Below are 137,585 nucleotides of genomic sequence, written 5' to 3' on the forward strand. Positions count from 1 at the left end.
AACCGGGAGGAGGGGAGGGAGGGGAGGGGGAGGGAGGGAGGAGGGAGGTGTGGAGGGAGGAGGGGAGGGGGAGGGAGGGGGGGAGGGGGGAAGGGGGGAGGAGGGAGGGAGAGGGGAGGGAGGGGGGTAGGGGGGAGGTAAGGGGGAGTGAGGGGGGAGGGAGGGAGGGGGATCTCCCCTTTTCCCAGTACCCCTCTTTCCCCGTTGGGCCCGTCCCTGTAGGGTTTCCATTGTAACCGGGAGGGGTGGAGGGATGGTGGAAGGAGGGGGGAGGGGGAGAGTGATGGAATGGTGGAGGGAGGGGGGAGGGAGTGGGGGAGGGTGGGATGGAGGGAAGGAGGGAGGGGGGGGAGTTAGGGGCTGAGTGGTGATGGAGGTTGGGATTGAGGGGGGAGGAGGGGGGGAGGGAGTGGGGATGGAGTGGGGAAGGAGGGGGGAGGAAGGGGTTGAGGGGGGAAGTGGGACCTCCCCTTTTCCCAGTACCCTCTTTCCCCCACCACCAAGCCCCCTCCGCAACGACCCCTGTTTGTCCCCAGTCCCCCATTCACAGACCCCCCCCCCCCATTCTCTCTCTCCCCATACACACTCTCAGTGCTTTTTTCGAAACACTTACCCCGGTGGCCCACGAGCATATGGGCCCAATGCTGATCTGTGTATGTTAAGTGACTTGCAATAAAAAAAAATACTTTAAAAAGAGATAAGTGCTTTTTAAGTGCTTGTTTTGAAACATTCGCGGTCACATAGTGCTTCTCACTGTAGCACCCATCTCAAGTGTGCCCGTTGGGCCCGTCCTCGTAGGGTTTCCATTGTAACCGGGAGGGGAGTGCGGGGGAGGGAAGGGGGAGGGAGGGAGGAGGGCAGGGGAGGGGGGAGGGAGGAGGAGGGGAGAAGGGGGGGAGGGAGAGGGGAGGGAGTGGGGTAGGGGAGGGGGAGGGAGGGGGAGGGGAGGGAGGGAAGGGTGAGGGAGGGAGGAGGGAGGTGTGGAGGGAGGAGGGAGGTGTGGAGGGAGATGGGGAAGGAGGGGGGAGGGGAGGGGGTAGGGGGAGGGAGAGGGGAGGGAGGGAGGGGGGTAGGGGGAGGGAGGGGGAGGGGAAGGGGGAGGAGGGGGACCTCCCCTTTACCCAGTACCCCTCTTTCCCCGTTGGGCCCGTCCTCGTAGGGTTTCCATTGTAACCGGGAGGAGGGGAGGGAGGGAAGGGGGAGGGAGGGAGGAGGGGGGAGGGAGGGGGGGAGGGGAGGGGGGAAGGGGGGAGTGAGGGGGTATGGGGAGGGAGGGGGAGGGAGGGGGGAGAGGGGAGGGGGGGTAGGGGGGAGGGGGAAGGGAGGGGGCTCTCCCCTTTTCGCAGTACCCCTCTTTCCCCGTTGGGCCCCGTCCTCGTAGGGATTCCATTGTAACCGGGAGGAGGGGAGGGAGGGAAGGGGGAGGGAGGGAGGAGGGAGGAGGGGAGGGAGGGGGGGAAGGGAGGGCGGAAAGGGGGGAGGGGGGAAAGGGGGGAGGGGGGAGGGAGAGAGGGGGATGGTGGAAAGAGCATCCCTCTCCCCATCAGAACTGCCCCCTCCATCGACTCCTTTAAGTCCATGCTCAAAACCTATTTCTACTCCCTAGCGTTTGAGGCTCATTGAGGAGGCGCTGTGAACTGTTTGCGTGCTACTGTATGTTTCATTTTTTTCCTTAGTACCTAATCAGATGTACAGCACTTTGGTCAACGTGGGTTGTTTTTAAATGTGCTATAAAATAAAATGGACTTGACTTGACAGCTCTTCGCAACAATGTAGCACAGGGGCATTGTGACGTCACACGCTGAATACCGCTGGGGTGGGGGGGAAGGGGGGGTCAGCTCGAGTCCATCTCACAGGGGCATTGTGACATCACAATCCGCACCGCAGCGCCCCCCTTCTGTCAAAACTTCGATAAATCAGGGGGGGCAGCACGTTTAAACCTCTGTAACTTAAAAAATATGCGTCCGAATTAAATAAAAATATAATTTTCCAGCAGCGAACCGCATGCTGATTAAGGCGGTACAAAAATCGTGGCGCTACGGTTCACGGTTTTGCCGAATTGCCGTATTCAGCCGACATCAGTGTTATATATATATATATAACACAAGATCTGAGTTTTAGTAGTATATAGATAGACTAGCACAAGTGTGCCCGTTGGGCCCGTCCTCGTAGGGTTTCCATTGTAGCCGGGAGTGGGGTGGGGGGGAGGAAAGGGGGAGGGTTGGGGGGAGGGGAGGGAGAGGGGGAGGGGGAGGGGAGGGGGAGGGGAGGGGGGAAGGGGAGGGAGGGGGGAGGGAGAGGGGAGGGAGGGGGCAGGGGGGAGGGAGGGGGAGAGAGGGGGGGTGGGAGGGGGATGGGGAGGGGAGGGGGGGAGGGAGAGGGGAGGGAGAGGGTAGGGGGGAGAGGGAGGGAGGGGAGGGAGGGGAGGGGGGAAGGAAGGGGGGAGGGAAGGGGGGGAGGGAAGGGGGGCGAAGGGGGGGAAGGGGGGGAGGGAGGAGGACCTCCCTTTTCCCAGTACACCTCTTTCCCCGTTGTGCCCGCCCTCGTAGGGTTTCCATTGTAACCGGGAGGCGGGGAGGGAGGGGGAGGGAGGGAGGAGTGGAGGGAGGAGGGGTAGGGGTGGAGGGGGGAGGGGAAGGGGGGGAGGGAGGGGAACCTCCCCTTTTCCCAGTACCCCTCTTTCCCCGTTGGGCCCGTCCTCATAGGGTTTCCATTGTAATCGGGAGGGGAGTGGGGGGAGGGAAGGGAGGGGGGAGGTGTGGAGGGGGAGGGGAGGGGGGAGGGACGGGGGGAGGGGGGAGGGATAGGGGAGGGATGGGGTAGGGGGGAGGGGGAGGGAGGGGGGAATGGACCACCTGTTTTCCCAGTACCCCTCTTTCCCCGTTGGGCCCGTCCTCGTAGGGTTTCCATTGTAACCGGGAGGCGGGGAGGGAGGGGAGAGGGAGGGAGGTGTGGAGGAAGGAGGGGAGGGAAAGGGGGAAGGGGGGGAGGTGGAGGGAGGGGGGAGGGAGGGGGAAGGGGGGAGGATGGGGGAACTCCCCTTTTCCCAGTACCCCTCTTTCCCCGTTGGGCCCGTCCTCGTAGGGTTTCCATTGTAACCGGGAGGAGGGGAGGGAGGGAAGTGGGAGGGAGGGAGGTGTGCAGGGAGGAGGGGAGTGGGAGGGAAGGGGGGAGGGGAGGGGGAAGGGGGGAAGGGGGGAGGGAGAGGGCGGGAGGGGGTAGGGGGGAGGGAGGGGGGAGAGGGGAGGGGAGTGGGAGGGGAGGGGGGGAGGGGGGAAGGGGGGAAGGGGGAGGGAGAGGGGAGGGAGCGGGTTGGGGGGACGGGGGGGGGAGGGGAAGGGAGGGGGGAAGGGGAGAGGGAGGGGGACCTCCCCTTTTCCCAGTACCCCTCTTTTCCCATTGGGCCCGTCCTCGTAGTGTTTCCATTGTAACCGGGAGGAGGTGAGGGAGGGGAAGGGGAGGGAGGGAGGAGGGGGAAGTGGAGGGGGGAAGGGGGAGAGGGGAGGGAGGGGAGGGAGGGGGGGTGGGGAGGGAGGGGGGTGGGGGGGGAGGGGGGGGGGGAGGGAGGGGGGGTGGGGGGGAGGGAGGGGGAGGGAGGTGGCCCGTCCCCGTAGGGTTTCCATTGTAACCGGGAGGGGGGGAGGGAGGGTGGAAAGAGCATCCCTCTCCCCATCAGAACTGCCCCCTCCATCGACTCCTTTAAGTCCAGGCTCAAAACCTATTTCTCCTCCCTAGCGTTTGAGGCTCATTGAGGAGGCGCTGTGAACTGTTTGTGTGCTACTGTATGTTTCATTTTTTTCCTTAGTACCTAATCAGATGTACAGCACTTTGGTCAACGTGGGGTTGTTTTTAAATGTGCTATACAAATAAAATTGACTTGACTTGACAGCCTTTCGCAACAATGTAGCATTGTGACGTCACACGCTGAATACCGGGGGGGGGGAAGGGGGGTCAGCTCGAGTTCATCTCACAGGGGGCATTGTGACATCACAATGAAGCACCGCAGCGCCCCCCTTCTGTCAAAAAATCGATAAATCAGGGGGGGCAGTGCTTTAAACCAACTGTAACTTAAAAAACATTGCGACCAAATGAAATGAAAATATCGCGGCGGTCAGACGGGAGGTGGTGATCAAGGCGGTGCAAAAACCGTGGCGCGACGGTTTATCGTTTTGCCGAAATCACTGATACATAATGAAACCCCGATACAAACATATTCACCAAGATCTGAGTTTTAATAGTATACTAGCACAAGTGTGCCCGTTGGGCCCGTCCTCGTAGGGTTTCCATTGTAACCGGGAGGGGAGTGGGGGGGAGGGAAGGGGGAGGGAGGGAGGAAGGAGGGGGGAGGGGGAGGGGGAGGGAGGGGGAGGGGGGAGGGAGGAGGGGAGGGGAGGGGAGGGGGGAGGGGAGGGGGAGGGGGAGGGAGGGGGAAGGGAGGAGGGGAGGGGAGGGGGGAGGGAGAGAGGATGGAGGGGGGTAGGGAGGGGGGAAATGGGGAGGGAGGGGGACCTCCTCTTTTCCCAGTACCCCGCTTTCCCCGTTGGGCCCGTCCTCGTAGGGTTTCCATTGTTACCGGGAGGAGGGGAGGGAGGGAAGGGGGAGGGAGGGAAGAGGGAGGTGTGGAGGGAGGAGGGGAGGGGGAGGGGGAGGGTTGGAGAGGGGAAGGGGGAGGGAGAGGGGAGGGAGTGGGTAGGGGGGAGGGAGGGGGAGGGAGGGGGAGGGGAGGGGAGAAGGGGAGGGAGGGGGACCTCCCCTTTTCCCCAGTACCCCTCTTTCTCCATTGGGCCCGTCCTCGTAGGGTTTCCATTGTAACCGGGAGGGGAGTGGGGGGGAGGGAAGGGAAGGAGGGAGGGGGGAGGGGAGGGGAAGGGAGTGGGGGGAGGGGGAGGGGGAGGGGGGAGGGAGAGTGGAGGGAGGGGTTATGGGGAGGGGGGAGGGAGGGGGAAGGGGGGAGGGAGGGGGGAAGGGGGGAGAGAGGGGGACCACCCATTTTCCCAGTACCCCTCTTTCCCCGTTGGGCCCGTCCTCGTAGGGTTTCCATTGTAACCGGGAGGCGGGGAGGGAGGGGGACGGAGGGAGGAGGGAGGTGTGGAGGGAGGAGGGGAGGGAAGGGGGGAGGGGAGGGGGGGAAGGGGAGGGGGGAAGAGGGGGAGGTGGAGGGAGAGGGGAGGGAGGGGGGGAAGGGAGGAGGGAGGGGGACCTCCCCTTTTCCCAGTACCCCTCTTTCCCCGTTGGGGCCCGTCCTCGTAGGGTTTCCATTGTAACCGGGAGGTGGGGAGGGAGGGGGGGAGGGATGGAGGAGGGGGAGGGGGATGGAGGGGGGGGGGAGGGGGAGGGCGAAGGGGTGGGAGGGGAAGGGGGGGAGGGGGGAAGGGGGGGAGGTGGAGGGAGGGGGAGGGAGGGGGGAGGGAGGGGGAAGGGGGGGAGGGAGGGGGACCTCTCCTTTTCCCAGTACCCCCCTTTCCCGTTGGGCCCGTCCCCGAGGAGTGAGGAGGTGGGGAGGGATGGGAGGGAGTTGGGGAGGAGGGGGGGAGGGAGTGGGGATGGAGGTGGGAAGGAGTGGGGAGGAAGGGGTTGAGGGGGGAAGGGGGACCTCCCCTTTCTTTTTTCGTAACACTTGCCCCGGGTGGCCCACGAGCATAGGGGGCCCCATGCTGATCTGTGTATGTTAAGTGACTTGCAATTAAAAACACAACTTTAAAAAAACAACCATTTGCTTTTCGCAACAATGTAGCCCAAGCATTGTGACGTCACAAGCTGAAGACCTTTGAAAAAAAAGGTTAAAAATTAAAAATGTAAATTTGTAAAGAGCAGACACCCAATAGCAGCTGCTTGGCACAGGGGCATTGTGACATCACAATGAAGATTAATCTGCACCGCAGCGCCCCCCCTTTTGTCAAAACTTCGATAAATCAGGGGGGCAGCGCTTAAAACCTCTGTAACTTAAAAAATATATGACCAAATTAAATGAAAATATCGCGGCCGGTCAGACGGGAGGTTGGTGATCAAGGCGGTGCAAAAACCGTGACGCGACGGTTTATAGTTTTGCCGCAATCACTGAAATATACACAAACACAGGATACAAACATATTTATAAACAAGAAGTGAGTTTTAATAGTATACTAGCACAAGTGTGCCCGTTGGGCCCGTCCTCGTAGGGTTTCCATTGTAAACGGGAGGGGAGTGGGGGAGGGGGAAGGGGGAGGGTGGGGGGAGGGAGGGGGAGGGAGGAGGGGAGGGGAGGGGGAGGGGAGGGGGAGGGGAGGGAGGGGGAGGGAGGAGGGGAGGGGGAGGGGGGAGGGAGAGAGGATGGAGGGGGGTAGGGAGGGGGAAAGGGGGAGGGAGGGGGACCTCCCCTTTTCCCAGTACCCCGCTTTCCCCGTTGGGCCCGTGGCCCGTCCTCGTAGGGTTTCCATTGTAACCGGGAGGGGAGTGGGGGGGAGGGAAGGGGGAGGGAGGGAGGAAGGGAGGGGGAGGGACGGGGGGAGGGGGAGGGGGAGGGAGGGGGAGGGAGGAGGGGAGGGGAGGGGGGAGGGGAGGGGGAGGGGAGGGAGGGGGGAGGGAGGAGGGGATGGGAGGGGGGAGGGAGAGAGGATGGAGGGGGGTAGGGAGGGGGGAAATGGGGAGGGAGGGGGACCTCCCCTTTTCCCAGTACCCCGCTTTCCCCGTTGGGCCCGTCCTCGTAGGGTTTCCATTGTTACCGGGAGGAGGGGAGGGAGGGAAGGGGAGGGAGGGAGGAGGGAGGTGTGGAAGGAGGAGGGGAGGGAGGAGGGGAGGGGGAGGGGAGGGTTGGAGAGGGGAAGGGGGGGAGGGAGAGGGGGGGTAGGGGGGAGGGAGGGGGAGGGAGGGGGAGGGGAGGGGAGAAGGGGGAGGGAGGGGGACCTCCCCTTTTCCCAGTACCCCTCTTTCCCCGTTGGGCCCGTCCTCGTAGGGTTTCCATTGTAACCGGGAGGCGGGGAGGGAGGGGGGAGGGAGGGAGGAGGGAGGTGTGGAGGGAGGAGGGGAGGGAAGGGGGGAGGGGAGGGGGGAAGGGGAGGGGGGAAGAGGGGGAGGTGGAGGGAGAGGGGAGGGAGGGGGGAAGGGAGGAGGGAGGGGGACCTCCCCTTTTCCCAGTACCCCTCTTTCCCCGTTGGGCCCGTCCTCGTAGGGTTTCCATTGTAACCGGGAGGTGGGGAGGGAGGGGGGAGGGATGGAGGAGGGGAGGGGGATGGAGGGGGGAGGGGAGGGGGGAAGGGGTGGGAGGGGAAGGGGGGAGGGGGGAGGTGGAGGGAGGGGGAGGGAGGGGGGAGGGAGGGGGAAGGGGGAGGGAGGGGGACCTCTCCTTTTCCCAGTACCCCTCTTTCCCGTTGGGCCCGTCCCCTAGGGGTGAGGGAGGTGGGGAGGGATGGGGAGGGAGTTGGGGATAAGGGGGGGAGGGAGTGGGGATGAAGGTGGGAAGGAGTGGGGAGGAAGGGTTTGAGGGGGGAAGGGGGACCTCCCCGTTCTTTTTTCGTAACACTTGCCCCGGTGGCCCACGAGCATAGGGGCCCCATGCTGATCTGTGTATGTTAAGTGACTTGCAATTAAAAACACAACTTTAAAAAACAACCATTTGCTTTTCGCAACAATGTAGCCCAAGCATTGTGACGTCACAAGCTGAAGACCTTGGAAAAAAAAGGTTAAAAATTAAAAAATGTAAATTTGTAAAGAGCAGACACCCAATAGCAGCTGCTTGGCACAGGGGCATTGTGACATCACAATGAAGATTAATCCGCACCGCAGCGCCCCCCTTCTGTCAAAACTTCGATAAATCAGGGGGGGGCAGCGCTTTAAAACCTCTGTAACTTAAAAAATATATGACCAAATTAAATGAAAATATCGCGGCCGGTCAGACGGGAGGTTGGTGATCAAGGCGGTGCAAAAACCGTGACGCGACGGTTTACAGTTTTGCCGCAATCACTGATATATACACAAACCCAGGATACAAACATATTTATAAACAAGAAGTGAGTTTTAATAGTATACTAGCACAAGTGGGCCCGTTGGCCCCGTCCTCGTAGGGTTTCCATTGTAACCGGGAGGGAAGTTGGGGGTAGGGAAGGGGGAGGGAGGGAGGAGGGGAGGGGGAGGGAGGGGGGAGGGGTGAGGGGAGGGGGAAGGGGGAGGGAAGGGGGGAGGGAGAGGGGAGGGAGGGGGGTAGGGGGAGGGGGAGGGAGGGGGAGTGAGGGGAGGGGGCAGGGGAGGGGGGAGGGGAGGGGAGGGAGAGGGGAGGGAGGGGGGAGGGGGGGAGGGGGAGGGGAGGGGGGAGGGGGGGAGGGAGGGGGACCTCCCCTTTTCCCAGTACCCCTCTTTCCCCGTTGGGCCCGTCCTCGTAGGGTTTCCATTGTAACCGGGAGGGGAGTGGGGGGGAGGGAAGGGAAGGAGGGAGGGGGGAGGGGAGGGGAAGGGAGTGGGGGAGGGGAGGGGGAGGGGGAGGGAGAGTGGAGGGAGGGGTTATGGGGAGGGGGAGGGAGGGGGAAGGGGGGAGGGAGGGGGGAAGGGGGGAGAGAGGGGGACCACCCATTTTCCCAGTACCCCTCTTTCCCCGTTGGGCCCGTCCTCGTAGGGTTTCCATTGTAACCGGGAGGCGGGGAGGGAGGGGGACGGAGGGAGGAGGGAGGTGTGGAGGGAGGAGGGGAGGGAAGGGGGGAGGGGAGGGGGGAAGGGGAGGGGGGAAGAGGGGGAGGTGGAGGGAGAGGGGAGGGAGGGGGAAGGGAGGAGGGAGGGGGACCTCCCCTTTTCCCAGTACCCCTCTTTCCCCGTTGGGCCCGTCCTCGTAGGGTTTCCATTGTAACCGGGAGGTGGGGAGGGAGGGGGGGAGGGATGGAGGAGGGGAGGGGGATGGAGGGGGGGGAGGGGAGGGCGAAGGGGTGGGAGGGGAAGGGGGGGAGGGGGGAAGGGGGGGAGGTGGAGGGAGGGGGAGGGAGGGGGGAGGGAGGGGGAAGGGGGGAGGGAGGGGGACCTCTCCTTTTCCCAGTACCCCCCTTTCCCGTTGGGCCCGTCCCCGAGGAGTGAGGGAGGTGGGGAGGGATGGGGAGGGATGGGGAGGGAGTTGGGGAGGAGGGGGGGAGGGAGTGGGGATGGAGGTGGGAAGGAGTGGGGAGGAAGGGGTTGAGGGGGGAAGGGGGACCTCCCCTTTCTTTTTTCGTAACACTTGCCCCGGTGGCCCACGAGCATAGGGGCCCCATGCTGATCTGTGTATGTTAAGTGACTTGCAATTAAAAACACAACTTTAAAAAACAACCATTTGCTTTTCGCAACAATGTAGCCCAAGCATTGTGACGTCACAAGCTGAAGACCTTTGAAAAAAAAGGTTAAAAATTAAAAAATGTAAATTTGTAAAGAGCAGACACCCAATAGCAGCTGCTTGGCACAGGGGCATTGTGACATCACAATGAAGATTAATCCGCACCGCAGCGCCCCCCTTCTGTCAAAACTTCGATAAATCAGGGGGGGGCAGTGCTTTAAAACCTCTGTAACTTAAAAAATATATGACCAAATTAAATGAAAATATCGCGGCCGGTCAGACGGGAGGTTGGTGATCAAGGCGGTGCAAAAACCGTGACGCGACGGTTTACAGTTTTGCCGCAATCACTGATATATACACAAACCCAGGATACAAACATATTTATAAACAAGAAGTGAGTTTTAATAGTATACTAGCACAAGTGGGCCCGTTGGCCCCGTCCTCGTAGGGTTTCCATTGTAACCGGGAGGGAAGTTGGGGGTAGGGAAGGGGGAGGGAGGGAGGAGGGGAGGGGGAGGGAGGGGGGAGGGGTGAGGGGAGGGGGAAGGGGGAGGGAAGGGGGGAGGGAGAGGGGAGGGAGGGGGGTAGGGGGAGGGGGAGGGAGGGGGAGTGAGGGGAGGGGGCAGGGGAGGGGGGAGGGGAGGGGAGGGAGAGGGGAGGGAGGGGGGAGGGGGGGAGGGGGAGGGGAGGGGGGAGGGGGGGAGGGAGGGGGACCTCCCCTTTTCCCAGTACCCCTCTTTCCCCGTTGGGCCCGTCCTCGTAGGGTTTCCATTGTAACCGGGAGGGGAGTGGGGGGGAGGGAAGGGAAGGAGGGAGGGGGGAGGGGAGGGGAAGGGAGTGGGGGAGGGGAGGGGGAGGGGGAGGGAGAGTGGAGGGAGGGGTTATGGGGAGGGGGAGGGAGGGGGAAGGGGGGAGGGAGGGGGGAAGGGGGGAGAGAGGGGGACCACCCATTTTCCCAGTACCCCTCTTTCCCCGTTGGGCCCGTCCTCGTAGGGTTTCCATTGTAACCGGGAGGCGGGGAGGGAGGGGGACGGAGGGAGGAGGGAGGTGTGGAGGGAGGAGGGGAGGGAAGGGGGGAGGGGAGGGGGGAAGGGGAGGGGGGAAGAGGGGGAGGTGGAGGGAGAGGGGAGGGAGGGGGAAGGGAGGAGGGAGGGGGACCTCCCCTTTTCCCAGTACCCCTCTTTCCCCGTTGGGCCCGTCCTCGTAGGGTTTCCATTGTAACCGGGAGGTGGGGAGGGAGGGGGGGAGGGATGGAGGAGGGGAGGGGGATGGAGGGGGGGGAGGGGAGGGCGAAGGGGTGGGAGGGGAAGGGGGGGAGGGGGGAAGGGGGGGAGGTGGAGGGAGGGGGAGGGAGGGGGGAGGGAGGGGGAAGGGGGGAGGGAGGGGGACCTCTCCTTTTCCCAGTACCCCCTTTCCGTTGGGCCCGTCCCCGAGGAGTGAGGGAGGTGGGGAGGGATGGGGAGGGAGTTGGGGAGGAGGGGGGGAGGGAGTGGGGATGGAGGTGGGAAGGAGTGGGGAGGAAGGGGTTGAGGGGGGAAGGGGGACCTCCCCTTTCTTTTTTCGTAACACTTGCCCCGGTGGCCCACGAGCATAGGGGCCCCATGCTGATCTGTGTATGTTAAGTGACTTGCAATTAAAAACACAACTTTAAAAAACAACCATTTGCTTTTCGCAACAATGTAGCCCAAGCATTGTGACGTCACAAGCTGAAGACCTTTGAAAAAAAAGGTTAAAAATTAAAAAATGTAAATTTGTAAAGAGCAGACACCCAATAGCAGCTGCTTGGCACAGGGGCATTGTGACATCACAATGAAGATTAATCTGCACCGCAGCGCCCCCCTTTTGTCAAAACTTCGATAAATCAGGGGGGGCAGCGCTTTAAAACCTCTGTAACTTAAAAAATATATGACTAAATTAAATGAAAATATCGCGGCCGGTCAGACGGGAGGTTGGTGATCAAGGCGGTGCAAAAACCGTGACGCGACGGTTTATAGTTTTGCCGCAATCACTGAAATATACACAAACACAGGATACAAACATATTTATAAACAAGAAGTGAGTTTTAATAGTATACTAGCACAAGTGTGCCCGTTGGGCCCGTCCTCGTAGGGTTTCCATTGTAAACGGGAGGGGAGTGGGGGAGGGGGAAGGGGGAGGGTGGGGGGAGGGAGGGGGAGGGAGGAGGGGAGGGGAGGGGGAGGGGAGGGGGAGGGGAGGGAGGGGGAGGGAGGAGGGGAGGGGAGGGGGGAGGGAGAGAGGATGGAGGGGGGTAGGGAGGGGGAAAGGGGGAGGGAGGGGGACCTCCCCTTTTCCCAGTACCCCGCTTTCCCCGTTGGGCCCGTCCTCGTAGGGTTTCCATTGTAACCGGGAGGGAGTGGGGGGGAGGAAGGGGGAGGGAGGGAGGAAGGGAGGGGGAGGGACGGGGGGAGGGGGAGGGGGAGGGAGGGGGAGGGAGGAGGGGAGGGGAGGGGGGAGGGGAGGGGGAGGGGAGGGAGGGGGGAGGGAGGAGGGGATGGGAGGGGGGAGGGAGAGAGGATGGAGGGGGGTAGGGAGGGGGGAAATGGGGAGGGAGGGGGACCTCCCCTTTTCCCAGTACCCCGCTTTCCCCGTTGGGCCCGTCCTCGTAGGGTTTCCATTGTTACCGGGAGGAGGGGAGGGAGGGAAGGGGAGGGAGGGAGGAGGGAGGTGTGGAAGGAGGAGGGGAGGGAGGAGGGGAGGGGGAGGGGAGGGTTGGAGAGGGGAAGGGGGGGAGGGAGAGGGGGGGTAGGGGGGGGAGGGAGGGGGGGAGGGAGGGGGAGGGGAGGGGAGAAGGGGGAGGGAGGGGGACCTCCCCTTTTCCCAGTACCCCTCTTTCCCCGTTGGGCCCGTCCTCGTAGGGTTTCCATTGTAACCGGGAGGCGGGGAGGGAGGGGGGAGGGAGGGAGGAGGGAGGTGTGGAGGGAGGAGGGGAGGGAAGGGGGGAGGGGAGGGGGGAAGGGGAGGGGGAAGAGGGGGAGGTGGAGGGAGAGGGGAGGGAGGGGGGAAGGGAGGAGGGAGGGGGACCTCCCCTTTTCCCGGTACCCATCTTTCCCCGTTGGGCCCGTCCTCGTAGGGTTTCCATTGTAACCGGGAGGTGGGGAGGGAGGGGGGAGGGATGGAGGAGGGGAGGGGGATGGAGGGGGGAGGGGAGGGGGGAAGGGGTGGGAGGGGAAGGGGGGAGGGGGGAGGTGGAGGGAGGGGGAGGGAGGGGGGAGGGAGGGGGAAGGGGGAGGGAGGGGGACCTCTCCTTTTCCCAGTACCCCTCTTTCCCCGTTGGGCCCGTCCCCTAGGGGTGAGGGAGGTGGGGAGGGATGGGGAGGGAGTTGGGGATAAGGGGGGGAGGGAGTGGGGATGAAGGTGGGAAGGAGTGGGGAGGAAGGGTATGAGGGGGGAAGGGGGACCTCCCCGTTCTTTTTTCGTAACACTTGCCCCGGTGGCCCACGAGCATAGGGGCCCCATGCTGATCTGTGTATGTTAAGTGACTTGCAATTAAAAACACAACTTTAAAAAACAACCATTTGCTTTTCGCAACAATGTAGCCCAAGCATTGTGACGTCACAAGCTGAAGACCTTGGAAAAAAAAGGTTAAAAATTAAAAAATGTAAATTTGTAAAGAGCAGACACCCAATAGCAGCTGCTTGGCACAGGGGCATTGTGACATCACAATGAAGATTAATCCGCACCGCAGCGCCCCCCTTCTGTCAAAACTTCGATAAATCAGGGGGGGGGGCAGCGCTTTAAAACCTCTGTAACTTAAAAAATATATGACCAAATTAAATGAAAATATCGCGGCCGGTCAGACGGGAGGTTGGTGATCAAGGCGGTGCAAAAACCGTGACGCGACGGTTTACAGTTTTGCCGCAATCACTGATATATACACAAACCCAGGATACAAACATATTTATAAACAAGAAGTGAGTTTTAATAGTATACTAGAACAAGTGTGCCCGTTGGGCCCGTCCTCGTAGGGTTTCCATTGTAACCGGGAGGGGAGTGGGGGTAGGGAAGGGGGAGGGAGGGAGTAGGGAGGTGTGGAGGGGGGAGGGGAGGGGGAGGGAGGAGGGGAGGGGGGAAGGGAGGGATGGAGAGGGGAGGGAAGGGGGTAGGGGGGAGGGGGAGGGAGGGGAGGGGGGAAGGGGAGGGAGGGGGGAAGGGGAGGGGGAGGGAGGGAGAAGGGAGTGAGGGGGAGGGAGGGGGACCTCCCCTTTTCCCAGTACCCCTCTTTCCCCATTGGGTCCGTGCTCGTAGGGTTTCCATTGTAACCGGGAGGAGGGGAGGGAGGGGAGGGGGAGGGAGGGAGGAGGGAGGTGTGGAGGGAGGAGGGGAGGGGGAGGGGAGGGGGGGAGGGGGGAAGGGGGGAGGAGGGAGGGAGAGGGGAGGGAGGGGGGTAGGGGGGAGGTAAGGGGGAGTGAGGGGGGAGGGAGGGAGGGGGATCTCCCCTTTTCCCAGTACCCCTCTTTCCCCGTTGGGCCCGTCCCTGTAGGGTTTCCATTGTAACCGGGAGGGGTGGAGGGATGGTGGAAGGAGGGGGGAGGGGGAGAGTGATGGAATGGTGGAGGGAGGGGGGAGGGAGTGGGGGAGGGTGGGATGGAGGGAAGGAGGGAGGGGGGGAGTTAGGGGCTGAGTGGTGATGGAGGTTGGGATTGAGGGGGGAGGGAGGGGGGGAGGGAGTGGGGATGGAGGTGGGAAGGAGGGGGGAGGAAGGGGTTGAGGGGGGAAGTGGGACCTCCCCTTTTCCCAGTACCCTCTTTACCCCACCACCAAGCCCCCTCCGCAACGACCCCTGTTGTCCCCAGTCCCCATTCACAGACCCCCCCCCCCATTCTCTCTCTCCCCATACACACTCTCAGTGCTTTTTTCGAAACACTTGCCCCGGTGGCCCACGAGCATATGGGCCCAATGCTGATCTGTGTATGTTAAGTGACTTGCAATAAAAAAAAATACTTTAAAAAGAGATAAGTGCTTTTTAAGTGCTTGTTTTGAAACATTCGCGGTCACATAGTGCTTCTCACTGTAGCACCCATCTCAAGTGTGCCCGTTGGGCCCGTCCTCGTAGGGTTTCCATTGTAACCGGGAGGGGAGTGCGGGGGAGGGAAGGGGGAGGGAGGGAGGAGGGCAGGGGAGGGGGAGGGAGGAGGAGGGGAGAAGGGGGGGAGGGAGAGGGGAGGGAGTGGGGTAGGGGAGGGGGAGGGAGGGGGAGGGGAGGGAGGGAAGGGTGAGGGAGGGAGGAGGGAGGTGTGGAGGGAGGAGGGAGGTGTGGAGGGAGATGGGGAAGGAGGGGGGAGGGGAGGGGGTAGGGGGAGGGAGAGGGGAGGGAGGGAGGGGGGTAGGGGGAGGGAGGGGGAGGGGAAGGGGGAGGAGGGGGACCTCCCCTTTACCCAGTACCCCTCTTTCCCCGTTGGGCCCGTCCTCGTAGGGTTTCCATTGTAACCGGGAGGAGGGGAGGGAGGGAAGGGGGAGGGAGGGAGGAGGGGGGAGGGAGGGGGGGAGGGGAGGGGGGAAGGGGGGAGTGAGGGGGTAGGGGGAGGGAGGGGGAGGGAGGGGGAGAGGGGAGGGGGGGTAGGGGGGAGGGGGAAGGGAGGGGGCTCTCCCCTTTTCCCAGTACCCCTCTTTCCCCGTTGGGCCCGTCCTCGTAGGGATTCCATTGTAACCGGGAGGAGGGGAGGGAGGGAAGGGGGAGGGAGGGAGGAGGGAGGAGGGGAGGGAGGGGGGGAAGGGGAGGGCGGAAAGGGGGGGAGGGGGGAAAGGGGGGAGGGGGGAGGGAGAGAGGGGGAGGGTGGAAAGAGCATCCCTCTCCCCATCAGAACTGCCCCCTCCATCGACTCCTTTAAGTCCATGCTCAAAACCTATTTCTACTCCCTAGCGTTTGAGGCTCATTGAGGAGGCGCTGTGAACTGTTTGCGTGCTACTGTATGTTTCATTTTTTTCCTTAGTACCTAATCAGATGTACAGCACTTTGGTCAACGTGGGTTGTTTTTAAATGTGCTATAAAATAAAATGGACTTGACTTGACAGCTCTTCGCAACAATGTAGCACAGGGGCATTGTGACGTCACACGCTGAATACCGCTGGGGTGGGGGGGAAGGGGGGTCAGCTCGAGTCCATCTCACAGGGGCATTGTGACATCACAATCCGCACCGCAGCGCCCCCCTTCTGTCAAAACTTCGATAAATCAGGGGGGGCAGCACTTTTAAACCTCTGTAACTTAAAAAATATGCGTCCGAATTAAATAAAAATATAATTTTCCAGCAGCGAACCGCATGCTGATTAAGGCGGTACAAAAATCGTGGCGCTACGGTTCACGGTTTTGCCGGAATTGCCGTATTCAGCCGACATCAGTGTTATATATATATATAACACAAGATCTGAGTTTTAGTAGTATATAGATAGACTAGCACAAGTGTGCCCGTTGGGCCCGTCCTCGTAGGGTTTCCATTGTAGCCGGGAGGGGGGTGGGGGGGAGGAAAGGGGGAGGGTTGGGGGGAGGGGAGGGAGAGGGGGAGGGGGAGGGGAGGGGGAGGGGAGGGGGGAAGGGGAGGGAGGGGGGAGGGAGAGGGGAGGGAGGGGGGCAGGGGGGAGGGAGGGGGAGAGAGGGGGGTGGGAGGGGGATGGGGAGGGGAGGGGGGAGGGAGAGGGGAGGGAGAGGGTAGGGGGAGAGGGAGGGAGGGGAGGGAGGGGAGGGGGGAAGGAAGGGGGGAGGGAAGGGGGGGAGGGAAGGGGGGGGAAGGGGGGGAAGGGGGGGAGGGAGGAGGACCTCCCCTTTTCCCAGTACACCTCTTTCCCCGTTGTGCCCGCCCTCGTAGGGTTTCCATTGTAACCGGGAGGCGGGGAGGGAGGGGGAGGGAGGGAGGAATGGAGGGAGGAGGGGTAGGGGTGGAGGGGGGAGGGGAAGGGGGGAGGGAGGGGAACCTCCCCTTTTCCCAGTACCCCTCTTTCCCCGTTGGGCCCGTCCTCATAGGGTTTCCATTGTAATCGGGAGGGGAGTGGGGGGAGGGAAGGGAGGGGGGAGGTGTGGAGGGGGAGGGGAGGGGGGAGGGACGGGGGGAGGGGGGAGGGATAGGGGAGGGATGGGGTAGGGGGAGGGGGAGGGAGGGGGGAATGGGACCACCTGTTTTCCCAGTACCCCTCTTTCCCCGTTGGGCCCGTCCTCGTAGGGTTTCCATTGTAACCGGGAGGCGGGGAGGGAGGGGAGAGGGAGGGAGGTGTGGAGGAAGGAGGGGAGGGAAAGGGGGAAGGGGGGGAGGTGGAGGGAGGGGGGAGGGAGGGGGAAGGGGGGAGGATGGGGGAACTACCCTTTTCCCAGTACCCCTCTTTCCCCGTTGGGCCCGTCCTCGTAGGGTTTCCATTGTAACCGGGAGGAGGGGAGGGAGGGAAGTGGGAGGGAGGGAGGTGTGCAGGGAGGAGGGGAGTGGGAGGGAAGGGGGAGGGGAGGGGGAAGGGGGGAAGGGGGGAGGGAGAGGGGCGGGAGGGGGTAGGGGGGAGGGAGGGGGGAGAGGGGAGGGGAGTGGGAGGGGAGGGGGGGAGGGGGGAAGGGAGGAAGGGGGAGGGAGAGGGGAGGGAGCGTGTTGGGGGGACGGGGGGGGGAGGGGAAGGGAGGGGGGAAGGGGAGAGGGAGGGGGACCTCCCCTTTTCCCAGTACCCCTCTTTTCCCATTGGGCCCGTCCTCGTAGTGTTTCCATTGTAACCGGGAGGAGGTGAGGGAGGGAAGGGGAGGGAGGGAGGAGGGGGAAGTGGAGGGGGGAAGGGGAGAGGGGAGGGAGGGGAGGGAGGGGGGTGGGGAGGGAGGGGGGTGGGGGGGGAGGGGGGTGGGGAGGGAGGGGGTGGGGGGGAGGGAGGGGGAGGGAGGGGGCCCGTCCCCGTAGGGTTTCCATTGTAACCGGGAGGGGGGGAGGGAGGGTGGAAAGAGCATCCCTCTCCCCATCAGAACTGCCCCCTCCATCGACTCCTTTAAGTCCAGGCTCAAAACCTATTTCTCCTCCCTAGCGTTTGAGGCTCATTGAGGAGGCGCTGTGAACTGTTTGTGTGCTACTGTATGTTTCATTTTTTTCCTTAGTACCTAATCAGATGTACAGCACTTTGGTCAACGTGGGTTGTTTTTAAATGTGCTATACAAATAAAATTGACTTGACTTGACAGCCTTTCGCAACAATGTAGCATTGTGACGTCACACGCTGAATACCGGGGGGGGGGGGAAGGGGGGTCAGCTCGAGTTCATCTCACAGGGGCATTGTGACATCACAATGAAGCACCGCAGCGCCCCCCTTCTGTCAAAAAATCGATAAATCAGGGGGGGCAGTGCTTTAAACCAACTGTAACTTAAAAAACATGCGACCAAATGAAATGAAAATATCGCGGCCGGTCAGACGGGAGGTTGGTGATCAAGGCGGTGCAAAAACCGTGGCGCGACGGTTTACCGTTTTGCCGAAATCACTGATACATAATGAAACCCCGATACAAACATATTCACAAGATCTGAGTTTTAATAGTATACTAGCACAAGTGTGCCCGTTGGGCCCGTCCTCGTAGGGTTTCCATTGTAACCGGGAGGGGAGTGGGGGGGAGGGAAGGGGGAGGGAGGGAGGAAGGGAGGGGGGAGGGGGAGGGGGAGGGAGGGGGAGGGGGGAGGGAGGAGGGGAGGGGAGGGGAGGGGGGAGGGGAGGGGGAGGGGGAGGAGGGGGAAGGGAGGAGGGGAGGGGAGGGGGGAGGGAGAGAGGATGGAGGGGGGTAGGGAGGGGGGAAATGGGGAGGGAGGGGGACCTCCCCTTTTCCCAGTACCCCGCTTTCCCCGTTGGGCCCGTCCTCGTAGGGTTTCCATTGTTACCGGGAGGAGGGGAGGGAGGGAAGGGGGAGGGAGGGAAGAGGGAGGTGTGGAGGGAGGAGGGGAGGGGGAGGGGAGGGTTGGAGAGGGGAAGGGGGGAGGGAGAGGGGAGGGAGTGGGTAGGGGGGGAGGGAGGGGGAGGGAGGGGGAGGGGAGGGGAGAAGGGGAGGGAGGGGGACCTCCCCTTTTCCCAGTACCCCTCTTTCTCCATTGGGCCCGTCCTCGTAGGGTTTCCATTGTAACCGGGAGGGGAGTGGGGGGGAGGGAAGGGAAGGAGGGAGGGGGGAGGGGAGGGGAAGGGAGTGGGGGAGGGGAGGGGGAGGGGGGAGGGAGAGTGGAGGGAGGGGTTATGGGGAGGGGGAGGGAGGGGGAAGGGGGGAGGGAGGGGGGAAGGGGGGAGAGAGGGGGACCACCCATTTTCCCAGTACCCCTCTTTCCCCGTTGGGCCCGTCCTCGTAGGGTTTCCATTGTAACCGGGAGGCGGGGAGGGAGGGGGACGGAGGGAGGAGGGAGGTGTGGAGGGAGGAGGGGAGGGAAGGGGGGAGGGGAGGGGGGAAGGGGAGGGGGGAAGAGGGGGAGGTGGAGGGAGAGGGGAGGGAGGGGGGAAGGGAGGAGGGAGGGGGACCTCCCCTTTTCCCAGTACCCCTCTTTCCCCGTTGGGCCCGTCCTCGTAGGGTTTCCATTGTAACCGGGAGGTGGGGAGGGAGGGGGGGAGGGATGGAGGAGGGGAGGGGGATGGAGGGGGGGAGGGGAGGGCGAAGGGGTGGGAGGGGAAGGGGGGGAGGGGGGAAGGGGGGGAGGTGGAGGGAGGGGGAGGGAGGGGGGAGGGAGGGGGAAGGGGGGAGGGAGGGGGACCTCTCCTTTTCCCAGTATCCCCCTTTCCCGTTGGGCCCGTCCCCGAGGAGTGAGGGAGGTGGGGAGGGATGGGGAGGGAGTTGGGGAGGAGGGGGGGGAGGGAGTGGGGATGGAGGTGGGAAGGAGTGGGGAGGAAGGGGTTGAGGGGGGAAGGGGGACCTCCCCTTTCTTTTTTCGTAACACTTGCCCCGGTGGCCCACGAGCATAGGGGCCCCATGCTGATCTGTGTATGTTAAGTGACTTGCAATTAAAAACACAACTTTAAAAAACAACCATTTGCTTTTCGCAACAATGTAGCCCAAGCATTGTGACGTCACAAGCTGAAGACCTTTGAAAAAAAAGGTTAAAAATTAAAAAATGTAAATTTGTAAAGAGCAGACACCCAATAGCAGCTGCTTGGCACAGGGGCATTGTGACATCACAATGAAGATTAATCTGCACCGCAGCGCCCCCCTTTTGTCAAAACTTCGATAAATCAGGGGGGGCAGCGCTTTAAAACCTCTGTAACTTAAAAAATATATGACCAAATTAAATGAAAATATCGCGGCCGGTCAGACGGGAGGTTGGTGATCAAGGCGGTGCAAAAACCGTGACGCGACGGTTTATAGTTTTGCCGCAATCACTGAAATATACACAAACACAGGATACAAACATATTTATAAACAAGAAGTGAGTTTAAATAGTATACTAGCACAAGTGTGCCCGTTGGGCCCGTCCTCGTAGGGTTTCCATTGTAAACGGGAGGGGAGTGGGGGAGGGGGAAGGGGGAGGGTGGGGGGAGGGAGGGGGAGGGAGGAGGGGAGGGGAGGGGGAGGGGAGGGGGAGGGGAGGGAGGGGGAGGGAGGAGGGGAGGGGAGGGGGGAGGGAGAGAGGATGGAGGGGGGGTAGGGAGGGGGAAAGGGGGAGGGAGGGGGACCTCCCCTTTTCCCAGTACCCCGCTTTCCCGTTGGGCCCGTCCTCGTAGGGTTTCCATTGTAACCGGGAGGGGAGTGGGGGGGAGGGAAGGGGGAGGGAGGGGGGAGGGAGGGGGAGGGAGGAGGGGAGGGGAGGGGGAGGGGAGGGGGAGGGGAGGGAGGGGGAGGGAGGAGGGGAGGGGAGGGGGGAGGGAGAGAGGATGGAGGGGGGTAGGGAGGGGGAAAGGGGGAGGGAGGGGGACCTCCCCTTTTCCCAGTACCCCGCTTTCCCCGTTGGGCCCGTCCTCGTAGGGTTTCCATTGTAACCGGGAGGGGAGTGGGGGGGAGGGAAGGGGGAGGGAGGGAGGAAGGAGGGGGAGGGACGGGGGGAGGGGGAGGGGGAGGGAGGGGGAGGGAGGAGGGGAGGGGAGGGGGGAGGGGAGGGGGAGGGGAGGGAGGGGGGAGGGAGGAGGGGATGGGAGGGGGGAGGGAGAGAGGATGGAGGGGGGTAGGGAGGGGGGAAATGGGGAGGGAGGGGGACCTCCCCTTTTCCCAGTACCCCGCTTTCCCCGTTGGGCCCGTCCTCGTAGGGTTTCCATTGTTACCGGGAGGAGGGGAGGGAGGGAAGGGGAGGGAGGGAGGAGGGAGGTGTGGAAGGAGGAGGGGAGGGAGGAGGGGAGGGGGAGGGGAGGGTTGGAGAGGGGAAGGGGGGGAGGGAGAGGGGGGGGTAGGGGGGGAGGGAGGGGGGAGGGAGGGGGAGGGGAGGGGAGAAGGGGGAGGGAGGGGGACCTCCCCTTTTCCCAGTACCCCTCTTTCCCCGTTGGGCCCGTCCTCGTAGGGTTTCCATTGTAACCGGGAGGCGGGGAGGGAGGGGGGAGGGAGGGAGGAGGGAGGTGTGGAGGGAGGAGGGGAGGGAAGGGGGGAGGGGAGGGGGGAAGGGGAGGGGGGAAGAGGGGGAGGTGGAGGGAGAGGGGAGGGGGAGGGAGGGGGGAAGGGAGGAGGGAGGGGGACCTCCCCTTTTCCCAGTACCCCTCTTTCCCCGTTGGGCCCGTCCTCGTAGGGTTTCCATTGTAACCGGGAGGTGGGGAGGGAGGGGGGAGGGATGGAGGAGGGGAGGGGGATGGAGGGGGGAGGGGAGGGGGGAAGGGGTGGGAGGGGAAGGGTGGAGGGGGGAGGTGGAGGGAGGGGGAGGGAGGGGGGAGGGAGGGGGAAGGGGGAGGGAGGGGGACCTCTCCTTTTCCCAGTACCCCTCTTTCCCCGTTGGGCCCGTCCCCTAGGGGTGAGGGAGGTGGGGAGGGATGGGGAGGGAGTTGGGATAAGGGGGGGAGGGAGTGGGGATGAAGGTGGGAAGGAGTGGGGAGGAAGGTTTGAGGGGGGAAGGGGGACCTCCCCGTTCTTTTTTCGTAACACTTGCCCCGGTGGCCCACGAGCATAGGGGCCCCATGCTGATCTGTGTATGTTAAGTGACTTGCAATTAAAAACACAACTTTAAAAAACAACCATTTGCTTTTCGCAACAATGTAGCCCAAGCATTGTGACGTCACAAGCTGAAGACCTTGAAAAAAAAGGTTAAAAATTAAAAAATGTAAATTTGTAAAGAGCAGACACCCAATAGCAGCTGCTTGGCACAGGGGCATTGTGACATCACAATGAAGATTAATCCGCACCGCAGCGCCCCCCTTCTGTCAAAACTTCGATAAATCAGGGGGGGGCAGCGCTTTAAAACCTCTGTAACTTAAAAAATATATGACCAAATTAAATGAAAATATCGCGGCCGGTCAGACGGGAGGTTGGTGATCAAGGCGGTGCAAAAACCGTGACGCGACGGTTTACAGTTTTGCCGCAATCACTGATATATACACAAACCCAGGATACAAACATATTTATAAACAAGAAGTGAGTTTTAATAGTATACTAGCACAAGTGGGCCCGTTGGCCCCGTCCTCGTAGGGTTTCCATTGTACCGGGAGGGAAGTTGGGGGTAGGGAAGGGGGAGGGAGGGAGGAGGGGAGGGGGAGGGAGGGGGGAGGGGGGAGGGGAGGGGGAAGGGGGAGGGAAGGGGGAGGGAGAGGGGAGGGAGGGGGGTAGGGGGGAGGGGGAGGGAGGGGGAGGGAGGGGAGGGGGCAGGGGAGGGGGGAGGGGGAGGGGAGGGGGGAGGGGGGGAGGGAGGGGGACCTCCCCTTTTCCCAGTACCCCTCTTTCCCCGTTGGGCCCGTCCTCGTAGGGTTTCCATTGTAACCGGGAGGGGAGTGGGGGGGAGGGAAGGGAAGGAGGGAGGGGGGAGGGGAGGGGAAGGGAGTGGGGGAGGGGAGGGGGAGGGGGGAGGGAGAGTGGAGGGAGGGGTTATGGGGAGGGGGAGGGAGGGGGAAGGGGGGAGGGAGGGGGGAAGGGGGGAGAGAGGGGGACCACCCATTTTCCCAGTACCCCTCTTTCCCCGTTGGGCCCGTCCTCGTAGGGTTTCCATTGTAACCGGGAGGCGGGGAGGGAGGGGGACGGAGGGAGGAGGGAGGTTTGGAGGGAGGAGGGGAGGGAAGGGGGGAGGGGAGGGGGGAAGGGGAGGGGGGAAGAGGGGGAGGTGGAGGGAGAGGGGAGGGAGGGGGAAGGGAGGAGGGAGGGGGACCTCCCCTTTTCCCAGTACCCCTCCTTCCCCGTTGGGCCCGTCCTCGTAGGGTTTCCATTGTAACCGGGAGGTGGGGAGGGAGGGGGGGAGGGATGGAGGAGGGGAGGGGGATGGAGGGGGGGAGGGGAGGGCGAAGGGGTGGGAGGGGAAGGGGGGGAGGGGGGAAGGGGGGGAGGTGGAGGGAGGGGGAGGGAGGGGGGAGGGAGGGGGAAGGGGGGAGGGAGGGGGACCTCTCCTTTTCCCAGTACCCCCCTTTCCCGTTGGGCCCGTCCCCGAGGAGTGAGGGAGGTGGGGAGCGATGGGGAGGGAGTTGGGGAGGAGGGGGGGAGGGAGTGGGGATGGAGGTGGGAAGGAGTGGGGAGGAAGGGGTTGAGGGGGGAAGGGGGACCTCCCCTTTCTTTTTTCGTAACACTTGCCCCGGTGGCCCACGAGCATAGGGGCCCCATGCTGATCTGTGTATGTTAAGTGACTTGCAATTAAAAACACAACTTTAAAAAACAACCATTTGCTTTTCGCAACAATGTAGCCCAAGCATTGTGACGTCACAAGCTGAAGACCTTTGAAAAAAAAGGTTAAAAATTAAAAAATGTAAATTTGTAAAGAGCAGACACCCAATAGCAGCTGCTTGGCACAGGGGCATTGTGACATCACAATGAAGATTAATCTGCACCGCAGCGCCCCCCTTTTGTCAAAACTTCGATAAATCAGGGGGGGCAGCGCTTTAAAACCTCTGTAACTTAAAAAATATATGACCAAATTAAATGAAAATATCGCGGCCGGTCAGACGGGAGGTTGGTGATCAAGGCGGTGCAAAAACCGTGACGCGACGGTTTATAGTTTTGCCGCAATCACTGAAATATACACAAACACAGGATACAAACATATTTATAAACAAGAAGTGAGTTTTAATAGTATACTAGCACAAGTGTGCCCGTTGGGCCCGTCCTCGTAGGGTTTCCATTGTAAACGGGAGGGGAGTGGGGGAGGGGGAAGGGGGAGGGTGGGGGGAGGGAGGGGGAGGGAGGAGGGGAGGGGAGGGGGAGGGGAGGGGGAGGGGAGGGAGGGGGGAGGGAGGAGGGGATGGGAGGGGGGAGGGAGAGAGGATGGAGGGGGGTAGGGAGGGGGGAAATGGGGAGGGAGGGGGACCTCCCCTTTTCCCAGTACCCCGCTTTCCCCGTTGGGCCCGTCCTCGTAGGGTTTCCATTGTTACCGGGAGGGGAGTGGGGGGGAGGGAAGGGGGAGGGAGGGAGGAAGGGAGGGGGAGGGACGGGGGGAGGGGGAGGGGGAGGGAGGGGGAGGGAGGAGGGGAGGGGAGGGGGGAGGGGAGGGGGAGGGGAGGGAGGGGGGAGGGAGGAGGGTATGGGAGTGGGGAGGGAGAGAGGATGGAGGGGGGTAGGGAGGGGGGAAATGGGGAGGGAGGGGGACCTCCCCTTTTCCCAGTACCCCGCTTTCCCCGTTGGGCCCGTCCTCGTAGGGTTTCCATTGTTACCGGGAGGGGAGGGAGGGAAGGGGAGGGAGGGAGGAGGGAGGTGTGGAAGGAGGAGGGGAGGGAGGAGGGGAGGGGGAGGGGAGGGTTGGAGAGGGGAAGGGGGGGAGGGAGAGGGGGGGGTAGGGGGGGAGGGAGGGGGGAGGGAGGGGGAGGGGAGGGGAGAAGGGGGAGGGAGGGGGACCTCCCCTTTTCCCAGTACCCCTCTTTCCCCGTTGGGCCCGTCCTCGTAGGGTTTCCATTGTAACCGGGAGGCGGGGAGGGAGGGGGGAGGGAGGGAGGAGGGAGGTGTGGAGGGAGGAGGGGAGGGAAGGGGGGAGGGGAGGGGGGAAGGGGAGGGGGGAAGAGGGGGAGGTGGAGGGAGAGGGGAGGGAGGGGGGAAGGGAGGAGGGAGGGGGACCTCCCCTTTTCCCAGTACCCCTCTTTCCCCGTTGGGCCCGTCCTCGTAGGGTTTCCATTGTAACCGGGAGGTGGGGAGGGAGGGGGGAGGGATGGAGGAGGGGAGGGGGATGGAGGGGGGAGGGGAGGGGGGAAGGGGTGGGAGGGGAAGGGGGGAGGGGGGAGGTGGAGGGAGGGGGAGGGAGGGGGGAGGGAGGGGGAAGGGGGAGGGAGGGGGACCTCTCCTTTTCCCAGTACCCCTCTTTCCCCGTTGGGCCCGTCCCCTAGGGGTGAGGGAGGTGGGGAGGGATGGGGAGGGAGTTGGGGATAAGGGGGGGAGGGAGTGGGGATGAAGGTGGGAAGGAGTGGGGAGGAAGGGTTTGAGGGGGGAAGGGGGACCTCCCCGTTCTTTTTTCGTAACACTTGCCCCGGTGGCCCACGAGCATAGGGGCCCCATGCTGATCTGTGTATGTTAAGTGACTTGCAATTAAAAACACAACTTTAAAAAACAACCATTTGCTTTTCGCAACAATGTAGCCCAAGCATTGTGACGTCACAAGCTGAAGACCTTGGAAAAAAAAGGTTAAAAATTAAAAAATGTAAATTTGTAAAGAGCAGACACCCAATAGCAGCTGCTTGGCACAGGGGCATTGTGACATCACAATGAAGATTAATCCGCACCGCAGCGCCCCCCTTCTGTCAAAACTTCGATAAATCAGGGGGGGGCAGCGCTTTAAAACCTCTGTAACTTAAAAAATATATGACCAAATTAAATGAAAATATCGCGGCCGGTCAGACGGGAGGTTGGTGATCAAGGCGGTGCAAAAACCGTGACGCGACGGTTTACAGTTTTGCCGCAATCACTGATATATACACAAACCCAGGATACAAACATATTTATAAACAAGAAGTGAGTTTTAATAGTATACTAGCACAAGTGGGCCCGTTGGCCCCGTCCTCGTAGGGTTTCCATTGTAACCGGGAGGGAAGTTGGGGGTAGGGAAGGGGGAGGGAGGGAGGAGGGGAGGGGGAGGGAGGGGGGAGGGGGGAGGGGAGGGGGAAGGGGGAGGGAAGGGGGGAGGGAGAGGGGAGGGAGGGGGGTAGGGGGGAGGGGGAGGGAGGGGGAGGGAGGGGAGGGGGCAGGGGAGGGGGGAGGGGAGGGGAGGGAGAGGGGAGGGAGGGGGGAGGGGGGGAGGGGGAGGGGAGGGGGGAGGGGGGGAGGGAGGGGGACCTCCCCTTTTCCCAGTACCCCTCTTTCCCCGTTGGGCCCGTCCTCGTAGGGTTTCCATTGTAACCGGGAGGAGGGGAGGGAGGGAAGGGGGAGGGAGGTAGGAAGGGAGGTGTGGAGGGAGGAGGGGAGGGGGAGGGAGGGGAGGGGTGGGGAAGGGGAGGGAGAGGGGAGGGAGGGGGGGAGGGGGGGAGGGGGAGGGAGGGGGAGGGGAGGGGAATGGAGTGGGGGAGGGGGGAAGGGGGGAGGGGGGAGGGAGAGGGGTAGGGGGAGGGAGGGGGGAAGGGGGGAGGGAGGGGGACCTCCACTTTTCCCAGTACCCCTCTTTCCCCGTTGGGCCCGTCCTCGTAGGGTTTCCATTGTAACCGGGAGGAGGGGAGGGAGGGAGGAGGGAGTTGTGGAGGGAGGAGGGGAGGGGGAGGGGGAGGGGAGGGGGAGGGGGGAAGGGGGGAGGGAGGGGGTAGGGGGGAGGGAGGGGGGAGGGGAGGGGGGAAGGGGGAGGGAGGGGGACCTCCCCTTTTCCCAGTACCCCTCTTTCCCCGTTGGGCCCGTCCTCGTAGGGTTTCCATTGTAACCGGGAGGGGAGTGGGGGGGAGGGAAGGGAGGAGGGAGTTGTGGAGGGGGGAGGGGAGGGGGGAAGGGGGGGAGGGGGAAGGGGGGAGGGGAGGGAAGGGAGGGGGGAGGGGAGAGGGGAGGGAGGGGGAGGGGAGGGAGGGGGAGTGGAGGGAGGGGGACCTCCCCTTTTCCCAGTACCCCTCTTTCCCCGTTGGTCCCGTCCCCGTAGGGTTTCCTTTGCAACTGGGAGGCGGGGAGGGAGGGGGAAGGGAGGGAGGAGGGGAGGGGGATGGAGGGGGGGAGGGGAGGGGGGAAGTGGTGGGAGGGGGGAAGGTGTGGGAGGGGAGGGGGAAGGGGGGAGTTGGAGGGAGGGGGAAGGGAGGGGGGGAGGGGAGGGGGAAGGGGGGAGGGATGGGGGAGGGAGGGGGACCACCCGTTTTCCCAGTACCCCTCTTTCCCCGTTGGGCCCGTCCCCGAGGGGTGAGGGAGGTGGGGAGGGATGGGGAGGGAGTTGGGGAGGAGGGGGGGAGGGAGTGGGGATGGAGGTGGGATGGAGTGGGGAGGAAGGGGTTGAGGGGGGAAGGGGGACGGGGTCCCAAACCACCAAGCCCCCTCTGCAACGACCCCTGTTGTCCCCCTCCCCACTTGCCCCGGTGGCCCACGAGCATAGGGGCCCCATGCTGACCTGTGTATGTTAAGTGACTTGCAATAAAAAACACAACTTTAAAAAACAATCAGCTGCCTTTCGCAACAATGTCGCAACCATCTCACACAAGCATTGTGACGTCACAAGCTGAAGACCTTGAAAAAAAAGGTTAAAAATAAAAAGATGTAAATTTGTAAAGAGCAGACACCCAATAGCAGCTGCTTGTCCATTGTGACATCACACGCTGAAGACTAAATCCACACCGCAGCGCCCCCTATAGAAACTTCAATAAGGGGGGGTCAGCGCTTTAAAACCTCTGTAACTTTAAAAACATACGAACAAATTAAATGAAAATATCGCGGCCGGTCAGCCGAGAGGTTGGTGATCAAGACGGTGCAAAAACCGTGGCGCCACGGTTTACCGTTTTGCCGGAATCACTGATATATACACAAATCCTGATACAAACCTACAAGATCTGAGTTTTAATAGTATACTAGCACAAGTGTGCCCGTTGGGCCCGTCCTCGTAGGGTTTCCATTGTAAACGGGAGGGGAGTCGGGGGGAGGGAAGGGGGAGGGAGGGAGGAGGGAAGGGGGAGGGTGGGGGGAGGGAAGGGGGAGGGAGGGAGGAGGGGAGGGGGAGGGAGGGGGGAGGAGAGGGGGGAAGGGGGGATGAGGGAGGGAGGGGGGTAGGGAGGAGGGAGGGGGGGAGGGGAGGGGGGAGGGAGGGGGGTAGGGGGGAGGGAGGGAGGGGGAGGGGAGGGGGGTAGGGAGGAGGGAGGGGGAGGGAGGGGGTTAGGGGGGAGGGAGGGAGGGGGAGGGGAGGGGGGGAGGAAGGGGGACCTCCCCTTTTCCCAGTACCCTTCTTTCCCCGTTGGGCCCGTCCTCGTAGGTTTTCCATTGTAACCGGGAGGAGGGGAGGGAGGGAAGGGGGAGGGAGGGAGGAGGGAGGTGTGGAGGGAGGAGGGGAGGGGGAGGGAGGGGGGAGGGAGGGGAGGGAGGGGGGAGGGGGGGAGGGAGAGGAGGGGGGAAGGGGGGAGGGATGGGGACCTCCCCTTTTCCCAGTACCCCTCTTTCCCCGTTGGGCCCGTCCTCGTAGGGTTTCCATTGTAACCGGGAGGAGGGGAGGGAGGGAAGGGGGAGGGAGGGAGGAGGGAGGTGTGGATGGAGGAGGGGAGGGGGAGGGAGGGGGGAGGGGAGGGGGGAAGGGAGGGGAGGGGGAGGGAGAGGGGTAGGGGGGAGGGGTAGGGAGGGGGGAGGGGAGGGGGTTAGGGGGGAGGGAGGGGGACCTCCCCTTTTCCCAATACCCCTCTTTCCCTGTTGGGCCCGTCCTCGTAGGGTTTCCATTGTAACCGGGAGGAGGGGAGGGAGGGAAGGGGGAGGGAGGTGTGGAGGGAGGAGGGGAGGGGGAGGGTGGGGAAGGGGAGGGAAAGGGGAGGGAGGGGGTAGGGGGGAGGGGGAGGGAGGGGGAGGGGAGGGGAGTTGGGGAGGGGGGAAGGGTGGGAGGGGGAGGGAGAGGGGTAGGGGGGAGGGGGAGGGAGGGGAGGGGGGAAGGGGGGAGGGTGTGGGACCTCCACTTTTCCCAGTACCCCTCTTTCCCCGTTGGGCCCGTCCACGTAGGGTTTCCATTGTAACCGGGAGGAGGGGAGGGAGGGAAGGGGGAGGGAGGGAGGAGGGAGGAGGGGAGGGGGAGGGGAGGGGGAGGGGGGAAGGGGGGAGGGAGAGGGGAGGGAGGGGGAGAGGGGGGAGGGGAGGGAGGGGGGAGGGGAGGGAGGGGTGAGGGGAGGGAGGGGGAGGGGAGGGAGGGGGAGGGGAGGGGAGGGGGAAGGGGAGGGAGGGGGAGGGGAGGGAGCCCATCTCACACAAGCATTGTGACGTCACAAGCTGAAGACCTTTGAAAAAAAAGGTTAAAAATAAAAAGATGTAAATTTGTAAAGAGCAGACACCCAATAGCAGCTGCTTGTCCATTGTGACATCACACGCTGAAGACTAAATCGGCACCGCAGCGCCCTCTATAGAAACTTCAATATGGGGGGGCAGCGCTTTAAAACCTCTAACTTTAAAAACATACGAACAAATTAAATGAAACTATCGCGGCCGGTCAGCCGGGAGGTTGGTGATCAAGGCGGTGCAAAAACCGTGGCGCCACGGTTAACCGTTTTGCCGGAATCACTGATACATACACAAATCCCGATACAAACCTACAAGATCTGAGTTTTAATAGTATACTAGCACAAGTGTGCCCGTTGGGCCCGTGTGGAGGGGGAGGGGAGGGGGGAAGGGGGGGAGAGGGTTAGGGGGGGAGGGAGGGGGGAAGGGGGAGGGAGGGGGGAAGGGGGAGGGAGGGGGACCTCCTCTTTTCCCAGTACCCCTCTTTCCCCGTTGGGCCCGTCCTCGTAGGGTTTCCATTGTAACCGGGAGGAGGGGAGGGAGGGAGGAGGGAGTTGTGGAGGGAGGAGGGGAGGGGGAGGGGGAGGGGAGGGGGAGGGGGGAAGGGGGGAGGGAGGGGGTAGGGGGGAGGGAGGGGGGAGGGGAGGGGGGAAGGGGGAGGGAGGGGGACCTCCCCTTTTCCCAGTACCCCTCTTTCCCCGTTGGGCCCGTCCTCGTAGGGTTTCCATTGTAACCGGGAGGGGAGTGGGGGGGAGGGAAGGGAGGAGGGAGTTGTGGAGGGGGGAGGGGAGGGGGGAAGGGGGGAGGGGGAAGGGGGGAGGGGAGGGAAGGGAGGGGGGAGGGGAGAGGGGAGGGAGGGGGAGGGGAGGGAGGGGGAGTGGAGGGAGGGGGACCTCCCCTTTTCCCAGTACCCCTCTTTCCCCGTTGGTCCCGTCCCCGTAGGGTTTCCTTTGCAACTGGGAGGCGGGGAGGGAGGGGGAAGGGAGGGAGGAGGGGAGGGGGATGGAGGGGGGGAGGGGAGGGGGGAAGTGGTGGGAGGGGGGAAGGTGTGGGAGGGGAGGGGGAAGGGGGGAGTTGGAGGGAGGGGGAAGGGAGGGGGGGAGGGGAGGGGGAAGGGGGGAGGGATGGGGGAGGGAGGGGGACCACCCGTTTTCCCAGTACCCCTCTTTCCCCGTTGGGCCCGTCCCCGAGGGGTGAGGGAGGTGGGGAGGGATGGGGAGGGAGTTGGGGAGGAGGGGGGGAGGGAGTGGGGATGGAGGTGGGATGGAGTGGGGAGGAAGGGGTTGAGGGGGGAAGGGGGACGGGGTCCCAAACCACCAAGCCCCCTCTGCAACGACCCCTGTTGTCCCCCTCCCCACTTGCCCCGGTGGCCCACGAGCATAGGGGCCCCATGCTGACCTGTGTATGTTAAGTGACTTGCAATAAAAAACACAACTTTAAAAAACAATCAGCTGCCTTTCGCAACAATGTCGCAACCATCTCACACAAGCATTGTGACGTCACAAGCTGAAGACCTTGAAAAAAAAGGTTAAAAATAAAAAGATGTAAATTTGTAAAGAGCAGACACCCAATAGCAGCTGCTTGTCCATTGTGACATCACACGCTGAAGACTAAATCCACACCGCAGCGCCCCCTATAGAAACTTCAATAAGGGGGGGTTAGCGCTTTAAAACCTCTGTAACTTTAAAAACATACGAACAAATTAAATGAAAATATCGCGGCCGGTCAGCCGAGAGGTTGGTGATCAAGACGGTGCAAAAACCGTGGCGCCACGGTTTACCGTTTTGCCGGAATCACTGATATATACACAAATCCTGATACAAACCTACAAGATCTGAGTTTTAATAGTATACTAGCACAAGTGTGCCCGTTGGGCCCGTCCTCGTAGGGTTTCCATTGTAAACGGGAGGGGAGTCGGGGGGAGGGAAGGGGAGGGAGGGAGGAGGGAAGGGGGAGGGTGGGGGGAGGGAAGGGGGAGGGAGGGAGGAGGGGAGGGGGAGGGAGGGGGGAGGAGAGGGGGGAAGGGGGGATGAGGGAGGGAGGGGGGTAGGGAGGAGGGAGGGGGGGAGGGGAGGGGGGAGGGAGGGGGGTAGGGGGGGAGGGAGGGAGGGGGAGGGGAGGGGGGTAGGGAGGAGGGAGGGGAGGGAGGGGGTTAGGGGGGAGGGAGGGAGGGGGAGGGGAGGGGGGGAGGAAGGGGGACCTCCCCTTTTCCCAGTACCCTTCTTTCCCCGTTGGGCCCGTCCTCGTAGGTTTTCCATTGTAACCGGGAGGAGGGGAGGGAGGGAAGGGGGAGGGAGGGAGGAGGGAGGTGTGGAGGGAGGAGGGGAGGGGGAGGGAGGGGCGAGGGAGGGGAGGGAGGGGGGAGGGGGGGAGGGAGAGGAGGGGGGAAGGGGGGAGGGATGGGGACCTCCCCTTTTCCCAGTACCCCTCTTTCCCCGTTGGGCCCGTCCTCGTAGGGTTTCCATTGTAACCGGGAGGAGGGGAGGGAGGGAAGGGGGAGGGAGGGAGGAGGGAGGTGTGGATGGAGGAGGGGAGGGGGAGGGAGGGGGGAGGGGAGGGGGGAAGGGAGGGGAGGGGGAGGGAGAGGGGTAGGGGGGGAGGGGTAGGGAGGGGGGAGGGGAGGGGGTTAGGGGGGAGGGAGGGGGACCTCCCCTTTTCCCAATACCCCTCTTTCCCTGTTGGGCCCGTCCTCGTAGGGTTTCCATTGTAACCGGGAGGAGGGGAGGGAGGGAAGGGGGAGGGAGGTGTGGAGGGAGGAGGGGAGGGGGAGGGTGGGGAAGGGGAGGGAAAGGGGAGGGAGGGGGTAGGGGGGAGGGGGAGGGAGGGGGAGGGGAGGGGAGTTGGGGAGGGGGGAAGGGTGGGAGGGGGAGGGAGAGGGGTAGGGGGGAGGGGGAGGGAGGGGAGGGGGGAAGGGGGGAGGGTGTGGGACCTCCACTTTTCCCAGTACCCCTCTTTCCCCGTTGGGCCCGTCCACGTAGGGTTTCCATTGTAACCGGGAGGAGGGGAGGGAGGGAAGGGGGAGGGAGGGAGGAGGGAGGAGGGGAGGGGGAGGGGAGGGGGAGGGGGGAAGGGGGGAGGGAGAGGGGAGGGAGGGGGAGAGGGGGGAGGGGAGGGAGGGGGGAGGGGAGGGAGGGGTGAGGGGAGGGAGGGGGAGGGGAGGGAGGGGGAGGGGAGGGAGGGGGAAGGGGAGGGAGGGGGAGGGGAGGGAGCCCATCTCACACAAGCATTGTGACGTCACAAGCTGAAGACCTTTGAAAAAAAAGGTTAAAAATAAAAAGATGTAAATTTGTAAAGAGCAGACACCCAATAGCAGCTGCTTGTCCATTGTGACATCACACGCTGAAGACTAAATCGGCACCGCAGCGCCCTCTATAGAAACTTCAATATGGGGGGGCAGCGCTTTAAAACCTCTAACTTTAAAAACATACGAACAAATTAAATGAAACTATCGCGGCCGGTCAGCCGGGAGGTTGGTGATCAAGGCGGTGCAAAAACCGTGGCGCCACGGTTAACCGTTTTGCCGGAATCACTGATACATACACAAATCCCGATACAAACCTACAAGATCTGAGTTTTAATAGTATACTAGCACAAGTGTGCCCGTTGGGCCCGTGTGGAGGGGGAGGGGAGGGGGGAAGGGGGGGAGAGGGTTAGGGGGGGAGGGAGGGGGGAAGGGGGAGGGAGGGGGGAAGGGGGAGGGAGGGGGACCTCCTCTTTTCCCAGTACCCCTCTTTCCCCGTTGGGCCCGTCCTCGTAAGGTTTCCATTGTAACCGGGAGGGGAGTGGGGGGGAGGGAAGGGAGGAGGGAGGAGGGAGGTGTGGAGGGGTTAGGGGAGGGGGAGTGATGGGGGAGGGGGGAAGGGGGGGGGAGGGAGAGGGGAGGGAGGGGGTAGGGGGAAGGGGGGAGGGGACCACCCGTTTTCCCAGTACCCCTCTTTCCCCGTTGGGCCCGTCCTCGTAGGGTTTCCATTGTAACCGGGAGGCGGGGAGGGAGGGGGGAGGGAGGGAGGAGAGGAGGGGGATGGAGGGGGGGATGGGAGGGGGGAAGGGGTGGGAGGGAAGGTGGGGGACGGGGGAAGGGGGGGAGGTGGAAGGAGGGGGGAGGGAGGGGGGAAGGGGGAGGGAGGGGGACGTCCCCTTTTCCCAGTACCCCTCTTTCCCCGTTGGGCCCGTCCTCGTAGGGTTTCCATTGTAACCGGGAGGCTGGGAGGGAGGGGGGATGGAGGGAGGAGGGGAGGGGGAAGGGGGGTAGGGGGGAAGGGGGGGAGGTGGAGGGAGGGAGGGGGGAAGGGGGGAGGGAGGGGTACCTCCCCTTTGCCCAGTACCCCTCTTTCCCCGTTGGGCCTGTCCCCGAGGGGTGAGGGAGGTGGGGAGGGATGGGGAGGGTGCTACGGTTCACCGTTTTGCCGGAATTGCCATATTCAGCCGACATCAGTGGAATATATATATATACATACAAGATCTGAGTTTTAATAGTATACTAGCATGAGTGTGCCCGTTGGGCCCGTCCTCGTAGGGTTTCCATTGTAACCGGGAGGAGGGTAGGGAGGGAAGGGGGAGGGAGGGAGGAGTGATGGGGGGAGGGGGAGGGGAGGGGGGAGGGGGTAGAGAGAGGGGAGGGAGGGGGTAGGTGGGGAGGGAGGGAGGGGGAGAGAGGGGGACCTCCCCTTTTCCCAGTACCCCTCTTTCCCCGTTGGGCCCGTCCTCGTAGCGTTTCCATTGTAACCGGGAGGGGAGTGGGGGGGAGGGAAGGGAGGAGGGAGGTGTGGAGGGGGAGGGAGGGGGGAGGGGAGGGGGGAGGGGGGAAGGGGGGAAGGGGGGAGGGATAGGGGAGGGAGGGGGTAGGGGGGAGGGGGAGGGAGGGGGAAGGGGGGAGGGGGAAGGGGGGAGGGAGTGGGACCACCCGTTTTCCCAGTACCCCTCTTTCCTCGTTGGGCCCGTCCTCGTAGGGTTTCCATTGTAACCGGGAGGCGGGGAGGGAGGGAGGAGGGAGGTGTGGAGGGAGGAGGGGAGGGAAGGGGGGAGGGGAGAAGGGGGGAGGGGAGAAGGGGGGGAGGGGAGAAGGTAGGAGGTGGTGGGAGGGGGGAGGTGGTGGGAGGGGGAAGTGGGGAGGGGGACCTCCCCTTTTCCCAGTACCCCTCTTTCCCCGTTGGGCCCGCCCTCGTAGGGTTTCTATTGTAACCGGGAGGGGAGTGGGGGGAGGGAAGGGGGAGGGAGGTGTGGAGGGGGGAGGGGAGGGGTAGGGAGGAAGGGGGGGACCTTCCCTTTTCCCAGTACCCCTCTTTCCCCGTTGGGCCCTTCCTCGTAGGGTTTCCATTGTAACCGGGAGGAGGGGAGGGAGGGAAGGGGGAGGGAGGGAGGAGGGAGGAGGGGAGGGGGAGGGGAGGGGTGAGGGAGTGGGGAAGGGGGGAGGGAGAGGGGATGGAGGGGGGTATGGGGGGAGGGAGGGGGAGGGATGGGGGAGGGGAGGGGAGGGGGAAGGGGAAGGGAGGGGGACCTCCCCTTTTCCCAGTACCCCTCTTTCCCCGTTGGGCCCGTCCTCGTATGGTTTCCATTGTAACCGGGAGGCGGGGAGGGAGGGGGGAGGGAGGGAGGAGGGGAGGGGGATGGAGGGGGGAGGGGAGGGGGAATGGGTGGGAGGGGAGGGGGGAAGGGGGGAAGGGGGGAGGTGGAGGGAGGGGGGAAGGGGAGGGAGGGGGACCTCCCCTTTTCCCAGTACCCCACTTTCCCCGTTGGGCCCGTCCCCGAGGGGTGAGGGAGGTTGGGAGGGATGGTGAGGGAGTTGGGGAGGAGGGGGGGAGGGAGTGGGGATGGAGGTGGCAAGGAGTGGGGAGGAAGGGGTTGAGGGGGGAAGGGGGACCTCCCCTTTCTTTTTTCGAAACACTTGCCCCGGTGGCCCACGAACATAGGGGCCCCATGCTGATCTGTGTATGTTAAGTGACTTGCAATAAAAAACACAACTTTAAAAAACAATCAGCTGCTTTTCGCAACAATGTAGAACCCATCTCACACAAGCATTGTGACGTCACAAGCTGAAGACCTTGAAAAAAAAAGGTTAAAAATAAAAAGATGTAAATTTGTAAAGAGTAGACACCCAATAGCAGCTGCTTGTCCATTGTGACATCACACGCTGAAGGGGGGGGGAGGGGGGTCAGCTCGAGCTCATCTCACAGGGGCATTGTGACATCACAATCTGAAGATCTTCAATAAATCCGCACCACAGCGCCCCCTATAAATTAGGGGGGGGGGGGAGCGCTGTAACTTAAAAAACATGCGACCGAATTAAGTAAATATAATTTTCCACCAGATAACCGCGTGGTGATTAAGGTGGTGCAAAAATCGTGGCGCTACAGTTCACCGTTTTGACGAAATCAGAGAAACCGTTGTTACGCGCATACCAGGTCAAACCCCCCAAAAAAATATACACAAGATCTGAGTTTTAATAGTATACTAGACCAAGTGGGCCCGTTGGGCCCGTCCTCGTAGGGTTTCCATTGTAACCGGGAGGGGAGGAAAGGGGGAGGGTTGGGGAAGGGAAGGGGGAGGGAGGAGGGGAGGGAGGGGGGAGGGGGGGAGGGGGAGGGGGGAGGGAGAGGGGAGGGAGAGGGGTAGGGGGAGGGAGGGGGGAGAGGGGGGATGGGAGGGGGGAGGGGGGAAGGGAGGAGGGAAGGGGGGGAGGGAGAGGGGAGGGAGGTGGGTAGGGGGGAGGGAGGGAGGGGGACCTCCCCTTTTCCCAGTACCCCTCTTTCCCCGTTGGGCCCGTCCTCGTAGGGTTTCCATTGTAACCGGGAGGAGGGGAGGGCGGGAAGGGGGAGGGAGGGAGGAGGGAGGTGTGGAGGGAGGAGGGGAGGGGAGGGAGGGGGGAGGGGAGGGAGGGGGTAGGGGGGAGGGGGAGGGAGAGGGGAGGGGGAGGGGAGGGGGAAGGGGGGAGGGAGGGGGACCTCCCCTTTTCCCAGTACTCCTCTTTCCCCGTTGGGCCCGTCCTCGTAGGGTTTCAATTGTAACCGGGAGGGGGGGAGGGAGGGTGGAAGGAGGGGGGAGAGGGATGGAAGGGTGGAGGGAGGGGGGAGGAATTGGGGAGGGAGGGAAGGAGGGAGGGGTGAGTTAGGGGGGAGGGGGGAGGGAGTTGGGGAGGGAGGGGGAGGAGGGGGGGAGGGAGTGGGGATGGAGGTGGGAAGATGGGGGGATGAAGGGGTTGAGGGGGGAAGGGGGACCTCCCCTTTTCCCAGTACCCCTCTTTCCCCGTTGGGCCTGTCCTCATAGGGTTTCCATTGTAACCGGGAGGGGGGAGGGAGGGAGGAGGGAGGTGTGGAGGGAGGAGGGGAGGGGGCGGGAGGGGGGGAGGGGAGGGGGAAGGGGAGGGGGTAAGGGGTAGGGGGAGGGGAGGGGAGGGAGGGGGATCTCCCCTTTTCCCAGTACCCCTCTTTCCCCGTTGGGCTCGTCCCCGTAGGGTTTCCATTGTAACCGGGAGGGGGGGAGGGAGGGTGGAAGGAGGTGGGAGGGGGAGAGGGATGGAAGGGTGGAGGGAGGGGGCAGGGAGTGGGGGAGGGTGGGATGGAGGGAAGGAGGGAGGGGGGGAGTTAGGGGCTGAGTGGTGATGGAGGTTGGGATTGAGGGGAGAGGGAGGGGGGGAGCGAGTGGGGATGGAGGTGGGAAGGAGGGGGGAGGAAGGGGTTGAGGGGGGAAGTGGAACCTCCCCTTTTCCCAGTACCCCTCTTTCCCCCACCACCAAGCCCCCTCCGCAACGACCCCTGTTGTCCCCCTCCCCAGTCCCCATTCTCAGACCCCCCCCCATTCTCTCTCTCCCCCAGACACACTCTCAGTGCTTTTTTCGAAACACTTGCCCCGGTGGCCCACGAGCATAGGGGCCCAATGCTGATCTGTGTATGTTAAGTGACTTGCAATAAAAAAAAATACTTTAAAAAAAGATAAGTGCTTTTTAAGTGCTTGTTTTGAAACATTCGCGGACACATAGTGCTTCTCACTGCGATCTGTTAGTGGTGCTTTTCGAAACAATGTAGCACCCATCTCAAACAAGCATTGGGAGGATGGGAGGGAGGGAAGGGGAGGGAGGGAGGAGAGAGGTGTGGAGGGAGGGGGGAAGGGGAGGGGGAACGGGGGGAAGGGGGAGGGAGAGGGGAGGGAGGGGGGATGGGATGGGGGAAGTGGGGAGGGAGGGGGACCTCCCCTTTTCCCAGTACCCCTCTTTCCCCGTTGGGCCCGTCCTCGTAGGGTTTCCATTGTAACCGGGAGGAGGGGAGGGAGGGAGGAGGGAGGTGTGGAGGGAGGAGGGGAGGGGGGGAGGGGAGGGGGAGGGAGAGGGTTAGGGGGGAGGGGGAGGGGGGAGGGTAGGGGGGAAGGGGAGGGAGGGGGACCTCCCCTTTTCCCAGTACCCCTCTTTCCCCGTTGGGCCCGTCCCCGTAGGGTTTCCTTTGTAACCAGAAGGGGGGAGGGAGGGTGGAAGGAGGGGGGAGGGGGAGAGGGATGGAAGGGTGGAGGGAGGGGGGGGAGGATGGAGGGAAGGAGGGAGGGGGGGGAGTTAAGGGAGGAGGGGTGAGGGAGGTGGGGAGGGAGTTGGGGAGGAGGGGGGGAGGGAGTGGGGATGGAGGTGGGAAGGAGTGGGGAGGAAGGGGTTGAGGGGGGAAGGGGGGAGGGAGGGAATAGGGGCCCCATGCTGATCTGTGTATGTTAAGTGACTTGCACAACTTTAAAAAACTGGCAGTTGCTTTTCGCAACAATGTTGCAACAATCTCACACAAGCATTGTGACGTCACAAGCTGAAGATGTAAATTTAAAACCGAGCTGATCTCTCATTGGTGCACGGGTGCCATTGTGACATCACGCGCTGAAGCCCCTTCAAGAAAAGGGTTAGAAATGAAAATTTTAACTTTAATATCTCTCTAGCTTTAAAAAGGTAGCTTCAATTTGAACGAAAGTACTTACAATAGTTGCCCAGGATAATGGTGAATATGGCGGTACAAAAATCGTAGCGCTTTGGTGTACCTTCAGGGAGGAGTAGGGTTTGTAAGTTATGGACAGAAACTCTTCGGAATCTTCCGTACATACACACATACATACGGAATGTTGGACCGCAGAGTTTTAGTAGTATACTAGACCGAGTGGGCCCGTTGGGCCCGTCCTCGTAGGGTTTCCATTGTAACTGGGAGGATGGGAGGGAGGGAAGAGGGAGGGAGGGAGGAGGGAGGTGTGGAGGGAGCAGGGGAGGGGGAGGGAGGGGGGGAGGGGAGGGTGGAGTGGAGGGGGGAGGGGGGAGGGAGGGGGACCTCCCCTTTTCCCAGTACCCCTCTTTCCCCGTTGGGCCCGTCCCCGTAGGGTTTCCATTGTAACGGGGAGGGGGGAGGGGAGGGAGGGGGGTAGGGGGGAGGGGGAGGGAGGGGGAGGGAGAGGGGAGGGGGAAGGGGGGAGGGAGGGGGACCTCCCCTTTTCCCAGTACTCCTCTTTCCCCGTTGGGCCCGTCCTCGTAGGGTTTCCATTGTAACCGGGAGGGGGGGAGGGAGGGAGGAGGGAGGTGTGGAGGGAGGTGTGGAGGGAGGAGGGGAGGGGGAGGGAGGGGGGAGGGGAGGGGGAGGGGGGAAGAGGGGTAGGGGAGGGGAGGGAGGAGGGGAGGGAGGGGGAACTCCCCTTTTCCCAGTACCCCTCTTTCCCCGTTGGGCCCGTCCCCGTAGGGTTTCCATTGTAACCGGGAGGGGGGGAGGGAGGGTGGAAGGAGGGGGGAGGGGGAGAGGGGTGGAAGGGTGGAGGGATGGGGGGAGGGAGTGGGGGAGGGTCGGATGGAGGGAAGGAGGGAGGGGTGAGTTAGGGGCTGAGTGGTGATGGAGGTTGAGATTGAGGGGGGAGAGAGTGGGGATGGAGGTGGGAAGGAGGGGGGAGGAAGAGGTTGAGGGGGAAGTGGGACCTCCCCTTTTCCCAGTACCCCTCTTTCCCCCACCACCAAGCCCCCACCGCAACGACCCTTGTTGTCCCCCTACCCAGTCCCCATTCTCAGACCACCCCCCATTCTCTTGGAAAAAAAAAATGCTTTAAAAAAAAAAGTGCTTTTTAATTGCTTGTTTTGAAACATTCGCGGTTAAGTGCTTTTTTAAAAAACATTCGCGGTTAAGTGCTGGTTTTGAAACATTCGCGGCTACTTAGTGCTTCTGTCAGTTACTTTTCGAGGGAGGGAGTAGGGAGGTGTGGAGGGGGAGGGAGGGGGGGAGGGGAGGGGGAAGGGGGGAGGGAGAGGGGAGGGAAGGGGGTAGGGGGGAGGGGGAGGGAGGGGGGAAGGGGAGGGAGGGGGGAAGGGGAGGGGGAGGGAGGGGGGGAGGGAGAAGGGAGGGAGGGGGGAGTGAGGGGGAGGGAGGGGAACCTCCCATTTTCCCAGTACCCCTCTTTCCCCATTGGGCCCGTCCTCGTAGGGTTTCCATTGTAACCGGGAGGAGGGGAGGGAGGGAAGGGGGAGGGAGGGAAGGGGGAGGGAGGGAGGAGGGAGGTGTGGAGGTGTGCAGGGAGGAGGGGAGGGGAGGGGGAGGGGAGGGGGGAAGGGGGGAGGAGGGAGGGAGAGGGGAGGGAGGGGGGTAGGGGGGGAGGTAAGGGGGAGGGAGGGGGAGGGGGGAAGGGGGAGGGAGGGGGATCTCCCCTTTTCCCAGTACCCCTCTTTCCCCGTTGGGCCCGTCCTCGTAGGGTTTCCATTGTAACCGGGAGGAGGGGAGGGAGGGAAGGGGGAGGGAGGGAGGAGGGAGGTGTGGAGGGAGGAGGGGAGGGGAGGGAGGGGGAGGGGAGGGAGGGGGGTAGGGGGGAGGGGGAGGGAGGGGAAGAGGGGAGGGGGAAGGGGGTAGTGAGGGGGACCTCCCCTTTTCCCAGTGCCCCTCTTTCCCCGTTGGGACCGTCCTCGTAGGGTTTCCATTGTAACGGGGAGGGGGGAGGGAGGGTGGAAGGAGGGGGGAGGGGGAGAGGGATGGAAGGGTGGAGGGAGGGGGGAGGGATTGGGGGAGGGAGGGATGGAGGGAAGGAGGGAGGGGGGAGTTAGAGGGGAGGGATGGGGAGGGAGTTGGGGAGGGAGGGGGAGGAGGGGGGGAGGGAGTGGGGATGGAGGTGGGAAGGAGGGGGGATGAAGGGGTTGAGGGGGCAAGGGGGACCTCCCCTTTTCCCAGTACCCCTCTTTCCCCGTTGGGCCCGTCCTCGTAGGGTTTCCATTGTAACCGGGAGGGAGGGGGGAGGGAGGTGTGGAGGGAGGTGTGGAGGGAGGAGGGGAGGGGGAGGGAGGGGGGAGGGGAGGGGGGAAGGGGAAGGGGGGAGGGAAGGGGGGAGCGGGTAGGGGGGAGCGGGTAGGGGGGAGGGGAGGGAGGGGGATCTCCTCTTTTCCCAGTACCCCTCTTTCCCCGTTGGGCCCGTCCCCGTAGGGTTTCCATTGTAACCGGGAGGGGGGGAGGGAGAGAGGGATGGAATGGTGGAGGGAGGGGGGAGGGAGTGGGGGAGGGTGGGATGGAGGGAAGGAGAGAGGGGGGGAGTTAGGGGCTGAGTGGTGATGGAGGTTGGGATTGAGGGGGGAGGGAGGGGGGGAGGGAGTGGGGATGGGAGTGGGGATGGAGGTGGGAAGGAGGGGGGAGGAAGGGGTTGAGGGGGGAAGTGGGACCTCCCCTTTTCCCAGTACCCCTCTTTCCCCCACCACCAAGCCCCCTCCGCAACGACCCCTGTTGTCCCCAGTCCCCATTCACAGACCCCCCCCATTCTCTCTTTCCCCCATACACACTCTCAGTGCTTTTTTCGAAACATTCGCGGTCACATAGTGCTTCTCACTGTAGCACCCATCTCAAACAAGCATTGGGAGGATGGGAGGGAGGGAAGGGGAGGGAGGGAGGAGGGAGGTGTGGAGGGAGGAGGGGAGGGAAGGGGGGAAGGGGAGGGGGGGAGGGGGGGAAGGGGGAGGGAGAGGGAAGGGAGGGGGAGGGGATGGGGGAAGGGGGGAGGGAGGGGGACCTCCCCTTTTCCCAGTACCCCTCTTTCCCCGTTGGGCCCGTCCTCGTAGGGTTTCCATTGTAACCGGGAGGAGGGGAGGGAGGGAAGGGGGAGGGAGGGAGGAGTTAGGAGAGGAGGGGTGAGGGAGGTGGGGAGGGAGTTGGGGAGGAGGGGGGGAGTGAGTGGGGATGGAGGTGGGAAGGAGTGGGGAGGAAGGGGTTGAGGGGGAAGGGGGGGGAGGGAGGGAATAGGGGCCCCATGCTGATCTGTGTATGTTAAGTGACTGGCACAACTTTAAAAAACTGGCAGTTGCTTTTCGCAACAATGTTGCAACCCTCTCACACAAGCATTGTGACATCACAAGCTGAAGACCTTGAAAAAAAAGGTCAGAAAAAAAATCATGTAAATTTGAAACCGAGCTGATCTCTCATTGGTGCACGGGTGCCATTGTGACATCACGCGCTGAAGCCCCTTCAAGAAAAGGGTTAGAAATGAGAAATTTTAACTTTAATATCTCTCTAGCTTTCAAAAGGTAGCTTCAATTTGAACGAAAGTACTTACAATAGTTGCCCATGTTAATGGTGAATATGGCGGTACAAAAATCGTAGCGCTTTGGTGTACCGTCTGGGAGGAGTAGGGTTTGTAAGTTATGGACAGAAATCTTCGGAATCTTCCGTACATACATACGGAATCTTCCGTATATACATACGGAATGTTGGACCGCAGAGTTTTAGTAGTATACTAGACCGAGTGGGCCCGTTGGGCCCGTCCTCGTAGGGTTTCCATTGTAACTGGGAGGATGGGAGGGAGGGAAGAGGGAGGGAGGGAGGAGGGAGGTGTGGAGGGAGCAGGGGAGAGGGAGGGGGGTAGGGGAGGGTGGAGTGGAGGGAGAAGGGGGGGAGGGAGGGGGACCTCCCCTTTTCCCAGTACCCCTCTTTCCTCGTTGGGCCTGTCCCCGTAGGGTTTCCATTGTAACCGGGAGGGGGGGAGGAAGGGTGGAAGGAGGGGGAGGGGGAGGGGGAGAGGGATGGAAGGGTGGAGGGAGGGGGGTGGGAGTGGGGGAGGGAGGGATGGAGGGAAGGAGGGAGGGGGGGAGTTAGGGGGGAGGGTTGAGGGAGGTGGAGAGGGATGGGGAGGGAGGGGGAGGAGGGGGGAGGGAGTGGGGATGGAGATGGGAAGGAGGGGGAGGAAGGGGTTGAGGGGTGAAGGGGACCTCCCCTTTTCCCAGTACCCCTCTTTCCTCCACCACCAAGCCCCCTCCGCAACGACCCCTGTTGTCCCCATCCCCAATCCCCATTCTCAGACCCCCCCCCATTCTCTCTCTCCCCCAGACACACTCTCAGTGCTTTTTTCGAAACACTTGCCCCGGTGGCCCACGAGCATAGGGGCCCAATGCTGATCTGTGTATGTTAAGTGACTTGCAATTAAAAAAAATACTTTAAAAAAAGATAAGTGCTTTTTAAGTGCTCGTTTTGAAACATTCGCGGTCACATAGTGCTTCTCACTGCGATCTGTTAGTGGTGCTTTTCGAAACAATTTTGCACCCATCTCACACAAGCATTTGGAGGTTTGGAGGGAGGGAAGGGGAGGGAGGGAGGAGGGAGGTGTGGAGGGAGGAGGGGAGGGAGGGGGGAAGGGGAGGGGGGAAGGGGGGGAGGGGGAAGGGAGAGGGGAGAGATGGGTGATGGGATGGGGGAAGGGGGGAGGGAGGGGGACCTCCCCTTTTCCCAGTACCCCTCTTTCCCCGTTGGTCCCGTCCCCGTAGGGTTTCCATTGTAACCGTGAGGGGGGAGGGAGGGTGGAAGGAGGGTGGAGGGGGAGAGGGGTGGAGGGAGGGGGGAGGGATTGGTGGATGGAGGGATTGTGGGAATGAGGGATGGGGGAGTTAGGTGGGGAGTGTTGAGGGATGGGGGAGGGAGTTTTGGAGGGAGGTGGTGGAGGGGAGGGGGAAGGGAGGGAGAGGGGGAGGGGGAGGGGGAAGGGGGACCTCCCCTTTTCCCAGTACCCCTCTTTCCCCGTTGGGCCCGTCTCCGTAGAGTTTCCATTGTAACCGGGAGGGGGGGAGGGAGGGTGGAAGGAGGGGGGAGGGGGAGAGGGATGGAATTGTGGAGGGAGGGGGGAGGGAGTGGGGGAGTGTGGGATGGAGGGAAGGAGGGAGGGGGGGAGTTAGGGGCTGAGTGGTGATGGAGGTTGGAATTGAGGGGGGAGGGAGTGGGGGAGGGAGTGGGGATGGAGGTGGGAAGGAGGGGGGAGGAAGGGGTTGAGGGGGGAAGTGGGACCTCCCCTTTTCCCAGTATCCCTCTTTCCCCCACCACCAAGCCCCCTCCGCAACGACCCCTGTTGTCCCCCTCCCCAGTCCCCATTCTCAGACCCCCCCCCCATTCTCTCTCTCCCCCAGACACACTCTCAGTGCTTTTTTCGAAACACTTGCCCCGGTGGCCCACGAGCATAGGGGCCCAATGCTGATCTGTGTATGTTAAGTGACTTGCAATTAAAAAAAAAACTTTAAAAAAAGATAAGTGCTTTTTAAGTGCCTGTTTTGAAACATTCACGGTCACATAGTGCTTCTCACTGCGATCTGTTAGTGGTGCTTTTCGAAACAATGTAGCACCCATCTCAAACAAGCATTGGGAGGATGGGAGGGAGGGAAGGGGAGGGAGGGAGGAGAGAGGTGTGGAGGGAGGGGGGAAGGGGAGGGGGGAACGGGGGGAAGGGGGAGGGAGAGGGGAGGGAGGGGGGATGGGATGGGGGAAGGGGGGAGGGAGGGGGACCTCCCCTTTTCCCAGTACCCCTCTTTCCCCGTTGGGCCCGTCCTCGTAGGGTTTCCATTGTAACCGGGAGATGGGGAGGGAGGGAGGAGGGAGGTGTGGAGGGAGGAGGGGAGGGGGGAGGGGAGGGGGGAAGGGGGAGGGAGAGGGTTAGGGGGGAGGGGGAGGGGGGAGGGGAGGGGGGAAGGGGAGGGAGGGGGACCTCCCCTTTTCCCAGTACCCCTCTTTCCCCGTTGGGCCCGTCCCCGTAGGGTTTCCTTTGTAACCAGAAGGGGGGGAGGGAGGGTGGAAGGAGGGGGGAGGGGAGAGGGATGGAAGGGTGGAGGGAGGGGGGGAAGGATGGAGGGAAGGAGGGAGGGGGGGGAGTCAGGGGAGGAGGGGTGAGGGAGGTGGGGAGGGAGTTGGGGAGGAGGGGGGGAGGGAGTGGGGATGGAGGTGGGAAGGAGTGGGGAGGAAGGGGTTGAGGGGGGAAGGGGGGGAGGGAGGGAATAGGGGCCCCATGCTGATCTGTGTATGTTAAGTGACTTGCACAACTTTAAAAAACTGGCAGTTGCTTTTCGCAACAATGTTGCAACAATCTCACACAAGCATTGTGACGTCACAAGCTGAAGATGTAAATTTAAAACCGAGCTGATCTCTCATTGGTGCACGGGTGCCATTGTGACATCACGCGCTGAAGCCCCTTCAAGAAAAGGGTTAGAAATGTAAATTTATACTTTAATATCTCTCTAGCTTTAAAAAGGTAGCTTCAATTTGAACGAAAGTACTTACAATAGTTGCCCATGTTAATGGTGAATACGGCGGTACAAAAATCGTAGCGCTTTGGTGTACCGTCTGGGAGGAGTAGGGTTTGGCCCCTTCAAGAAAAGTGTTAGAAATGAAAATTTAATCTTTAATATCTCTCTAGCTTTAAAAAGGTAGCTTCAATTTGAACGAAAGTACTTACAATAGTTGCCCATGTCAATGGTGAATACGGCGGTACAAAAATCGTAGCGCTTTGGTGTACCGTCTGGGAGGAGCATGGTTTTTGTAAGTTATGGACAGAAATCTTCGGAATCTGCCGTATATACATACGCAATGTTGGACCGCAGAGTTTTAGTATTATATAGACTAGACCGAGTGGGCCCGTTGGGCCCGTCCTCGTAGGGTTTCCATTGTAACCGGGAGGGGAGGAAAGGGGGAGGGTTGGGGGAGGGAAGGGGGAGGGAGGAGGGGAGGGAGGGGGGGAGGGGAGGGGGGGAGGGGGGAGGGAGAGGGGAGGGAGGGGGGTAGGGGGGAGGGAGGGGGGAGAGGGGGGGGTGGGAGGGGGGAGGGGAGGGGGGAAGGGAGGAGGGAAGGGGGGGAGGGAGAGGGGAGGGAGGTGGGTAGGGGGGAGGGAGGGAGGGGGACCTCCCCTTTTCCCAGTACCCCTCTTTCCCCGTTGGGCCCGTCCTCGTAGGGTTTCCATTGTAACCGGGAGGAGGGGAGGGCGGGATGGGGGAGGGAGGGAGGAGGGAGGTGTGGAGGGAGGAGGGGAGGGGAGGGGGGGGAGGGAGGGGGAGGGAGAGGGGATGGGGGAGGGGAGGGGGAAGGGGGGAGGGAGGGGGACCTCCCCTTTTCCCAGTACTCCTCTTTCCCCGTTGGGCCCGTCCTCGTAGGGTTTCCATTGTAACCGGGAGGGGGGGAGGGAGGGAGGAGGGAGGTGTGGAGGGAGGTGTGGAGGGAGGAGGGGAGGGGGAGGGAGGGGGGGAGGGGAGGGGGAGGGGGGAAGAGGGGTAGGGGGGAGGGGAGGGAGGAGGGGAGGGAGGGGAACTCCCCTTTTCCCAGTACCCCTCTTTCCCCGTTGGGCCCGTCCCCGTAGGTTTTCCATTGTAACCGGGAGGGGGGGAGGGAGGGTGGAAGGAGGGGGAGAGGGGTGGAAGGGTGGAGGGAGTGGGGGAGGGTCGGATGGAGGGAAGGAGGGAGGGGTGAGTTAGGGGCTGAGTGGTGATGGAGGTTGGGATTGAGGGGGGAGAGAGTGGGGATGGAGGTGGGAAGGAGGGGGGAGGAAGAGGTTGAGGGGGAAGTGGGACCTCCCCTTTTCCCAGTACCCCTCTTTCCCCCACCACCAAGCCCCCACCGCAACGACCCCTGTTGTCCCCCTACCCAGTCCCCATTCTCAGACCCCCCCCCATTCTCTTGGAATAAAAAAAAATACTTTAAAAAAAAAAGTGCTTTTTAATTGCTTGTTTTGAAACATTCGCGGTTAAGTGCTGGTTTTGAAACATTCGCGGCTACTTAGTGCTTCTGTCAGTTGCTTTTCGAAACAATGTTGCAACCATCTCACACAAGCATTGGGAGGATGGGAGGGAGGGAAGGGGAGGGAGGGAGGAGGGAGGTGTGGAGGGAGGAGGGGAGGGAGGGGGGAAGGGGAGGGGGGGAAGGGGGCGGGAGAGGGGAGGGAGGGGGGATGGGATGGGGAAGGGGGGAGTGAGGGGGACCTCCCCTTTTCCCAGTACCCCTCTTTCCCCGTTGGGCCCGTCCTCGTAGGGTTTCCATTGTAACCGGGAGGAGGGGAGGGAGGGAAGGGGAAGGGAGGGAGGAGGGAGGTGTGGAGGGAGGGGAGGGGGAGGGAGGGGGGAGGGGAGGGGGAAGGGGGGGAGGGGGGAGGGAGAGGGGGAGGGAGGGGGGAGGGGGGTGAGGGAGGAGGGAGAGGGGTAGGGGGGGGAGGGGAGGGGGAAGGGGAGGGAGGGGGACCTCCCCTTTTCCCAGTACCCCTCTTTCCCCGTTGGGCCCGTCCTCGTAGGGTTTCCATTGTAACCGGGAAGAGGGGAGGGAGGGAAGGGGGAGGGAGGGAGGTGTGGAGGGTGGAGGGGGAGGGAGGGGGGAGGGGAGGGGGGAAGGGGGGGAGGGAGGGGGGGTGGTGGTGGGAAGGAGTGGGGAGGAAGGGGTTGAGGGGGGAAGGGGGGGGAGGGAGGGAATAGGGGCCCCATGCTGATCTGTGTATGTTAAGTGACTCGCACAACTTTAAAAAACTGGCAGTTGCTTTTCGCAACAATGTTGCAATCATCTCACACAAGCATTGTGACGTCACAAGCTGAAGACCTTGAAAAAAAAGGTCAGAAAAAGAATTATGTAAATTTAAAGTAGTAAACACCCAATAGCAGCCGCTTGTCCATCGCGAGCTGATCTCTCATTGGTGCACGGGTGCCATTGTGACATCACGCGCTGAAGCCCCTTCAAGAAAAGGGTTAGAAATGAAAAATTTAAACTTTAATATCTCTCTAGCTTTAAAAAGGTAGCTTCAATTTGAACGAAAGTACTTACAATAGTTGCCCATGTTAATGGTGAATATGGCGGTACAAAAATCGTAGCGCTTTGGCGTACCGTCTAGGAGGAGTAGGGTTTGTAAGTTAAGCGTCAAGCAAAGACGCTTCGGAATCTTCCGTACATACACACGGAATGTTTGCGTACATACACACGGAATGTACGACCGCAGAGTTTTAGTAGTATACTAGACCGAGTGGGCCCGTTGGGCCCGTCCTCGTAGGGTTTCCATTGTAACCGGGATGGGAGGAAAGGGGGAGGGTTGGGGGAGGGAAGGGGGAGGGAGGAGGGGAGGGAGGGGGGGAGGGGAGGGGAGGAGGGGGGAGGGAGAGGGGGAGGGAGGGGGGTAGGGGGGGGGGAGAGGGGAGGGAGTGGGGTAGGGGGGAGGGAGGGGGAGAGGGGGGGATGGGAGGGGGAGGGGAGGGGGGAAGGGAGTAGGGGAAAGGGGGGAGGGAGAGGGGAGGGGAGGTGGGTAGGGGGAGGGAGGGAGGGGGACCTCCCCTTTTCCCAGTACCCCTCGTTCCCCGTTGGGCCCGTCCTCGTAGGGTTTCCATTGTAACCGGGAGGAGGGGAGGGCGGGAAGGGGGAGGGAGGGAGGAGGGAGGTGTGGAGGAAGGGGAGGGAGGGGGGAGGGGAGGGAGGGGGGTAGGGGGGAGGGGGAGGGAGGGGGAGGGAGAGGGGAGGGGGAGGGGAAGGGGGGAGGGAGGGGGACCTCCCCTTTTCCCAGTACTCCTCTTTCCCCGTTGGGCCCGTCCTCGTAGGGTTTCAATTGTAACCGGGAGGGGGGGAGGGAGGGTGGAAGGAGGGGGGAGAGGGGATGGAAGGGTGGAGGGAGGGGGGGAGGGATTGGGGAGGGAGGGAAGGAGGAGGGGGGAGTTAGGGGGAGGGGAGGGAGTTGGGGAGGGAGGGGGAGGAGGGGGGGAGGGAGTGGGGATGGAGGTGGGAAGGAGGGGGGATGAAGGGGTTGAGGGGGGAAGGGGGACCTCCCCTTTTCCCAGTACCCCTCTTTCCCCGTTGGGCCTGTCATCATAGGGTTTCCATTGTAACCGGGAGGGGGAGGGAGGGAGGAGGGAGGTGTGGAGGGAGGAGGGGAGGGGGGGGAGGGGGGGGAGGGGAGGGGGGAAGGGGAGGGGGGAAGGGGGGAGGGGGTAGGGGGTAGGGGGAGGGGAGGGAGGGGGATCTCCCCTTTTCCCAGTACCCCTCTTTCCCGTTGGGCTCGTCCCGTAGGGTTTCCATTGTAACCGGGAGGGGGGGAGGGAGGGTGGAAGGAGGGGGAGGGGGAGAGGGATGGAAGGGTGGAGGGAGGGGGCAGGGAGTGGGGGGAGGGTGGGATGGAGGGAAGGAGGGAGGGGGGGAGTTAGGGGCTGAGTGGTGATGGAGGTTGGGATTGAGGGGGGAGGGAGGGGGGGAGCGAGTGGGGATGGAGGTGGGAAGGAGGGGGGAGGAAGGGGTTGAGGGGGGAAGTGGAACCTCCCCTTTTCCCAGTACCCCTCGTTCCCCCACCACCAAGCCCCCTCCGCAACGACCCCTGTTGTCCCCCTCCCCAGTCCCCATTCTCAGACCCCCCCCCCCCCATTCTCTCTCTCCCCCAGACACACTCTCAGTGGTTTTTTCGAAACACTTGCCCCGGTGGCCCACGAGCATAGGGGCCCAATGCTGATCTGTGTATGTTAAGTGACTTGCAATAAAAAAAAATACTTTAAAAAAAGATAAGTGCTTTTTAAGTGCCTGTTTTGAAACATTCACGGTCACATAGTGCTTCTCACTGCGATCTGTTAGTGGTGCTTTTCGAAACAATGTAGCACCTATCTCAAACAAGCATTGGGAGGATGGGAGGGAGGGAAGGGGAGGGAGGGAGGAGAGAGGTGTGGAGGGAGGGGGGAAGGGGAGGGGGGAACGGGGGGAAGGGGGAGGGAGAGGGGAGGGAGGGGGGATGGGATGGGGGAAGGGATGGGGGAAGGGGGGAGGGAGGGGGACCTCCCCTTTTCCCAATACCCCTCTTTCCCCGTTGGGCCCGTCCTCGTAGGGTTTCCATTGTAACCGGGAGGAGGGGAGGGAGGGAGGAGGGAGGTGTGGAGGGAGGAGGGGAGGGGGGGGAGGGGAGGGGGGAAGGGGGAGGGTGAGGGTTAGGGGGGAGGGGGAGGGGGGAGGGGAGGGGGGAAGGGGAGGGAGGGGGACCTCCCCTTTTCCCAGTACCCCTCTTTCCCCGTTGGGTTTCCTTTGTAACCAGAAGGGGGGGAGGGAGGGTGGAAGGAGGGGGGAGGGGGTGAGGGATGGAAGGGTGGAGGGAGGGGGGGAGGATGGAGGGAAGGAGGGAGGGGGGGGAGTTAGGGGAGGAGGGGTGAGGGAGGTGGGGAGGGAGTTGGGGAGGAGGGGGGGAGGGAGTGGGGATGGAGCTGGGAAGGAGTGGGGAGGAAGGGGTTGAGGTGGGAAGGGGGGGAGGGAGGGAATAGGGGCCCCATGCTGATCTGTGTATGTTAAGTGACTTGCACAACTTTAAAAAACTGGCAGTTGCTTTTCGCAACAATGTTGCAACAATCTCACACAAGCATTGTGACGTCACAAGCTGAAGATGTAAATTTAAAACCGAGCTGATCTCTCATTGGTGCACGGGTGCCATTGTGACATCACGCGCTGAAGCCCCTTCAAGAAAAGGGTTAGAAATGAAAATTTAAACTTTAATATCTCTCTAGCTTTAAAAAGGTAGCTTCAATTTGAACGAAAGTACTTACAATAGTTGCCCACGTTAATGGTGAATATGGCGGTACAAAAATCGTAGCGCTTTGGTGTACCGTCTGGGAGGAGTAGGGTTTGTAAGTTATGGACAGAAACTCTTCGGAATCTTCCGTACATACACATATACATACATACATACATACGGAATGTTGGACCGCAGAGTTTTATTAGTATATAGACTAGACCGAGTGGGCCCGTTGGGCCCGTCCTCGTAGGGTTTCCATTGTAACCGGGAGGGGAGGAAAGGGGGAGGGTTGGGGGAGGGAAGGGGAGGGAGGAGGGGAGGGAGGGGGGAGGGGAGTGGGGGAGGGAGAGGGGAGGGAGGGGGGTAGGGGGGAGGGAGGGGGGAGAGGGGGGGATGGGAGGGGGGAGGGGGGAAGGGAGGAGGGAAGGGGGGAGGGAGAGGGGAGGGAGGTGGGTAGGGGGGAGGGAGGGAGGGGGACCTCCCCTTTTCCCAGTACCCCTCTTTCCCCGTTGGGCCCGTGCTCGTAGGGTTTCCATTGTAACCGGGAGGAGGGGAGGGCGGGAAGGGGGAGGGAGGGAGGACGGAGGTGTGGAGGGAGGAGGGGAGGGGAGGGAGGGGGGAGGGGAGGGAGGGGGGTAGGGGGGAGGGGGAGGGAGGGGGAGGGAGAGGGGAGGGGGGAGGGGAGGGGGAAGGGGGTAGGGAGGGGGGAGGGAGGGGGGTAGGGGGGAGGGGGGGAGGGGGGAGGGGAGGGGGAAGGGGGGAGGGAGGGGGACCTCCCCTTTTCCCAGTACTCCTCTTTCCCCGTTGGGCCCGTCCTTGTAGGGTTTCCATTGTAACCGGGAGGCGGGGAGGGAGGGGGGAGGGAGGGAGGAGTGGAGGGAGGAGGGGAGGGGGAGGGAGGGGGAGGGGAGGGGGAGGAGAGGGGGGAAAGGGGGAGGGAGAGGGGAGGGAAGGGGGTAGGGGTGGAGGGGGGAGGGGGACCACCTGTTTTCCCAGTACCCCTCTTTCCCCGTTGTGCCCGTCCTCGTAGGGTTTCCATTGTAACCGGGAGGCGGGGAGGGAGGGGGGAGGGAGGGAGGAGGGAGGTGTGGAGGGAGGAGGGGAGGGAAAGGGGGGGAGGGGAGGGGGGAAGGGGGGGAAGGGGGGAGGTGGAGGGAGGGGGAAGGGGGGAGGATGGGGGAACTCCCCTTTTCCCAGTACCCCTCTTTCCCCGTTGGGCCCGTCCTCGTAGGGATTCCATTGTAACCGGGAGGAGGGGAGGGAGGGAAGGGGGAGGGAGGGAGGAGGGGAGGGAGGGGGGAAGGGGAGGGCGGAAAGGGGGGGAGGGGGGAAAGGGGGGAGGGGGGAAAGGGGGAGGGAGAAGGGAAGGGGGGAGGGAGGGGGAGGGGGGAGGTAGGGGAGGGGGGAAGGGGGAGGAAGGGGGACCTCCCCTTTTCCCAGTACCCCTCCTTCCCCGTTGGGCCCTTCCTCGTAGGGTTTCCATTGTAACCGGGAGGGGAGGGAGGGAAGGGGGAGGGAGGGAGGAGGGAGGTGTGGAGGGAGGAGGGGAGGGGGAGGGAGGGGGAAGGGGGGAGTGAGGGGGTAGGGGAGGGAGGGGGGAGGGAGGGGGAGAGGGGAGGGGGGGTAGGGGGGAGGGGGAGGGAGGGAGGGGGAAGGGAGGGGGAAGGGGGGAGGGAGGGGCTCTCCCCTTTTCCCAGTACCCCACTTTCCCCGTTGGGCCCGTCCTCGTAGGGATTCCATTGTAACCGGGAGGAGGGGAGGGAGGGAAGGGGGAGGGAGGGAGGAGGGAGGAGGGGAAGGAGGGGGGAAGGGGAGGGCGGAAAGGGGGGGAGGTGGGAAAGGGGGGAGGGGGGAGGGAGAGAGGGGGAGGGTGGAAAGAACATCCCTCTCCCCATCAGAACTGCCCCCTCCATCGACTCCTTTAAGTCCAGGCTCAAAACCTATTTCTACTCCCTAGCATTTGAGGCACATTGAGGAGGTGCTGTGAACTGTTTGTGTGCTACTGTATGTTTCATCTTTTTCCTTAGTACCTAATCAGATGTACAGCACTTTGGTCAACGTGGGTTGTTTTTAAATGTGCTATACAAATAAAATTGACTTGACTTGACAGCTCTTCGCAACAATGTAGCACAGGGGCATTGTGACGTCACACGCTGAATACCGCGGGGGGGGGGAAGGGGGGTCAGCTCGAGTTCATCTCACAGGGGCATTGTGACATCACAATGAAGAATAAATCCGCAGCGCAGCGCCCCCCTTCTGTCAAAACTTCGATAAATCAGGGGGGGCAGCACTTTTAAACCTCTGTAACTTAAAAGATATGCGTCCGAATTAAATAAAAATATCATTTTCCAGCAGCGAACCGCATGCTGATTAAGGCGGTTCAAAAATCGTGGCGCTACGATTCACCGTTTTGCCGGAATTGCCTTCAGCCTCATCAGTGGAATATACATACAAACTCCGCTTCAAGATCTGAGTTTTAGTAGTATATATAGACTAGACCGAGTGGGCCCGTTGGGCCCGTCCTCGTAGGGTTTCCATTGTAACCGGGATGGGAGGAAAGGGGGAGGGTTGGGGGAGGGAAGGGGGAGGGAGGAGGGGAGGGAGGGGGGGAGGGGAGGGGGGAGGGAGAGGGGAGGGAGGGGGGTAGGGGGGAGGGAGGGGGGAGAGGGGGGGATGGGAGGGGGGAGGGGGGAAGGGAGGAGGGTAGGGGGGGAGGGAGAGGGGAGGGAGGTGGGTAGGGGGGAGGGAGGGAGGGGGACCTCCCCTTTTCCCAGTACCCCTCTTTCCCCGTTGGGCCCGTCCTCGTAGGGTTTCCATTGTAACCGGGAGGAGGGGAGGGCGGGAAGGGGGAGGGAGGGAGGAGGGAGGTGTGGAGGGAGGAGGGGAGGGGAGGGAGGGGGGAGGGGAGGGAGGGGGGTAGGGGGGAGGGGAGGGAGGGGGAGGGGGGGAGGGGGAGGGGAGAGGGGAGGGGGGAGGGGAGGGGGAAGGGGGGAGGGAGGGGGGAGGGAGGGGGACCTCCCCTTTTCCCAGTACCCCTCTTTCCCCGTTGGGCCCGTCCCCGTAGGGTTTCCATTGTAACCGGGAGGGGGGGGAGGGAGGGTGGAAGGAGGGGGGAGGGGGAGAGGGGTGGAAGGGTGGAGGGAGGGGGGGAGGGAGTGGGGGAGGGTCGGATGGAGGGAAGGAGGGACGGGTGAGTTAGGGGCTGAGTGGTGATGGAGGTTGGGATTGAGGGGGGAGAGAGTGGGGATGGAGGTGGGAAGGAGGGGGGAGGAAGAGGTTGAGGGGGGAAGTGGGACCTCCCCTTTTCCCAGTACCCCTCTTTCCCCCACCACCAAGCCCCCACCGCAACAACCCCTGTTGTCCCCCTCCCCAGTCCCCATTCTCAGACCCCCCCCATTCTCTTGGAATAAAAAAAAAAACTTTAAAAAAAATAAGTGCTTTTTAATTGCTTGTTTTGAAACATTCGCGGTTAAGTGCTTTTTTAAAAAACATTCGCGGTTAAGTGCTGGTTTTGAAACATTCGCGGCTACTTAGTGCTTCTGTCAGCTGCTTTTCGAAACAATGTTGCAACCATCTCACACAAGCATTGGGAGGATGGGAGGGAGGGAAGGGGAGGGAGGGAGGAGGGAGGTGTGGAGGGAGGAGGGGAGGGAGGGGGGAAGGGGAGGGGGGGAACGGGGCGGGAGAGGGGAGGGAGGGGGGATGGGATGGGGAAGGGGGGAGTGAGGGGGACCTCCCCTTTTCCCAGTACCCCTCTTTCCCCGTTGGGCCCGTCCTCGTAGGGTTTCCATTGTAACCGGGAGGAGGGGAGGGAGGGAAGGGGGAGGGAGGGAGGAGGGAGGTGTGGAGGGAGGGGAGGGGGGAGGGAGGGGGAGGGGAGGGGGGAAGGGGGGGGAGGGGGGAGGGAGAGGGGGAGGGAGGGGGGGGAGGGGGGGGTGAGGGGGGAGGGAGAGGGGTAGGGGGGGAGGGGAGGGGGAAGGGGAGGGAGGGGGACCTCCCCTTTTCCCAGTACCCCTCTTTCCCGTTGGGCCCGTCCTCGTAGGGTTTCCATTGTAACCGGGAGGAGGGGAGGGAGGGAAGGGGGAGGGAGGGAGGTGTGGAGGGTGGAGGGGGAGGGAGGGGGAGGGGAGGGGGAAGGGGGGGAGGGAGGGGGGGTGGAGGTGGGAAGGAGTGGGGAGGAAGGGGTTGAGGGGGGAAGGGGGGGGAGGGAGGGAATAGGGGCCCCATGCTGATCTGTGTATGTTAAGTGACTCGCACAACTTTTAAAAACTGGCAGTTGCTTTTCGCAACAATGTTGCAACCATCTCACACAAACATTGTGACGTCACAAGCTGAAGACCTTGAAAAAAAAGGTCAGAAAAAAAATTATGTAAATTTAAAGTATTAAACACCCAATAGCAGCCGCTTGTCCATCGCGAGCTGATCTCTCATTGGTGCACGGGTGCCATTGTGACATCACGCGCTGAAGCCCCTTCAAGAAAAGGGTTAGAAATGAAAAATTTAAACTTTAATATCTCTCTAGCTTTAAAAAGGTAGCTTCAATTTGAACGAAAGTACTTACAATAGTTGCCCATGTTAATGGTGAATACGGCGGTACAAAAATCGGAGCGCTTTGGTGTACCGTCTGGGAGGAGTAGGGTTTGGCCCCTTCAAGAAAAGTGTTAGAAATGAAAATTTAAACTTTAATATCTCTCTAGCTTTAAAAAGGTAGCTTCAATTTGAACGAAAGTACTTACAATAGTTGCCCAGGTTAATGGTGAATACGGCGGTACAAAAATCGTAGCGCTTTGGTGTACCGTCTGGGAGGAGTAGGGTTTGTAAGTTATGGACAGAAACTTCGGAATCAACTTCGGAATCTTTCGTACATACGGAATCTTTCGTACATACACACGAACCCAGAGTTTTAGTATTATACTAGACCGAGTGGGCCCGTTGGGCCCGTCCTCGTAGGGTTTCCATTGTAACCGGGAGGGGAGGAAAGGGGGAGGGTTGGGGGAGGGAAGGGGGAGGGAGGAGGTGAGGGAGGGGAGGGAGGGAGGGGGGAGGGAGAGGGGAGGGAGGGGGGTAGGGGGGAGGGAGGGGGGAGAGGGGGGGCTGGGAGGGGGGAGGGGGGAAGGGAGGAGGGAAGGGGGGGAGGGAGAGGGGAGGGAGGTGGGTAGGGAGGAGGGAGGGAGGGGGACCTCCCCTTTTCCCAGTACCCCTCTTTCCCCGTTGGGCAAGTCCTCGTAGGGTTTCCATTGTAACCGGGAGGATGGGAGGGAGGGAAGTGGGAGGGAGGGAGGGAGGGGAGGGTGGAGTGGAGGGGGGAGGGGAGGGGGAAGGAGGGGAGGGGGATGGGGAGGGAGAGGGGAGGGAGGGGGGTGGGGGGAGGGTCTATTTTACTTTAAAATAAACAGCGTTCTTTGTTGAAAAGGAAATAAACTTATCTATAGAGCATCAGCTTTTTTAAAATAAATAAAATCAAACTTAATGAAAATCACATTCCTCATTTTAAATAAATGTCTTTGTTATAAATGAAATCAAACAGCGGGAGAGGCGACGGCGACTACACCTCCCGGCGGTCAGCGCTGCTGGGACGGGAGGGAGGGAGGGATGAGGGAGGGAGGAGAGTGGGGAGGGAGGGGTACCTCCCCTTTTCCCAGTACTCTTCTTTCCCAAACCACCAAGCCCCCTGTTGTCCCCCTCCCCAGTCCCCATTCTCAGACCCCCCCATTCTCTCTCCCCCAGATACACTCTTACTCTCCCCCCCCCTTTCCCCAGCACACCCCTTTCCCCGTTGGGCCCGTCCTCGTAGGGTTTCCATTGTAACCGTGAGGCAGGGAGGGAGGGGGGAGGGAGGGAAGAGGGAGGTGTGGAGGGAGGAGGGGAGGGGGAGGGAGGGGGAGGGGGGAAGGGGGGGAGGTGGAGGGAGGGGGGAGGGAGAGTGGGAGGGGTGGGGGGAAGGGGTGAGGGTGGAAGGGGGAGGGAGGGGGACCTCCCCTTTTCCCAGTACCCCTCTTTCCCCGTTGTGCCCGTCCTCGTAAGGTTTCCATTGTAACCGGGAGGGGAGTGGGGGGAGGGAAGGGAGGAGGGAAGTGTGGAGGGGGGAGGGGAGGGGGAGGGGGGAAGGGGCAAGGGGGAGGGAGAGGGGAGGGAGGGGGTAGGGAGGGGGGAAGGGGGGAGGGAGGGGGACCACCCGTTTTCCCAGTACCCCTCTTTCCCCGTTGGGCCCGTCGTCGTAGGGTTTCCATTGTAACCGGGAGGAGGGGAGGTAGGGAAGGGGGAGGGAGGGAGGAGGGAGGTGTGGAGGGAGGAGGGGAGGGGGAGGGAGATGGGGAGGTGGAGGGAGGGGGAAGGGGGAGGAGGGAGAGGGGAGGGAGGGGGGTAGGGGGGAGGGAGGAGGGAGGTGTGGAGGGAGGAGGGGAGGGGGAGGGAGGGGGGAGGGGAGGGGGGAGGGAGAGGGGGAGGGGGAGGGAGGGAGCGTGTAAGGGGGAGGGAGGGGGACCTCCCTTTTCCCAGTACCCCTCTTTCCCCGTTGGGCCCGTCCTCGTAGGGTTTCCATTGTAACCGGGAGGAGGGGAGGGAGGGAGGAGGGAGGTGTGGAGGGAGGAGGGGAGGGGGGAAGGGGGAGGGAGAGGGTTAGGGGGGAGGGGGAGGGGGGAGGGGAGGGGAGGGAGGGGGACCTCCCCTTTTCCCAGTACCCCTCTTTCCCCGTTGGGCCCGTCCCCGTAGGGTTTCCTTTGTAACCAGAAGGGGGGAGGGAGGGTGGAAGGAGGGGGGAGGGGGAGAGGGATGGAAGGGTGGAGGGAGGGGGGGAGGGATGGAGGGAAGGAGGGAGGGGGGGGAGTTAGGGGAGGAGGGGTGAGGGAGGTGGGGAGGGAGTTGGGGAGGAGGGGGGGAGGGAGTGGGGATGGAGGTGGGAAGGAGTGGGGAGGAAGGGGTTGAGGGGGGAAGGGGGGGAGGGAGGGAATAGGGGCCCCATGCTGATCTGTGTATGTTAAGTGACTTGCACAACTTTAAAAAACTGGCAGTTGCCTTTCGCAACAATGTTGCAACAATCTCACACAAGCATTGTGACGTCACAAGCTGAAGATGTAAATTTAAAACCGAGCTGATCTCTCATTGGTGCACGGGTGCCATTGTGACATCACGCGCTGAAGCCCCTTCAAGAAAAGGGTTAGAAATGAAAATTAAACTTTAATATCTCTCTAGCTTTAAAAAGGTAGCTTCAATTTGAACGAAAGTACTTACAATAGTTGCCCATGTTAATGGTGAATATGGCGGTACAAAAATCGTAGCGCTTTGGTGTACCGTCAGGGAGGAGTAGGGTTTGTAAGTTATGGACAGAAACTCTTCGGAATCTTTGCGTACATACACATATACATCCATACATACGGAATGTTGGACCGCAGAGTTTTAGTAGTATATAGACTAGACCGAGTGGGCCCGTTGGGCCCGTCCTCGTAGGGTTTCCATTGTAACCGGGAGGGGAGGAAAGGGGGAGGGTTGGGGGAGGGAAGGGGGAGGGAGGAGGGGAGGGAGGGGGGGAGGGAGGGGGGAGGGGAGGGGGGGGAGGGGAGAGGGAGAGGGGAGGGAGGGGGGTAGGGGGGAGGGAGGGGGGAGAGGGGGGAGGGGAGGGGGAAGGGAGGAGGGAAGGGGGGGAGGGAGAGGGGAGGGAGGTGGGTAGGGGGGAGGGAGGGAGGGGGACCTCCCCTTTTCCCAGTACCCCTCTTTCCCCGTTGGGCCCGTCCTCGTAGGGTTTCCATTGTAACCGGGAGGAGGGGAGGGCGGGAAGGGGGAGGGAGGGAGGAGGGAGGTGTGGAGGGAGGAGGGGAGGGGAGGGAGGGGGGAGGGGAGGGAGGGGGGTAGGGGGGAGGGGGAGGGAGGGGGAGGGAGAGGGGATGGGGGAGGGGAGGGGGAAGGGGGGAGGGAGGGGGACCTCCCCTTTTCCCAGTACTCCTCTTTCCCCGTTGGGCCCGTCCTCGTAGGGTTTCCATTGTAACCGGGAGGGGGGGAGGGAGGGAGGAGGGAGGTGTGGAGGGAGGTGTGGAGGGAGGAGGGGAGGGGGAGGGAGGGGGAGGGGAGGGGGAGGGGGGAAGAGGGGTAGGGGGGAGGGGAGGGAGGAGGGGAGGGAGGGGAACTCCCCTTTTCCCAGTACCCCTCTTTCCCCGTTGGGCCCGTCCCCGTAGGGTTTCCATTGTAACCGGGAGGGGGGAGGGAGGGTGGAAGGAGGGGGAGAGGGGTGGAAGGGTGGAGGGAGTGGGGGAGGGTCGGATGGAGGGAAGGAGGGAGGGGTGAGTTAGGGGCTGAGTGGTGATGGAGGTTGGGATTGAGGGGGAGAGAGTGGGGATGGAGGTGGGAAGGAGGGGGGAGGAAGAGGTTGAGGGGGAAGTGGGACCTCCCCTTTTCCCAGTACCCCTCTTTCCCCCACCACCAAGCCCCCACCGCAACGACCCCTGTTGTCCCCCTACCCAGTCCCCATTCTCAGACCCCCCCCCATTCTCTTGGAATAAAAAAAAATACTTTTTTTAAAAAAGTGCTTTTTAATTGCTTGTTTTGAAACATTCGCGGTTAAGTGCTTTTTTAAAAAACATTCGCGGTTAAGTGCTGGTTTTGAAACATTCGCGGCTACTTAGTGCTTCTGTCAGTTGCTTTTCGAAACAATGTTGCAACCATCTCACACAAGCATTGGGAGGATGGGAGGGAGGGAAGGGGAGGGAGGGAGGAGGGAGGTGTGGAGGGAGGAGGGGAGGGAGGGGGAAGGGGAGGGGGGAAGGGGGCGGGAGAGGGGAGGGAGGGGGGATGGGATGGGGAAGGGGGGAGTGAGGGGGACCTCCCCTTTTCCCAGTACCCCTCTTTCCCCGTTGGGCCCGTCCTCGTAGGGTTTCCATTGTAACCGGGAGGAGGGGAGGGAGGGAAGGGGGAGTGAGGGAGGTGTGGAGGGGGAGGGAGGGGGGAGGGGAGGGGGGAAGGGGGGGAGGGAGGGGGGGTGGTGGTGGGAAGGAGTGGGGAGGAAGGGGTTGAGGGGGGAAGGGGGGGGAGGGAGGGAATAGGGGCCCCATGCTGATCTGTGTATGTTAAGTGACTCGCACAACTTTAAAAAACTGGCAGTTGCTTTTCGCAACAATGTTGCAACCATCTCACACAAGCATTGTGACGTCACAAGCTGAAGACCTTGAAAAAAAAGGTCAGAAAAAAAATTATGTAAATTTAAAGTAGTAAACACCCAATAGCAGCCGCTTGTCCATCGCGAGCTGATCTCTCATTGGTGCACGGGTGCCATTGTGACATCACGCGCTGAAGCCCCTTCAAGAAAAGGGTTAGAAATGAAAAATTTAAACTAATATCTCTCTAGCTTTAAAAAGGTAGCTTCAATTTGAACGAAAGTACTTACAATAGTTGCCCATGTTAATGGTGAATACGGCGGTACAAAAATCGTAGCGCTTTGGTGTACCGTCTGGGAGGAGTAGGGTTTGGCCCCTTCAAGAAAAGTGTTAGAAATGAAAATTTAAACTTTAATATCTCTCTAGCTTTAAAAAGGTAGCTTCAATTTGAACGAAAGTACTTACAATAGTTGCCCAGGTTAATGGTGAATACGGCGGTACAAAAATCGTAGCGCTTTGGTGTACCGTCTGGGAGGAGCAGGGTTTGTAAGTTATGGACAGAAATCTTCGGAATCTTCCGTATATACAGACGGAATCTTCCGTATATACATACGGAATGTTGGACCGCAGAGTTTTAGTAGTATATAGATACTAGACCGAGTGGGCCCGTTGGGCCCGTCCTCGTAGGGTTTCCATTGTAACTGGGAGGATGGGAGGGAGGGAAGAGGGAGGGAGGGAGGAGGGAGGTGTGGAGGGAGCAGGGGAGAGGGAGGGGGGGAGGGGAGGGTGGAGTGGAGGGAGAAGGGGGGGAGGGAGGGGGACCTCCCCTTTTCCCAGTACCCCTCTTTCCTCGTTGGGCCTGTCCCCGTAGGGTTTCCATTGTAACCGGGAGGGGGGGAGGAAGGGTGGAAGGAGGGGGGAGGGGGAGGGGGAGAGGGATGGAAGGGTGGAGGGAGGGGGGTGGGAGTGGGGGAGGGAGGGATGGAGGGAAGGAGGGAGGGGGGAGTTAGGGGGGAGGGTTGAGGGAGGTGGAGAGGGATGGGGAGGGAGGGGGAGGAGGGGGGAGGGAGTGGGGATGGAGATGGGAAGGAGGGGGAGGAAGGGGTTGAGGGGTGAAGGGGACCTCCCCTTTTCCCAGTACCCCTCTTTCCTCCACCACCAAGCCCCCTCCGCAACGACCCCTGTTGTCCCCATCCCCAGTCCCCATTCTCAGACCCCCCCCCATTCTCTCTCTCCCCCAGACACACTCTCAGTGCTTTTTTCGAAACACTTGCCCCGGTGGCCCACGAGCATAGGGGCCCAATGCTGATCTGTGTATGTTAAGTGACTTGCAATTAAAAAAAATACTTTAAAAAAAGATAAGTGCTTTTTAAGTGCTCGTTTTGAAACATTCGCGGTCACATAGTGCTTCTCACTGCGATCTGTTAGTGGTGCTTTTCGAAACAATTTTGCACCCATCTCACACAAGCATTTGGAGGTTTGGAGGGAGGGAAGGGGAGGGAGGGAGGAGGGAGGTGTGGAGGGAGGAGGGGAGGGAGGGGGGAAGGGGAGGGGGGAAGGGGGGAGGGGGAAGGGAGAGGGGAGAGATGGGTGATGGGATGGGGGAAGGGGGGAGGGAGGGGGACCTCCCCTTTTCCCAGTACCCCTCTTTCCCCGTTGGTCCCGTCCCCGTAGGGTTTCCATTGTAACCGTGAGGGGGGAGGGAGGGTGGAAGGAGGGTGGAGGGGGAGAGGGGTGGAGGGAGGGGGGAGGGATTGGTGGATGGAGGGATTGTGGGAATGAGGGATGGGGGAGTTAGGTGGGGAGTGTTGAGGGATGGGGGAGGGAGTTTTGGAGGGAGGGGGTGGAGGGGAGGGGGAAGGGAGGGAGAGGGGGAGGGGGGAAGGGGAGGGAGGAGGACCTCCCCTTTTCCCAGTACCCCTCTTTCCCCGTTGGGCCCGTCTCTGTAGAGTTTCCATTGTAACCGGGAGGGGGGGAGGGAGGGTGGAAGGAGGGGGGAGGGGGAGAGGGATGGAAGGGTGGAGGGAGGGGGGAGGGAGTGGGGGAGTGTGGGATGGAGGGAAGGAGGGAGGGGGGGAGTTAGGGGCTGAGTGGTGATGGAGGTTGGAATTGAGGGGGGTGGGAGGGGGGGAGGGAGTGGGGATGGAGGTGGGAAGGAGGGGGGAGGAAGGGGTTGAGGGGGGAAGTGGGACCTCCCCTTTTCCCAGTATCCCTCTTTCCCCCACCACCAAGCCGCCTCCGCAACGACCCCTGTTGTCCCCCTCCCCAGTCCCCATTCTCAGACCCCCCCCCATTCTCTCTCTCCCCCAGACACACTCTCAGTGCTTTTTTCGAAACACTTGCCCCGGTGGCCCACGAGCATAGGGGCCCAATGCTGATCTGTGTATGTTAAGTGACTTGCAATAAAAAAAACTTTAAAAAAAGATAAGTGCTTTTTAAGTGCCTGTTTTGAAACATTCACGGTCACATAGTGCTTCTCACTGCGATCTGTTAGTGGTGCTTTTCGAAACAATGTAGCACCCATCTCAAACAAGCATTGGGAGGATGGGAGGGAGGGAAGGGGAGGGAGGGAGGAGAGAGGTGTGGAGGGAGGGGGGAAGGGGAGGGGGAACGGGGGGAAGGGGGAGGGAGAGGGGAGGGAGGGGGGATGGGATGGGGGATGGGGGGAGGGAGGGGGACCTCCCCTTTTCCCAGTACCCCTCTTTCCCCGTTGGGCCCGTCCTCGTAGGGTTTCCATTGTAACCGGGAGGAGGGGAGGGAGGGAGGAGGGAGGTGTGGAGGGAGGAGGGGAGGGGGGAGGGGAGGGGGGAAGGGGGAGGGAGAGGGTTAGGGGGGAGTGGGAGGGGGGAGGGGAGGGGGGAAGGGGAGGAAGGGGGACCTCCCCTTTCCCCAGTACCCCTCTTTCCCCGTTGGGCCCGTCCCCGTAGGGTTTCCTTTGTAACCAGAAGGGGGGGAGGGAGGGTGGAAGGAGGGGGGAGGGGGAGAGGGTTGGAAGGGTGGAGGGAGGGGGGGAAGGATGGAGGAAGGAGGGAGGGGGGGAGTCAGGGGAGGAGGGGTGAGGGAGGTGGGGAGGGAGTTGGGGAGGAGGGGGGGAGGGAGTGGGGATGGAGGTGGGAAGGAGTGGGGAGGAAGGGGTTGAGGGGGGAAGGGAGGGAGGGAATAGGGGCCCCATGCTGATCTGTGTATGTTAAGTGACTTGCACAACTTTAAAAAACTGGCAGTTGCTTTTCGCAACAATGTTGCAACAATCTCACACAAGCATTGTGACGTCACAAGCTGAAGATGTAAATTTAAAACCGAGCTGATCTCTCATTGGTGCACGGGTGCCATTGTGACATCACGCGCTGAAGCCCCTTCAAGAAAAGGGTTAGAAATGAAAATTTATACTTTAATATCTCTCTAGCTTTAAAAAGGTAGCTTCAATTTGAACGAAAGTACTTACAATAGTTGCCCATGTTAATGGTGAATACGGCGGTACAAAAATCGTAGCGCTTTGGTGTACCGTCTGGGAGGAGTAGGGTTTGGCCCCTTCAAGAAAAGTGTTAGAAATGAAAATTTAAACTTTAATATCTCTCTAGCTTTAAAAAGGTAGCTTCAATTTGAACGAAAGTACTTACAATAGTTGCCCACGTCAATGGTGAATACGGCGGTACAAAAATCGTAGCGCTTTGGTGTACCGTCTGGGAGGAGCAGGGTTTGTAAGTTATGGACAGAAATCTTCGGAATCTTCCGTATATACATACGGAATCTTCCGTATATACATACGGAATGTTGGACCGCAGAGTTTTAGTATTATATAGACTAGACCGAGTGGGCCCGTTGGGCCCGTCCTCGTAGGGTTTCCATTGTAACCGGGAGGGGAGGAAAGGGGGAGGGTTGGGGGAGGGAAGGGGGAGGGAGGAGGGGAGGGAGGGGGGAGGAGAGGGGGGGAGGGGGGAGGGAGAGGGGAGGGAGGGGGTAGGGGGGAGGGAGGGGGGAGAGGGGGGGAGGGGAGGGGGGAGGGGAGGGGGGAAGGGAGGAGGGAAGGGGGGGAGGGAGAGGGGAGGGAGGTGGGTAGGGGGGAGGGAGGGAGGGGGACCTCCCCTTTTCCCAGTACCCCTCTTTCCCCGTTGGGCCCGTCCTCGTAGGGTTTCCATTGTAACCGGGAGGAGGGGAGGGCGGGAAGGGGGAGGGAGGGAGGAGGGAGGTGTGGAGGGAGGAGGGGAGGGGAGGGAGGGGGGAGGGGCGGGAGGGGGGTAGGGGGGAGGGGGAGGGAGGGGGAGGGAGAGGGGATGGGGGAGGGGAGGGGGAAGGGGGGAGGGAGGGGGACCTCCCCTTTTCCCAGTACTCCTCTTTCCCCGTTGGGCCCGTCCTCGTAGGGTTTCCATTGTAACCGGGATGGGAGGAAAGGGGGAGGGTTGGGGGAGGGAGGAGGGGAGGGAGGGGGGGAGGGGAGGGGGGAGGGGTGAGGGAGAGGGGAGGGAGGGGGGTAGGGGGGAGGGAGGGGGGAGAGGGGGGGATGGGAGGGGGGAGGGGGGAAGGGAGGAGGGTAGGGGGGGAGGGAGAGGGGAGGGAGGTGGGTAGGGGGGAGGGAGGGAGGGGGACCTCCCCTTTTCCCAGTACCCCTCTTTCCCCGTTGGGCCCGTCCTCGTAGGGTTTCCATTGTAACCGGGAGGAGGGGAGGGCGGGAAGGGGGAGGGAGGGAGGAGGGAGGTGTGGAGGGAGGAGGGGAGGGGAGGGAGGGGGAGGGGAGGGAGGGGGGTAGGGGGGAGGGGGAGGGAGGGGGAGGGAGGGGGAGGGAGAGGGGAGGGGGGAGGGGAGGGGGAAGGGGGAGGGAGGGGGGAGGGAGGGGGACCTCCCCTTTTCCCAGTACCCCTCTTTTCCCGTTGGGCCCGTCCCCATAGGGTTTCCATTGTAACCGGGAGGGGGGGGAGGGAGGGTGGAAGGAGGGGGGAGGGGGAGAGGGGTGGAAGGGTGGAGGGAGGGGGGGAGGGAGTGGGGGAGGGTCGGATGGAGGGAAGGAGGGACGGGTGAGTTAGGGGCTGAGTGGTGATGGAGGTTGGGATTGAGGGGGGAGAGAGTGGGGATGGAGGTGGGAAGGAGGGGGGAGGAAGAGGTTGAGGGGGGAAGTGGGACCTCCCCTTTTCCCAGTACCCCTCTTTCCCCCACCACCAAGCCCCCACCGCAACGACCCCTGTTGTCCCCCTCCCCAGTCCCCATTCTCAGACCCCCCCCATTCTCTTGGAATAAAAAAAAATACTTTAAAAAAAATAAGTGCTTTTTAATTGCTTGTTTTGAAACATTCGCGGTTAAGTGCTTTTTTTAAAAACATTCGCGGTTAAGTGCTGGTTTTGAAACATTCGCGGCTACTTAGTGCTTCTGTCAGCTGCTTTTCGAAACAATGTTGCAACCATCTCACACAAGCATTGGGAGGATGGGAGGGAGGGAAGGGGAGGGAGGGAGGAGGGAGGTGTGGAGGGAGGAGGGGAGGGAGGGGGGAAGGGGAGGGGGGGAAGGGGGCGGGAGAGGGGAGGGAGGGGGATGGGATGGGGAAGGGGGGAGTGAGGGGGACCTCCCCTTTTCCCAGTACCCCTCTTTCCCCGTTGGGCCCGTCCTCGTAGGGTTTCCATTGTAACCGGGAGGAGGGGAGGGAGGGAAGGGGGAGGGAGGGAGGAGGGAGGTGTGGAGGGAGGGGAGGGGGAGGGAGGGGGGAGGGGAGGGGGGAAGGGAGGGGAGGGGGGAGGGGGAGGGAGGGGGGGAGGGGGGTGAGGGGGGAGGGAGAGGGGTAGGGGGGGAGGGGAGGGGGAAGGGGAGGGAGGGGGACCTCCCCTTTTCCCAGTACCCCTCTTTCCCCGTTGGGCCCGTCCTCGTAGGGTTTCCATTGTAACCGGGAGGAGGGGAGGGAGGGAAGGGGGAGGGAGGGTGGTGTGGAGGGTGGAGGGGGAGGGAGGGGGGAGGGAGGGGGAAGGGGGGGAGGGAGGGGGGGTGGAGGTGGGAAGGAGTGGGGAGGAAGGGGTTGAGGGGGAAGGGGGGGGGAGGGAGGGAATAGGGGCCCCATGCTGATCTGTGTATGTTAAGTGACTCGCACAACTTTAAAAAACTGGCAGTTGCTTTTCGCAACAATGTTGCAACCATCTCACACAAGCATTGTGACGTCACAAGCTGAAGACCTTGAAAAAAAAGGTCAGAAAAAAAATTATGTAAATTTAAAGTAGTAAACACCCAATATCAGCCGCTTGTCCATCGCGAGCTGATCTCTCATTGGTGCACGGGTGCCATTGTGACATCACGCGCTGAAGCCCCTTCAAGAAAAGGGTTAGAAATGAAAATTTAAACTTTAATATCTCTCTAGCTTTACAAAGGTAGCTTCAATTTGAACGAAAGTACTTACAATAGTTGCCCATGTTAATGGTGAATACGGCGGTACAAAAATCGTAGCGCTTTGGTGTACCGTCTGGGAGGAGTAGGGTTTGGCCCCTTCAAGAAAAGTGTTAGAAATGAAAATTTAAACTTTAATATCTCTCTAGCTTTAAAAAGGTAGCTTCAATTTGAACGAAAGTACTTACAATAGTTGCCCAGGTTAATGGTGAATACGGCGGTACAAAAATCGTAGCGCTTTGGTGTACCGTCTGGGAGGAGTAGGGTTTGTAAGTTATGGACAGAAACTTCGGAATCAACTTCGGAATCTTTCGTACATACGGAATCTTTCGTACATACACACGAACCCAGAGTTTTAGTATTATATAGATAGATAGATAGATAGACTAGACCGAGTGGGCCCGTTGGGCCCGTCCTCGTAGGGTTTCCATTGTAACCGGGAGGATGGGAGGGAGGGAAGTGGGAGGGAGGGGGGAGGGGGACCACCTGTTTTCCCAGTACCCCTCTTTCCCCGTTGTGGGATGGGAGGGGGGAGGGGAGGGGAGGGGGAGGGAGAGGGGAGGGAGGGGGTAGGGGGAGGGAGGGGAGGGAGGGGAGGGGGGAAGGGGGAGGGGGGAGGGAAGGGGGGAGGGAGGAGGACCTACCCTTTTCCCAGTACCCCTCTTTCCCCGTTGTGCCCGTCCTTGTAGGGTTTCCATTGTAACCGGGAGGCAGGGAGGGAGGGGGGAGGGAGGGAGGAGTGGAGGGAGGAGGGGAGGGGGAAGGAGGGGGGAGGGGAGGGGGAGGAGAGGGGGGAAAGGGGGAGGGAGAGGGGAGGGAAGGGGGTAGGGGTGGAGGGGGGAGGGAAGGGGGAGGGGGACCACCTGTTTTCCCAGTACCCCTCTTTCCCCGTTGTGCCCGTCCTCGTAGGGTTTCCATTGTAACCGGGAGGCGGGGAGGGAGGGGGAGGGAGGGAGGAGGGAGGTGTGGAGGGAGGAGGGGAGGGAAAGGGGGGGAGGGGAGGGGGGAAGGGGGGAGGTGGAGGGAGGGGGGAGGGAGGGGGGAAGGGGGGAGGATGGGGGAACTCCCCTTTTCCCAGTACCCCTCTTTCCCCGTTGGGCCCGTCCTCGTAGGGTTTCCATTGTAACCGGGAGGAGGGGAGGGAGGGAAGGGGGAGGGAGGGAGGTGTGGAGGGAGGAGGGGAGGAGGGGAGGTACCACGTAAAGACCCAACCAATCGGGCGCTAACAGGGAGGGTGAAACTTTAAAATAAGTTCTTTGTTGAAAAGGAAATAAACTTATCTATAGAGCAGCAGCTTTTTTTAAATAAATAAAATCAAACTTAATGAAAATCACATTCCTCATTTAAAATAAATGTCTTTGTTATAAATGAAATCAAACAGCGGGAGAGGCGACGGCGACTACACTTCCGCTTCGGGGAGAGGAGGGGGGGGAGAGGAGGGGGAGAGGAGGGGGGGAGGAGGGGGGGGGAGGAGGGGGGAGAGGAGGAGGGGGAGGAGGGGGGGGGAGGAGGGGGGGAGAGGAGGAGAGGGGGGAGAGGAGAGGGGGGAGAGGAGAGGGGGGAGAGGAGAGGGGGGAGAGGAGAGGGGGGAGAGGAGAGGGGGGAGAGGAGAGGGGGGAGAGGAGGGGGGGAGAGGAGGGGGGGAGGAAGGGGGCAGAGGTGGGGGGAAGGGGAGGGAGAGGGGAGGGGAGGGGAGGGGGGAGGGGGTGGGAGGGAGGGGGGAGGGGGACCTCCCCTTTTCCCAGTACTCCTCTTTCCCCGTTGGGCCCGTCCTCGTAGGGTTTCAATTGTAACCGGGAGGGGGGGAGGGAGGGTGGAAGGAGGGGGGAGAGGGATGGAAGGGTGGAGGGAGGGGGGGAGGGATTGGGGAGGGAGGGAAGGAGGGAGAGTGGGAGTTAGGGGGGAGGGGGGAGGGAGTTGGGGAGGGAGGGGGAGGAGGGGGGGAGGGAGTGGGGATGGAGGTGGGAAGGAGGGGGGATGAAGGGGTTGAGGGGGGAAGGGGGACCTCCCCTTTTCCCAGTACCCCTCTTTCCCCGTTGGGCCTGTCCTCATAGGGTTTCCATTGTAACCGGGAGGGGGGAGGGAGGGAGGAGGGAGGTGTGGAGGGAGGAGGGGAGGGGGAGGGAGGGGGGGAGGGGAGGGGGGAAGGGGGTAGGGGGAGGGGAGGGAGGGGGATCTCCCCTTTTCCCAGTACCCCGTAGGGTTTCCATTGTAACCGGGAGGGGGGGGCCCACGAGCATAGGGGCCCAATGCTGATCTGTGTATGTTAAGTGACTTGCAATAAAAAAAAATACTTTAAAAAAAGATAAGTGCTTTTTAAGTGCCTGTTTTGAAACATTCACGGTCACATAGTGCTTCTCACTGCGATCTGTTAGTGGTGCTTTTCGAAACAATGTAGCACCCATCTCAAACAAGCATTGGGAGGATGGGAGGGAGGGAAGGGGAGGGAGGGAGGAGAGAGGTGTGGAGGGAGGGGGAAGGGGAGGGGGGAACGGGGGGAAGGGGGAGGGAGAGGGGAGGGATGGGGGATGGGATGGGGGAAGGGGGGAGGGAGGGGGACCTCCCCTTTTCCCAGTACCCCTCTTTCCCCGTTGGGCCCGTCCTCGTAGGGTTTCCATTGTAACCGGGAGGAGGGGAGGGCGGGAAGGGGGAGGGAGGGAGGAGGGAGGTGTGGAGGGAGGAGGGGAGGGGAGGGAGGGGGGAGGGGAGGGAGGGGGGTAGGGGGGAGGGGGAGGGAGGGGGAGGGAGAGGGGAGGGGGGAGGGGAGGGGGAAGGGGGGAGGGAGGGGGACCTCCCCTTTTCCCAGTACTCCTCTTTCCCCGTTGGGCCCGTCCTCGTAGGGTTTCCATTGTAACCGGGAGGAGGGGAGGGAGGGAAGGGGGAGGGAGGGAGGAGGGAGGTGTGGAGGGAGGAGGGGAGGGGGAGTGAGGGGAGGGGGGAAGGGGGGGAGGGGGGAGTGAGGGGGTAGGGGTGTGGGAGGGAGGGGGGAGGGAGGGGGGAGGGAGGGGGAGAGGGGAGGGGGGGTAGGGGGGGGAGGGGGAGGGAGGGGGAGGGAGGGGGTAGGGAGGGGAGAGGAGAGGGGGGAGAGGAGAGGGGGGAGGGGAGAGGGGGAGAGGAGAGGGGAGAGGAGAGAGGGGAGGAGGAGAGGGGGGAGAGGAGAGGGGAGAGGAGAGGGGAGGGGGGAGAGGAGAGGGGGAGAGGAGAGGGGAGAGGAGAGGGGAGAGGAGGGAGAGGAGAGGGGGGAGAGGAGAGGAGAGGGGGGAGAGGAGAGGGGGGAGAGGAGAGGAGAGGGGGGGGGAGAGAGGAGAGGAGAGGGGGGGAGAGAGGAGAGGTGTCTATTTTACTTTAAAATAAACAGCATTCTTTGTTGAAAAAGAAATTAATCTTATCTATAGAGCAGAAGCGGGAGAGGCGGCGGCGACTACACTTCCCGGCGGTCAGCGCTGCAGGGAAGGGAGGGAGGGAGGGATGAGGTAGGGAGGATAGGAGAGTGGGGAGGGAGGGAGGGGGGAGAGGGGAGGAGAGGGGGAGGGAGGGTGTAAGGGAGGGGGGAAGGGGGGGAAGGGAGGGGAAAGGGAGGGGGGTAGGGAGGGGGAGGGGGAGGGAAGGGGGAGAGGAGAGGGGGGGAGAGGAGAGGGGGGGAGAGGAGAGGGGGGAGAGGAGAGGGGGGAGAGGAGAGGGGGGGAGAGGAGAGGGGGGGAGAGGAGGGGGGGAGAGGAGGGGGGGAGAGGAGGGGGGGAGGAAGGGGGCAGAGGTGGGGGAAGGGGAGGGAGAGGGGAGGGGAGGGGAGGGGGGAGGGGAGGGGGGAGGGGGTGGGAGGGAGGGGGAAGGGGGAGGGGAAGGGGGAGGGGGAGGGGGACCTCCCCTTTTCCCAGTACCCCTCTTTCCCCGTTGGGCCCGTCCTCGTAGGGTTTCCATTGTAACCGGGAGGAGGGGAGGGGGGGAAGGGGGAGGGAGGGAGGAGGGAGGTGTGGAGGGAGGAGGGGAGGGTGAGGGAGGGGGGGAGAGGGGAAGGGGGGGAGGGGGGAGTGAGGGGGTAGGGGTGAGGGGGAGGGAGGGGGGAGGGAGGGGGGAGGGAGGGGGGAGGGAGGGGGAGAGGGGAGGGGGGTAGGGGGGAGGGGAAGGGAGGGGGAGGGAGGGGGGAAGGGGGGAGGGGGGAGGGAGAGGGGAAGGGGGGGAGGGGGAGGGAGGGAGGGGGAGAGGGGAGGGGGGGATGGGGGGGAGGGGGAGGGAGGGGGGAAGGGGGGAGGGGGAGGGAGAGGGGAAGGAGAGGGGAAGGGGGGAGGGGGAGGGAGGGGGGAGGTAGGGGAGGGGGAGGGGAAGGGGGAGGGAGTGGCACAGGGGCATTGTGACGTCACACGCTGAATACCACGGGGGGGGGAAGGGGGGTCTGCTCGAGTTCATCTCACAGGGGATTGTGACATCACAATGAAGAATAAATCCGCAGCGCAGCGCCCCCCTTCTGTCAAAACTTCGATAAATCAGGGGGGGCAGCACTTTTAAACCTCTGTAACTTAAAAAATATGCGTCCGAATTAAATAAAAATATCATTTTCCAGCAGCGAACCGCATGCTGATTAATGCGGTACAAAAGTCGTGGCGCTACGGTTCACCGTTTTGCCGGAATTGCCGTATTCAGCCGACATCAGTGGAATATATATATATATACACAACATCTGAGTTTTAGTAGTATACTAGAACAAGTGTGCCCGTTGGGCCCGTCCTCGTAGGGTTTCCATTGTAACCGGGAGGGGAGTGGGGGTAGGGAAGGGGGAGGGAGGGAGTAGGGAGGTGTGGAGGGGGGAGGGGAGGGGGAGGGGAGGGGGAGGGAGGGGGGGAGGGGAGGGGGGAAGGGAGGGAGGGAGAGGGGAGGGAAGGGGGTAGGGGGGAGGGGGAGGGAGGGGAGGGGGGAAGGGGAGGGAGGGGGGAAGGGGAGGGGGAGGGAGGGGGGAGGGAGAAGGGAGTGAGGGGGGAGGGAGGGGGACCTCCCCTTTTCCCAGTACCCCTCTTTCCCCATTGGGCCCGTGCTCGTAGGGTTTCCATTGTAACCGGGAGGAGGGGAGGGAGGGGAGGGGGAGGGAGGGAGGAGGGAGGTGTGGAGGGAGGAGGGGAGGGGAGGGGGAGGGGAGGGGGGGAGGGGGGAAGGGGGGAGGAGGGAGGGAGAGGGGAGGGAGGGGGGTAGGGGGGAGGTAAGGGGGAGTGAGGGGGGAGGGAGGGAGGGGGATCTCCCCTTTTCCCAGTACCCCTCTTTCCCCGTTGGGCCCGTCCCTGTAGGGTTTCCATTGTAACCGGGAGGGGTGGAGGGATGGTGGAAGGAGGGGGGAGGGGGAGAGTGATGGAATGGTGGAGGGAGGGGGGAGGGAGTGGGGGAGGGTGGGATGGAGGGAAGGAGGGAGGGGGGGAGTTAGGGGCTGAGTGGTGATGGAGGTTGGGATTGAGGGGGGAGGGAGGGGGGAGGGAGTGGGGATGGAGGTGGGAAGGAGGGGGGAGGAAGGGGTTAAGGGGGGAAGTGGGACCTCCCCTTTTCCCAGTACCCCTCTTTCCCCCACCACCAAGCCCCCTCCGCAACGACCCCTGTTGTCCCCAGTCCCCATTCACAGACCCCCCCCCCCCCATTCTCTCTCTCCCCATACACACTCTCAGTGCTTTTTTCGAAACACTTGCCCCGGTGGCCCACGAGCATATGGGCCCAATGCTGATCTGTGTATGTTAAGTAACTTGCAATAAAAAAAAATACTTTAAAAAGAGATAAGTGCTTTTTAAGTGCTTGTTTTGAAACATTCGCGGTCACATAGTGCTTCTCACTGTAGCACCCATCTCAAGTGTGCCCGTTGGGCCCGTCCTCGTAGGGTTTCCATTGTAACCGGGAGGGGAGTGCGGGGGAGGGAAGGGGGAGGGAGGGAGGAGGGCAGGGGAGGGGGAGGGAGGAGGAGGGGAGAAGGGGGGGAGGGAGAGGGGAGGGAGTGGGGTAGGGGAGGGGGAGGGAGGGGGAGGAGGGGGACCTCCCCTTTACCCTGTACCCCTCTTTCCCCGTTGGGCCTGTCCTCGTAGGGTTTCCATTGTAACCGGGAGGACGGGAGGGAGGGAAGGGTTAGGGAGGGAGGAGGGAGGTGTGGAGGGAGGAGGGAGGTGTGGAGGGAGATGGGGAAGGAGGGGGGAGGGGAGGGGTAGGGGGAGGGAGAGGGGAGGGAGGGAGTGGGGTAGGGGGAGGGAGGGGGAGGAGGGGGACCTCCCCTTTACCCAGTACCCCTCTTTCCCCGTTGGGCCCGTCCTCGTAGGGTTTCCATTGTAACCGGGAGGAGGGGAGGGAGGGAAGGGGGAGGGAGGGAGGAGGGGGGAGGGAGGGGAGGGGGGAAGGGGGGAGTGAAGGGGTAGGGGGAGGGAGGGGGAGAGGGGAGGGGGGGTAGGGGGGAGGGGGGAGGGAGGGGGAAGGGGGGAGGGAGGGGGATCTCCCCTTTTCCCAGTACCCCTCTTTCCCCGTTGGGCCCGTCCCTGTAGGGTTTCCATTGTAACCGGGAGGGGTGGAGGGATGGTGGAAGGAGGGGGGAGGGGGAGAGGGATGGAATGGTGGAGGGAGGGGGGAGGGAGTGGGGGAGGGTGGGATGGAGGGAAGGAGGGAGGGAGGGAGTTAGGGGCTGAGTGGTGATGGAGGTTGGGATTGAGGGGGGAGGGAGGGGGGGAGGGAGTGGGGATGGAGGTGGGAAGGAGGGGGGAGGAAGGGGTTGATGGGGGAAGTGGGACCTCCCCTTTTCCCAGTACCCCTCTTTCCCCCACCACCAAGCCCCCTCCGCAACGACCCCTGTTGTCCCCAGTCCCCATTCACAGACCCCCCCCCCATTCTCTCTCTCCCCATACACACTCTCAGTGCTTTTTTCGAAACACTTGCCCCGGTGGCCCACGAGCATATGGGCCCAATGCTGATCTGTGTATGTTAAGTGACTTGCAATAAAAAAATATACTTTAAAAAGAGATAAGTGCTTTTTAAGTGCTTGTTTTGAAACATTCGCGGTCACATAGTGCTTCTCACTGTAGCACCCATCTCAAGTGTGCCCGTTGGGCCCGTCCTCGTAGGGTTTCCATTGTAACCGGGAGGAGGGGAGGGAGGGAAGGGGGAGGGAGAGAGGTGTGGAGGGAGGAGGGGAGGGGGAGGGAGGGGGTAGGGGAGGGGAGGGGGGGAAGGGGAGGGGGGGAAGGGGGGAGGGAGAGAGGGGGAGGGGGAGGGAGAGAGGGGGAGGGGGAGGGAGGGGGGAGGGGAAGGGCGGAGGGAGGGGGACCTCCCCTTTTCCCAGTACCCCTCTTTCCCCATTGTGCCCGTCCTCGTAGGGTTTACATTGTAACCGGGAGAAGGGGAGGGAGGGAAGGGGGAGGGGGGGAGGAGGGAGGTGTGGAGGGAGGAGGGGAGGGGGAAGGGGGAAGGGGAGTGGGGGGAGGGAAGGGGGAGGGAGGGGGGAGGGGAGGGGAGGGTGGAAGGGGAGGGCGGAAAGGGGGGGAGGGGGGAAAGGGGGGAGGGGGGAGGGAGAGAGGGGGAGGGTGGAAAGAGCATCCCTCTCCCCATCAGAACTGCCCCCTCCATCGACTCCTTTAAGTCCAGGCTCAAAACCTATTTCTACTCCCTAGCGTTTGAGGCTCATTGAGGAGGCGCTGTGAACTGTTTGCGTGCCACTGTATGTTTCATTTTTTCCTTAGTACCTAATCAGATGTACAGCACTTTGGTCAACGTGGGTTGTTTTTAAATGTGCTATACAAATAAAATGGACTTGACTTGACAGCTCTTCGCAACAATGTAGCACAGGGGCATTGTGACGTCACACGCTGAATACCGCTGGGGGGGGGAAGGGGGGTCAGCTCGAGTCCATCTCACAGGGGCATTGTGACATCACAATCCGCACCGCAGCGCCCCCCTTCTGTCAAAACTTCGATAAATCAGGGGGGGCAGCACTTTTAAACCTCTGTAACTTAAAAAATATGCGTCCGAATTAAATAAAAATATCATTTTCCAGCAGCGAACCGCATGCTGATTAAGGCGGTACAAACATCGTGGCGCTACGGTTCACCGTTTTGCCGGAATTGCCGTATTCAGCCGACATCAGTGTTATATATATATATAACACAAGATCTGAGTTTTAGTAGTATACTAGAAGAAGTGTGCCCGTTGGGCCCGTCCTCGTAGGGTTTCCATTGTAACCGGGAGGGGAGTGGGGGTAGGGAAGGGGGAGGGAGGGAGTAGGGAGGTGTGGAGGGGGAGGGGAGGGGGAGGGAGGGGGGGAGGGGAGGGAGGAAGGGAGGGAGGGAGAGGTGAGGGAAGGGGGTAGGGGGGAGGGGGAGGGGGGAAGGGGAGGGAGGGGGGAAGGGGAGGGGGAGGGAGGGGGGGAGGGAGAAGGGAGTGAGGGGGGAGGGAGGGGGACCTCCCCTTTTCCCAGTACCCCTCTTTCCCCATTGGGCCCGTGCTCGTCGGGTTTCCATTGTAACCGGGAGGAGGGGAGGGAGGGGAGGGGGAGGGAGGGAGGAGGGATGTGTGGAGGGAGGAGGGGAGGGGAGGGGGATGGGAGGGGGGGAGGGGGGAAGGGGTAGGAGGGAGGGAGAGGGGAGGGAGGGGGGTAGGGGGGAGGTAAGGGGGAGTGAGGGGGGAGGGAGGGAGGGGGATCTCCCCTTTTCCCAGTACCCCTCTTTCCCCGTTGGGCCCGTCCCTGTAGGGTTTCCATTGTAACCGGGAGGGGTGGAGGGATGGTGGAAGGAGGGGGGAGGGGGAGAGTGATGGAATGGTGGAGGGAGGGGGGAGGGAGTGGGGGAGGGTGGGATGGAGGGAAGGAGGGAGGGGGGGAGTTAGGGGCTGAGTGGTGATGGAGGTTGGGATTGAGGGGGGAGGGAGGGGGGAGGGAGTGGGGATGGAGGTGGGAAGGAGGGGGGAGGAAGGGGTTAAGGGGGGAAGTGGGACCTCCCCTTTTCCCAGTACCCCTCTTTCCCCCACCACCAAGCCCCCTCCGCAACGACCCCTGTTGTCCCCAGTCCCCATTCACAGACCCCCCCCCCCCATTCTCTCTCTCCCCATACACACTCTCAGTGCTTTTTTCGAAACACTTGCCCCGGTGGCCCACGAGCATATGGGCCCAATGCTGATCTGTGTATGTTAAGTAACTTGCAATAAAAAAAAATACTTTAAAAAGAGATAAGTGCTTTTTAAGTGCTTGTTTTGAAACATTCGCGGTCACATAGTGCTTCTCACTGTAGCACCCATCTCAAGTGTGCCCGTTGGGCCCGTCCTCGTAGGGTTTCCATTGTAACCGGGAGGGGAGTGCGGGGGAGGGAAGGGGGAGGGAGGGAGGAGGGCAGGGGAGGGGGAGGGAGGAGGAGGGGAGAAGGGGGGGAGGGAGAGGGGAGGGAGTGGGGTAGGGGAGGGGGAGGGAGGGGGAGGAGGGGGACCTCCCCTTTACCCTGTACCCCTCTTTCCCCGTTGGGCCTGTCCTCGTAGGGTTTCCATTGTAACCGGGAGGACGGGAGGGAGGGAAGGGTTAGGGAGGGAGGAGGGAGGTGTGGAGGGAGGAGGGAGGTGTGGAGGGAGATGGGGAAGGAGGGGGGAGGGGAGGGGTAGGGGGAGGGAGAGGGGAGGGAGGGAGTGGGGTAGGGGGAGGGAGGGGGAGGAGGGGGACCTCCCCTTTACCCAGTACCCCTCTTTCCCCGTTGGGCCCGTCCTCGTAGGGTTTCCATTGTAACCGGGAGGAGGGGAGGGAGGGAAGGGGGAGGGAGGGAGGAGGGGGGAGGGAGGGGAGGGGGGAAGGGGGGAGTGAAGGGGTAGGGGGAGGGAGGGGGAGAGGGGAGGGGGGGTAGGGGGGAGGGGGGAGGGAGGGGGAAGGGGGGAGGGAGGGGGATCTCCCCTTTTCCCAGTACCCCTCTTTCCCCGTTGGGCCCGTCCCTGTAGGGTTTCCATTGTAACCGGGAGGGGTGGAGGGATGGTGGAAGGAGGGGGGAGGGGGAGAGGGATGGAATGGTGGAGGGAGGGGGGAGGGAGTGGGGGAGGGTGGGATGGAGGGAAGGAGGGAGGGAGGGAGTTAGGGGCTGAGTGGTGATGGAGGTTGGGATTGAGGGGGGAGGGAGGGGGGGAGGGAGTGGGGATGGAGGTGGGAAGGAGGGGGGAGGAAGGGGTTGATGGGGGAAGTGGGACCTCCCCTTTTCCCAGTACCCCTCTTTCCCCCACCACCAAGCCCCCTCCGCAACGACCCCTGTTGTCCCCAGTCCCCATTCACAGACCCCCCCCCCCCATTCTCTCTCTCCCCATACACACTCTCAGTGCTTTTTTCGAAACACTTGCCCCGGTGGCCCACGAGCATATGGGCCCAATGCTGATCTGTGTATGTTAAGTGACTTGCAATAAAAAAATATACTTTAAAAAGAGATAAGTGCTTTTTAAGTGCTTGTTTTGAAACATTCGCGGTCACATAGTGCTTCTCACTGTAGCACCCATCTCAAGTGTGCCCGTTGGGCCCGTCCTCGTAGGGTTTCCATTGTAACCGGGAGGAGGGGAGGGAGGGAAGGGGGAGGGAGAGAGGTGTGGAGGGAGGAGGGGAGGGGGAGGGAGGGGGTAGGGGAGGGGAGGGGGGGAAGGGGAGGGGGGGAAGGGGGGAGGGAGAGAGGGGGAGGGGGAGGGAGAGAGGGGGAGGGGGAGGGAGGGGGGAGGGGAAGGGCGGAGGGAGGGGGACCTCCCCTTTTCCCAGTACCCCTCTTTCCCCATTGTGCCCGTCCTCGTAGGGTTTACATTGTAACCGGGAGAAGGGGAGGGAGGGAAGGGGGAGGGGGGGAGGAGGGAGGTGTGGAGGGAGGAGGGGAGGGGGAAGGGGGAAGGGGAGTGGGGGGAGGGAAGGGGGAGGGAGGGGGGAGGGGAGGGGAGGGTGGAAGGGGAGGGCGGAAAGGGGGGGAGGGGGGAAAGGGGGGAGGGGGGAGGGAGAGAGGGGGAGGGTGGAAAGAGCATCCCTCTCCCCATCAGAACTGCCCCCTCCATCGACTCCTTTAAGTCCAGGCTCAAAACCTATTTCTACTCCCTAGCGTTTGAGGCTCATTGAGGAGGCGCTGTGAACTGTTTGCGTGCCACTGTATGTTTCATTTTTTCCTTAGTACCTAATCAGATGTACAGCACTTTGGTCAACGTGGGTTGTTTTTAAATGTGCTATACAAATAAAATGGACTTGACTTGACAGCTCTTCGCAACAATGTAGCACAGGGGCATTGTGACGTCACACGCTGAATACCGCTGGGGGGGGGAAGGGGGGTCAGCTCGAGTCCATCTCACAGGGGCATTGTGACATCACAATCCGCACCGCAGCGCCCCCCTTCTGTCAAAACTTCGATAAATCAGGGGGGGCAGCACTTTTAAACCTCTGTAACTTAAAAAATATGCGTCCGAATTAAATAAAAATATCATTTTCCAGCAGCGAACCGCATGCTGATTAAGGCGGTACAAACATCGTGGCGCTACGGTTCACCGTTTTGCCGGAATTGCCGTATTCAGCCGACATCAGTGTTATATATATATATAACACAAGATCTGAGTTTTAGTAGTATACTAGAAGAAGTGTGCCCGTTGGGCCCGTCCTCGTAGGGTTTCCATTGTAACCGGGAGGGGAGTGGGGGTAGGGAAGGGGGAGGGAGGGAGTAGGGAGGTGTGGAGGGGGAGGGGAGGGGGAGGGAGGGGGGGAGGGGAGGGAGGAAGGGAGGGAGGGAGAGGTGAGGGAAGGGGGTAGGGGGGAGGGGGAGGGGGGAAGGGGAGGGAGGGGGGAAGGGGAGGGGGAGGGAGGGGGGGAGGGAGAAGGGAGTGAGGGGGGAGGGAGGGGGACCTCCCCTTTTCCCAGTACCCCTCTTTCCCCATTGGGCCCGTGCTCGTCGGGTTTCCATTGTAACCGGGAGGAGGGGAGGGAGGGGAGGGGGAGGGAGGGAGGAGGGATGTGTGGAGGGAGGAGGGGAGGGGAGGGGGATGGGAGGGGGGGAGGGGGGAAGGGGTAGGAGGGAGGGAGAGGGGAGGGAGGGGGGTAGGGGGGAGGTAAGGGGGAGTGAGGGGGGAGGGAGGGAGGGGGATCTCCCCTTTTCCCAGTACCCCTCTTTCCCCGTTGGGCCCGTCCCTGTAGGGTTTCCATTGTAACCGGGAGGGGTGGAGGGATGGTGGAAGGAGGGGGGAGGGGGAGAGGGATGGAATGGTGGAGGGAGGGGGGAGGGAGTGGGGGAGGGTGGGATGGAGGGAAGGAGGGAGGGAGGGAGTTAGGGGCTGAGTGGTGATGGAGGTTGGGATTGAGGGGGGAGGGAGGTGGGGAGGGAGTGGGGATGGAGGTGGGAAGGAGGGGGGAGGAAGGGGTTGATGGGGGAAGTGGGACCTCCCCTTTTCCCAGTACCCCTCTTTCCCCCACCACCAAGCCCCCTCCGCAACGACCCCTGTTGTCCCCAGTCCCCATTCACAGACCCCCCCCCATTCTCTCTCTCCCCATACACACTCTCAGTGCTTTTTTCGAAACACTTGCCCCGGTGGCCCACGAGCATATGGGCCCAATGCTGATCTGTGTATGTTAAGTGACTTGCAATAAAAAAATATACTTTAAAAAGAGATAAGTGCTTTTTAAGTGCTTGTTTTGAAACATTCGCGGTCACATAGTGCTTCTCACTGTAGCACCCATCTCAAGTGTGCCCGTTGGGCCCGTCCTCGTAGGGTTTCCATTGTAACCGGGAGGAGGGGAGGGAGGGAAGGGGGAGAGAGAGAGGTGTGGAGGGAGGAGGGGAGGGGGAGGGAGGGGGTAGGGGAGGGGAGGGGGGGAAGGGGAGGGGGGGAAGGGGGGAGGGAGAGAGGGGGAGGGGGAGGGAGAGAGGGGGAGGGGGAGGGAGGGGGGAGGGGAAGGGCGGAGGGAGGGGGACCTCCCCTTTTCCCAGTACCCCTCTTTCCCCATTGTGCCCGTCCTCGTAGGGTTTACATTGTAACCGGGAGAAGGGGAGGGAGGGAAGGGGAGGGGGGGAGGAGGGAGGTGTGGAGGGAGGAGGGGAGGGGGAAGGGGGAAGGGGAGTGGGGGGAGGGAAGGGGGAGGGAGGGGGGAGGGGAGGGGAGGGTGGAAGGGGAGGGCGGAAAGGGGGGGAGGGGGAAAGGGGGGAGGGGGGAGGGAGAGAGGGGGAGGGTGGAAAGAGCATCCCTCTCCCCATCAGAACTGCCCCCTCCATCGACTCCTTTAAGTCCAGGCTCAAAACCTATTTCTACTCCCTAGCGTTTGAGGCTCATTGAGGAGGCGCTGTGAACTGTTTGCGTGCCACTGTATGTTTCATTTTTTTCCTTAGTACCTAATCAGATGTACAGCACTTTGGTCAACGTGGGTTGTTTTTAAATGTGCTGTACAAATAAAATGGACTTGACTTGACAGCTCTTCGCAACAATGTAGCACAGGGGCATTGTGACGTCACACGCTGAATACCGCTGGGGGGGGGAAGGGGGGTCAGCTCGAGTCCATCTCACAGGGGCATTGTGACATCACAATCCGCACCGCAGCGCCCCCCTTCTGTCAAAACTTCGATTAATCAGGGGGGGGCAGCACTTTTAAACCTCTGTAACTTAAAAAATATGCGTCCGAATTAAATAAAAATATCATTTTCCAGCAGCGAACCGCATGCTGATTAAGGCGGTACAAAATTCGTGGCGCTACGGTTCACCGTTTTGCCGGAATTGCCGTATTCAGCCGACATCAGTGTTATATATATATATAACACAAGATCTGAGTTTTAATAGTATATAGACTAGAAGAAGTGTGCCCGTTGGGCCCGTCCTCGTAGGGTTTCCATTGTAACCGGGAGGGGAGTGGGGGTAGGGAAGGGGGAGGGAGGGAGTAGGGAGGTGTGGAGGGGGGAGGGGAGGGGGAGGGAGGGGGGGAGGGGAGGGAGGAAGGGAGGGAGAGGTGAGGGAAGGGGGTAGGGGGGAGGGGGAGGGGGGAAGGGGAGGGAGGGGGGAAGGGGAGGGGGAGGGAGGGGGGGAGGGAGAAGGGAGTGAGGGGGGAGGGAGGGGGACCTCCCCTTTTCCCAGTACCCCTCTTTCCCCATTGGGCCCGTGCTCGTAGGGTTTCCATTGTAACCGGGAGGAGGGGAGGGAGGGGAGGGGGAGGGAGGGAGGAGGGAGGTGTGGAGGGAGGAGGGGAGGGGAGGGGGAGGGGAGGGGGGAGGGGGGAAGGGGGAGGAGGGAGGGAGAGGGGAGGGAGGGGGGTAGGGGGGAGGTAAGGGGGAGTGAGGGGGGAGGGAGGGAGGGGGATCTCCCCTTTTCCCAGTACCCCTCTTTCCCCGTTGGGCCCGTCCCTGTAGGGTTTCCATTGTAACCGGGAGGGGTGGAGGGATGGTGGAAGGAGGGGGGAGGGGGAGAGGGATGGAATGGTGGAGGGAGGGGGGAGGGAGTGGGGGAGGGTGGGATGGAGGGAAGGAGGGAGGGGGGGAGTTAGGGGCTGAGTGGTGATGGAGGTTGGGATTGAGGGGGGAGGGAGGGGGGGAGGGAGTGGGGATGGAGGTGGGAAGGAGGGGGGAGGAAGGGGTTGATGGGGGAAGTGGGACCTCCCCTTTTCCCAGTACCCCTCTTTCCCCCACCACCAAGCCCCCTCCGCAACGACCCCTGTTGTCCCCAGTCCCCATTCACAGACCCCCCCCCATTCTCTCTCTCCCCATACACACTCTCAGTGCTTTTTTCGAAACACTTGCCCCGGTGGCCCACGAGCATATGGGCCCAATGCTGATCTGTGTATGTTAAGTGACTTGCAATAAAAAAATATACTTTAAAAAGAGATAAGTGCTTTTTAAGTGCTTGTTTTGAAACATTCGCGGTCACATAGTGCTTCTCACTGTAGCACCCATCTCAAGTGTGCCCGTTGGGCCCGTCCTCGTAGGGTTTCCATTGTAACCGGGAGGAGGGGAGGGAGGGAAGGGGGAGGGAGAGAGGTGTGGAGGGAGGAGGGGAGGGGGAGGGAGGGGGTAGGGGAGGGGAGGGGGGGAAGGGGAGGGGGGGAAGGGGGGAGGGAGAGAGGGGGAGGGGGAGGGAGAGAGGGGGAGGGGGAGGGAGGGGGGAGGGGAAGGGCGGAGGGAGGGGGACCTCCCCTTTTCCCAGTACCCCTCTTTCCCCATTGTGCCCGTCCTCGTAGGGTTTACATTGTAACCGGGAGAAGGGGAGGGAGGGAAGGGGGAGGGGGGGAGGAGGGAGGTGTGGAGGGAGGAGGGGAGGGGGAAGGGGGAAGGGGAGTGGGGGGAGGGAAGGGGGAGGGAGGGGGGAGGGGAGGGGAGGGTGGAAGGGGAGGGCGGAAAGGGGGGGAGGGGGGAAAGGGGGGAGGGGGGAGGGAGAGAGGGGGAGGGTGGAAAGAGCATCCCTCTCCCCATCAGAACTGCCCCCTCCATCGACTCCTTTAAGTCCAGGCTCAAAACCTATTTCTACTCCCTAGCGTTTGAGGCTCATTGAGGAGGCGCTGTGAACTGTTTGCGTGCCACTGTATGTTTCATTTTTTCCTTAGTACCTAATCAGATGTACAGCACTTTGGTCAACGTGGGTTGTTTTTAAATGTGCTATACAAATAAAATGGACTTGACTTGACAGCTCTTCGCAACAATGTAGCACAGGGGCATTGTGACGTCACACGCTGAATACCGCTGGGGGGGAAGGGGGGTCAGCTCGAGTCCATCTCACAGGGGCATTGTGACATCACAATCCGCACCGCAGCGCCCCCCTTCTGTCAAAACTTCGATAAATCAGGGGGGGCAGCACTTTTAAACCTCTGTAACTTAAAAAATATGCGTCCGAATTAAATAAAAATATCATTTTCCAGCAGCGAACCGCATGCTGATTAAGGCGGTACAAACATCGTGGCGCTACGGTTCACCGTTTTGCCGGAATTGCCGTATTCAGCCGACATCAGTGTTATATATATATATAACACAAGATCTGAGTTTTAGTAGTATACTAGAAGAAGTGTGCCCGTTGGGCCCGTCCTCGTAGGGTTTCCATTGTAACCGGGAGGGGAGTGGGGGTAGGGAAGGGGGAGGGAGGGAGTAGGGAGGTGTGGAGGGGGGAGGGGAGGGGGAGGGAGGGGGGGAGGGGAGGGAGGAAGGGAGGGAGGGAGAGGTGAGGGAAGGGGGTAGGGGGGAGGGGGAGGGGGGAAGGGGAGGGAGGGGGGAAGGGGAGGGGGAGGGAGGGGGGGAGGGAGAAGGGAGTGAGGGGGGAGGGAGGGGGACCTCCCTTTTTCCCAGTACCCCTCTTTCCCCATTGGGCCCGTGCTCGTCGGGTTTCCATTGTAACCGGGAGTAGGGGAGGGAGGGGAGGGGGAGGGAGGGAGGAGGGATGTGTGGAGGGGAGGAGGGGAGGGGAGGGGGAGGGGAGGGGGGGAGGGGGGAAGGGGGAGGAGGGAGGGAGAGGGGAGGGAGGGGGGTAGGGGGGAGGTAAGGGGGAGTGAGGGGGGAGGGAGGGAGGGGGATCTCCCCTTTTCCCAGTACCCCTCTTTCCCCGTTGGGCCCGTCCCTGTAGGGTTTCCATTGTAACCGGGAGGGGTGGAGGGATGGTGGAAGGAGGGGGGAGGGGGAGAGGGATGGAATGGTGGAGGGAGGGGGGAGGGAGTGGGGGAGGGTGGGATGGAGGGAAGGAGGGAGGGAGGGAGTTAGGGGCTGAGTGGTGATGGAGGTTGGGATTGAGGGGGGAGGGAGGGGGGGAGGGAGTGGGGATGGAGGTGGGAAGGAGGGGGGAGGAAGGGGTTGATGGGGGAAGTGGGACCTCCCCTTTTCCCAGTACCCCTCTTTCCCCCACCACCAAGCCCCCTCCGCAACGACCCCTGTTGTCCCCAGTCCCCATTCACAGACCCCCCCCCATTCTCTCTCTCCCCATACACACTCTCAGTGCTTTTTTCGAAACACTTGCCCCGGTGGCCCACGAGCATATGGGCCCAATGCTGATCTGTGTATGTTAAGTGACTTGCAATAAAAAAATATACTTTAAAAAGAGATAAGTGCTTTTTAAGTGCTTGTTTTGAAACATTCGCGGTCACATAGTGCTTCTCACTGTAGCACCCATCTCAAGTGTGCCCGTTGGGCCCGTCCTCGTAGGGTTTCCATTGTAACCGGGAGGAGGGGAGGGAGGGAAGGGGGAGAGAGAGAGGTGTGGAGGGAGGAGGGGAGGGGGAGGGAGGGGGTAGGGGAGGGGAGGGGGGGAAGGGGAGGGGGGGAAGGGGGGAGGGAGAGAGGGGGAGGGGGAGGGAGAGAGGGGGAGGGGGAGGGAGGGGGGAGGGGAAGGGCGGAGGGAGGGGGACCTCCCCTTTTCCCAGTACCCCTCTTTCCCCATTGTGCCCGTCCTCGTAGGGTTTACATTGTAACCGGGAGAAGGGGAGGGAGGGAAGGGGAGGGGGGGAGGAGGGAGGTGTGGAGGGAGGAGGGGAGGGGGAAGGGGGAAGGGGAGTGGGGGGAGGGAAGGGGGAGGGAGGGGGGAGGGGAGGGGAGGGTGGAAGGGGAGGGCGGAAAGGGGGGGAGGGGGAAAGGGGGGAGGGGGGAGGGAGAGAGGGGGAGGGTGGAAAGAGCATCCCTCTCCCCATCAGAACTGCCCCCTCCATCGACTCCTTTAAGTCCAGGCTCAAAACCTATTTCTACTCCCTAGCGTTTGAGGCTCATTGAGGAGGCGCTGTGAACTGTTTGCGTGCCACTGTATGTTTCATTTTTTTCCTTAGTACCTAATCAGATGTACAGCACTTTGGTCAACGTGGGTTGTTTTTAAATGTGCTGTACAAATAAAATGGACTTGACTTGACAGCTCTTCGCAACAATGTAGCACAGGGGCATTGTGACGTCACACGCTGAATACCGCTGGGGGGGGGAAGGGGGGTCAGCTCGAGTCCATCTCACAGGGGCATTGTGACATCACAATCCGCACCGCAGCGCCCCCCTTCTGTCAAAACTTCGATAAATCAGGGGGGGCAGCACTTTTAAACCTCTGTAACTTAAAAAATATGCGTCCGAATTAAATAAAAATATCATTTTCCAGCAGCGAACCGCATGCTGATTAAGGCGGTACAAACATCGTGGCGCTACGGTTCACCGTTTTGCCGGAATTGCCGTATTCAGCCGACATCAGTGTTATATATATATATAACACAAGATCTGAGTTTTAGTAGTATACTAGAAGAAGTGTGCCCGTTGGGCCCGTCCTCGTAGGGTTTCCATTGTAACCGGGAGGGGAGTGGGGGTAGGGAAGGGGGAGGGAGGGAGTAGGGAGGTGTGGAGGGGGGAGGGGAGGGGGAGGGAGGGGGGGAGGGGAGGGAGGAAGGGAGGGAGGGAGAGGTGAGGGAAGGGGGTAGGGGGGAGGGGGAGGGGGGAAGGGGAGGGAGGGGGGAAGGGGAGGGGGAGGGAGGGGGGGAGGGAGAAGGGAGTGAGGGGGGAGGGAGGGGGACCTCCCCTTTTCCCAGTACCCCTCTTTCCCCATTGGGCCCGTGCTCGTCGGGTTTCCATTGTAACCGGGAGTAGGGGAGGGAGGGGAGGGGGAGGGAGGGAGGAGGGATGTGTGGAGGGAGGAGGGGAGGGGAGGGGGAGGGGAGGGGGGGAGGGGGGAAGGGGGAGGAGGGAGGGAGAGGGGAGGGAGGGGGGTAGGGGGGAGGTAAGGGGGAGTGAGGGGGGAGGGAGGGAGGGGGATCTCCCCTTTTCCCAGTACCCCTCTTTCCCCGTTGGGCCCGTCCCTGTAGGGTTTCCATTGTAACCGGGAGGGGTGGAGGGATGGTGGAAGGAGGGGGGAGGGGGAGAGGGATGGAATGGTGGAGGGAGGGGGGAGGGAGTGGGGGAGGGTGGGATGGAGGGAAGGAGGGAGGGAGGGAGTTAGGGGCTGAGTGGTGATGGAGGTTGGGATTGAGGGGGGAGGGAGGGGGGGAGGGAGTGGGGATGGAGGTGGGAAGGAGGGGGGAGGAAGGGGTTGATGGGGGAAGTGGGACCTCCCCTTTTCCCAGTACCCCTCTTTCCCCCACCACCAAGCCCCCTCCGCAACGACCCCTGTTGTCCCCAGTCCCCATTCACAGACCCCCCCCCATTCTCTCTCTCCCCATACACACTCTCAGTGCTTTTTTCGAAACACTTGCCCCGGTGGCCCACGAGCATATGGGCCCAAGCTGATCTGTGTATGTTAAGTGACTTGCAATAAAAAAATATACTTTAAAAAGAGATAAGTGCTTTTTAAGTGCTTGTTTTGAAACATTCGCGGTCACATAGTGCTTCTCACTGTAGCACCCATCTCAAGTGTGCCCGTTGGGCCCGTCCTCGTAGGGTTTCCATTGTAACCGGGAGGAGGGGAGGGAGGGAAGGGGGAGGGAGAGAGGTGTGGAGGGAGGAGGGGAGGGGGAGGGAGGGGGTAGGGGAGGGGAGGGGGGGAAGGGGAGGGGGGGAAGGGGGGAGGGAGAGAGGGGGAGGGGGAGGGAGAGAGGGGGAGGGGGAGGGAGGGGGGAGGGGAAGGGCGGAGGGAGGGGGACCTCCCCTTTTCCCAGTACCCCTCTTTCCCCATTGTGCCCGTCCTCGTAGGGTTTACATTGTAACCGGGAGAAGGGGAGGGAGGGAAGGGGGAGGGGGGGAGGAGGGAGGTGTGGAGGGAGGAGGGGAGGGGGAAGGGGGAAGGGGAGTGGGGGGAGGGAAGGGGGAGGGAGGGGGGAGGGGAGGGGAGGGTGGAAGGGGAGGGCGGAAAGGGGGGGAGGGGGGAAAGGGGGGAGGGGGAGGGAGAGAGGGGGAGGGTGGAAAGAGCATCCCTCTCCCCATCAGAACTGCCCCCTCCATCGACTCCTTTAAGTCCAGGCTCAAAACCTATTTCTACTCCCTAGCGTTTGAGGCTCATTGAGGAGGCGCTGTGAACTGTTTGCGTGCCACTGTATGTTTCATTTTTTCCCTTAGTACCTAATCAGATGTACAGCACTTTGGTCAACGTGGGTTGTTTTTAAATGTGCTATACAAATAAAATGGACTTGACTTGACAGCTCTTCGCAACAATGTAGCACAGGGGCATTGTGACGTCACACGCTGAATACCGCTGGGGGGGGGAAGGGGGGTCAGCTCGAGTCCATCTCACAGGGGCATTGTGACATCACAATCCGCACCGCAGCGCCCCCCTTCTGTCAAAACTTCGATAAATCAGGGGGGGCAGCACTTTTAAACCTCTGTAACTTAAAAAATGTGCGTCCGAATTAAATAAAAATATCATTTTCCAGCAGCGAACCGCATGCTGATTAAGGCGGTACAAAATTCGTGGCGCTACGGTTCACCGTTTTGCCGGAATTGCCGTATTCAGCCGACATCAGTGTTATATATATATATAACACAAGATCTGAGTTTTAGTAGTATATAGATAGATAGATAGACTAGACCGAGTGGGCCCGTTGGGCCCGTCCTCGTAGGGTTTCCATTGTAACCGGGAGGGGAGGAAAGGGGGAGGGTTGGGGGAGGGAAGGGGGAGGGAGGAGGGGAGGGAGGGGGGGAGGGGAGGGGGAGAGGGGGGAGGGAGAGGGGAGGGAGGGGGGTAGGGGGGAGGGAGGGGGGAGAGGGGGGGATGGGAGGGGGGAGGGGGGAAGGGAGGAGGGAAGGGGGGGAGGGGGGAGGAAGGGGGGAGAGGGGGGGATGGGAGGGGGAGGGGGGAAGGGAGGAGGGAAGGGGGGGAGGGAGAGGGGAGGGAGGTGGGTAGGGGGGAGGGAGGGAGGGGGACCTACCCTTTTCCCAGTACCCCTCTTTCCCCGTTGGGCCCGTCCTCGTAGGGTTTCCATTGTAACCGGGAGGAGGGGAGGGCGGGAAGGGGGAGGGAGGGAGGAGGGAGGTGTGGAGGGAGGAGGGGAGGGGAGGGAGGGGGGAGGGGAGGGAGGGGGGTAGGGGGGAGGGGGAGGGAGGGGGAGGGAGAGGGGAGGGGGGAGGGGAGGGGGAAGGGGGGAGGGAGGGGGACCTCCCCTTTTCCCAGTACTCCTCTTTCCCCGTTGGGCCCGTCCTCGTAGGGTTTCAATTGTAACCGGGAGGGGGGAGGGAGGGTGGAAGGAGGGGGGAGAGGGATGGAAGGGTGGAGGGAGGGGGGGAGGGATTGGGGAAGGAGGGGGGAGTTAGGGGGGAGGGGGGAGGGAGTTGGGGAGGGAGGGGGAGGAGGGGGGAGGGAGTGGGGATGGAGGTGGGAAGGAGGGGGGATGAAGGGGTTGAGGGGGGAAGCGGGACCTCCCCTTTTCCCAGTACCCCTCTTTCCCCGTTGGGCCTGTCCTCATAGGGTTTCCATTGTAACCGGGAGGGGTGGAGGGAGGGAGGAGGGAGGTGTGGAGGGAGGAGGGGAGGGGGAGGGAGGGGGGAGGGGAGGGGGGAAGGGGAGGGGGAAGGGGAGGGGGGAAGGGGGGAGGGGGTAGGGGGGAGGAGGGAGGGGGATCTCCCCTTTTCCCAGTACCCCTCTTTCCCCGTTGGGCTCGTCCCCATAGGGTTTCCATTGTAACCGGGAGGGGGGGAGGGAGGGTGGAAGGAGGGGGGAGGGGGAGAGGGATGGAAGGGTGGAGGGAGGGGGCAGGGAGTGGGGGAGGGTGGGATGGAGGGAAGGAGGGAGGGGGGAGTTAGGGGCTGAGTGGTGATGGAGGTTGGGATTGAGGGGGAGGGAGGGGGGGAGCGAGTGGGGATGGAGGTGGGAAGGAGGGGGGAGGAAGGGGTTGAGGGGGGAAGTGGAACCTCCCCTTTTCCCAGTACCCCTCTTTCCCCCACCACCAAGCCCCCTCCGCAACGACCCCTGTTGTCCCCCTCCCCAGTCCCCATTCTCAGACCCCCCCCCCCCATTCTCTCTCTCCCCCAGACACACTCTCAGTGCTTTTTTCGAAACACTTGCCCCGGTGGCCCACGAGCATAGGGGCCCAATGCTGATCTGTGTAGGTTAAGTGACTTGCAATTAAAAAAAATACTTTAAAAAAAGATAAGTGCTTTTTAAGTGCTCCTTTTGAAACATTCGCGGTCACATAGTGCTTCTCACTGCGATCTGTTAGTGGTGCTTTTCGAAACAATGTGGCACCCATCTCACACAAGCATTGGGAGGATGGGAGGGAGCGAAGGGGAGGGAGGGAGGAGGGAGGTGTGGAGGGAGGAGGGGAGGGAGGGGGGAAGGGGAGGGGGGAAGGGGGGGAGGGGGAAGGGAGAGGGGAGGGAGGGGTGATGGGATGGGGGAAGGGGGGAGGGAGGGGGACCTCCCCTTTTCCCAGTACCCCTCTTTCCCCGTTGGGCCCGTCCCCGTAGGGTTTCCATTGTAACCGGGAGGGGGGAGGGAGGGTGGAAGGAGGGGGGAGGGGGAGAGGGGTGGAGGGAGGGGGGAGGGATTGGGGGAGGGAGGGATGGAGGGAAGGAGGGAGGGGGGAGTTAGGTGGGGAGGGTTGAGGGAGGGGGAGGGAGTTGGGGAGGGAGGGGGAGGAGGGGGGGAGGGGAGGGGGAAGGGAGGGAGAGGGGGAGGGGGGAGGGGGGAAGGGGAGGGAGCGGGACCTCCCCTTTTCCCAGTACCCCTCTTTCCCCGTTGGGCCCGTCCCCGTAGGGTTTCCTTTGTAACCAGGAGGGGGGGAGGGAGGTTGGAAGGAGGGGGGAGGGGGAGAGGGATGGAAGGGTGGAGGGAGGGGGAGGGATGGAGGGAGGGGGGGAGTTAGGGGAGGAGGGGTGAGGGAGGTGGGGAGGGAGTTGGGGAGGAGGGGGGGAGGGAGTGGGGATGGAGGTGGGAAGGAGTGGGGAGGAAGGGGTTGAGGGGGGAAGGGGGGGGAGGGAGGGAATAGGGGCCCCATGCTGATCTGTGTATGTTAAGTGACTTGCACAACTTTAAAAAACTGGCAGTTGCTTTTCGCAACAATGTTGCAAACCATCTCACACAAGCATTGTGACGTCACAAGCTGAAGACCTTGAAAAAAAAGGTCAGAAAAAAAATTATGTAAATTTAAAACCGAGCTGATCTCTCATTGGTGCACGGGTGCCATTGTGACATCACGCGCTGAAGCCCCTTCAAGAAAAGGGTTAGAAATGAGAAATTTTAACTTTAATATCTCTCTAGCTTTAAAAAGGTAGCTTCAATTTGAACGAAAGTACTTACAATAGTTGCCCATGTTAATGGTGAATATGGCGGTACAAAAATCGTAGCGCTTTGGTGTACCGTCTGGGAGGAGTAGGGTTTGTAAGTTATGGACAGAAATCTTCGGAATCTTCCGTACAAACATACGGAATCTTCCGTATATACATACGGAATGTTGGACCGCAGAGTTTTAGTAGTATACTAGACCGAGTGGGCCCGTTGGGCCCGTCCTCGTAGGGTTTCCATTGTAACCGGGAGGGGAGGAAAGGGGGAGGGTTGGGGGAGGGAAGGGGGAGGGAGGAGGGGAGGGAGGGGGGTAGGGGGAGGGAGGGGGGAGAGGGGGGATGGGAGGGGGGAGGGGAGGGGGGAAGGGAGGAGGGAAGGGGGGGAGGGAGAGGGGAGGGAGGTGGGTAGGGGGAGGGAGGGAGGGGGACCTCCCCTTTTCCCAGTACCACTCTTTCCCCGTTGGGCCCGTCCTCGTAGGGTTTCCATTGTAACCGGGAGGAGGGGAGGGCGGGAAGGGGGAGGGAGGGAGGAGGGAGGTGTGGAAGGAGGAGGGGAGGGGAGGGAGGGGGGAGGGGAGGGAGGGGGGGAGGGGGGAGGGGGAGGGAGAGGGGGAAGGGGAGGGGGGAGGGAGGGGGACCTCCCCTTTTCCCAGTACTCCTCTTTCCCCGTTGGGCCCGTCCTCGTAGGGTTTCAAGGAAGGGGGAGAGGGATGGAAGGGTGGAGGGAGGGGGGGAGGGATTGGGGAGGGAGGGATGGAGGGAGGGGGGAGTTAGGGGGGAGGGGGGAGGGAGTTGGGGAGGGAGGAGGAGGGGAGGGAGTGGGGATGGAGGTGGGAAGGAGGGGGGATGAAGGGGTTGAGGGGGGAAGGGGGACCTCCCCTTTTCCCAGTACCCCTCTTTCCCCGTTGGGCCCGTCCTCATAGGGTTTCCATTGTAACCGGGAGGGGGGGAGGGAGGGAGGTGTGGAGGGAGGAGGGGAGGGGGAGGGAGGGGGGGAGGGGAGGGGGAAGGGGAGGGGGGAAGGGGGTAGGGGGAGGGGAGGGAGGGGGATCTCCTCTTTTCCCATTACCCCTCTTTCCCCGTTGGGCCCGTCCCCGTAGGGTTTCCATTGTAACCGGGAGGGGGGGGAGGGAGGGTGGAAGGAGGGGGGAGGGGGAGAGGGATGGAAGGGTGGAGGGAGAGGGGAGGGATTGGGGGAGGGTGGGATGGAGGGAAGGAGGGAGGGGGGGAGTTAGGGGCTGAGTGGTGATGGAGGTTGGGATTGAGGGGGGAGAGAGTGGGGATGGAGGTGGGAAGGAGGGGGGAGGAAGAGGTTGAGGGGGAAGTGGGACCTCCCCTTTTCCCAGTACCCCTCTTTCCCCCACCACCAAGCCCCCACCGCAACGACCCCTGTTGTCCCCCTCCCCAGTCCCCATTCTCAGAGCCCCCCCCCCCATTCTCTTGGAATAAAAAAAAATACTTTAAAAAAAATAAGTGCTTTTTAATTGCTTGTTTTGAAACATTCGCGGTTAAGTGCTTTTTAAAAAAACATTCGCGGTTAAGTGCTGGTTTTGAAACATTCGCGGCTACTTAGTGCTTCTGTCAGTTGCTTTTCGAAACAATGTTGCAACCATCTCACACAAGCATTGGGAGGATGGGAGGGAGGGAAGGGGAGGGAGGGAGGGAAGGGGAGGGAGGGAGGAGGGAGGTGTGGAGGGAGGAGGGGAGGGAGGGGGGAAGGGGAGGGGGGAAGGGGGCGGGAGAGGGGACGGAGGGCGGATGGGATGGGGAAGGGGGGAGGGAGGGGGACCTCCCCTTTTCCCAGTACCCCTCTTTCCCCGTTGGGCCCGTCCTCGTAGGGTTTCCATTGTAACCGGGAGGAGGGGAGGGAGGGGGAGGGAGGGGGGAGGGGAGGGGGGAAGGGGGGGAGGGGGAGGGAGAGGGGGAGGGAGGGGGGAGGGGGAAGGGGGGTGAGGGGGGAGGGAGAGGGGTAGGGGGGAGGGGAGGGGAAGGGGAGGGAGGGGGACCTCCCCTTTTCCCAGTACCCCTCTTTCTCCGTTGGGCCCATCCTCGTAGGGTTTCCATTGTAACCGGGAGGAGGGGAGGGAGGGAAGGGGGAGGGAGGGAGGTGTGGAGGGTGGAGGGGGAGGGGGAGGGAGGGGGGAGGGGAGGGGGGAAGGGGGGGAGGGAGGGGGGGTGGAGGTGGGAAGGAGTGGGGAGGAAGGGGTTGAGGGGGGAAGGGGGGGGAGGGAGGGAATAGGGGCCCCATGCTGATCTGTGTATGTTAAGTGACTCGCACAACTTTAAAAAACTGGCAGTTGCTTTTCGCAACAATGTTGCAACATCTCACACAAGCATTGTGACGTCACAAGCTGAAGACCTGGGAAAAAAAGGTCAGAAAAAAAATCATGTAAATTTAAAGTAGTAAACACCCAATAGCAGCTGCTTGTCCATCGCGAGCTGATCTCTCATTGGTGCACGGGTGCCATTGTGACATCACGCGCTGAAGCCCCTTCAAGAAAAGGGTTAGAAATGAAAATTTAAACTTTAATATCTCTCTAGCTTTAAAAAGGTAGCTTCAATTTGAACGAAAGTACTTACAATAGTTGCCCAGGTTAATGGTGAATATGGCGGTACAAAAATCGTAGCGCTTTGGTGTAACTTCAGGGAGGAGTAGGGTTTGTAAGTTATGGACAGAAACTCTTCGGAATCTTCCGTACATACACATATACATCCGGAATGTTGGACCGCAGAGTTTTAGTAGTATACTAGACCGAGTGGGCCCGTTGGGCCCGTCCTCGTAGGGTTTCCATTGCGACCTGGGGAAATTGCTTTTTTCTTTAAAATAAATTGTCTGTTAAATAAATTGTCTGTTAAAAAAAAGAATCTCAATTGGGGGGGACGGTGAGGTGGGGGGGGGGTTGGAGAGGGGAGGGGTGGGTGAGGAGGGGGGAAAGGGGAGAGGGAGCGCAATTAAAGGCGTGCATTGAGATGTCACACGCTGAGGACGATTAAGCAGGTGGAAAAGGAATTTATTAAAGTTAAAAAAATGCGAATAACTCAAAACATAACAATTTGAACATTAAAGATCTATTTTATTAACTTGTCAGTTTCTCTTTTGCTTGCTTCTTCGTTGATCATCGAGACATTGAGTCCTTTCTTCTTGGGTCTTTTATTGCCTTCTGTTATGCATACTTTCTCGTTGACCCTCAGTTTTTTGTTGTTGCATACCTTGTCCCTCTATGTTATGCTTTCTTTCTCGATGATCCTTCACGTTCAGTTATTTGTTGTTGTTCCTCTTGTTCCCTTCTGCTCCTCACTGTCTGTCGATGTCTCTTTGCGTCGTTCCTTCCTTGACCAAGCTGTGACTTGTTTGCTCCCTCCTCTTGGCATGATCTAGAAAGTATAGAAATATCAGGATGTATATATTTATAATAAATTCTAAATAAAAACCTACTTATTAATGAGCACGTAAATCATTAGATCCGAATGGCAATTTATTTTTCTTGAAATAAAATATACCTCAAAAAGGTTCTTTAGTACCTGTCACTTTCTGTTTTGCGTTCTTTCTCGTTGATCCTCATATGTTCCGTTATTTATTGTTGCTCCTCTTGTTCCCTTCTGCTCCTCACTGTCTTTCGATGTCTCTTTGCGTCGTTCCTTCCTTGTCCAAGCTGTGAATTGTTTGCTCCCTCCTCTTGGCATAATCTAAAAAATATAGAAATATCACGATGTCTATATTTATAAAATCTAAATAAAAATCTACTTATTAATGAACACGAAATCATTAGATCAAAATGGCAATTTTTTTAAAATTGAAATAAAATAAACCTCAAAAAGGTTCTTTAGTACCTGTCACTTTCTGTTTTGCGCTCGTTATTGTTGATCCTCACACGTTCCGTTATTTATTGTTGCTCCTCTTGTTCCATTCTGTCCCTCACTGCCTTTCGATGTCTCTTCTGCTACTCACTCCCTCTCGATGTCTCCTTGCGTCATTCCTTCCTTGACCATGCTGTGACTTGTTTGCTTCCTCCCCTTGGCATGATCTAAAAAGTATAGAAATATCAGGATGTATATTTTTATCAATTCTAAATAAAAACCTACTTACTAATGAACACGAAAGCATTAGATCAAAATGGCATTTTTCTTCTTGAAATAAAATAAACCTCAAAGAAAAAGTTTCTTTAGTACCTGTCACTTTCTGTTTGCTTTCTTTCTCATTGATCCTCACACGTCCTGTTATTTGTTGTTGCTCCTCTTGTTCCCTTCTGCTCCTCAGTCTTTCGATGTCTCTTTGTGTCGTTCCTTCCTTGACCAAGCTGTGAATTGTTTGCTCCCTCCTCTTGGCATAATCTAAAAAATATAGAAATATTACGATGTATATATTTATAAATTCTAAATAAAAACCTACTTATTAATGAACACAAAATCATTAGATCAAAATGGCAATTTCTTTTTCTTGAAATAAAATAAACCTCAAAAAAGTTCTTTAGTACCTGTCACTTTCTGTTTTGCGTCCGTTCTCGTTGATCCTCACACGTCCCGTTATTTATTGTTGCTCCTCTTGTTCCATTCTGTCCCTCACTGCCTCTCGATGTCTCTTCTGCTACTCACTCCCTTTCGATGTCTCCTCGCGTCGTTCCTTCCTTGACCAAGCTGTGAATTGTTTGCTCCCTCCTCCTGGCACAAAAGCATTAGATCCTCACACGTCCAGTTATTTGTTGTTGCTCCTCTTGTTCCCTTCTGCTCCTCACTGTGTTTCGATGTCTCTTTGTGTCGTTCCTTCCTTGACCAAGCTGTGAATTGTTTGCTCCCTCCTCTTGGCATGATCTCAAAAATATTGAAATATCAATAGACAATAGACAATAGGTGCAGGAGTAGGCCATTCAGCCCTTCGAGCCAGCACCGCCATTCAATGCGATGATGGCTGATCACTCTCAATCAGTACCCCGTTCCTGCCTTCTCCCCATACCCCCTCACTCCGCTATCCTTAAGAGCTCTTTCCAGCTCTCTTTAGTACCTGTCACTTTCTGTTTTGCATTCTTTCTCGTTGATCCTCACACGTTCCGTTATCTATTGTTGCTCCTCTTGTTTCATTCTGCCACTCACTGCCTCTCGATGTCTCTTCTGCTCCTCACTCCCTTTCGATGTCTCCTCGCGTCGTTCCTTCCTTGACCAAGCTGTGAATTGTTTGCTCCCTCCTCCTGGCATGATCTAGAAAGCATAGAAATATCAGGATGTATATTTTTATAAATTCTAAATAAAAACCTACTTACTAATGAACACGAAAGCATTAGATCAAAATGGCATTTTTTTTTCTTGAAATAAAATAAACCTCTAAGAAAAAGTTTCTTTAGTACCTGTCACTTTCTGTTTGCTTTCTTTCTCATTGATCCTCACACGTTCAGTTATTTGTTGTTGCTCCTCTTGTTCCCTTCTGCTCCTCACTGCCTTTCGATGTCTCTTTGCGTCGTTCCTTCCTTGACCAAGCTGTGAATTGTTTGCTCCCTCCTCTTGGCATAATCTAAAAAATATAGAAATATCACGATGTATATATTTATAAATTCTAAATAAAAACCTACTTATTAATGAACACAAAATCATTAGATCAAAATGGCAATCTCTTTTTCTTGAAATAAAATAAACCTCAAAAAGTTTCTTTAGTACCTGTCACTTTCTGTTTTGCGTTCGTTCTCGTTGATCCTCACACGTTCCGTTATTTATTGTTGCTCCTCTTGTTCCATTCTGTCCCTCACTGCCTCTCGATGTCTCTTCTGCTACTCACTCCCTCTCGATGTCTCCTTGCGTCATTCCTTCCTTGACCATGCTGTGACTTGTTTGCTTCCTCCCCTTGGCATGATCTAAAAAGTATAGAAATATCAGGATGTATATTTTTATAAATTCTAAATAAAAACCTACTTACTAATGAACACGAAAGCATTAGCTCAAAATGGCTTTTTTTCTTGAAATAAAATAAATCTCAATCAAAAGGGTTCTTTAGTGCCTGTCACTTTCTGTTTTGCGTCTTTCTCGTTGATCCTCACACGTTCCATCATTTATTGTTGCTCCTCTTGTTCCATTCTGTCCCTCACTGCCTCTCGATGTCTCTTCTGCTACTCACTCCCTTTCGATGTCTCCTCGCGTCGTTCATTCCTTGACCAAGCTGTGAATTGTTTGCTCCCTCCCCTTGGCATGATCTAAAAAGTATAGAAATATCAGGATGTATATTTTTATAAATTCTAAATAAAAACCTACTTACTAATGAACATGAAAGCATTAGCTCAAAATGGCTTTTTTTTTCTTGAAATAAAATAAATCTCAATCAAAAAGGTTTTTTAGTGCCTGTCACTTTCCGTTTTGCGTCTTTCTCGTTGATCCTCACACGTTCCGTCATTTATTGTTGCTCCTCTTGTTCCATTCTGTCCCTCACTGCCTCTCAATGTCTCTTCTGCTACTCACTCCCTTTCGATGTCTCCTCTTGGCATAATCTAAAAAATATAGAAATATCACGATGTATATATTTATAAATTCTAAATAAAAACCTACTTATTAATGAACACGAAATCATTAGATCAAAATGGCAATCTCTTTTTCTTGAAATAAAATAAACCTCAAAAAGGTTCTTTAGTACCTGTCACTTTCTGTTTTGCGCTCGTTATCGTTGATCCTCACACGTTCCGTTATTTATTGTTGCTCCTCTTGTTCCATTCTGTCCCTCACTGCCTTTCGATGTCTCTTCTGCTACTCACTCCCTCTCGATGTCTCCTTGCGTCATTCCTTCTTTGACCATGCTGTGACTTGTTTGCTTCCTCCCCTTGGCATGATCTAAAAAGTATAGAAATATCAGGATGTATATTTTTATCAATTCTAAATAAAAACCTACTTACTAATGAACACGAAAGCATTAGATCAAAATGGCATTTTTCTTCTTGAAATAAAATAAACCTCAAAGAAAAAGTTTCTTTAGTACCTGTCACTTTCTGTTTGCTTTCTTTCTCATTGATCCTCACACGTCCAGTTATTTGTTGTTGCTCCTCTTGTTCCCTTCTGCTCCTCAGTCTTTCGATGTCTCTTTGTGTCGTTCCTTCCTTGACCAAGCTGTGAATTGTTTGCTCCCTCCTCTTGGCATAATCTAAAAAATATAGAAATATTACGATGTATATATTTATAAATTCTAAATAAAAACCTACTTATTAATGAACACAAAATCATTAGATCAAAATGGCAATTTCTTTTTCTTGAAATAAAATAAACCTCAAAAAAGTTCTTTAGTACCTGTCACTTTCTGTTTTGCGTCCGTTCTCGTTGATCCTCACACGTCCCGTTATTTATTGTTGCTCCTCTTGTTCCATTCTGTCCCTCACTGCCTCTCGATGTCTCTTCTGCTACTCACTCCCTTTCGATGTCTCCTCGCGTCGTTCCTTCCTTGACCAAGCTGTGAATTGTTTGCTCCCTCCTCCTGGCACAAAAGCATTAGATCCTCACACGTCCAGTTATTTGTTGTTGCTCCTCTTGTTCCCTTCTGCTCCTCACTGTGTTTCGATGTCTCTTTGTGTCGTTCCTTCCTTGACCAAGCTGTGAATTGTTTGCTCCCTCCTCTTGGCATGATCTCAAAAACATTGAAATATCAATAGACAATAGGTGCAGGAGTAGGCCATTCAGCCCTTCGAGCCAGCACCGCCATTCAATGCGATGATGGCTGATCACTCTCAATCAGTACCCCGTTCCTGCCTACTCCCTATACCCCCTCGTTCTCCCCATACCCCCTCATTCTAGTCCTCGCTGCTACTCGATGTCTCTTTGCTGTTGGTGACTCAATGCGAACCCAACGGGTCTGCGCCTGTGCAGTTGGGGCCAATTATAGACAATAGACAATTCCAGTGTATACAAGCCCAATCGCTCCAGCCTTTCAACATACGACAGTCCCGCCATTCCGGGAATTAACCTAGTGAACCTACACTGCACGCTCTCCATAGCAAGAATATCCTTCCTCAATTGATCTAATACTTACGTTAGAAGGACTTTTCCATCTCCAGTGCCCGTCATCCGTGTGTGACGTTACAATGTGAACCCAACGGATCCGCGCCTCTAAAGTCGGTGCCCGTTGATCTACTACTTACGTTAAAAGGCCGCTGGTTCTGTGCGTGACGCTCAACGCCTAATTGGTCCGGGTTCCACGTGGTGCATTCTGATTGGCTCCTGCCGCTCCTCCACACGTGCGGCCGATTAATATGCTCTGATCTCCCGCTCGACGCCTCATTGGTCCAGGTCCCACTTGGGGAGTCATTGCTCAGCGAAGCACGCTTCGAATGACAACATTCTTCGTTGATATCGTATCCTTCAGGAAAACTTTGACATTTTCCCTAGCCTTTCCTCGGCTAAGAGCCACATACAATTGACCATGCTGAAATACCGGTTTCTCCAGGTATATCAACACTTTTTCCATGGTTTGTCCTTGTGCTCTGTGGATTGTCATAGCAAAACACGTCTGAACGGGGAATTGTCTCCGCTGAAAGGGAATGTCTTCGCCTTCTGTCAAAGTAAGCGGTATCCTAGGAATCATCACAATTTCATTTCTGAAGGCTCCAATGGTGATTTTTGCAACGATCAAGTTATTGTGTAGCTGTTCCACAATCATCCTCGTTCCGTTGCATAGTCTTGGTGGTGCCAAATTCCTCATTAAAATGATCGGAGATCCCTTTTTCAACTCCAATTTGTGCGGTGGTAATCCAGAGATCTCCACTGAATCGAGGAATTCTGTTGGGAAGTGAGTAGCATTAGTTCCCTCAGTCACAGCATTGAACGAAAGGTATGTCTTCATGATCCCTGGGAAGCATCTGATACATCTAGAATTGATGCTCCTCATAATGTCATTCAGCGGAACCAAGATACAATTGTTAGAGAATAATTCGGCAGGATTGTCGAAGGTGGGATATATAAAATCCATGCAATCCTCCAGTGATCTTCCAGCTAGAACCATGTCTTGTGGGATTTCAATCTCATCGTCTTCATTTTTCAAAATCCTGTCTTCTCCAACATTCAGCAAAAATTGAGAATAGTCGTCTTCTCCATCTCCCAATCGCATATTCCTCTTCAAGTTGAACATGGTGAAAGTCCTCCACAAGTAGGATTTCTTGATGCATGAATTTTCAATATCAGCATCGTTTCCCCTTTTCACAACAGGAAGGAGTTGTCTAAAATCACCACAACAAACGGTAATAATACCGCCAAAAGGCTCATCCTTGGTGCATATATCCCGAAGAGTTCTATCCACGGCTTCGAAGCTCTCCCTCCTAATCATCGGACACTCATCCCAAACAATCAGTCTCACTTGCCTGATCAACTGTGCCGTGTAGGAATTCTTTTCAATGTTGCACATTGCATTCTCGCTCACTTCGATGGGTATCTTGAAGCGAGAATGTGCAGTTCTTCCACCAGGCATCAATGTAGCAGCTATCCCAGAGGATGCTACAGCAAAAGCAACATCACCTTTACCTCTAACTTTGGAGAGGATCAAATTTGTGAGAAATGTCTTTCCCGTTCCTGCTGGGGAATCAATGAAAATCATTGAAGGAACATTCCTATCCAAGCAGCCGCACACATGGTCATACACGACTCTTTGCTCAGCATTCAGCATCGGCTCCTTCTCTGCAACAAACTGCTGTTGTTCAGGCACACTATACTGCAACTCATGCAGCAATTCTGGATTGTCAACAATGTTCATCCTTCCATTTCTTGGTTTGGGCAAATGAAAGTATCCCAGGGTCTTGTTATAATTCGCAAGCTTGTCTTGAATATACAACAGAGCTTGATCATGATGCCTCTCATCAATCATGATATTTTGATGACTGCTTAGTGTCGATTCTTTTTCAAGGAAATTCTCAGACATGGAATTTTTGAAGCGATCCCATAGTTGTCGAGGATTGTTGACCTCGTCGTTCATCAGCAAAACGACAAATAAATCTCTTATTGCACCAGGGAGCTTTGTCTTCTCAGCATCTTCCATCGTCTGTCGCCAATGGTCATCATCTTGCAACAAACCTCTTTCTATGCAGACGTCTTTGAATGAAGAAAGAATATGTCCATCATGTGTCCTTAATGAATCAAAGGATACTGGCCCTTTTACGTGATGGAGAAGCAGTCTCAAGTAGTACAGATCACCACATCTTGGAGAAACTGTATACACACGTCCCAGAACGTTGACTTCAAAAAAACCTGGAAAATCCTCCACTATCTTTCCAACCTTCCTTCTTTGCCATTTCTTATTGTTCCACGTGTAAAACCGGGGAACATCAGCGTAATACAAAGTCCGTGCAAATTGATCTCGAGAACACAATTCCATGAATGCAGTTAAAGTTGTTCTCGCGAAATCATCATTTCTAACCCGCTGAACAGCATCGGCTGTGATAACGACTCGTTGTTCTTCTGGTAGATGTACCTGGAGTCGAATGACAGGAGGGTATCTCTCATGAGTTGTAAATCCAAGGATTGATCCCACTGCTTCTGATGGACCAATGTATCTTCCAGTCAAGTACTGTATAATCTCGTCATCCCTGTTAAGTCCAAAAACTGCTTGATCACTCCCCTTCAAGGTGTACTTGATGACGTATTTGACCGACTTGACAGAGGAGCATATCTCAACATTCAAGTGACATTGGAACAACTTCAAGAGTTGAGCATTATAGGGCACAACCCATTCAGAAGTAATAGGTCGATGCCGGCGTCGTTCTTGATGTCCTTGAAATCCTCCCATATCCGGAGATCTTCTCCTGTACATAGGATATGAATCATCTCCACACCTTGTGCTCTCGATAAATGGCTTCGGGAATCTTTTATTGCATCTTCCATTCTTCCAACACTGAGAGGTGTGTTTGCAGTACGGTCCATGAATCATGTGCTTTAGTACCAATCCATGCAGCTCGGGATCTAACTGCGGGTCTGGTATTTCAGCTTGCACAAATCTGTCAACATCTCGTGGCCGTGGCTTATTCGCTTCGTCAAGCCACAGCAGACAGTGCAACAGTGCAAATGAGGCAGTCCTCTCTTCTGATATTCCACAGTCAAGACAAAAGCTATACAATTTCCAAAGAGGCCATCCGGTCCAGTAAGGCACTTGATGAAGAGTTTTCTTTTCAGATCGAAGACCCTTGTAATCAAGTCTGGTCTATCACACGGCTGCTGATTCAAAAAGAGGCCGCGTTGGATTTCGCTCCACTTCGGATTGCAAGTCATCGTAATGAAAAACGAAGCAGTGCCGTACTTCCGAACATACATCATGGCGTCCTGGCATCGTTCCATCATGTATCTCGGTCCACCGACAAATGTTGAGGAGAGGATTATGCGCTTTCCAATGTTATCCAAATCGTCATTATCATTTAAGGCATCCGTCAGGCCTTTGTAAGTTGTTGATCTCAAAGATGCTTGATTTAGGCGAATATAATTGAGCCTATCGTTCTCAATCTTAGCAGCCATGTCGACGACATATTGTTGAAAGAGTCGTCCTCCTCTCAAAAGTTGGTTAAATTCATTATCACGATTCATGATCTTATACGCATAATATCGCATCGCTGTCAACTTCCTGCTGTTACGCATTTTGAGTTGGTAATGCCATCCATCATCTCCAAGCGGAAAGAAAAGAACATATTGAAGACTATCATACGACCTGTGAGACTCTGAAATGATCCGCAGGCCTCCTCCTCTTTCTTTCAAGATAATGTGACGTGATGTTGCCTCAGGTTCATTATTGTTTGGTATTATGACAGCAACTTCATTGGCAATTTGTCTGTTAAATCTCCTTTCATGTTCAAATGGTGGCCGACGATCTGGATCAATGACGATGGATGCCTCTGGTAAATCTCGAATTCTATCCTTTGCCACTTTAATTGAATTAATGTAAGGGTTGTTTAGTCTCATCAAGTTTTCAAGCATCTCAACAATTTCCCTTTGAATACCAGCATCTTGCAGTATACCCATTCGCAATTCAACACTATCTTGAGGGTCCATAAAATAGATCTGCAAGAATTGACTTGGCTGGTCTAGGTCAGGCATCAATGGACCAATGTAATGATGAATCTGCCCTTGAATGATGACTGAAGGACTCCATCCAGGTCTTGGTGGCACAACTTCCTTGGCACCGAATGACGTCATTTGAAAGAGGCAGTTGTATTGTCTAATATTCTTTCTGAACTCTTTTGCTTGTGGTGTGTCAATTGTGTACAATTTCATCAATTCATCAGGTAGTGTGCAGAGAGGAGCAATGTTTACCTTACCCTGCATGCAGCAAAAGTTTGCAGTTTCTCCAGAGAAACGGTACGCTCGACACTGAGGGCAAATCTTGGTCATTTCACCAACATCAGCAGATAGATTTCTCCTTGCGATTTGTACATTTCTTCTTCTTTTCCTGGCCCGCTCTTCAGCCACTCTTCTAGTTCTTTCATCTCCCATCTCTTGTCTCCTTTTGTTTTGCGTGCTCTCAAGTTGATCCTCAACACTCTCAGTCATTTCTTGTTGCATCTCTTGTTCTCTTCTGTGTTGTATTCTTTTTTGGTTATCCCTGAGACGTCCAGTTCTTACTTGTCGAGTCTCTTCACTCCTTCTATCTTGTGCACTCTTTTGGAGATTCTTGAGACGCTCAGTCGTTTCTTGTTGCGTCTCTTGTTCTCTTATGTGTTGCATTCTTTTTTGCTCATCCCTGAGATGTTTAGTTCTTGCTTGTTGTGTTTCTTCACTACTACTCTCTTGCGCTCTCTTTTGGAGATGCTTGAGATGCTCAGGCGTTTCTTGTTGCGTCTCTTCTTCTCTTCTGTGTTGCATTCTTTTTTGGTTATCTCTGAGACGTTCAGTTCTTACTTGTCGAGTTTCTTCACTCCTTCTATCTTGTGCACTCTTTCGGAGATGCTTGAGACGCTCAGTCGTTTCTTGTTGCGTCTCTTGTTCTCTGCTGTGTTGCATTCTTGTTTGCTCATCCCTGAGACGTTTAGTTCTTGCTTGTTGTGTTTCTTCACTACTACTCTCTTGCGCTCTCTTTCGGAGATGCTTGAGATGCTCAGTCGTTTCTTGTTGCGTCTCTTCTTCTCTTCTGTGTTGCATACCTTTTTGGTTATCCCCGAGACGTTTAGTACTCGTTTGTTGCATTTCTTCACTACTACTCTCTTGCGCTCTCTTTCGAAGATGCTCAGTCGTTTCTTGTTGCGTCTCTTCTTCTCTTCTGTGTTGCATTCCTTTTTGGTTATCCCTGAGACGTTTAGTACTCGTTTCTGGCATTTCTTCACTACTACTCTCTTGCGCTCTCTTTCGTTGTCTTTTTTGGCCTTCCTTGAGATGTCCCGTTTTTTCTTGCTGCCTTCTAATTTCTGCCTGTTGACGTCTGCTAATGTTCGTTGACCATCCTGCACCTCGTTTTCTCCCTCTTCTTGGCATGATGTTAAAAACAAACAGATATTGATCAGGTGGGGGGGGGGGTGGGAGTTGAGGGATACAGAGGGTGAGTGAGGAAGGGTGTTAGACCAATGCAGGAGAGGTTTGGGGACTTTCAAGGAGGGATCAGGGGTGGATGGATTGGGTGAGTGGGTGGGTGAAGGAGGGGGGATAAAGGGGGTTGCGGGGGATGGAGGATAAGAGTGAAAGGTGGGTTGTGGGGGGGCGGAGAGGATGATAACGGGTTGACGGGGCAATGGAGTGGAGAGTGGGGCTCTTAAAAAAAAATCTGAAACCAATTTAAGTTAATGCAGCACAGGTTTGGGGCAGTTTTAAGGGGGATTGAGGGGGGAATGGAGTTCGTGAGTGGGGCTCTCAAAAAAATCCTAAACACAATTTCAGCTAATGCAGGAGGTTTAGGGGAGTTTTATGGGGGGTGGGTGGGGGGGAATGGGGTGCGTGAATGGAAGGATGGAGTGGTTGAGTAAGGGGAGGGTGTTAGACCAATGCAGTGGAGGTTTGGGGGAGTTTTAAACGGGGTTCAGGGGGAATGAATTGGGTGAATGGGGTGGAGGAGGGGGGATAAGGGGGCTGAGGGAGATGGGAGTGTGTGATTGGAGGATAAGGGGAATTGATTTGGGTTGTGGGGGGGGGGTGATAAGTGGGGTTGAGGGGGTGTGGATGGAGTGGGTGAGTGGGGCTCTTAAAAAAAAATGAAACCAATTTAAGTAAATGCAGCACAGATTTGGGAGAGTTTTAAGAGGGATTGAGGGGGGAATGGAGTGCGTGACTGGAGCTCTGTAAAATCTTAAACACAATTTCAGTTAATGCAGCAGAGGTTTGGGGGAGTTATAAGGGGTTTCAGGTGGGAATGCAGTGTGTGAGTGGTGGAGGGAGGGGGGGATGGAGTGGCTGAGTGTTAGACCAATGCAGTAGAGGTTTGGGGGAGTTTCAAAGGGGGTTCAGGGGGGATGAATTGGGTGAATAGAGGGGGGGGATAAGGGGGCTGAGGGGGATGGAGTGGATGAGAAGAGGATAAGGGGGGATGAGGTGGGTTGTGCGGGGGATGATAAGTGGGATTGAGAGTGTGTGGATGGAGTGGGATTGTGGGGCTATTAAAAAAAATCTGAGACCAATTTAAGTAAATGCAGCACAGGTTTGGGGGAGTTTTAAGGGAGATTGATTGAAGGGGGTATGGAGTGCCTGAGTGGGGTTCTCAAAAAAATCCTAAACACAATCTCAGTTAATGCAGGTTTGGGGGAGTTAAGGGGGTTTCAGGTGGGAATGGAGTGTGTGAGTGGGGGAGAGGGGGGATGGAGTGGCTGTGTTAGACCAATGCAGTAGCGGTTTGGGGGAGTTTCAAAGGGAGTTCAGCAGCGATGAAATGGGTGAATGGAGTGTGGAAGAGGGGGGGATAAGGGGGCTGGAGTGGGTGAGAAGAGGATAAGGGGGCTGAGGTGGGTTATGGAGGGGATAAGTGGGGTTGAGGGGGGTGTGGATGGAGTGGGTGAGTGGGGCTCTTAAAAAAACCCTGAAACCAATTTAAGTTAATGCAGCACAGGTTTGGGGGAGTTTTAAGGGAGATTGAAGGGGGAATGGAGTGCGTAAGTGGGGCTCTTAAAAAAATCTGAGACCAATTTAAGTTAATGCAGCACAGGTTTGGGGGAGTTTTAAGGGGGATTGAAGAGCATGAGTGGGGCTCTCAAAAAAATCCTAAACACAATTTCAGTTAATGCAGGAGAGGTTTGGGGGAGTTTTATGGGGGGGTGGGTGGGGGGGAATGGGGTGCGTGAGTGGAAGGATGGAGTGGTTGAGTAAGGGGAGGGTGTTAGACCAATGCAGTGGAGGTTTGGGGGAGTTTTAAAGGGGGTTCAGGGTGAATGAATTGGGTGAATGGGGTGGAGGAGGGGGGTATAAGGGGGCTGGAGTGGGTGAGGGGAGGATAAGAGGGTTGAGGTGGGTTGCAGGGGGGATGGTAAGTGGGGTTGAGGGGGGTGTGGATGGAGTGGGGCTCTTAAACAAAAAACTGAAACCAATTTAAATTAATGCAGCACAGGTTTGGGGAGTTTTAAGGGGGATTGAAGGGGGAATGCAGTGCGTGAATGGGGCTCTGAAGAAAGATTTGGGGAGTTTTAAGCGGGGGGGGGTTGAGGTGGGAATTGAGTGCCTGAGTGAGGGGGGATGGGGTGGCTGCGTAAGGGGAGGTGTTAGACCAATACAGTCGAGGTTTGGGGGAGTTTTAAAGGGGGTTCAGGGGGAATGGAATGGGAGGATGGAGAGAGGATAAGGAGGATAGTGGGTGAGGGGAGGATAAGAGGGTTGAGGTAGGTTGCAGGGGGGATGATTAGTGGGGTTGAGGGAGTATGGATGGAGTAGGTGAGTGGGGCTCTGAAAAAAATCCTAAACACAATTTCAGTTAATATAGGAGAGGTTTGGGGCAGTTTTAAGGGCGGGGGGTTAGGTGGGAATGGAGTGCCTGAGTGAAGGGGGTTGAGGTGGGAATGGAGTGGCTGAGTAAGAGGAGGGTGTTAGACCAATACAGTGAAGGTTTGGGGGAGTTTAAAGGGGGCTCAGGGGGGATGAATTGGGTGAGTGGAGGGGGGGATAAGGGGGCTGAGGAGGTTGGAGTGGGTGAGGGGACGATAAGGCAGGTTGAGGTGGGTTGTGGGATGATAAGTTGGGTTGAGGGGGTGTGAATGGAGTGGGTCTCTTACAAACACCTGAAACCAATTTAAGTTAATGCAGCACAGGCTTGGGGGAGTTTTAAAGGGGATTGATGGGGGAATGGAGTGCAAGAGTGGGGCTCTGAAAAAACCCTAAACAAAATTTCAGTTAATCCAGGAGAGGTTTGGGGGTGTTAACGGGAGATTGAGGTGGGAATGGAGTGCGTGAGTGGGGATGGAGTGGCTGAGTGTGGGGAGGGTTTTAGACCAATACAGTAGAGGTTTTTTTTGGGAGTTTTAATGGGGGTTCGGGGGGATGAATGTGGGGAGGTGGAGGGGGGATTGAGAGAGTGAGTTGAGTTCTCAAATGAAACAAATCTAAATGAGGAAAAATGAAATTATTTTTATGTTTAAAAAACAAAGTGTTTTTTTCTTTAAATCGTTTTTTAAAGTGAAATAATCCTATGAAAACGTACTTTTTTGACAAAAAAGAAATCAATGCTTTTTGAAATGAAGCGTTTTTCTTTGAAAATGAAAGGAATATAAATGAAGGCGACGTTTTATTTTACTCCCTCACGTGGTACACCAACCAATGGGGCGTCGAGTGCGAAGTGGGAGCTGAACAGAAAAAGGCAACGCTCACTCACTAAAAAACCCTCCCCGAAGTATGAAATAGAAATAAAACAATCGGAAATGAGGAAAAATGAAATGCAAGTAATGTTAAAAAGACAAAAAAAATTTAGAGCACAAAACGGCAAACCTCCCTAACTAAAGAAAGCCTCCCCTAGGTAAAAACTAAAAAGAAACGAAAGTAAATAAGGTAAAATGAAATGGACTTTATGTTTAACAAAGCGATTTGCTTTAAATAAAATATCAATGGAAATGAAGCTTATCTTGTATTGCACAGCAGCAGCCAAAGCTCGACGTCTCAGCACGAACCAGACAGTTCAGCAGCAGCGAGAGCTTTCAGTGGGACACGCCCTGTCGTACAAATAAGAGCGTCGGCGATCCTCTCACGTGGGGGGGGGGGGGGAGCGGGGGAGCGCATTAGTGAAAGGTCCGGGGGGGGCGGGGGAGCGCATTAGTGAAAGGTCCGGGGGGAGCGCATTAGAAGAGGTTTGGGGGAGTTTCAAAGGGGGTTCAGGGGGGATGAATTGGGTGAATGGAGGGTGGAAGAGAGGGGAGGTAATGGGCTGGGGGATGGAGTGGGTGAGAAGAGGATAAGGGGGTGGGTTGTGGGGGGGGATGATAAGGAGTTGAGGGTGGGTGAGTGGGCTTGTAAAAAAAAAACCTGAAACCAATTTAAGTTAATGCAGCACAGGTTTGGGGGAGTTTTAAGGGGGATGAAGGGGGGAATTAAACACTCAATAGCAGCTGCTTGTCCATTGTGACGTCACACGCAGAATACAGCGGGGGGGGAGGGGAGGGGGGTCAGCTCGAGCTCATCTCACAGGGGCATTGTGACGTCACAAGCTGAAGACCTTGAAAAAAAAGTCAGAAAAAAATTATGTAAATTTAAAGTAGTAAACACCCAATAGCAGCTGCTTGTCCATCGCGAGCTGATCTCTCATAGGTGCACGGGTGCCATTGTGACATCACGCGCTGAAGCCCCTTCAAGAAAAGGGTTAGAATGAGAAATTTTAACTTTAATATCTCTCTAGCTTTAGAAAGGTAGCTTCAATTTGAACGAAAGTACTTACAATAGTTGCCCACGTTAATGGTGAATACGGCGGTACAAAAATCGTAGCGCTTTGGTGTACCGTCTGGGAGGAGTAGGGTTTGTAAGTTATGGACAGAAATCTTCGGAATCTTCCGTATATACACACGGAATCTTCCGTATATACATACGGAATGTTGGACCGCAGAGTTTTAGTATTATATAGATAGACTAGACCGAGTGGGCCCGTTGGGCCCGTCCTCGTAGGGTTTCCATTGTAACCGGGATGGGAGGAAAGGGGGAGGGTTGGGGGAGGGAAGGGGGAGGGAGGAGGGGAGGGAGGGGGGGAGGGGAGGGGGGGAGGGAGAGGGGAGGGAGGGGGGGAGGGAGAGGGGAGGGAGGGGGGTAGGGGGGAGGGAGGGGGGAGAGGGGGGGATGGGAGGGGGGAGGGGAGGGGGGAAGGGAGGAGGGAAGGGGGGAGGGAGAGGGGAGGGAGGTGGGTAGGGGGGAGGGAGGGAGGGGGACCTCCCCTTTTCCCAGTACCCCTCTTTCCCCGTTGGGCCCGTCCTCGTAGGGTTTCCATTGTAACCGGGAGGAGGGGAGGGCGGGAAGGGGGAGGGAGGGAGGAGGGAGGTGTGGAGGGAGGAGGGGAGGGGAGGGAGGGGGGAGGGGAGGGAGGGGGGTAGGGGGGAGGGGGAGGGAGGGGGAGGGAGAGGGGATGGGGGAGGGGAGGGGGAAGGGGGGAGGGAGGGGGACCTCCCCTTTTCCCAGTACTCCTCTTTCCCCGTTGGGCCCGTCCTCGTAGGGTTTCCATTGTAACCGGGAGGGGGGGAGGGAGGGAGGAGGGAGGTGTGGAGGGAGGTGTGGAGGGAGGAGGGGAGGGGGAGGGAGGGGGGGAGGGGAGGGGGAGGGGGAAGAGGGGTAGGGTGGAGGGGAGGGAGGAGGGGAGGGAGGGGAACTCCCCTTTTCCCAGTACCCCTCTTTCCCCGTTGGGCCCGTCCCCGTAGGGTTTCCATTGTAACCGGGAGGGGGGGAGGGAGGGTGGAAGGAGGGGGAGAGGGGTGGAAGGGTGGAGGGAGGGGGGGAGGGAGTGGGGGAGGGTCGGATGGAGGGAAGGAGGGAGGGGTGAGTTAGGGGCTGAGTGGTGATGGAGGTTGGGATTGAGGGTGGAGAGAGTGGGGATGGAGGTGGGAAGGAGGGGGGAGGAAGAGGTTGAGGGGGAAGTGGGACCTCCCCTTTTCCCAGTACCCCTCTTTCTCCCACCACCAAGCCCCCACCGCAACGACCCCTGTTGTCCCCCTCCCCAGTCCCCATTCTCAGACCCCCCCCCCATTCTCTTGGAATAAAAAAAAATACTTTTAAAAAAAAAGTGCTTTTTAATTGCTTGTTTTGAAACATTCGCGGTTAAGTGCTTTTTTAAAAAACATTCGCGGTTAAGTGCTGGTTTTGAAACATTCGCGGCTACTTAGTGCTTCTGTCAGTTGCTTTTCGAGGGAGGGAGTAGGGAGGTGTGGAGGGGGAGGGGAGGGGGAGGGAGGGGGGAGGTGAGGGGGGAAGGGGGGAGGGAGAGGGGAGGGAAGGGGGTAGGGGGGAGGGGGAGGGAGGGGGGAGGGGGGAAGGGGAGGGAGGGGGGAAGGGGAGGGGGAGGGAGGGGGGGAGGGAGAAGGGAGGGAGGGGGGAGTGAGGGGGGAGGGAGGGGAACCTCCCATTTTCCCAGTACCCCTCTTTCCCCATTGGGCCCGTCCTCGTAGGGTTTCCATTGTAACCGGGAGGAGGGGAGGGAGGGTGGAAGGAGGGGGGAGGGGGAGAGGGATGGAATGGTGGAGGGAGGGGGAGGGAGTGGGGGAGGGTGGGATGGAGGGAAGGAGGGAAGGAGGGAGGGGGGGAGTTAGGGGCTGAGTGGTGAAGGAGGTTGGGATTGAGGGGGGAGGGAGGGGGAGGGAGTGGGGATGGAGGTGGGAAGGAGGGGGGAGGAAGGGGTTGAGGGGGGAAGTGGGACCTCCCCTTTTCCCAGTACCCCTCTTTCCCCCACCACCAAGCCCCCTCCGCAACGACCCCTGTTGTCCCCCTCCCCAGTCCCCATTCTCAGACCCCCCCCCCCCACATTCTCTCTCTCCCCCAGACACACTCTCAGTGCTTTTTTCGAAACACTTGCCCCAGTGGCCCACGAGCATAGGGGCCCAATGCTGATCTGTGTATGTTAAGTGACTTGCAATAAAAAAAAATACTTTAAAAAAAGATAAGTGCTTTTTAAGTGCTTGTTTTGAAACATTCACGGTCACATAGTGCACCTCACTGCGATCTGTTAGTGGTGCTTTTCGAAACAATGTAGCACCCATCTCAAACAAGCATTGGGAGGATGGGAGGAAGGGAAGGGGAGGGAGGGAGGAGAGAGGTGTGGAGGGAGGGGGGAAGGGGAGGGGGAACGGGGGGGAGGGAGAGGGGAGGGAGGGGGGATGGGATGGGGGAAGGGGGGAGGGAGGGGGACCTCCCCTTTTCCCAGTACCCCTCTTTCCCCTTTGGGCCCGTCCTCGTAGGGTTTCCATTGTAACCGGGAGGAGGGGAGGGAGGGAGGAGGAGGTGTGGAGGGAGGGGGGGAGGGGGGGAGGGGAGGGGGAGGGAGAGGGTTAGGGGGGAGGGGGAGGGGGGAGGGGAGGGGGAAGGGGAGGGAGGGGGACCTCCCCTTTTCCCAGTACCCCTCTTTCCCCGTTGGGCCCGTCCCCGTAGGGTTTCCTTTGTAACCAGAAGGGGGGGAGGGAGGGTGGAAGGAGGGGGGAGGGGGAGAGGGATGGAAGGGTGGAGGGAGGGGGGGAGGATGGAGGGAAGGAGGGAGGGGGGGAGTTAGGGGAGGAGGGGTGAGGGAGGTGGGGAGGGAGTTGGGGAGGAGGGGGGGAGGGAGTGGGGATGGAGGTGGGAAGGAGTGGGGAGGAAGGGGTTGAGGGGGGAAGGGGGGGAGGGAGGGAATAGGGGCCCCATGCTGATCTGTGTATGTTAAGTGACTTGCACAACTTAAAAAAACTGGCAGTTGCTTTTCGCAACAATGTTGCAACAATCTCACACAAGCATTGTGACGTCACAAGCTGAAGATGTAAATTTAAAACCGAGCTGATCTCTCATTGGTGCACGGGTGCCATTGTGACATCACGCGCTGAAGCCCCTTCAAGAAAAGGGTTAGAAATGAAAATTTATACTTTAATATCTCTCTAGCTTTAAAAAGGTAGCTTCAATTTGAACGAAAGTACTTACAATAGTTGCCCATGTTAATGGTGAATACGGCGGTACAAAAATCGTAGCGCTTTGGTGTACCGTCTGGGAGGAGTAGGGTTTGGCCCCTTCAAGAAAAGTGTTAGAAATGAAAATTTAAACTTTAATATCTCTCTAGCTTTAAAAAGGTAGCTTCAATTTGAACGAAAGTACTTACAATAGTTGCCCACGTTAATGGTGAATACGGCGGTACAAAAATCGTAGCGCTTTGGTGTACCGTCTGGGAGGAGCAGGGTTTGTAAGTTATGGACAGAAATCTTCGGAATCTTCCGTATATACACACGGAATCTTCCGTATATACATATGGAATGTTGGACCGCAGAGTTTTAGTATTATACTAGACCAAGTGGGCCCGTTGGGCCCGTCCTCGTAGGGTTTCCATTGTAACCGGGAGGGGAGGAAAGGGGGAGGGTTGGGGGAGGGAGGAGGGGAGGGAGGGAGGGAGGGGAGGGGGGATGGGAGGGGGGAGGGGAGGGGGGAAGGGAGGAGGGAAGGGGGGGAGGGAGAGGGGAGGGAGGTGGGTAGGGGGGAGGGAGGCAGGGGGACCTCCCCTTTTCCCAGTACCCCTCTTTCCCCGTTGGGCCCGTCCTCGTAGGGTTTCCATTGTAACCGGGAGGAGGGGAGGGAGGGAAGGGGGAGGGAGGGAGGAGGGAGGTGTGGAGGGAGGAGGGGAGGGGGAGGGAGGGGGGGAGGGGAGGGGGGAAGGGGGGAGGGGGGAGTGAGGGGGTAGGGGTGAGGGGGAGGGAGGGGGGAGGGAAGGGGGAGGGAGGGGAGAGGGGAGGGGGGGTAGGGGGGAGGGGGAGGGAGGGGGAGGGAGGGGAGAGGAGAGGGGGGAGAGGAGAGGGGGGGAGGGGAGAGGGGGGAGAGGAGAGGGGAGAGGAGAGAGGGGAGGAGGAGAGGGGGGAGAGGAGAGGGGGGAGAGGAGAGGGGGGAGAGGAGAGGGGAGAGGAGAGGGGAGAGGGGGGAGAGGAGAGGGGGAGAGGAGAGGAGAGGGGGGAGAGGAGAGGAGAGGGGGGGAGAGAGGAGAGGAGAGTGGGGGAGAGAGGAGAGGGGCCTATTTTACTTTAAAATAAACAGCATCCTTTGTTGAAAAAGAAATTAAACTTATTTATAGAGCAGCAGCTTATGTTTTTGTTATAAATGAAATTAAACTTATGTGAAATAAATGTTCTTTTGTTAAAAAAGAAAGTAAACTTATCTATGAAATCTCTGTCTTTTATCTTTTTTTAAAAATAAAATTAAATGCAATGGAAATCTCGTACCGTTTAAAATAAATGTAATTTTTCTGTTGGAAATGATAAGAAACTTATCTATAAATATTCTTTCTGTATTTGGATTAAACTGCCCTCCTGAGCGATGCTGGAGCCTGTCCTCAACCAGCAGCAGCGCGGTGGACTGTTGGTTACGGCAGTTGGTGTCAGTTCAAATCAACTGCTCCACCCACATCAAGTGTGAGGTTGGAGCCAATCACTGCACCCCACGTAGAGACCCAGCCAATCGGGCGCTAACAGGGAGGGTGGAGCCAATCACTGCACCCCACGTACAGACCCAGCCAATCGGGTGCTAACAGGGATGGTAGAGCCAATCACTGTACCCCACGTAAAGACCCAACCAATCGGGCGCTAACAGGGAGGATGAAACCCAATGACAAAAACCGCGTTTTTACTTTAAAATAAACAGCGTTCTTTGTTGAAAAGGAAATAAACTTATCTATAGAGCAGCAGCTTTTTTAAAATAAATAAAATCAAACTTAATGAAAATCACATTCCTCATTTTAAATAAATGTCTTTGTTATAAATGAAATCAAACAGCGGGAGAGGCGACGGCGACTACACTTCCGCTTCGGGGAGAGGAGGAGGGGGAGAGGACGGGGGGGGAGAGGAGGGGGGGAGAGGAGGGGGGGAGGGGGGGAGGGGGGGGAGGGGTGGGAGGGGGGGAGGAGTGGGAGGGGGGGAGGGGGGAAGGGGGGAGGAGGGAGGGAGGGAGGGGGGAGGAGGGAGGAGAGGAGGGGGGAGAGGAGAGGGGGGAGAGGAGAGGGGGGGAGGGGAGAGGAGAGGGGAGAGGAAAGAGTGGAGGGGGAGAGGAGAGGGGGGAGAGGAGAGGGGAGAGGGGGGAGAGGAGAGGGGGGAGAGGAGAGGGGGGAGAGGAGAGGGGGAGAGGAGAGGAGAGGGGGGGAGAGAGGAGAGGAGAGGGGGGAGAGAGGAGAGGTGTCTATTTTACTTTAAAATAAACAGCATTCTTTGTTGAAAAAGAAATTAATCTTATCTATAGAGCAGAAGCGGGAGAGGCGACGGCGACTACACTTCCGCTTCGGGGAGAGGAGGAGGGGGAGAGGAGAGGGGGGAGGGGGGGAGGGGTGGGAGGGGGGAAGGGGGGAGGAGGGAGGGGGGGAGGAGGGAGGGGGGAGGAGGGAGGGGGAGAGGAGGAGGGGGGAGAGGAGGAGGGGGGAGAGGAGGAGGGGGGGAGGAGGGGGGAGAGGAGGGGGGAGAGGAGAGGGGGGAGAGGAGAGGGGGGGAGGGGAGAGGAGAGGGGAGAGGAAAGAGTGGAGGGGGAGAGGAGAGGGGGGAGAGGAGAGGGGAGAGGGGGGAGAGGAGAGGGGGGAGAGGAGAGGGGGGAGAGGAGAGGAGAGGGGGGGAGAGAGGAGAGGAGAGGGGGGAGAGAGGAGAGGTGTCTATTTTACTTTAAAATAAACAGCATTCTTTGTTGAAAAAGAAATTAATCTTATCTATAGAGCAGAAGCGGGAGAGGCGACGGCGACTACACTTCCCGGCGGTCAGCGCTGCGGGGAAGGGAGGGAGGGAGGGATGAGGTAGGGAGGAGAGGATAGTGGGGAGGGAGGGAGGGGGGAGAGGGGAGGAGAGGGGGAGGGAGGGTGTAAGGGAGGGGGGAAGGGGGGGGAAGGGAGGGGAAAGGGAGGGGGGAAGGGCGGGGGAGGGGGGAGGGAAGGGGGAGAGGAGAGGGGGGGAGAGGAGAGGGGGGAGAGGAGAGGGGGAGAGGAGAGGGGGGGAGAGGAGAGGGGGGAGAGGAGAGGGGAGGAGAGGAGGGGGGAGAGGATGGGTGGAGAGGAGGGGGGGAGGAAGGGGGCAGAGGTGGGGAGAAGGGGAGGGAGAGGGGAGTGGAGGGGGGAGGGGAGGGGGGAGGGGGTGGGAGGGAGGGGGGAAGGGGGAGGGGGACCTCCCCTTTTCCCAGTACCCCTCTTTCCCCGTTGGGCCCGTCCTCGTAGGGTTTCCATTGTAACCGGGAGGAGGGGAGGGAGGGAAGGGGGAGGGAAGGAGGAGGGAGGTGTGGAGGGAGGAGGGGAGGGGGAGGGAGGGGGGGAGGGGAGGGGAGAAGGGGGGGAGGGGGGAGTGAGGGGGTAGGGGGGAGGGGGGAGGGAGGGGGAGAGGGGAGGGGGGGTAGGGGGGGAGGGGGAGGGAGGGGGAGGGAGGGGGAGGGAGGGGGAGGGAGGGGGGATGGGAGGGGGAAGGGGGGAGGGAGGGGGCTCTCCCCTTTTCCCAGTACCACTCTTTCCCCGTTGGGCCCGTCCTCGTAGGGTTTCCATTGTAACCGGGAGGAGGGGAGGGAGGGAAGGGGGAGGGAGGGAGGAGGGAGGAGGGGAGGGGGAGGGAGGGGGGGAGGGGAGGGGGGAAGGGGGGAGGGGGGAGTGAGGGGGTAGGGGTGAGGGGGAGGGAGGGGGGAGGGAGGGGGGAGGGAGGGGGGAGGGAGGGGGAGAGGGGAGGGTGGTAGGGGGGGGAGGGGGAGGGAGGGGGGAAGGGGGGAGGGGGGAGGGAGAGGGGAAGGGGGGGAGGGGGAGGGAGGGGGGAGGTAGGGGAGGGGGAGGGGGGAAGGGGGAGGGAGGGGCAGGGAGGGGGAGGGAGGGGGAGGGAGGGGGGATGGGAGGGGGAAGGGGGGAGGGAGGGGGCTCTCCCCTTTTCCCAGTACCACTCTTTCCCCGTTGGGCCCGTCCTCGTAGGGTTTCCATTGTAACCGGGAGGAGGGGAGGGAGGGAAGGGGGAGGGAGGGAGGAGGGAGGTGTGGAGGGAGGAGGGGAGGGGGAGGGAGGGGGGGGGGAGGGGAGGGGGGAAGGGGGGAGTGAGGGGGTAGGGGGAGGGAGGGGGGAGGGAGGGGGAGAGGGGAGGGGGGGGTAGGGGGGAGGGGGAGGGAGGGGGGAGGGAGGGGGAAGGGGGGAGGGAGGGGGCTCTCCCCTTTTCCCAGTACCCCACTTTCCCCGTTGGGCCCGTCCTCGTAGGGATTCCATTGTAACCGGGAGGAGGGGAGGGAGGGAAGGGGGAGGGAGGGAGGAGGGAGGAGGGGAGGGAGGGGGGGAAGGGGAGGGCGGAAAGGGGGGGAGGGTGGAGGGGGGAGGGGGGAGGGGGGAGGGGGGAGGGAGAGAGGGGGAGGGTGGAAAGAGCATCCCTCTCCCCATCAGAACTGCCCCCTCCATCGACTCCTTTAAGTCCAGGCTCAAAACCTATTTCTACTCCCTAGCGTTTGAGGCTCATTGAGGAGGCGCTGTGAACTGTTTGCGTGCCACTGTATGTTTCATTTTTTCCCTTAGTACCTAATCAGATGTACAGCACTTTGGTCAACGTGGGTTGTTTTTAAATGTGCTGTACAAATAAAATGGACTTGACTTGACAGCTCTTCGCAACAATGTAGCACAGGGGCATTGTGACGTCACACGCTGAATACCGCTGGGGGGGGAAGGGGGGTCAGCTCGAGTTCATCTCACAGGGGCATTGTGACATCACAATCCGCACCGCAGCGCCGCCCTTCTGTCAAAACTTCGATAAATCAGGGGGGGCAGCACTTTTAAACCTCTGTAACTTAAAAAATATGCGTCCGAATTAAATAAAAATATCATTTTCCAGCAGCGAACCGCATGCTGATTAAGGCGGTACAAAAATCGTGGCGCTACGGTTCACCGTTTTGCCGGAATTGCCGTATTCAGCCGACATCAGTGTTATATATATATATAACACAAGATCTGAGTTTTAGTAGTATATAGATAGATAGATAGACTAGACCGAGTGGGCCCGTTGGGCCCGTCCTCGTAGGGTTTCCATTGTAACCGGGAGGGGAGGAAAGGGGGAGGGTTGGGGGAGGGAAGGGGGAGGGAGGAGGGGAGGGAGGGGGGGAGGGGAGGGGGAGAGGGGGGAGGGAGAGGGGAGGGAGGGGGGTAGGTGGGAGGGAGGGGGGAGAGGGGGGGATGGGAGGGGGGAGGGGGGAAGGGAGGAGGGAAGGGGGGGAGGGGGGAGGAAGGGGGGAGAGGGGGGGATGGGAGGGGGGAGGGGGAAGGGAGGAGGGAAGGGGGGGAGGGAGAGGGGAGGGAGGTGGGTAGGGGGGAGGGAGGGAGGGGGACCTACCCTTTTCCCAGTACCCCTCTTTCCCCGTTGGGCCCGTCCTCGTAGGGTTTCCATTGTAACCGGGAGGAGGGGAGGGCGGGAAGGGGGAGGGAGGGAGGAGGGAGGTGTGGAGGGAGGAGGGGAGGGGAGGGAGGGGGGAGGGGAGGGAGGGGGGTAGGGGGGAGGGGGAGGGAGGGGGAGGGAGAGGGGAGGGGGGAGGGGAGGGGGAAGGGGGGAGGGAGGGGGACCTCCCCTTTTCCCAGTACTCCTCTTTCCCCGTTGGGCCCGTCCTCGTAGGGTTTCAATTGTAACCGGGAGGGGGGGAGGGAGGGTGGAAGGAGGGGGGAGAGGGATGGAAGGGTGGAGGGAGGGGGGGAGGGATTGGGGAAGGAGGGGGGAGTTAGGGGGGAGGGGGGAGGGAGTTGGGGAGGGAGGGGGAGGAGGGGGGGAGGGAGTGGGGATGGAGGTGGGAAGGAGGGGGGATGAAGGGGTTGAGGGGGGAAGCGGGACCTCCCCTTTTCCCAGTACCCCTCTTTCCCCGTTGGGCCTGTCCTCATAGGGTTTCCATTGTAACCGGGAGGGGTGGAGGGAGGGAGGAGGGAGGTGTGGAGGGAGGAGGGGAGGGGGAGGGAGGGGGGAGGGGAGGGGGGAAGGGGAGGGGGGAAGGGGAGGGGGGAAGGGGGGAGGGGGTAGGGGGGAGGAGGGAGGTAGGGTTTCCATTGTAACCGGGAGGGGAGGAAAGGGGGAGGGTTGGGGGAGGGAAGGGGGAGGGAGGAGGGGAGGGAGGGGGGAGGGGAGGGGGAGGGAGAGGGGAGGGAGGGGGGTAGGGGGAGGGAGGGGGGAGAGGGGGGATGGGAGGGGGGAGGGGAGGGGGGAAGGGAGGAGGGAAGGGGGGGAGGGAGAGGGGAGGGAGGTGGGTAGGGGGGAGGGAGGGAGGGGGACCTCCCCTTTTCCCAGTACCCCTCTTTCCCCGTTGGGCCCGTCCTCGTAGGGTTTCCATTGTAACCGGGAGGGGGGGAGGGAGGGAGGAGGGAGGTGTGGAGGGAGGTGTGGAGGGAGGAGGGGAGGGGGAGGGAGGGGGAGGGGGTAGGGGGGAGGGGAGGGAGGGGGACCTCCCCTTTTCCCAGTACCCCTCTTTCCCCGTTGGGCCCGTCCCGTAGGGTTTCTATTGTAACCGGGAGGGGGGAGGGAGGGTGCAAGGAGGGGGGAGGGGGAGAGGGATGGAAGGGTGGATGGATTGGGGGAGGGAGGGAGGGATGGAGGGAAGGAGGGAGGGGGGGAGTTAGGGGGGAGGTTTGAGGGAGGTGGGGAGGGAGGGGGAGGGAGTTGGGGAGGGAGGGGGAGGAGGGGGGGAGGGAGTGGGGATGGAGGTGGGAAGGAAGGGGTTGAGGGGTGAAGGGGGACCTCCCATTTTCCCAGTACCCCTCTTTCCCCCACCACCAAGCCCCCTCCGCAACGACCCCTGTTGTCCCCCTCCCCAGTCCCCATTCTCAGACCCCCCCCCCCATTCTCTCTCTCCCCCAGACACACTCCAAGTGCTGTTTCGCAACACTTGCCCCGGTGGCCCACGAGCATAGAGGCCCCATGTTGATCTGTGTATGTTAAGTGACTTGCAATAAAAAAGACTACTTGAAAACAGTGGTTTAAAGTGGTTTAAAGTGCTGTTTTTGCTACATTCGCGGTCATTTAGTGCTTCTCACGACCACCGGTCATTTAGTGCTTCTCACTGCGATCTGTTAGTGGTGCTTTTCGAAACAATGTAGCACCCATCTCAAACAAGCATTGGGAGGATGGGGAGGGAGGGAAGGGGAGGGAGGGAGGAGAGAGGTGTGGAGGGAGGAGGGGAGGGAGGGGGAAGGGGAGGGGGGAACGGGGGAAGGGGGGGGAGAGGGGAGGGAGGGGGGATGGGATGGGGAAGGGGGAAGGGAGGGGGACCTCCCCTTTTCCCAGTACCCCTCTTTCCCCGTTGGGCCCGTCCTCGTAGGGTTTCCATTGTAACCGGGAGGAGGGGAGGGAGGGAGGAGGGAGGTGTGGAGGGAGGAGGGGAGGGGGGGAGGGGAGGGGGGAAGGGGGAGGGAGAGGGTTAGGGGGAGGGGGATGGGGGAGGGGTAAGGGGAGGGAGGGGGACCTCCCCTTTTCCCAGTACCCCTCTTTCCCCGTTGGGCCCGTCCCCGTAGGGTTTCCTTTGTAACCAGAAGGGGGGGAGGGAGGGTGGAAGGAGGGGGGAGGGGGGAGAGGGATGGAAGGGTGGAGGGAGGGGGGGAGGGATGGAGGGAAGGAGGGAGGGGGGGGAGTTAGGGGAGGAGGGGTGAGGGAGGTGGGGATGGAGGGTGGGAAGGAAGGGGTTGAGGGGTGAAGGGGGACCTCCCATTTTCCCAGTACCCCTCTTTCCCCCACCACCAAGCCCCCTCCGCAACGACCCCTGTTGTCCCCCTCCCCAGTCCCCATTCTCAGACCCCCCCCCCCATTCTCTCTCTCCCCCAGACACACTCCAAGTGCTGTTTCGCAACACTTGCCCCGGTGGCCCACGAGCATAGAGGCCCCATGTTGATCTGTGTATGTTAAGTGACTTGCAATAAAAAAGACTACTTGAAAACAGTGGTTTAAAGTGGTTTAAAGTGCTGTTTTTGCTACATTCGCGGTCATTTAGTGCTTCTCACGACCACGGTCATTTAGTGCTTCTCACTGCGATCTGTTAGTAGTGCTTTTCGAAACAATGTAGCACCCATCTCAAACAAGCATTGGGAGGGAGGGAAGGGGAGGGAGGGAGGAGAGAGGTGTGGAGGGAGGAGGGGAGGGAGGGGGAAGGGGAGGGGGGAACGGGGGAAGGGGGAGGGAGAGGGGAGGGAGGGGGGATGGGATGGGGAAGGGGGGAGGGAGGGGGACCTCCCCTTTTCCCAGTACCCCTCTTTCCCCGTTGGGCCCGTCCTCGTAGGGTTTCCATTGTAACCGGGAGGAGGGGAGGGAGGGAGGAGGGAGGTGTGGAGGGAGGAGGGGAGGGGGGGAGGGGAGGGGGGAAGGGGGAGGGAGAGGGTTAGGGGGAGGGGGATGGGGGAGGGGGTAAGGGGAGGGAGGGGGACCTCCCCTTTTCCCAGTACCCCTCTTTCCCCGTTGGGCCCGTCCCCGTAGGGTTTCCTTTGTAACCAGAAGGGGGGGAGGGAGGGTGGAAGGAGGGGGGGAGGGGGAGAGGGATGGAAGGGTGGAGGGAGGGGGGAGGGATGGAGGGAAGGAGGGAGGGGGGGGAGTTAGGGGAGGAGGGGTGAGGGAGGTGGGGAGGGAGTTGGGGAGGAGGGGGGGAGGGAGTGGGGATGGAGGTGGGAAGGAGTGGGGAGGAAGGGATTGAGGGGGGAAGGGGGGGAGGGAGGGAATAGGGGCCCCATGCTGATCTGTGTATGTTAAGTGACTCGCACAACTTTAAAAAACTGGCAGTTGCTTTTCGCAACAATGTTGCAAACCATCTCACACAAGCATTGTGACGTCACAAGCTGAAGACCTTGGAAAAAAAAGGTCAGAAAAAAAATTATGTAAATTTAAAACCGAGTTGATCTCTCATTGGTGCACGGGTGCCATTGTGACATCACGCGCTGAAGCCCCTTCAAGAAAAGGGTTAGAAATGAGAAATTTTAACTTTAATATCTCTCTAGCTTTAAAAAGGTAGCTTCAATTTGAACGAAAGTACTTACAATAGTTGCCCATGTAAATGGTGAATATGGCGGTACAAAAATCGTAGCGCTTTGGTGTACCGTCTGGGAGGAGTAGGGTTTGTAAGTTATGGACAGAAATCTTCGGAATCTTCCGTACAAACATACGGAATCTTCCGTATATACATACGGAATGTTGGACCGCAGAGTTTTAGTAGTATATACTAGACCAAGTGGGCCCGTTGGGCCCGTCCTCGTAGGGTTTCCATTGTAACCGGGATGGGAGGAAAGGGGGAGGGTTGGGGGAGGGAGAGGGGAGGGAGGGGGGTAGGGGGGAGGGAGGGGGGAGAGGGGGGATGGGAGGGGGGAGGGGGGAAGGGAGGAGGGTAGGGGGGGAGGGAGAGGGGAGGGAGGTGGGTAGGGGGGAGGAGGGGAGGGGGACCTCCCCTTTTCCCAGTACCCCTCTTTCCCCGTTGGGCCCGTCCTCGTAGGGTTTCCATTGTAACCGGGAGGAGGGGAGGAGGGGAGGGCGGGAAGGGGGAGGAGGGAGGAGGGAGGTGTGGAGGGAGGAGGGGAGGGGAGGGAGGGGGGAGGGGAGGGAGGGGGGTAGGGGGGAGGGGGAGGGAGGGGGAGGGAGAGGGGAGGGGGGAGGGGAGGGGGAAGGGGGGAGGGAGGGGGGGAGGGAGGGGGACCTCCCCTTTTCCCAGTACCCCTCTTTCCCCGTTGGGCCCGTCCCCCGTAGGGTTTCCATTGTAACCGGGAGGGGGGGGGAGGGAGGGTGGAAGGAGGGGGGAGGGGGAGAGGGGGTGGAAGGGTGGAGGGAGGGGGGAGGGAGTGGGGGAGGGTCGGATGGAGGGAAGGAGGGACGGGTGAGTTAGGGGCTGAGTGGTGATGGAGGTTGGGATTGAGGGGGGAGAGAGTGGGGATGGAGGTGGGAAGGAGGGGGGAGGAAGAGGTTGAGGGGGGGAAGTGGGACCTCCCCTTTTCCCAGTACCCCTCTTTCCCCCACCACCAAGCCCCCACCGCAACGACCCCTGTTGTCCCCCTCCCCAGTCCCCATTCTCAGACCCCCCCCATTCTCTTGGATTAAAAAAAAAATACTTTAAAAAAAATAAGTGCTTTTTAATTGCTTGTTTTGAAACATTCGCGGTTAAGTGCTTTTTTAAAAAACATTCGCGGTTAAGTGCTGGTTTTGAAACATTCGCGGCTACTTAGTGCTTCTGTCAGCTGCTTTTCGAAACAATGTTGCAACCATCTCACACAAGCATTGGGAGGATGGGAGGGAGGGAAGGGGAGGGAGGGAGGAGGGAGGGTGTGGAGGGAGGAGGGGAGGGAGGGGGGAAGGGGAGGGGGGGAAGGGGGCGGGAGAGGGGAGGGAGGGGGGATGGGATGGCGGGAGAGGGGAGGGTGGGGGGATGGGATGGGGAAGGGGGGGGGAGTGAGGGGGACCTCCCCTTTTCCCAGTACCCCTCTTTCCCCGTTGGGCCCGTCCTCGTAGGGTTTCCATTGTAACCGGGAGGAGGGGAGGGAGGGAAGGGGGAGGGAGGGAGGAGGGAGGTGTGGAGGGAGGGGAGGGGGAGGGAGGGGGGAGGGGAGGGGGGAAGGGGGGAGGGGGGAGCGAGAGGGGGAGGGAGGGGGGGAGGGGGGTGAGGGGGGAGGGAGAGGGGTAGGGGGGAGGGAGGGGAGGAGGGGGACCTCCCCTTTTCCCAGTACCCCTCTTTCCCCGTTGGGCCCGTCCTCGTAGGGTTTCCATTGTAACCGGGAGGAGGGGAGGGAGGGAAGGGGGAGGGAGGGAGGTGTGGAGGGTGGAGGGGGAGGGAGAGGGGAGGGAGGTGGGTAGGGGGGAGGGAGGGAGGGGGACCTCCCCTTTTCCCAGTACCCCTCTTTCCCCGTTGGGCCCGTCCTCGTAGGGTTTCCATGGTAACCGGGAGGAGGGGAGGGCGGGAAGGGGGAGGGAGGGAGGAGGGAGGTGTGGAGGGAGGAGGGGAGGGGAGGGAGGGGGGAGGGGAGGGAGGGGGGTAGGGGAGGGGGAGGGAGGGGGAGGGAGAGGGGAGGGGGGAGGGGAGCGGGAAGGGGGGAGGGAGGGGGACCTCCCCTTTTCCCAGTACTCCTCTTTCCCCGTTGGGCCCGTTCTCGTAGGGTTTCCATTGTAACCGGGAGGGGGGAGGGAGGGAGGAGGGAGGTGTGGAGGGAGGTGTGGAGGGAGGAGGGGAGGGTGAGGGAGGGGAGGGGGAGGGGGGAAGAGGGGTAGGGGGGAGGGGAGGGAGGAGGGGAGGGAGGGGGGGAGGGAGGGGGAACTCCCCTTTTCCCAGTACCCCTCTTTCACCGTTGGGCCCGTCCCCGTAGGGTTTCCATTGTAACCGGGAGGGGGGGAGGGAGGGTGGAAGGAGAGGGGGAGAGGGGTGGAAGGGTGGAGGGAGGGGGGGAGGGTGTGGGGGAGGGTCGGATGGAGGGAAGGAGGGAGGGGTGAGTTAGGGGCTGAGTGGTGATGGAGGTTGGGAATGAGGGGGGAGAGAGTCGGGATGGAGGTGGGAAGGAGGGGGGAGGAAGAGGTTGAGGGGGAAGTGGGACCTCCCCTTTTCCCAGTACCCCTCTTTCCCCCACCACCAAGCCCCCACCGCAACGACCCCTGTTGTCGCCCTACCCAGTCCCCATTCTCAGACCCCCCCCCCCATTCTCTTGGAATAAAAAAAAATACTTTTTTTAAAAAAGTGCTTTTTAATTGCTTGTTTTGAAACATTCGCAGTTAAGTGCTTTTTAAAAAAACATTCGCGGTTAAGTGCTGGTTTTGAAACATTCGCGGCTACTTAGTGCTTCTGTCAGTTGCTTTTCGAGGGAGGGAGTAGGGAGGTGTGGAGGGGGGAGGGGAGGGGGAGGGAGGGGGGGAGGGGAGGGGGAAGGGAGGAGGGAGAGGGGAGGGAAGGGGTAGGGGGGAGGGGGAGGGAGGGGGGAGGGGGGAAGGGGAGGGAGGGGGAAGGGGAGGGGGAGGGAGGGGGGGAGGGAGAAGGGAGGGAGGGGGGGAGGGAGGGGGGAAGGGGAGGGGGAGGGAGGGGGGGGAGGGAGAAGGGAGGGAGGGGGGAGGGAGGGGAACCTCCCATTTTCCCAGTACCCCTCTTTCACCATTGGGCCCGTCCTCGTAGGGTTTCCATTGTAACCGGGAGGAGGGGAGGGAGGGAAGGGGGAGGGAGGGAGGAGGGAGGTGTGGAGGTGTGGAGGGAGGAGGGGAGGGGGAGGGGAGGGGGGGAGGGGGGAAGGGGGGAGGAGGGAGGGAGAGGGGAGGGAGGGGGTAGGGGGGAGGTAAGGGGGAGGGAGGGGAGGGGGGAAGGGGGAGGGAGGGGGATCTCCCCTTTTCCCAGTACCCCTCTTTCCCCGTTGGGCCCGTCCTCGTAGGGTTTCCATTGTAACCGGGAGGAGGGGAGGGAGGGAAGGGGAGGGAGGGAGGTGTGGAGGGGGAGGGAGGGGGGAGGGGAGGGGGAAAGGGGGGGAGGGAGGGGGGGTGGAGGTGGGAAGGAGTGGGGAGGAAGGGGTTGAGGGGGGAAGGGGGGGAGGGAGGGAATAGGGGCCCCATGCTGATCTGTGTATGTTAAGTGACTCGCACAACTTTAAAAAACTGGCAGTTGCTTTTCGCAACAATGTTGCAACCATCTCACACAAGCATTGTGACGACACAAGCTGAAGACCTTGAAAAAAAAAGGTCAGAAAAAAAATTATGTAAATTTAAAGTAGTAAACACCCAATAGCAGCCGCTTGTCCATCGCGAGCTGATCTCTCATTGGTGCACGGGTGCCATTGTGACATCACGCGCTGAAGCCCCTTCAAGAAAAGGGTTAGAAATGAAAATTTAAACTTTAATATCTCTCTAGCTTTAAAAAGGTAGCTTCAATTTGAACGAAAGTACTTACAATAGTTGCCCATGTTAATGGTGAATACGGCGGTACAAAAATCGTAGCGCTTTGGTGTACCGTCTGGGAGGAGTAGGGTTTGGCCCCTTCAAGAAAAGTGTTAGAAATGAACATTTAAACTTTAATATCTCTCTAGCTTTAAAAAGGTAGCTTCAATTTGAACGAAAGTACTTACAATAGTTGCCCAGGTTAATGGTGAATACGGCGGTACAAAAATCGTAGCGCTTTGGTGTACCGTCTGGGAGGAGTAGGGTTTGTAAGTTATGGACAGAAATCTTCGGAATCTTCCGTACATACATACGGAATCTTCCGTATATACATACGGAATGTTGGACCGCAGAGTTTTAGTAGTATACTAGACCGAGTGGGCCCGTTGGGCCCGTCCTCGTAGGGTTTCCATTGTAACCGGGAGGGGAGGAAAGGGGGAGGGTTGGGGGAGGGAAGGGGGAGGGAGGAGGGGAGGGAGGGGGGGAGGGGAGGGGGAGGGAGAGGGGAGGGAGGGGGGTAGGGGGGTGGGAGGGGGGAGAGGGGGGGATGGGAGGGGGAGGGGAGGGGGGGATGGGAGGGGGAGGGGAGGGGGGGAGGGAGGAGGGAAGGGGGGGAGGGAGAGGGGAGGGAGGTGGGTAGGGGGGAGGGAGGGAGGGGGACCTCCCCTTTTCCCAGTACCCCTCTTTCCCCGTTGGGCCCGTCCTCGTAGGGTTTCCATTGTAACCGGGAGGAGGGGAGGGCGGGAAGGGGGAGGGAGGGAGGAGGGAGGTGTGGAGGGAGGAGGGGAGGGGAGGGAGGGGGGAGGGGGGGAAGGGGAGGGGGGAAGGGGGGAAGGGGGAGGGAGAGGGAGAGGGGAGGGAGGGGGGATGGGATGGGGGAAGGGGTGAGGGAGGGGGACCTCCCCTTTTCCCAGTACTCCTCTTTCCCCGTTGGGCCCGTCCCCGTAGGGTTTCTATTGTAACCGGGAGGGGGGGAGGGAGTTGTGGAGGGAGGTGTGGAGGGAGGAGGGGAGGGGGAGGGAGGGGGGAGGGGAGGGGGGAAGGGGAGGGGGAAGGGGGGAGGGGGTAGGGGGGAGGGGAGGGAGGGGGACCTCCCCTTTTCCCAGTACCCCTCTTTCCCCGTTGGGCCCGTCCCCGTAGGGTTTCTATTGTAACCGGGAGGGGGGAGGGAGGATGGAAGGAGGGGGGAGGGGGAGAGGGATGGAAGGGTGGATTGATTGGGGGAGGGAGGGATGGAGGGAAGGAGGGAGGGGGGGAGTTAGGGGGGAGGTTTGAGGGAGGTGGGGAGGGAGGGGGAGGGAGTTGGGGAGGGAGGGGGAGGAGGGGGGGAGGGAGTGGGGATGGAGGTGGGAAGGAAGGGGTTGAGGGGTGAAGGGGGACCTCCCATTTTCCCAGTACCCCTCTTTCCCCCACCACCATGCCCCCTCCGCAACGACCCCTGTTGTCCCCCTCCCCAGTCCCCATTCTCAGACCCCCCCCCCCATTCTCTCTCTCCCCCAGACACACTCCAAGTGCTGTTTCGCAACACTTGCCCCGGTGGCCCACGAGCATAGAGGCCCCATGTTGATCTGTGTATGTTAAGTGACTTGCAATAAAAAAGACTACTTGAAAACAGTGGTTTAAAGTGGTTTAAAGTGCTGTTTTTGTTACATTCGCGGTCATTTAGTGCTTCTCACGACCACGGTCATTTAGTGCTTCTCACTGCGATCTGTTAGTGGTGCTTTTTGAAACAATGTAGCACCCATCTCAAACAAGCATTGGGAGGATGGTAGGGAGGGAAGGGGAGGGAGGGAGGAGAGAGGTGTGGAGGGAGGAGGGGAGGGAGGGGGAAGGGGAGGGGGGAACGGGGGGAAGGGGGAGGGAGAGGGGAGGGAGGGGGGGATGGGATGGGGGAAGGGGGGAGGGAGGGGGACCTCCCCTTTTCCCAGTACCCCTCTTTCCCCGTTGGGCCCGTCCTCGTAGGGTTTCCATTGTAACCGGGAGGAGGGGAGGGAGGGAGGAGGGAGGTGTGGAGGGAGGAGGGGAGGGGGGGAGGGGAGGGGGAAGGGGGAGGGAGAGGGTTAGGGGGGAGGGGGATGGGGGAGGGGGTAAGGGGAGGGAGGGGGACCTCCCCTTTTCCCAGTACCCCTCTTTCCCCGTTGGGCCCGTCCCCGTAGGGTTTCCTTTGTAACCAGAAGGGGGGGAGGGAGGGTGGAAGGAGGGGGGAGGGGGAGAGGGATGGAAGGGTGGAGGGAGGGGGGGAGGGATGGAGGGAAGGAGGGAGGGGGGGGGAGTTAGGGGAGGAGGGGTGAGGGAGGTGGGGAGGGAGTTGGGGAGGAGGGGGGGAGGGAGTGGGGATGGAGGTGGGAAGGAGTGGGGAGGAAGGGGTTGAGGGGGGAAGGGGGGGAGGGAGGGAATAGGGGCCCCATGCTGATCTGTGTATGTTAAGTGACTCGCACAACTTTAAAAAACTGGCAGTTGCTTTTCGCAACAATGTTGCAAACCATCTCACACAAGCATTGTGACGTCACAAGCTGAAGACCTTGAAAAAAAAGGTCAGAAAAAAAATTATGTAAATTTAAAACCGAGCTGATCTCTCATTGGTGCACGGGTGCCATTGTGACATCACGCGCTGAAGCCCCTTCAAGAAAAGGGTTAGAAATGAGAAATTTTAACTTTCATATCTCTCTAGCTTTAAAAAGGTAGCTTCAATTTGAACGAAAGTACTTACAATAGTTGCCCATGTTAATGGTGAATATGGCGGTACAAAAATCGTAGCGCTTTGGTGTACCGTCTGGGAGGAGTAGGGTTTGTAAGTTATGGACAGAAATCTTCGGAATCTTCCGTACAAACATACGGAATCTTCCGTATATACATACGGAATGTTGGACCGCAGAGTTTTAGTAGTATACTAGACCGAGTGGGCCCGTTGGGCCCGTCCTCGTAGGGTTTCCATTGTAACCGGGAGGGGAGGAAAGGGGGAGGGTTGGGGGAGGGAAGGGGGAGGGAGGAGGGGAGGGAGGGGGGGAGGGGAGGGGGAGGGAGGGGGGTAGGGGGGAGGGAGGGGGGAGAGGGGGGGATGGGAGGGGGGAGGGGAGGGGGGAAGGGAGGAGGGAAGGGGGGGAGGGAGAGGGGAGGGAGGTGGGTAGGGGGAGGGAGGGAGGGGGACCTCCCCTTTTCCCAGTACCCCTCTTTCCCCGTTGGGCCCGTCCTCGTAGGGTTTCCATTGTAACCGGGAGGAGGGGAGGGCGGGAAGGGGGAGGGAGGGAGGAGGGAGGTGTGGAGAGAGGAGGGGAGGGGAGGGAGGGGGAGGGGAGGGAGGGGGGTAGGGGGGAGGGGGAGGGAGGGGGAGGGAGAGGGGATGGGGGAGGGGAGGGGGAAGGGGGAGGGAGGGGGACCTCCCCTTTTCCCAGTACTCCTCTTTCCCCGTTGGGCCCGTCCTCGTAGGGTTTCCATTGTAACCGGGAGGGGGGGAGGGAGGGAGGAGGGAGGTGTGGAGGGAGGTGTGGAGGGAGGAGGGGAGGGGGAGGGAGGGGGGGAGGGGAGGGGGAGGGGGGAAGAGGGGTAGGGGGGAGGGGAGGGAGGAGGGGAGGGAGGGGAACTCCCCTTTTCCCAGTACCCCTCTTTCCCCGTTGGGCCCGTCCCCGTAGGGTTTCCATTGTAACCGGGAGGGGGGAGGGAGGGTGGAAGGAGGGGGAGAGGGGTGGAAGGGTGGAGGGAGGGGGGGAGGGAGTGGGGGAGGGTCGGATGGAGGGAAGGAGGGAGGGGTGAGTTAGGGGCTGAGTGGTGATGGAGGTTGGGATTGAGGGGGGAGAGAGTGGGGATGGAGGTGGGAAGGAGGGGGGAGGAAGAGGTTGAGGGGGAAGTGGGACCTCCCCTTTTCCCAGTACCCCTCTTTCTCCCACCACCAAGCCCCCACCGCAACGACCCCTGTTGTCCCCCTCCCCAGTCCCCATTCTCAGACCCCCCCCCATTCTCTTGGAATAAAAAAAAATACTTTTTTTAAAAAAGTGCTTTTTAATTGCTTGTTTTGAAACATTCGCGGTTAAGTGCTTTTTTAAAAAACATTCGCGGTTAAGTGCTGGTTTTGAAACATTCGCGGCTACTTAGTGCTTCTGTCAGTTGCTTTTCGAGGGAGGGAGTAGGGAGGTGTGGAGGGGGGAGGGGAGGGGGAGGGAGGGGGGAGGGGAGGGGGGAAGGGGGGGAGGGAGAGGGGAGGGAAGGGGGTAGGGGGGAGGGGGAGGGAGGGGGGAGGGGGGAAGGGGAGGGAGGGGGGAAGGGGAGGGGGAGGGAGGGGGGGAGGGAGAAGGGAGGGAGGGGGGAGTGAGGGGGGAGGGAGGGGAACCTCCCATTTTCCCAGTACCCCTCTTTCCCCATTGGGCCCGTCCTCGTAGGGTTTCCATTGTAACCGGGAGGAGGGGAGGGAGGGTGGAAGGAGGGGGGAGGGGGAGAGGGATGGAATGGTGGAGGGAGGGGGGAGGGAGTGGGGGAGGGTGGGATGGAGGGAAGGAGGGAGGGGGGGAGTTAGGGGCTGAGTGGTGAAGGAGGTTGGGATTGAGGGGGGAGGGAGGGGGGAGGGAGTGGGGATGGAGGTGAGAAGGAGGGGGGAGGAAGGGGTTGAGGGGGGAAGTGGGACCTCCCCTTTTCCCAGTACCCCTCTTTCCCCCACCACCAAGCCCCCTCCGCAACGACCCCTGTTGTCCCCCTCCCCAGTCCCCATTCTCAGACCCCCCCCCCCCATTCTCTCTCTCCCCCAGACACACTCTCAGTGCTTTTTTCGAAACACTTGCCCCGGTGGCCCACGAGCATAGGGGCCCAATGCTGATCTGTGTATGATAAGTGACTTGCAATAAAAAAAAATACTTTAAAAAAAGATAAGTGCTTTTTAAGTGCTTGTTTTGAAACATTCACGGTCACATAGTGCTTCTCACTGCGAACTGTTAGTGGTGCTTTTCGAAACAATGTAGCACCCATCTCAAACAAGCATTGGGAGGATGGGAGGGAGGGAAGGGGAGGGAGGGAGGAGAGAGGTGTGGAGGGAGGGGGGAAGGGGAGGGGAACGGGGGGAGGGAGAGGGGAGGGAGGGGGGATGGGATGGGGGAAGGGGGGAGGGAGGGGGACCTCCCCTTTTCCCAGTACCCCTCTTTCCCCGTTGGGCCCGTCCTCGTAGGGTTTCCATTGTAACCGGGAGGAGGGGAGGGAGGGAGGAGGAGGTGTGGAGGGAGGAGGGGAGGGGGGGAGGGGAGGGGGAGGGAGAGGGTTAGGGGGGAGGGGGAGGGGGAAGGGGAGGGGGGAAGGGGAGGGAGGGGGACCTCCCCTTTTCCCAGTACCCCTCTTTCCCCGTTGGGCCCGTCCCCGTAGGGTTTCCTTTGTAACCAGAAGGGGGGGAGGGAGGGTGGAAGGAGGGGGGAGGGGGAGAGGGATGGAAGGGTGGAGGGAGGGGGGGAGGATGGAGGGAAGGAGGGAGGGGGGGGAGTTAGGGGAGGAGGGGTGAGGGAGGTGGGGAGGGAGTTGGGGAGGAGGGGGGAGGGAGTGGGGATGGAGGTGGGAAGGAGTGGGGAGGAAGGGGTTGAGGGGGGAAGGGGGGGAGGGAGGGAATAGGGGCCCCATGCTGATCTGTGTATGTTAAGTGACTTGCACAACTTTAAAAAACTGGCAGTTGCTTTTCGCAACAATGTTGCAACAATCTCACACAAGCATTGTGACGTCACAAGCTGAAGATGTAAATTTAAAACCGAGCTGATCTCTCATTGGTGCACGGGTGCCATTGTGACATCACGCACTGAAGCCCCTTCAAGAAAAGGGTTAGAAATGAAAATTTATACTTTAATATCTCTCTAGCTTTAAAAAGGTAGCTTCAATTTGAACGAAAGTACTTACAATAGTTGCCCATGTTAATGGTGAATACGGCGGTACAAAAATCGTAGCGCTTTGGTGTACCGTCTGGGAGGAGTAGGGTTTGGCCCCTTCAAGAAAAGTGTTAGAAATGAAAATTTAAACTTTAATATCTCTCTAGCTTTAAAAAGGTAGCTTCAATTTGAACGAAAGTACTTACAACAGTTGCCCATGTCAATGGTGAATACGGCGGTACAAAAATCGTAGCGCTTTGGTGTACCGTCTGGGAGGAGCAGGGTTTGTAAGTTATGGACAGAAATCTTCGGAATCTTCCGTATATACATACGGAATCTTCCGTATATACATACGGAATGTTGGACCGCAGAGTTTTAGTATTATACTAGACCGAGTGGGCCCGTTGGGCCCGTCCTCGTAGGGTTTCCATTGTAACTGGGGGGATGGGAGGGAGGGAAGAGGGAGGGAGGGAGGAGGGAGGTGTGGAGGGAGCAGGGGAGAGGGAGGGGGGGGAGGGGAGGGTGGAGTGGAGGGAGAAGGGGGGGAGGGAGGGGGACCTCCCCTTTTCCCAGTACCCCTCTTTCCTCGTTGGGCCTGTCCCCGTAGGGTTTCCATTGTAACCGGGAGGGGGGGAGGAAGGGTGGAAGGAGGGGGGAGGGGGAGGGGGAGAGGGATGGAAGGGTGGAGGGAGGGGGGTGGGAGTGGGGGAGGGAGGGATGGAGGGAAGGAGGGAGGGGGGGAGTTAGGGGGGAGGGTTGAGGGAGGTGGAGAGGGATGGGGAGGGAGGGGGAGGAGGGGGGAGGGAGTGGGGATGGAGATGGGAAGGAGGGGGAGGAAGGGGTTGAGGGGTGAAGGGGACCTCCCCTTTTCCCAGTACCCCTCTTTCCTCCACCACCAAGCCCCCTCCGCAACGACCCCTGTTGTCCCCATCCCCAGTCCCCATTCTCAGACCCCCCCCCCATTCTCTCTCTCCCCCAGACACACTCTCAGTGCTTTTTTCGAAACACTTGCCCCGGTGGCCCACGAGCATAGGGGCCCAATGCTGATCTGTGTATGTTAAGTGACTTGCAATTAAAAAAAATACTTTAAAAAAAGATAAGTGCTTTTTAAGTGCTCGTTTTGAAACATTCGCGGTGACATAGTGCTTCTCACTGCGATCTGTTAGTGGTGCTTTTCGAAACAATTTTGCACCCATCTCACACAAGCATTTGGAGGTTTGGAGGGAGGGAAGGGGAGGGAGGGAGGAGGGAGGTGTGGAGGGAGGATGGGAGGGAGGGGGGAAGGGGAGGGGGGAAGGGGGGGAGGGGGAAGGGAGAGGGGAGAGATGGGTGATGGGATGGGGGAAGGGGGGAGGGAGGGGGACCTCCCCTTTTCCCAGTACCCCTCTTTCCCCGTTGGTCCCGTCCCCGTAGGGTTTCCATTGTAACCGTGAGGGGGAGGGAGGGTGGAAGGAGGGTGGAGGGGGAGAGGGGTGGAGGGAGGGGGGAGGGATTGGTGGATGGAGGGATTGTGGGAATGAGGGATGGGGGAGTTAGGTGGGGAGTGTTGAGGGATGGGGGAGGGAGTTTTGGAGGGAGGGGGTGGAGGGAAGGGAGGGAGAGGGGGAGGGGGGAGGGGGGAAGGGGAGGGAGGGGGACCTCCCCTTTTCCCAGTACCCCTCTTTCCCCGTTGGGCCCGTCTCCGTAGAGTTTCCATTGTAACCGGGAGGGGGGAGGGAGGGTGGAAGGAGGGGGGAGGGGGAGAGGGATGGAAGGGTGGAGGGAGGGGGGATGGAGTGGGGGAGTGTGGGATGGAGGGAAGGAGGGAGGGGGGGAGTTAGGGGCTGAGTGGTGATGGAGGTTGGAATTGAGGGGGGAGGGAGGGGGGGAGGGAGTGGGGATGGAGGTGGGAAGGAGGGGGGAGGAAGGGGTTGAGGGGGGAAGTGGGACCTCCCCTTTTCCCAGTATCCCTCTTTCCCCCACCACCAAGCCCCCTCCGCAACGACCCCTGTTGTCCCCCTCCCCAGTCCCCATTCTCAGACCCCCCCCATTCTCTCTCTCCCCCAGACACACTCTCAGTGCTTTTTTCGAAACACTTGCCCCGGTGGCCCACGAGCATAGGGGCCCAATGCTGATCTGTGTATGTTAAGTGACTTGCAATAAAAAAAAAAACTTTAAAAAAAGATAAGTGCTTTTTAAGTGCCTGTTTTGAAACATTCACGGTCACATAGTGCTTCTCACTGCGATCTGTTAGTGGTGCTTTTCGAAACAATGTAGCACCCATCTCAAACAAGCATTGGGAGGATGGGAGGGAGGGAAGGGGAGGGAGGGAGGAGAGAGGTGTGGAGGGAGGGGGGAAGGGGAGGGGGGAACGGGGGGAAGGGGGAGGGAGAGGGGAGGGAGGGGGGATGGGATGGGGGAAGGGGGGAGGGAGGGGGACCTCCCCTTTTCCCAGTACCCCTCTTTCCCCGTTGGGCCCGTCCTCGTAGGGTTTCCATTGTAACCGGGAGATGGGGATGGAGGGAGGAGGGAGGTGTGGAGGGAGGAGGGGAGGGGGGAGGGGAGGGGGGAAGGGGGAGGGAGAGGGTTAGGGGGAGGGGGGAGGGGAGGGGGGAAGGGGAGGGAGGGGGACCTCCCCTTTTCCCAGTACCCCTCTTTCCCCGTTGGGCCCGTCCCCGTAGGGTTTCCTTTGTAACCAGAAGGGGGCGAGGGAGGGTGGAAGGAGGGGGGAGGGGGAGAGGGATGGAAGGGTGGAGGGAGGGGGGGAAGGATGGAGGGAAGGAGGGAGGGGGGGGAGTCAGGGGAGGAGGGGTGAGGGAGGTGGGGAGGGAGTTGGGGAGGAGGGGGGGAGGGAGTGGGGATGGAGGTGGGAAGGAGTGGGGAGGAAGGGGTTGAGGGGGGAAGGGGGGGAGGGAGGGAATAGGGGCCCCATGCTGATCTGTGTATGTTAAGTGACTTGCACAACTTTAAAAAACTGGCAGTTGCTTTTCGCAACAATGTTGCAACAATCTCACACAAGCATTGTGACGTCACAAGCTGAAGATGTAAATTTAAAACCGAGCTGATCTCTCATTGGTGCACGGGTGCCATTGTGACATCACGCGCTGAAGCCCCTTCAAGAAAAGGGTTAGAAATGAAAATTAAACTTTAATATCTCTCTAGCTTTAAAAAGGCAGCTTCAATTTGAACGAAAGTACTTACAATAGTTGCCCATGTTAATGGTGAATATGGCGGTACAAAAATCGTAGCGCTTTGGTGTACCGTCAGGGAGGAGTAGGGTTTGTAAGTTATGGACAGAAACTCTTCGGAATCTTTGCGTACATACACATATACATCCATACATACGGAATGTTGGACCGCAGAGTTTTAGTAGTATATAGATAGATAGATACTAGACCGAGTGGGCCCGTTGGGCCCGTCCTCGTAGGGTTTCCATTGTAACCGGGAGGGGAGGAAAGGGGGAGGGTTGGGGGAGGGAAGGGGAGGGAGGAGGGGAGGGAGGGGGAGGGGAGGGGGCGGGAGGGAGAGGGGAGGGAGGGGGGTAGGGGGTAGGGGGGAGGGAGGGGGGAGAGGGGGGGATGGGAGGGGGGAGGGGTGAAGGGAGGAGGGAAGGGGGGGAGGGAGAGGGGAGGGAGGTGGGTAGGGGGGAGGGAGGGAGGGGGACCTCCCCTTTTCCCAGTACCCCTCTTTCCCCGTTGGGCCCGTCCTCGTAGGGTTTCCATTGTAACCGGGAGGAGGGGAGGGCGGGAAGGGGGAGGGAGGGAGGAGGGAGGTGTGGAGGGAGGAGGGGAGGGGAGGGAGGGGGGAGGGGGGGAGGGGGAGGGAGAGGGGAGGGAGGAGGGGATTGAGGGGGACCTCCCCTTTTCCCAGTACTCCTCTTTCCCCGTTGGGCCCGTCCTCGTAGGGTTTCAATTGTAACCGGGAGGGGGGGAGGGAGGGTGGAAGGAGGGGGGAGAGGGATGGAAGGGTGGAGGGAGGGGGGGAGGGATTGGGGAGGGAGGGATGGAGGGAAGGAGGGAGGGGGGAGTTAGGGGGGAGGGGGGAGGGAGGGGGAGGGAGTTGGGGAGGGGGAGGAGGGGGGGAGGGAGTGGGGATGGAGGTGGGAATGAGGGGGGATGAAGGGGTTGAGGGGGTTGAGGGGGGAAGGAGGACCTCCCCTTTTCCCAGTACCCCTCTTTCCCCGTTGAGCCCGTCCTCATAGGGTTTCCATTGTAACCGGGAGGGGGGGAGGGAGGGAGGAGGGAGGTGTGGAGGGAGGAGGGGAGGGGGAGGGAGGGGGGGAGGGGAGGGGGGAAGGGGAGGGGGAAGGGGGGAGGGGGGAGGGGAGGGAGGGGGATCTCCCCTTTTCCCAGTACCCCTCTTTCCCCGTTGGGCCCGTCCCCGTAGGGTTTCCATTGTAACCGGGAGGGGGGAGGGAGGGTGGAAGGAGGGGGGAGGGGGAGAGGGATGGAAGGGTGGAGGGAGGGGGGAGGGAGCGCGGGAGGGTGGGATGGAGGGAAGGAGGGAGGGGGGGAGTTAGGGGCTGAGTGGTGATGGAGGTTGGGATTGAGGGGGGAGGGAGGGGGGGAGCGAGTGGGGATGGAGGTGGGAAGGAGGGGGGAGGAAGGGGTTGAGGGGGGAAGTGGAACCTCCCCTTTTCCCAGTACCCCTCTTTCCCCCACCACCAAGCCCCCTCCGCAACGACCCCTGTTGTCCCCCTCCCCAGTCCCCATTCTCAGACCCCCCCCCATTCTCTCTCTCCCCCAGACACACTCTCAGTGCTTTTTTCGAAACACTTGCCCCGGTGGCCCACGAGCATAGGGGCCCAATGCTGATCTGTGTATGTTAAGTGACTTGCAATAAAAAAAAATACTTTAAAAAAAGATAAGTGCTTTTTAAGTGCTTGTTTTGAAACATTCGCGGTCGCATAGTGCTTCTCACTGCGATCTGTTAGTGGTGCTTTTCGAAACAATGTAGCACCCATCTCAAACAAGCATTGGGAGGATGGGAGGGAGGGAAGGGGAGGGAGGGAGGAGAGAGGTGTGGAAGGAGGAGGGGAGGGAGGGGGGAAGGGGAGGGGGGAACGGGGGAAGGGGGAGGGAGAGGGGAGGGAGGGGGGATGGGATGGGGGAAGGGGGGAGGGAGGGGGACCTCCCCTTTTCCCAGTACCCCTCTTTCCCCGTTGGGCCCGTCCTCGTAGGGTTTCCATTGTAACCGGGAGGAGGGGAGGGAGGGAGGAGGGAGGTGTGGAGGGAGGAGGGGAGGGGGGGAGGGGAGGAGGGGGAGGGAGAGGGTTAGGGGGGAGGGGGAGGGGGGAGGGGAGGGGTGAAGGGGAGGGAGGGGAACCTCCCCTTTTCCCAGTACCCCTCTTTCCCCGTTGGGCCCGTCCCCGTAGGGTTTCCTTTGTAACCAGAAGGGGGGGAGGGAGGGTGGAAGGAGGGGGGAGGGGGAGAGGGATGGAAGGGTGGAGGGCGGGGGGGAGGGATGGAGGGAAGGAGGGAGGGGGGGGAGTTAGGGGAGGAGGGGTGAGGGAGGTGGGGAGGGAGTTGGGGAGGAGGGGGGGAGGGAGTGGGGATGGAGGTGGGAAGGAGTGGGGAGGAAGGGGTTGAGGGGGGAAGGGGGGGAGGGAGGGAATAGGGGCCCCATGCTGATCTGTGTATGTTAAGTGACTTGCACAACTTTTAAAAACTGGCAGTTGCTTTTCGCAACAATGTTGCAACTATCCTCACACAAGCATTGTGACGTCACAAGCTGAAGACCTTGAAAAAAAAGGTCAGAAAAAAAATCATATAAAGTTAAAACCGAGCTGATCTCTCATTGGTGCACGGGTGCCATTGTGACATCACGCGCTGAAGCCCCTTCAAGAAAAGGGTTAGAAATGAAAATTTAAACTTTAATATCTCTCTAGCTTTAAAAAGGTAGCTTCAATTTGAACGAAAGTACTTACAATAGTTGCCCATGTTAATGGTGAATATGGCGGTACAAAAATCGTAGCGCTTTGGCGTACCGTCTAGGAGGAGTAGGGTTTGTAAGTTAAGCGTCAAGCAAAGACGCTTCGGAATCTTCCGTACATACACACGGAATGTTTGCGTACATACACACGGAATGTTGGACCGCAGAGTTTTAGTAGTATACTAGACCGAGTGGGCCCGTTGGGCCCGTCCTCGTAGGGTTTCCATTGCGACCTGGGGAAATTGCTTTTTTCTTTAAAATAAATTGTCTGTTAAATAAATTGTCTGTTAAAAAAAAGAATCTCAATTGGGGGGGACGGTGAGGTGGGGGGGGGGGGTTGGAGAGGGGAGGGGTGGGTGAGGAGGGGGGAAAGGGGAGAGGGAGCGCAATTAAAGGCGTGCATTGAGATGTCACACGCTGAGGACGATTAAGCAGGTGGAAAAGGAATTTATTAAAGTTTAAAAAATGCGAATAACTCAAAACATAACAATTTGAACATTAAAGATCTATTTTATTAACTTGTCAGTTTCTCTTTTGCTTGCTTCTTCGTTGATTATCGAGACATTGAGTTCTTTCTTCTTGGGTCTTTTATTGCCTTCTGTTATGCATACTTTCTCGTTGACCCTCAGTTTTTTGTTGTTGCATACCTTGTCCCTCTATGTTATGCTTTCTTTCTCGATGATCCTTCACGTTCAGTTATTTGTTGTTGTTCCTCTTGTTCCCTTCTGCTCCTCACTGTCTGTCGATGTCTCTTTGCGTCGTTCCTTCCTTGACCAAGCTGTGACTTGTTTGCTCCCTCCTCTTGGCATGATCTAGAAAGTATAGAAACATCAGGATGTATATATTTATAATAAATTCTAAATAAAAACTTACTTATTAATGAGCACGTAAATCATTAGATCCGAATGGCAATTTATTTTTCTTGAAATAAAATAAACCTCAAAAAGGTTCTTTAGTACCTGTCCCTTTCTGTTTTGCGTTCTTTCTCGTTGATCCTCATATGTTCCGTTATTTATTGTTGCTCCTCTTGTTCCCTTCTGCTCCTCACTGTCTTTCGATGTCTCTTTGCGTCGTTCCTTCCTTGTCCAAGCTGTGAATTGTTTGCTCCCTCCTCTTGGCATAATCTAAAAAATATAGAAATATCACGATGTCTATATTTATAAAATCTAAATAAAAACCTACTTATTAATGAACACGAAATCATTAGATCAAAATGGCAATTTTTTTTAAATTGAAATAAAATAAACCTCAAAAAGGTTCTTTAGTACCTGTCACTTTCTGTTTTGCGCTCGTTATCGTTGATCCTCACACGTTCCGTTATTTATTGTTGCTCCTCTTGTTCCATTCTGTCCCTCACTGCCTTTCGATGTCTCTTCTGCTCCTCACTCCCTCTCGATGTCTCCTCGCGTCGTTCCTTCCTTGACCAAGCTGTGAATTGTTTGCTCCCTCCTCCTGGCATGATCTAGAAAGTATAGAAATATCAGGATGTATATTTTTATAAATTCTAAATAAAAACCTACTTACTAATGAACACGAAAGCATTAGATCAAAATGGCATTTTTTTTTCTTGAAATAAAATAAACCTCTAAGAAAAAGTTTCTTTAGTACCTGTCACTTTCTGTTTGCTTTCTTTCTCATTGATCCTCACACGTTCAGTTATTTGTTGTTGCTCCTCTTGTTCCCTTCTGCTCCTCACTGCCTTTCGATGTCTCTTTGCGTCGTTCCTTCCTTGACCAAGCTGTGAATTGTTTGCTCCCTCCTCTTGGCATAATCTAAAAAATATAGAAATATCACGATGTATATATTTATAAATTCTAAATAAAAACCTACTTATTAATGAACACAAAATCATTAGATCAAAATGGCAATCTCTTTTTCTTGAAATAAAATAAACCTCAAAAAGTTTCTTTAGTACCTGTCACTTTCTGTTTTGCGTTCGTTATCGTTGATCCTCACACGTTCCGTTATTTATTTTGCTCCTCTTGTTCCATTCTGTCCCTCACTGCCTCTCGATGTCTCTTCTGCTACTCACTCCCTCTCGATGTCTCCTTGCGACATTCCTTCCTTGACCATGCTGTGACTTGTTTGCTTCCTCCCCTTGGCATGATCTAAAAAGTATAGAAATATCAGGATGTATATTTTTATAAATTCTAAATAAAAACCTACTTACTAATGAACACGAAAGCATTAGCTCAAAATGGCTTTTTTTCTTGAAATAAAATAAATCTCAATCAAAAGGGTTCTTTAGTGCCTGTCACTTTCTGTTTTGCGTCTTTCTCGTTGATCCTCACACGTTCCGTCATTTATTGTTGCTCCTCTTGTTCCATTCTGTCCCTCACTGCCTCTCGATGTCTCTTCTGCTACTCACTCCCTTTCGATGTCTCCTCGCGTCGTTCATTCCTTGACCAAGCTGTGAATTGTTTGCTCCCTCCCCTTGGCATGATCTAAAAAGTATAGAAATATCAGGATGTATATTTTTATAAATTCTAAATAAAAACCTACTTACTAATGAACATGAAAGCATTAGCTCAAAATGGCTTTTTTTTTCTTGAAATAAAATAAATCTCAATCAAAAAGGTTTTTTAGTGCCTGTCACTTTCCGTTTTGCGTCTTTCTCGTTGATCCTCACACGTTCCGTCATTTATTGTTGCTCCTCTTGTTCCATTCTGTCCCTCACTGCCTCAATGTCTCTTCTGCTACTCACTCCCTTTCGATGGCTCCTCTTGGCATAATCTAAAAAATATAGAAATATCACGATGTATATATTTATAAATTCTAAATAAAAACCTACTTATTAATGAACACGAAATCATTAGATCAAAATGGCAATCTCTTTTTCTTGAAATAAAATAAACCTCAAAAAGGTTCTTTAGTACCTGTCACTTTCTGTTTTGCGTCCGTTCTCGTTGATCCTCACACGTCCCGTTATTTATTGTTGCTCCTCTTGTTCCATTCTGTCCCTGACTGCCTCTCGATGTCTCTTCTGCTACTCACTCCCTTTCGATGTCTCCTCGCGTCGTTCCTTCCTTGACCAAGCTGTGAATTGTTTGCTCCCTCCTCCTGGCACAAAAGCATTAGATCCTCACACGTCCAGTTATTTGTTGTTGCTCCTCTTGTTCCCTTCTGCTCCTCACTGTCTTTCGATGTCTCTTTGTGTCGTTCCTTCCTTGACCAAGCTGTGAATTGTTTGCTCCCTCCTCTTGGCATGATCTCAAAAATATTGAAATATCAATAGACAATAGACAATAGGTGCAGGAGTAGGCCATTCAGCCCTTCGAGCTAGCACCGCCATTCAATGCGATGATGGCTGATCACTCTCAATCAGTACCCCGTTCCTGCCTACTCCCTATACCCCTCGTTCTCCCCATACCCCCTCATTCTAGTCCTCGCTGCTACTCGATGTCTCTTTGCCGTTGGTGACTCAATGCGAACCCAACGGGTCTGCGCCTGTGCAGTTGGGGCCAATTATAGACAATAGACAATTCCAGTGTATACAAGCCCAATCGCTCCAGCCTTTCAACATACGACAGTCCCGCCATTCCGGTAATTAACCTAGTGAACCTACGCTGCACGCCCTCCATAGCAAGAATATCCTTCCTCAATTGATCTAATACTTACGTTAGAAGGACTTTTCCATCTCCAGTGCCCGTCATCCGTGTGTGACGTTACAATGTGAACCCAACGGATCCGCGCCTCTAAAGTCGGTGCCCGTTGATCTACTACTTACGTTAAAAGGCCGCTGGTTCTGTGCGTGACGCTCAACGCCTAATTGGTCCGGGTTCCACGTGGTGCATTCTGATTGGCTCCTGCCGCTCCTCCACACGTGCGGCCGATTAATATGCTCTGACCTCCCGCTCGACGCCTCATTGGTCCAGGTCCCACTTGGGGAGTCATTGCTCAGCGAAGCACGCTTCGAATGACAACATTCTTCGTTGATATCGTATCCTTCAGGAAAACTTTGACATTTTCCCTAGCCTTTCCTCGGCTAAGAGCCACATACAATTGACCATGCTGAAATACCGGTTTCTCCAGGTATGTCAACACTTTTTCCATGGTCTGTCCTTGTGCTCTGTGGATTGTCATAGCAAAACACGTCTGAACGGGGAATTGTCTCCGCTGAAAGGGAATGTCTTCGCCTTCTGTCAAAGTAAGCGGTATCCTAGGAATCATCACAA

Source organism: Rhinoraja longicauda, unplaced genomic scaffold, assembly GCF_053455715.1.
Source record: "Rhinoraja longicauda isolate Sanriku21f unplaced genomic scaffold, sRhiLon1.1 Scf000160, whole genome shotgun sequence".
Classification (NCBI taxonomy): Eukaryota; Metazoa; Chordata; class Chondrichthyes; order Rajiformes; family Arhynchobatidae; genus Rhinoraja; species Rhinoraja longicauda.